The sequence below is a fragment of the Tetrao urogallus genome (genome assembly GCF_951394365.1).
Source record: "Tetrao urogallus genome assembly, chromosome: 1".
Classification (NCBI taxonomy): domain Eukaryota; kingdom Metazoa; phylum Chordata; class Aves; order Galliformes; family Phasianidae; genus Tetrao; species Tetrao urogallus.
The window spans coordinates 3133281-3275173 of NC_136813.1; the positions used below are offsets into that span (position 1 = coordinate 3133281).

Genomic DNA, 141893 nt, shown 5'->3' on the forward strand with positions numbered 1-141893 from the left:
AAAATGCCAGGCTTCGTACTCAGTAAGAAGCTCTGGGGATGTTTCACAGCACAACTTAAAGCAGGAAAGAGAAAAGACATCAGCCCTGATTTGGGCAGGGAGTCATCAGGTCAGAGTTAAGCTTCTAGATACAACCTCAGCTCTGAGTTTCCTGGTCTTCAACCATTTCTCTCTGCTGACTTCCCCATTTTCCATATTTACAAGCTCCAGTTTGTGCATTCAAATACAAATTTCAACATCTAAAGGGGGACTGTAAGAAAGAAGGGGACAGAATCTTCAGCAGGGTCTATTGGGCTAGGACAAAGGGAAATGGTTTTAAACTCATTAGATTGGTTATAAGGAAGAAGTTTTTTTTATGATCAATGTGGTGAGGCACTGCCACAGGTTGCCCAGAGAGGTGGTGGATGTTCCAAGGCACCCAAGGTCAAGCTGGATGGGGCTCTAAGTATCTGATGAAGCTGTGGGTGTCCCTGTTTCACTGCAGGAGAGTTGGATTAGATGGCCTTTAAAGCTCCCTTCTAACTCAAACAAATCTGTGGTACAACAATTCTATGATTCCATCAGCATCCCAGGGGACCTGGGTGAGGTCCCCTGGTTTTGCACATCCATGTGCCCCCAGCATGGTATTGAGAGGTGTTCCCAGTCATCCCTTTGCCCTAGAAACCATCAGGACTCTGAAAAACGAGGACTTTGCTATTGCAGAGCTCGTAGCTCCGTGGGTTCCACCATTCTGGGCAGACCCGAGGGTACAGGAGGTGACCTATGGGGCCACGGGGATGCACGGGAGCGCATTGGTCGCCGTGTCCCCGGGTTGGAGGTGTCTTGTACACGTACAGACACACACACCCACGTACACACACACCAGGGGCTGGCTGTAACCCGGCTCCTCCCCCGCTAAGAGGCTCAGCAGCGGGCAGGGCAGCCGCTGCCCTCTCTCCGTACAGGAGGCAGCGCGGATCCGCTCTGGGCACAGAACCCCTTCCCCGGCCCCAACCCTACACCCGACCCCGGCCATGCCCCGTTAAGGTAAGGAGAAATGGAGCGACAGGTTTGCAGTCGGGAAAAAGCCGGCTGGAGGCTGGAGATGCTCGGGGCGGGGGGGGAGGAGGGGGGAGGTTGCAGTGGGGTGGGGATGTTGAGGGGTCTTCTTCCAGCGACCCCGCCGCAAAGCCCGGATCGAACCTGGAAAAGGGGTGAGGGAGGTGGGTGTGGGGTTTCCCCACCTGCCAGGAATGGCCGGCAGCTCGGCTCCTGCAGCACGGATTAGTGCCTCGCTCATTGCTTGGCGCTGATTAATTTAGCTCGGGTCACCCAGAGCTGAGCTGGGTGAGGTGGGGGCTGTTCCCCTCCTGTGGTGGGGTCTGGAGGATCCCCTCTTTCCTTCCATGTCCCCTTCATATTCTGGGATACGTTTGGGTGTGCTTAGAGATGGGGAGGGGCCGTTGGGGGTGTGGTGCTGCTGTACTGTCAGTGGCACAATGATCTCAGGTGTCCCCCAGCCCCACCGGTCCTGGGGACACCTCAACTTCTCTTTGTTCTGCTCCAGCCCCAAAGCTTTGTATTTCACTGCCCAGTTTGGGAATGGGATGTCACACGCAGGGGCTGTGCTGCACCAGATGGGTTTGGTAACGAAGTAAGATCCCTAAGCTTTCCTTGATGCAGCCACAGTATCCTAAAAAGGTGCAGCCAGCATCTCTTGGCATCTCAAGGAAAATTGGTGTGTAAGGTGGATGCATCCTGCAGGCAATATGGTGAGAGAGTTTAAGAGGCAACAGAGCTGTGGATCTAAGATTTCTTGGTTCTCCATAGCTCATGTATGGCTGCATAGGGCCCGGTGGTGGTCTCACAGCCCCAGGTCATTGCATTACTGGAGTGTGCTTCTCTCCATAGTCTCTCCATAGTTGATCCAAAGACCAACTCCATGGGGTTAATCTGTGCTTTGCCTTGAGATATTGAGGATGTAGCTCTCCCCTCCTTCTCCACTGTGGGATGCTTCAGCTCTTATCTCTGTCCCCAAGAATGAGGGAATCCCAGTGTACCAGCTGTGGTGATGTGAATATATGGGAAGAAGCTTTTGCTAAAGCTTCAGCCAAAATCTGCTTTTGTGTGAAACCTTGTGCAAGATCCCCACTGTCCTGCATCTCCAGAGGACAGCAGAACAGGGACAAACAGACTCAAAACAGTACAGCTCTTCCCTTCCATAGATTGATGCTCAAGTTGTTGTCACCTGTTGCACTGCAACCCTTGAGCTTGCAGATTTCCAAACACAGCTGCCTAAATAATGCTCAACATCGAAGCTGTGATCGTACTGAGCTGTGTTCTTTCCTTCCTACTCGACTTTTTTGCTGAAAGCTTCTGTAAAGCCAACATGTAGAGCCAGAGTCTGTTCTTGAGCTTTTGGGGGCACAACCAGCATAATTTCACGGAGTTCCATCATCCCCCCACTGACCCAACATTAACGAGACCCGAATCAGGCCAAGGGATGAGCCCCTCTCTATGGCAACGTCATTTCTAGCTCATTTTCCCCCTTCCAAGCAGCCGATCTGTCTTGCCCTCTATTAAGTTTCCACGGACCAGGGGCTGATGTACAGTGTTTCCCTCTTACGCTTGCTAACTTGTGACTTCGCAATCCTTTGGGTTACCATGGAAAGGATTATGCTGTAATTAATGAAGGTATTGTCAGTTCATAGGGTTTCTTTTTTTTTCTTTTTTTTTTTTTTTTCAAAGCCTTTCCTGGAACAGCAGAACAGCAGAAAGGGGCAGAGGGGACAAGTGGCTGCAGGCGCTGTCAGTCCCAGGCAGGATTTTGTATTTTTTCCACCAAAATCTTGCTGTCAGGTAGCAGCTGCTGCTTCTGCTCCTTGCCAGGTCTCCTCTGTAGGTTCCTTTTGAGGGTAAAAGGAGAAATGTTGACTTTCATAGTTTGCCAGGAGCAGAGCCAGATGTTTCTTGCTCCGGAAGAGGAATGGGATGAGTGTCACTGTACCAAGGGGCTGGCAGGACGTGCAGCTTTCTGCTGGCAACATGTGGGGAGAATCTGGTGTGGGATGAGCTGTGCTTTGGTGCTGTTGGGTCCCCAAGGCAAAAAGCTTCTCCTGCCCAGCAGTGCCTGTGCTTGGTGTACCAACCATCCCCAGTGAGCACTCCAAAACCTTACTGCACCAAATGTGAGCCTCTGCTCTGCAAAGTGCTGAGATGCCAGGACAGAACAGAGTGCAGTTGTTCCTCTTTTGCAGAGCGGCAATGAACAATGTGCAGAAATCCAATGAAAAACAGGCATTTCAATAGACAGAGTGACAAATATATAGGCAAAAATCACAATCCAAAAGTCTCTGGGGACACCACCACTTCTCAGCACTGCTGACTGAATTGTGTCCATCCTAAAGAGATTAGCTTGGGCTGGAGGGGACCTTAAAGCCCATTCAGTTCCAACCCCTGCCATGGGCTGGTTGCCCTCCACCAGCTCAGGGCCCCATCCAGCCTGGCCTTTGGCACCTCCAGGGATGGCACAGCCACAGCTCTCTGGGCAGCAGTGCCAGGGCTTTTCTACCCTCTGAATAAAGAATTTCTTCCTAACATCTAACCTAATTTTCCCTTCTTTTAGTTTAAACCATTCCCGCTTGTCCTATCACTATCAGACCTTGTAAAAAGTTGGTCCCCTCCTATTTATTAGCTCCCTTCAAGTACTGGCAGACCACAGTGAGATTTCCCTGGAGGTTTCTCTTCTCCGGGCTGAAACAAGCCCAGATACTTGAAGGGAGTTGAAACTTATGGTTTAGGTTGAATATAGACTTTATGGCAAGATAGAGCAGGAATTCTTACAGTACTGGAGAGAGGATGGGCACAAGATGAAGATTGGCAGAGCGTAATTATCAGAAAGAGAATGTATCTGTAGTGCCTGGATGAAGGGAGCTGTCGATAACATGCTGTAAAAGACTTTTAGAAATATTATGGTTTAATTTCATGGGGTTTGCAGGTTACAGCTATGAAACAAGTTTCATTTCAGAAGGAATTGCAAATGCTGAAGTACAGGGACAATGTTGGAAATTAGGAAAAATTGCTTCTCAGAAAGAGTGGTCAAACATTGGCACAGGCTGCCCAGGGAGGTGGTGGAGTCACCATACTTGGGGGTGTTCAACAGCTGTGGAGATGTGGCACCGAAGGACATGGTCAGTGGGCGTGGTGGGATGGGTTGGGCTTGGACTTGGTGATCTTAGAGGTCTTTTCCAACCTTAATGATTCTTTGAAAGCTGCTCTTAGCAGCCCTCAGGCTGGGCTAGACTTGGGAGCAAAACCTACTTTTTGGGATCAGGCTATTATATGTTGCCCAGTGTAGCAGTCATTGTCCCCTCCCCCTCTCTCCCCTCCATTCCCCCCCCTTCCTTTGCAGCTCCCTACACTCCCATTCCCTTCATAGAATTAAGGAGTGGGTTGGATTGGAAGAATCCCCAAAAAGGGCCACTAATGAGACCACTTCATACATTAGGACAGAGGGATACAGAATGTGCATCCTGTAGTTGGTTGGGCTGCAAACCCGTATATAGTGCTTCAAACCTCTGCCTTCTCATCTGTATCTTAGGGTGTTTTCCAGCATCAGTGGTGCCTGCCCTTTTGTGCTGTCCCTACTATTTCTGTTCTGCTTCCTCTTATCCCTCAGCTTGGTTGGATCAGTGCCATCAAGGCCAGCAGATTTACCCTTTGTTAAAGCGAACTCCAGAACATTGAGTTTGCATTGAGTTGCATTGAGTTTCTCTCTCCTACGGCCTTCAGAAGGTTTCAATCTAGAGAAATAAATGGGGTTATTTTACCTATAATCCCCATCCAAGAGCCTTTCTCAAGCCCACTGAGAAGCTGCACTTCTTAATCACTGCACAGTGATTAAGACCCTTCCCCATTTGGTCTTGGCTGCAATTCATCACAGAGGAATAACAGAGCCAGGACAACCCAGACTTTTGTGGTCTGCCTCTGTGCTGCAGCTTGGGAAATAGAGCATAGGAAAAGAGACAAAACTGTATTTATGTTATTTTGTTGGTGGTTTGTTGCTGTTTTTTGTTTTTGTTTTTGTATGCAAACTTCATATTGCCAGAATTACTGGGCTGGTAATGCTACCGCATCCTTAAGTTGGAAAAGGATGGACAAAATTCCTGTGGTTTCTGCAGGTTTTCAGAGCTGCTGATCATCCCTGAGCACTTGGGGTGCCTTGGCACAGCCTGCCCAGGGGTCAGGATCCATGGCAGGAGCTATTAGACCTTTTATGTAATTCGGTAAAGCAGCACACGGCAGTCTATAAACAATTAATGAGCAGATCAGCCCAATCTGCTGTGTACTCTGGTATACGCTGAGAACACTGCTCTTCCCATAGAAGGAATTACTCCTCAGCAGCACAACAAGGTGCAGAGGGAAGCTCTGTCTCTGATACTACAGTGCTTGTGGATGCTAGAGCAGGTCCTTGTCCCAAAGGGAGGAGAGTTTCTAAGGGTGTTTCTTCAGGAAGGCACTGAGATGCTGCTGTCGTCACTGCTAAGTGTCTCATCTGTACCCAAATAAGAGATAAGCAAGCACCCCGTGATCTTGGCCAAGTCTATGTGAGAGCCACATGAGCTTGGGATGCCCCAACGGGGCTTATCATGACTGCTCTTCATTCAGGTTTGTTGTTCTGGTACAGAGTGGGGTGGTGGGAGAGAAAAAGCTGGTTGAGCAACCTTATTGTTTTCGGAAGTAACCCTCTGGATCTCCTTCAGTGCCTTTTTTGGGGATTGGAACTAGATGATCTTCAAGGAATCTTCCAATCCAACCCATTCCTTAATTCTATGATCTTTAAGCCAAGCCATTCTATGATTCTACAGCTGTTTTGTAGCAGACCACTCTTTGGAATTGCAAACCAGACCCTGTCTTCCCACCATACAGCTCAGCAGTTGGGGAGGATATTAAGAAAAACGTTGGACTAAGACCAGGAAAATGCTTTGGCTTGTCTCCAGCAACACCCATTTCTTACATGAAGATGGGAGCAAATCACAAATAGTAACAGCTATCATTTTTCTTGATGGGATTTCTCAAAGTGCTGCAAACAAGGGTGTGAGTGGAGCAGCTTGTTAAAACTGGAATAAATTAAGTCCCTGATTAGAGCTGACTGGTTCATCTAGTCTAATTTCCATAGGAAGCAAGGCTTGTATGGCCACACTGCCTGTCTCTTCAGATGTGTCACGTAATCATGGTAGAATTTGTTGGCCAACTTCAGTCCAAATTTGACAGAGCAGTTGCAAAGAGATTGAGTTCCTAGGCGCTTCATGACAATCTGCATGCAGGCGTGGGTGAAAACTTGTGCCCTGCAGTGTGGTGTCAGCTCTCATCGGACACCAGAGAGACCAGATGGGGAGAAAGTTGCTCAGTTGCTCTGAGTATCTCATCTGCAGGAAAGGCTGCCTGAGGGGACTGTGTCCTGTTGGCCATCAAGATATCATACGGATTGGAGTTTGTTGGATGCAAATGAGGCTTTGGTAGCTGTGCTGCCGATGGAAGGAATTCTAGTGTTATTTCTGACTCTGTTCTTCACCAGGTGGGTCTTTGAATAGAACAAAGTCAGTTGACCTCTTGGAGCCTCCAGTTCTGTAGCTCAACCAGGCTGCTTGGGCATGTACTGCCTTTCTGTTTTCAGCCTTTTGCAACACCTAGCACTTCTGCCCTTTAATCTAACCTGTGCTTTGACAAAGACCTCCAAGCACAGCTTCACCTCATATAGGTGATGCCCTGGAGAGCATAGAGCATCCCACGTGCCAAAGCACACCCAGCAATGTCACGTCCCACCAAAACATGAAGAGCAGAAGACAGAGCAATGAACAGCCCCTTTGACTCAAGTTCCCCAGCTGCAAAATTAACACAGCATTTTGCATCTGCAACCAATGAGTCAGGGAGCGTCTGTCCCCTTTCAGCAGAGCTATTACAGGGCTGATGTCTCCAGCTTTGCCTCAAGGTGCCCTGAGGGATGCAGAGGCAATTGCTGTTAGTAAAATGGCTTGCATCAAGGGCACCCGGAAAAAGCAGAGCAGAGTTTCTACTTGGTTTGTATCAAGTTTCTTTTCGAGCAAAACTTGATAGGTCAGACTTGGTGACCTTAAAGGTCTTTTCCAACCCAGATGGTTCTACTATTCTGTGAAAATGTCCTTTGAAGTCATCAGGTGTCTCAGCAGCGTAATGCAGGGCTGGTACCTTCTCATTTGAACTCACTTAATCCTGCTGATACCAGCTGCACCTGGAGAGTGACCCCAGCCTCTCCAAAAGGATCACTCTGAGTTTCTCCAGCCCCACAAGAGACAAGAGAGTGGTGCTAGGGAGGGCAGAGGGAGAATATTTCTGAAAAGCCCAATAAGGGGCTCCTGCTGAAAGAAAACTGTGAAGGACTGTAAGATCTCGCTCCAGCCTGCACTAATTGAACAGGAGTGAGGGAGGTCACGCAGTCGAGGACAGACCATTAGGGAGCAGCAAGAACAGAGGCTGCTTATTAGGACAATTGAAGGACAGAGAAAAGAAGGGAAGCTGCCTTTATTAAAGATGTTTTGATCTGGAGTCAGGCACAGACTTGGTGTCTGCAAGAAGTATAGCCCTGGTTCTGCCCATGGCCTCCTGCATGACCCTGGGGACAGTCACATCCTCCTTTTGTGCCTCAGTTTCCCTCTGTGTGATATGAGGACAGCATCATCCCCCTTCTCTGTAAATTGTCAGAGATTCATGAGTGAATAACATAGCTCACCAAGAGTGATTACTGTACTAGTGGATGCGGTGAGGGCTCTCTTTAATGAACTTTTCTACAGCAAGAAAATAAATAGCAGAGGGTCAGTAATGAAGGTATTGAACTGCAATTAGTCTGACAAACTCCTAATTCTGCTGCACAGAAACAGGCAGCCCAGGTGGATGTCACCATCCCTGGAGGTGTTCAAGAAAAGGGTTGATGTGGCACTGAGGGGCAGCTTTGGGCATGTTGGGGATGGGTTAATGGTTTGACTAGACAGTCTTACAGTCTTTTTCAACCTTAATGATTCTATGGTTCTATCTATATACAGCCTGGTCTAAAAGGGAGTACTTCATTGGTCTTAGAAGGACTCCAAGTGCCTAAATCCACCTGAAACCACCTCAGGAACAAATTCCTACAGGACAAGTCACTTAACACCCCCTTTTTATTCTGGGGTCCTGGTTCCAGCCTGCTATGGATGCACTGCCCTTTATGCTGCCATGTGACTTGGACATAGTTGATTCTTGAGATAGAAAGCTGGTGGGGAAAGGACGTCACTGACATCACCTAGAACGACCTCCTTCATAATGACATGACCCAGCTAGAGTGAATAATAGAAGGCTGGGATATGTGTATAATTTTTTCAGGTGTATATATAAAGGGTGTATCATTCTATATGGGGGATATATATAATAGAATCACAGAATCATTAAGTTTGGAAAAGACCACTAAGATCATGTCCAACCCCATCCCATCCCCACCATGCTCACCAATCACATCCCTCAGTGTCACACCTACATGATTCTTGAACACCTCCAGGGACAGTGACTCCACCACCTCCCTGGGCAGCCTGTGCTAATGCTTTACCACTATTTCAGAGTACAAATTTTTCCTAATATCCAACCTGAACCTCCCATGGCACAGCTTAAGGCCATTACCTCTCATTCTAAACATTTCTTTGACTGACCTGGCTTTGTTCTCACATTATAGACACAAAATTTATAACTGCTTAACCAATATAACCAAGAGATCAAACTCTCCTATGAGCTAATTGCTAATGGCTGTGGTTCAGCTGCAAAGCTGGCAGAGCCCAGATGGATCAGAATGCTGCTGCCTCCTGAATGTGGTGCAAACAGTGACATGCCACACATGAGTCTCCTCTCAAATCCATGTGTTCATTGTAAAACATATCTGTCTGAGGTTAACCACTGCCATGTCTGCATGTAGACCCTGCTCTGTTAGTGGTATGGGCTGAGCAGTCCTTGAAGGAGCAGATCTGTGGAGACCCCAGTAAAACTCAGGACCAGAAAGGGGACATCCAGTACAGTCCAGCACCATGCAGGAAAGCCCTGTTCCAAGGAGGAGAACCTTGAGAGCATATCAGTGTCCTGAATTACCCTCAGGGTCAAATACAGGCTTCATTTTTCATATGTTCTTGTTCTGTGACAGCTCCCCTGTGTAGACCCTAGCAGAACTGGAAATGCATCTACAGAGTACATAAAGAGATAAAAACAAATTGCAAACATCCTTAGGACAATCTGCTAGTGCAGCGTTGTGCTGGGACTGACTCATTCTGCTAGGTCTGGATTATGCTGAAATTACACCTTGCCACAGGATACTTTATTTGATTAATTATTGTGGCTGTTGAAAAATACTCCGTGGCTGGTAGAGGCTAGTGCACAAAAGAAAATTGCCCTCCTCAGGAGGCTGTGCAGAGCATTCTGCAGCAAGCTGGGATCGGATGCCTCAGTGATGCTTTGTTCTGCTCTGGCTTCTTGAAAGCATCGAGAGGGAGAAAAGGTCAGGTCTTTTGTTCCACTCCTCTACCTGCTGGGCTTTTCGGAGGGATTGAATGCAGGGTAAATCTATTGAGCTTCCTGTTGGAGGCTTAAAAATTTGATGCCTGTTTCCTGATTACTCTCAGAAGTACAGGGGCTAAATATTGATTTTCTGACTTTTCAGAGTAGGGAGTTTTCTGTGGTTTCTTGCTCTAATGCACCTTTGTAGCTCAGGTTGGAAAAAATTATTTTCCAAACGAGTAGTAAAGCATTGGCACAGGCTGCCCAGGGAAGTGGTGGTGTCACAGACACCAGAGGTGTTCACAAACCATGGAGACGTGGCACTGAGGTACGTGGTTTAGTGGGCATGGTGGAGACGGGTTGATACTTGGACTGTGATGATCTTAGAGGTCTTTTCCAACCTTAATGATCCTATGATGCTCTGATTTTTTGGCTGGGACTCACTCAGACGCGATGTCTCTGTGGAGTCACCAACCCTGGAGGTGTTCAAGGAACGTTTGGATGTTGTGTTGAGGGACATGGTTTAGTGAGTACTATTGGTGATAGGTGGGTGGTTGGACTGGGTGATCTTGGAGGTCTTTTCCAACCTTGGTGACCCGATGACTCTTTAATACTGTCCTATGCAGATGTTATGTTAACACAGTGTTGCACTCTTGCCCCCTCACTCAGTACAGCTGAACATACATTTTAGAATAAAACTTTCAGGGGAATGGTTTTTCTTGTCCTAATCTGAAATGCAAAAGTGTTTGGGTAACTCCCTTAGGAGATCAGTACTGGATTGCAGAGCCTCTAAGGAGGCTTTAAGATCCTGCAGCTGGATTTGGATACCTATGGCTGTTTTGCTCACAGGCGAACAGCATGGCACAGCCTGGAGCTGTCATCACAGGCTGTGATTAATGCCTGCAGCTTCTGGTGGAGGAAGGCACAGAGGATCACATTCCTTCCCCTTGCTGCCTGTTATATCACTTCACACTCAGAGATCACCACTTTGGCATCTCACGGTGCCCTGATTCTCAGCTCCTGGAAATAACACACTTGCAGTGAAGTCAGTTGTGTATCAAGCAGCTCACACTTCTGGGCTCTGGTCAGTGAATTTTTTCAGATGGGTCAGGAGGAACAACCTTATCTGCATCTATAGCTGGGCCATTACCATCCTGACCAGTTTTATCCTTTGGGCAACCTGATGTAGTAAGGGAAAGATGTCCCTGTCATGGCAGTGGGGTTGCATCAAAAGATCTTTAGAGGTCCCTTCCAACCCAAAACACTCTATCGTTCTATAACCAGTGAGAAGAGCTCATGAGATGAATCACAGGATCACGGAATTGTGATCACAGTCAAAGGGGTTGGGAGGCACTGGTGAAGATCCCCCAGTCCAACTCCCTGCTAAAGCAGGTTCTCAGATGTGACCTCACAGGGCAGAGCAGAGCAGAGCAGGAGGATCACCTCCCTCAGCCTGCTGGCCACACTTTTTTAAATGCACACTAATATACCATTGGCCTTCTTGGCCACAAGGGCACACTGCTGCCTCACAGCAGCAATTGTCCACCAGGACCCCCAGATCCTTCTCTGCAGAGGTCATTTCAAGTCAGCCCCTGACCTGTACTGATGATTATTCCTCCCCAGGTGTAGGACTCAGCACTTTCTCTCTTTGAACCTCATCAGGTTCCTCTCCATCCAACTTTCCAGCCTGTCCAGGTTTTGTTGGTCTAACAGCTCATCTATTCTGAGCACAGCCATATATTCAGAAGCTTTCAGTTCTGCCCAAGGACTGAAAATCCAGTCCTGGTTTGGGGTGCTAAAGTCTTGGGCTGGAAACTCTACCTACTGCCCAGCCACTGACACCTTTCTGTCTTTCACATTGAGTAGATCACCCTCTATTTACTGGTGGTTTCACTTACCAGAGCCATTTCCCTGGGTTTCAGTTGCACTCACAAAATGACAGACTGCAGCATGCATAAGCTTTGCCCTTTCTTCCTTGAGCTACTTGCAGAAATATAAAAAAGAGTGCTGAAAACCAAATCAACCGTGCATCTAATGCATTATTCTACACCCACCCCAGGCTACTTCACTGAAATAGTCTGCCTTGGTGTCTGCAGTCCTTTCTCCCTTTAGTTATTTGTCTAACTGATTAGCAATCTGTTCTGTGTAGAGAGGATATTTATACTTTGAATAGCTGGCAATTCCTGAGATTGGAGATCCCAGATCAGACCTCTGTGGGATGATGTTTTTTGTAAAAAAAAAAGACCAGCAAGGTCTTCCCTAGGAACATCATCCACTCACCAGACAGACAAGCTCAATGGGAGCACCCCCAGATCTACTTAGCATCTAATCCTGTGGCTCTCACCACTGTAAGGCTGAACGCTGTAGGTGCAGATAGAGAAAATTCTGTATGCCCCTGAAACAGCTCTTGCAGGCTGTTCTTTAGTCTCATCATGTTACACTGATGACTAGAGAGGCAACAAAGCCTTTCCAAGGACCCAGGGCTTCATGAGGTGTCTTAACCCTTCACAAATCTTGTAGCTCTACCTGAACCTCTCTGTTTTTCCCCATTTTCCACGCAGAGCTGAAAGAGAGGTGAAAGTGAGGTAATTCTTTCCAACAAAACAAGTCTGAATATAGCTATTTCTTTGCCTCCCAATATCAGCTTTACTATGTTCACTAAAACCTTGTAGTCACTCAAGTCTGTTCTTTCTAGCTGTAGATGTCCCTGTTCATTGTGGGATACTTGGACTAGAAGAGCTTTAAGGGTCCTTTTCAACCGAAATTATTTTATGATTCTATGAAGAGTGTGGGAAAGGTGTCTGGATTTGATCTGGTTTTTTTATGGCCTTTCAGTGAACTTGGATCAAGATTTTTCCAGTAGAACACGCACTGTGCTGATTAATTCCCGGTCTGTGTTGTGGATGCACTGCCCACGTGAGAAGGGTGTTGGCATCTGCACCTTATTGGTGCTATGACCTCCCTTCCTGAGGTGACAGTTTCCTGGCATTCCTCATGTCACCTGCCAACACGACCTCAGGTGATCCATTCATGCGGAGGCGGCAATTAAGATGTAAACAAGGGAACTTTCTCAGCATGTGGCAGGTGGTTTGCTGGCCAGGGAGTGATCACTGTGTCCTACAGCCCCATCATGAGAGAGGTTTTACCTCCTTCTGTTTGCTCATCCAGGGAGCGCCTGTGAGTCTCTCTGAGCATGACGTTATTTGTGCCATGGAAGAGGAAGTTGTAACTGGATGGTCATTACCATGAACACATCAATCCATAGTCCAGACAGAGGAGATTCTCATATTTAAGCATCATCCCAGTTACTAAAGTAGGCATCTGACAAGACTCAATGTTTTGGACCTTCTTAACTGAGGTGGGGGTTGAACTTATTTTGCCACTTCTCAGTGGGTCCTGGACAGATTACCTTCATGATTTTGGGGGCACATCCATGCACACTGGAGGACTGACCCTTTGTGCAGAAAAGAAAGCAAGATTGGAGGTGAAAGCCCAGAGAGACAAGGGTGTCTCAGGCAGCACTGGATGGCCGGAGATCAGCAGTATCTAAGATTTCCCCAAATTACCTCAGAAACCATGGCAGGCAGTCTGGGCTTCCTATTATAAGAGGCTAAGTGTTCAGTTCACTGTGAGTGCCTTCACAACAAGCAGAGACCACATGCTGAATCTCTTACACATCAACAGACACCAGTCATACAATGGAGAGGGCATGGCATGGCATCAAAGCAAGGATGTGTACTTCTTGGGAAAAGCTTCCCAGGCACGGATGAAGAGAAGATATTTTATTTTAAACAGTAAGGATCTTCAGGGGTAATTACCTCGAGAAGTGGTGGATTGTCTTTGTTGAGGTGTTTAGATCAAGATAGCATAGAAGAAACTTGTTAGCCAAGAAGAAGGTGGGTGGCTGCTACATTCAGTTTCATGATCTGCAGTCTTCTGACCTCAAAGCCTTAAGAAGAGTGCATAACACAAATTGTCATAGCCTCTCAAGCATCCAAATTTCAGTAGGACAAGGAGCAGGAGTGGCATATAGTGGCATTACCTTCTTCCTCTTTGCTCAGTGTCATACAATGCTTAGAGTTCCCAACAACTGATGTCTTTGCTACTTTAATTTCTTTCAAGAGCCATTGATTCTCTTGACAATCAGAATCCTGATTTTCATGAGGACTAAGGCACTTGTCACCGAGGGCATAAGTCTAACCTTTTTATTCACTGTTTCTCAAATGAAGAGTAGAATAGATTGCAAAATCTTTAATTGTTCTCAGATCCCCTGCTGGAGGACAGGAGGTGAAAGAAGCGGTGTGCAGATAGCATTGGTGTATTAAATCTCTATGCTCTGTTAGGGTGATACAACACGTGAGTCAAATGGAGTAGAAGTAAGGCAATGAATCAAGAGCCACTTCTTTTGGCTTTCCACACTGTGAAGTGCCTGGGATATTCCCCATAATTAGACTTTACTCCGAGCCAACTATTCATTTTCTTCACTGCATCTGCAAATGGGAAATTATATGGGATGTGGGACTTCAGAAGAAAGGTACAGAATTTGCACTTTTAGAATGATACATCGGAATATCTCTTAACCAACGTCTAACAAGCATATACTCTGCAGGATTAATGCCATGGAGTGATCCCCAAAGCAGCGTGGCCAGTCATGAGGTTGGATTATGGTCTTGAGCAATCAACAACGAGAGAAGAAATACCAACCAGATGATAAAAGCAATCCTCTTGGCAACTGTAACAGAATAGCTCTGCCCAGGCTCCTCCTGAGTTAAGCTCTGTTGGGTTTCCCTTGCTCTTGCATTTGAGATCTCCTCATAACTAGCAAGAAAGTCATAGAGGAGGTCATTGTGGTGGAGACCTCGCATGGAAGAGACATACATGGCTCCATGTCACACATCTTGATGCATACAGAACTAGTTTAAAGAGTCTTTTAATCTCACTTCATTGCCTGCCCTGGAGGATCCCTTCAGATGATGTTCAACTAGCCCAGAAAGCTGCAAAATGAACCATTTGGATAAAAAATAGACTTTCCAAAGAGGTGTCTTCATTCCTTTGTTTTATGTGCAGTTGATGTGGTAGAGATGGTGGGTGCGTTTTGTTTAACCTAGATTATTTCCTACGCCAAAAGTAGCTGTAAAGCTTCATATAGAAGCCAGGCATGGGAATGATGTTCTAGCCAGAGCTGCAAGGTCCAGATGGCCACTTCATTCCATCGGGGCTCCTGTGAATTAGCAGACAGCTGATCTCCCCTGTGCTCAGACAAGCCCAATCCTTCTTACCGATCCCTGTGGGAAGAACAAGGAGGGCAGCCTGCTTCATGCTCTACCTTTCCCTTTTGGGGTTTTCCCTACTGGGAAAAGCTGGATGCCTTTTGTATTCAACCTCCCGTGCAACAGTATCGTGAGTGAGCTTAGGGAGCTCTGAACAGGAACAAACTTGATGGATTGATATGAAGGTTATACCTTCAGAAAAGAAAAAGAAAAATCAACAGGTTCTGAATACTGAAGACCTGTTGGGTACATAAGCACTCTTTCAAACCTAGCACATCTGTTCTGCGGGATTCCCAGTGCAGCTTTAATGCCAGGGGAGCCATGGCACACTGCTTTGCTTCAGCAGCAGCAGCAGGTTCAATGACTGAAGGAGCAGTTCTGAGACTTGATCCTGTAGTTTTACCCCCGTCTGTGTAAGAGATTCCCTCATTCATTGTTTTTGCAACACAGAAATTCAAAGGGGGATGATGATTGAGGCCTTTTGCTGACTAACATCCCCATGTTGCTGACTAACATGCAAATAATTAATAATATTTATTAATATTATTTATGAGCTCCTCTCCATTAGGTGAGACCTCTCTTTTTGAACTCTGATGAACAGTGATGCCTGGGCTGTTCTTCCACCCTCCCCCTCTTCTTCCTCTTCTTCCTTCCAATTGAGGGAACTGGGCTTGTTTAGCTTGGAGAAGAGAAGGCTCCGGGGAGATCTCACTGCAGCCTTCCAGTACTTGAAGGGAGCTTATAAACAGGAGGGGCACTGGCTGTTTACAAGGGTGGATAGTGATAGGACAAGGGGGAATGGTTTTAAAATGAGACAAGGGAGATTTAGGTTAGATATTAGGAGGAAGTTTTTCACTCAGAGAGTGGTGAAGCACTGGAAAAAAAGTTGCCCTAGGAGGCTGTGAATGCCCCATCCCTGGAGGCATTCAAGGCCAGGCTGGATGTTGCTCTGGGCAGCCTGGTCTGCTGGTTGGCAACCTTGCAGATAGCAGGGGGTTGGAAATGGATGAGCATTGTGGTCCTTTTCAACCCAGGCTGTTCTATGAATGAATTCCTTCTCTAGGGAAAGGAGACAGGCAGAGCAAAGGGATCATGTAGTTGGTTTCAGCAACTGGATCTTTTCACTAACATGTTGAGGGTACTTAGATGGCAAACTCCTGCTTTTTCCAGTGGGATAGGTATATGCCTTCAAACATCTACACTGTAAAAATGGAGAGGTGGTGCAAGCAGCGTAGTAAAGAAAAGGAGAATGATAAGACTGCAGTTTAGTCTGCAGTCCCTGAAGAAGTTATTCTATGCCATTCCACCTCACTAGCTTGAATGGGAATATTTATGTCCCACTGCTGGTGGGAAGCCACAGAAAATCCACTTTGCATGGTCTCTGAATGGGATGAGTGCAACTGCTGTTGGTAGAGAAAGGGCTTTTCTTACAATGAGAAATGTGTACTGGTAGGTTCACACAGGAGGTGAACACTGTCCCATATGGTGTCTCATTCCAAAGTCTCACCTGGAGATTGTAGAATCACCAAGGTTGGAAAAGGCCTGCATGATCATCTAGTCACACCATCCACTTACCACCAGTATTTCCCCACTAAACTGTGTTCCTAAGTACAACACCTAATTGAGGAGAGGCAGAAAGATATTGCTTTTCTCTCCAATCCCCCCCAAGAAATGCTATCCTTACAGTGGGAATGCATAAAAATAAAAATTATGGTTGAACCTTAATATTCAGTTTTGTGTGACCGGTTTGGACCATTCTGTCACCATAAGACAAATGTCTTTTGTCCTTCAAGACTGTCAGGTGGAGTCAGGGGGTATGTCAGGGGGAGCTGTAGCCTCTCAGAAAGCGTGACTTTTTGCCTACTTGCTAAGGAATGAGAGTTTTTACTATAGTGGAAAATGTTCCACATCATAAATTTAACAATGACTGATTGTCATATGAGAAGGATGGCTTAAAATTTAAAAGCTGCAGAAATTTAATTATTTGTAGGCAATTTTTGCTCGCAGAGGCCAAACAGTTCCATGCTGCAAGCAACACAAGGTGACATCACACCCCAGGTTTTTTCTTTCCCATCCTGAATAATGTTTTGCTGAAAGTTGTTCAGCCTACACAGCCTTGTGATCAGTAGGCATAGGGCTGTCCTTCTTCACTTGCATTAACTTGTTCCATGGGATTTGGTGATATACGTAATAAGTCAGCTTTAGTCTGTTTGCTAGTTAATCTTTGGACAACTTTCTAGGACTCAGTTTACAAAATACTGCTTGCATAAGCAACCTCTATCCCTGTCTCATTCACCACCATGCAGGCATTAATCTGAATGTATTAGAGGATTGTCTCACACTGTCTGGAATTAATATTATGAAAGCACTGGCAGTTTAAGTGCTTCTAGCCCTCTTCCATATATAGGGGCCGGGTCAGACCCACCAGTGCTGAGACAGTCCTTGAGTTGGGGTCTATGAATTGGGGTGTCAGTCCATTAACCACAAATTTCTTTTTCTTTAGGTCCATTCCTGGTGATTGCTGATGTGTTTATTCAGGAACCATGGTCATCCTACGGCAGGTGAGTGGAGCATTCCCCTCTTCAGCATTTCTAAATTTACCCCATCACCCCAAGGACTAAGAAGACTTCTCTGGGGGGAAGGGTCGAATCAGGCTATTTTTATCCTATTCTATTTCTTTAAAAGGACTGTTACAAGATGCAGGGATACTCATTAGCCTTAATCCTTGATTGGCTTAGAGGAAATCATTGCTCTCTGTGTGTAGTCCAGATTAACCTCATGGAGTGTTCTGCTTCTATTTTCTCATCTGGGATGGCCCAGGAGCTGCACGTGAGTCCTGGATATGCAGAAGAGTAAACCAACTTTTTGCCAGCCATGAAGAATGTTTACTGCATGAACTGATTTCTGATTTCAAGTAGCAGTGCTGCTTTGGCTGTGCAAGAAAAGGAGGGGTTATCATATTTAAAAAGAATTGATGCATTAAGCTGTCTATTCAGAAATCATTTAGGGCTTCAAACTAGTTTTCCCTGTATCTGGGCATAGTTTGAATCATGGAATCATAGAATCTTTAAGGTTGGAAGGGCTACTAAGAACAAGTCCAACCATCAACCAATCCCCACCACGCCCACTAAACCATGTCCCCCAGTGCCACATCTCCATGGTTCTTGAACACCTCCAGGGATGGTGACTCCACCATCTCCCTGTTCATCTTCCTATAAGCTTTTTTAGACCAGATACTTATTTTCTGCTCAGACTTCTCAGTTCATCTGCACAGGATTTTGAGAGTATATAAGGAATCCACAAGTGAACTCCTAAAAGTTGTCAATGCTACTTGATACAGTTTTCTGAGATTAAAACAGTATTTTGAGATTTAATTACAAGACAAGAAAAACACTAAACCTCCAAACATCCTGAGATTTTCAAAAAGCTCTTCCATTTACAGAAGGAAGTAGTGGAGTCACTGTTCCTGGAGGTGTTGCAGAACCACAGAGATGTTGGGGGATATGGTTTAGTGAACATGGTGAGGATGGGTTGGGTTTGGACTTGATGATCAAAGTGGTCTTTTCCACTCTTAATGATTCTGTGATTCTATAATTCTATTCTCAATATTTTGGTGCTGCCAGCTTTTTGCTGACAAATATCAGTTTACATAGAACATTTCTTGCAAATCTCTCTGTAGCATGTTGGGGTGATCAAGGACCTTCATACTGAAATGCAGGACGGTTGCCCAATTGATTTGAAGTAACTTTACATGGCTTACCCCATCTTAAGGTTCACTCTGAGTCAAAGATTTAAGTTATATATCTGTGCTCTTCCTATTCCTGATTTTATGACTTCTCAGATAACTTTCCCTCTGGGTCTGTCTGCTCTAACCATGTCCCAGCAGAGACACTCAGAGCAGGGTACCCAGCACTGCGTCCAGGGGCTTCTGGAGATCTTCAAGGTTGGCTCTGTGCAGCTGAGCATGGAGGGCAGTGAACAGCATTGAGCAAGGAGAAGGCAACACTTAGGGCTCCTACACTGTTTTCTGTGCTTTCCATTCAGTAATTCAGAAGAAAAGACAATATTGTTCCCCAGCAGGGGCCCACAGGGAGCCAAACTTATCAGCTTTAGTCACTAGCAAATTACTGATGACAACTTCATTTCCATGCACAAAATAAGGGAAGGAATAAAAGGAGAGCTTCCCAAATTCCTGCCTTGGCAGCCAGTCAAATTCATTTGCCTTGGCAGCACAGCAGTAGTTTGTTTCTCCATGTTCTGCCTTTTATTTAAAGCAGTGGTGTTTTGACAGTTGGATCTGAGACCAGGAGAGCACGGTGGAGAGTGCCTGGAGAGTGGCGCATTCCCACTTCGCGATGAGTGGAGTTGGCCAAGCTCATCACTGTTCTGATGGCAAAGAGAAAAGATCTGTTGCTTGAAACATGGCCATTTGTGCCAACTCCCTCTTCTTGCTTGTGTGGACAACAGTAACATAACATGTTTTTATAGCTATGGTGTCTCAGTGCTCTAGGCTTCCTGCAGACCAATAGAAACGGCCTTAAGTTGCATCAGAGGAGGTTCAGGATGGATATTCTTCTCCAAAAGAGTGGTAATGCAGTGGCACAGGTTGCCCAGGGAGGTGGTGGAGTCACTGTTCTTGGAAGTGTTCAAGAACCATGGAGACGTGGCACTGAGGGATGTGGTCAGTGGGGATGGGTGGGGATGGATAAGGGTTGAGCTTGGGGATCTTAGAGGTCTTTTCTGACTTAAATGATTCTTCGATTCTATGACAAATCAAAAGCATTTATCTGCTGTGGATTAAAGCGTGAAAGTATTTCCTGTAGGACCAAATTCAGTGTTCTGTGAACTAGACTTGACGTGAGATCATACTGGATCACTCTGGTCTCCTGACCACATCCAGTGCATGCAAGAAGAATGGCTGTTCTTATGAGTTTCTCCCAATGTTAACAACCTGCCAACCAACTCTTGAGTATATAGACATAAGTTAACCATGTAAATATAAAGTAAGCTTACCCAGAAGTGAAGGCCCTGAGGGATCAAGCTCTGCCGAAGTGCCTCCTGCTATAAAGGTCTTGTTTAGTTTAACATGGAGGTGAAATGCATGCAGATGAAGGTGTCTCCAACTAATCTCGAGCCCTGGAGGAGCAAAAGCTTGGTTGGAAAACCTCAACTCTGCTTGTTTGGCTCAGCAGTGCTCCTTGTAGGTTGTTTCTGGGGGGCAATGCCAAAACCTCCCTCTTTCTCTGCAGCATTTCACCCTGCAAAGTCTGTACCATCTCTGGCATTCTTACAGCACACAATACACAAGACTGAGTATTAAACATGCAGAACAGAAATGTCAACACCACAAAAGCCTCTGCGAGGATCCCTTTGCATTAATATTTAAGTGCTTGAATATGTTCAGCTTGGAGTCACCATGTGATTGTGGAATTAGTTTGTGGTAATGATTTAGATAGCATTGAAAATCAGCTTGAAAGAAACTGAGCAAAATGACAGATGCTTTCTTTGTATCCTGGTTCTTGAACCTTTCCTATTTCCAATCTGGTGAATGTGAGGAGGGCAGCGAATGTTCCTTTGATGATTTCTAACAGTGTATGTGCAAGTCCCTGCAGAGAAGACAAGGACCTTGCTAGGCTCAAGAAGATAGAACTGGAGATCCCTTTCTAGGACTGGAGTGTGATGCAGTGAATCTAGAGCAGCTTGGGGCATGAGGTGACAGCAATGGGAGAGTGACAGCCCAGGAAGCATCCCTGATTGCAGGGAAGCTGGACTAGATGAGCCTTAATGGTCCCTTCCAACTCAAATGATTTTGTGCTTCTATGATTCTACAAGTTTGCAATCCAAACCTTGCACCCACACCCAACATCATTTCAGCTTTAAACCTCCCAGAATAAGTCCAACATGAACAACGCTGTCCTCGACACGTTCATATTTGTGTTTTCTGAAGGTATTTGTGGCTCCTGACAGTCACCTTTTCCTAGGTCAGCCTAGGCTTTTGGCTAAAATTTCTCTTTCTCCTCTTTGCCATTTCTACAATGTTTATATATCAAGCAGTCACTTTCCCTCCCAGCCTTGATATTGACTGAAATCCTCTAAAACCTTTATTTTAAACTCATAAAACAAACTCCCCTTCCTCTTATGATAATAGCAGCCCTTTCTGCACCTGCCCCAGTTTAATTTCTTTCTTCTAGCACCAGAATTGCACACAGTGCTGCACATGAAAGAGATTTGTGCAGTTCATTAACGAGCAAGAATAGATTTTGTAATCGACAGCATCCACAGCGACGCTCCAGGAGATGTTTTCCCTTCCTGGGAGTAAGAATAGAAGAGAGGAGAGTTTGAAATCTCTCAGTCCATTCAGAAACATCTCCCAGCTGGGCTCTGTGAGCACTGTTTTCACCTGGAGCTGACACACATTGTTCTGGCCCAGGCTGATATCAGATAATAAACATTCAGCTTTGCATCTCCAAGTGATTCATTATGCTATATGTTTTGATAGCAAGAAGGGGCAGGGGAGAAAACAAGCCTTATTGTAGGTTTTCTCAGGGCTGATCTGTAATCATGTTATTATAAAAAGCAAAACGTAAGCCCACTGTTTGGATTCTCTTTCTCATAAACACTGAATAATTTAAGTCTTCTCCCATTTATGCCTTGTATCTGTCTGATCTATGAGTATGAGGCTTCCCTAGGTAGCTGTAATTCAGCAATGAGAAGTCCAGCACAAGCCAACCAAAGGGCACATTTGCATATAGATTGGAACACGAATCTTTGGGAGCCATTCATTAGTTGCAGTGCTCAAGACATTTGGCATTTTAACAGCTCTCTGCATCAAATCCTTTCCATCAGATTTATGGGACAATTAAAGTGCTGGGGTAGCTGTGGGCAGAAAATGAAGCTGCAGGCTGGGGAGATGTTCTTGTAGTGCTATGGCTGTGGAATATAAATTGCACGATGTCAAAGAAAGGTACTGTGAGCAATCTCAGTCCTGGTATGGAGATATCCTGCCTCTGAGAGAGTCTGTCTGAAACAGTTGTTCCTGCTGGTTGATATGTTAGACAAGTTCCCAGAATCCATCTTTCCCAAAGTTTGATCACTGGAAACCTTATTCTATTTGATCTCAACAGAAGGAAAATGTGGAGTGACAGCTGTTACATCTGGGGTGAGTTTTCTTTTGATTTTGCAAGAGGCAATAGCAAAACACCCAACCCAATGGGATCTGAAGGTACAGGATATCATGAAGCACCCAATAATAAAATTTATCCTGAATTAATCTTGGGATGTTGGGTCTCTCAAGGGAGGGCCTACATTGCTGGGTACAACTCTTAGAAGATAGTTTGTCTTGCTGGATGGTAATTTCTGTCTGTCAGAGCTCTTTAAGATGTCACTTAACTTGCTGAGACATGAGGTCTGGAGCAAGGAGAGAGAAATCCAGCCCCTTCAAGTCACATTTTTCTTTTAAGCCTTTCAACAGCCTGACTCTGGAGGATTCGTGCTGTTTGTATAAGCTTTCTGTAAAGAAAATCATAAAGCCCTAGAATGATTTGAATTGGAAGGGACCGTTAAAAGTCATCTAGTCCAACTCCCTTGCAAAGAAGGAGGACAGCTAGAGCTTGATCAAGTTCATCGTGTGGTACAGAGATGTTGGAAGTCCTTTGTTTCCCCATTCTGCACCAGAGGTAGAAGTCAGTGTGAGGGTTGATTTCCTCTAGTCCTCAATCCTACTATCAAGGATCTGTTTCCTGTTCACAATGAGAACTAACTGCATCCCAGCAGTGTGGACAGAGCAAAGGGGACCTGTCCTCTTCCCATCCCCAACCCTGCATGCCCACTTTCCTTCACATCAGCTGTGTGTTACAGCTGCTGCTGTTTATTATTTCACTATAATCATTTGTCTTAAAAATTTTTAATGTAATTTATTAATTTTTACTTTTTTCTATTATTTATAACTAAGGTCAGTTCTCAGATGGGATATAGGAACTGGAAAACAGGGATCTGGGGAAAGGGCAGAAATTTAAGGCAATAAGGCTGCCATAGAAAATATTTGTGATATGACAGCCCTGATGGGATCCTGCCTTTCACATGCTCCATCTCCAAATGACTGTGCAGCCATGGGTGACTATTCCTTCTCAACCTCCCTCTTCATCAAATTCCCCTTGCACTTGAAAGCGTACAGCAACAAGGCACTGAGAAACAAACTATCAGTGTTTCATGGGTTTGTGGTCAGAAACACATCCTTGGAATGATGCTGATGTAAGCTCGTGAAAGATTTGTCCTTTCCAGTGTAAAATTCATTCCTTTTCTTCCATTAGCTGCAGCAGCATTTGTTCACACACACTGTAGATTTCTTCATTAGAAAAGCATTCTTTATTAGAAAAGACAATATCTTAAGCCTGGTTTTCGTGCAGTTAGGTTCAAGAAGCTGTGCATGGCTCTCAGGGTCCAGGGAAAGGAAAGCAATAAGAGACCTTTCAATGGCACCAGCTGTGAAGTTGAATTTCTATCTCAGAAGTCGATCTGGAAATAGAGAGAATGTCTGTTGAAGTGTCATTGTACAGACAATAAAATAATTTTATTGAGTTTAAAAGTTAACTCGGAAGACAGAATTTCGGTGAGAGCATAAAAATGATGCTTTCCACGTCAGTGCAATATACTCATGAAAAGCTTTGCTGATACAAGTTTCTCAAGGCATATTAGGTTTTGCTAAACTGTGTTCACTAAAAAAAAGATTTTTCAGTAAGAATTTTGGGGAAGTAAATATACTTTTAGTTGTTTTAACCCAAAAGAGGAAGGATCTTGATGTTTACTAGAATATGCATCAAATACCTCTACTGAGGCTTTCAGCACTGGCAAAATGAGATGATTACATGTCTATCAGGACCTGGAAATTTACAAGCTTACACTTCCACATTACTTTTTTTGCAACTCCTGGTATTTACAGATACTGCTCAGCAGTACTGACTGGCTGCTGACATCCCCAGGCACAGCCAGAGAAAGGGAGTTGTGCATTGACTGGTGTAATTGCCTTTTCCCTATTGACCACACTTATGTGTATCTGAATTTTGTAGACATGAGAAGGCCATATCATGAATCAGCCTTCCTCTGCTTTCTTTCCCAAATCACCCTTGCTGATATCTGCACAAGGGAAGTGGTGTTAGCAGAGGAGTGCTGCTGCTTGCTTGCACTGGGGAAAAGTCAATTTTCAAAGCTTACCAGGATTTCATCCTCCACTGGCAATTTCATGAAAAGAGAAAACTTTACAAGCTACAGATTCTAAGAACTTCTGTTTTTGAACAGAAATTTCCTGAGTTACAGTGTGCTAGAGTTGAGAACATACATAAAATGGCCATACTTTACAGACTAGGTCTGTCATACGGAGTAGTCTGTCTCCAAAACCAACTGCTGGCAAACATGAAGGGACAAGTAAGCATATGGTGTAATTTCCTCCTAGTATTTTCCTGTCCTTCACCTAATTTCCTAGCCTTCACTCATGAAATATCATCTCAGAGATTTCCCAAGCCTGATATGAGTTATTTGCTTAGTAGTCAGTCCCCAGTGCCTCTCCTTTCCAACTGTTCAGCTTCCCCTCAACCCTATAAAAACTCATTACTTCTACAGTTGCCCTATTTACCTCTATAGCTTTGTGCTGCACTCAGTTCCTTATGTCTTCATTTGGTATTCCCTTACTCTTTTGTAGGAAGAATATTTTAAAGAAGTATCTCTACAGGCTTTCCCACAACTTATATTCTACCGTAAGAATCCACACAGGCCACTGGTGAAGTTAGGGTGCTATCCTAGCTGGATGTTGGGTGTACCTCTGCCTCACACATCCATTCACATCACAGAATCACAGAATCACAGAATTGTAGGGGTTGGAAGGGACCTCCAGAGATCATCGAGTCCAACCCCCCTGCCAAAGCAGGTTCCCTACATGTCCTACCTGAACCAATTAATTTACATCCTGAAAGCATCACTCCCTCCACGCTGTTTAAACTTTTCCTAAAATCACTTTAGTAGAACCCAGGAGAAAAAGGTGTTGGCTCATTTCGTCTGCTGGAGAAGAAAGAGCCAAATGCTGCTTGTCTTTAAGACTGCGAAAAGTGCCTATTTGGGATAGAACCTTGCCAGTCATTTCCACATCACGTCTCCAAAACCATTTGTACAGCCAACATGAATGCAATGTGAGCAATTTAAATGCATCTCCTACCCCCAGACAGCCCTTTTATTGCCGGCAACATTGCTGGCCAGTGACTCTTAAGGTCACACACTGTATTTTCATGATCTGCAAATCACTTTGTAAAGGGATTTTATTGCCCCTTAACCCCATAAAATTGCTACATTCAGTGCGAGGCAGACAGACAGCCCTTTCCCATCAAGTAGATGCCTGAACTTAAACAGACTTTCATCCAGCAAAATGCAATGGAGGCAGTAACCATATTTCCATGACAATTCTCTGTCTGTCTGTCTGTTCCTTATGGAAACGTAGGCATAATGACTATCTCTGTGCAATAATACTTTGGCAGTCTCAAAATTAAGGCTGTATGGCAACTCCAGAGTATCTCAAAACAACTATAAAATCGATGAACATTTTTCACACAAATTAATTTAAGTTTGTATGATGTAGGGTTTTACATGAGCACCAATCAGCTGCTTGTTGCTGGTCCAGGACTCTAGGAAACAAGCAAACCAACAATAAAACAGGGATTTTGGTTCCAGCAGTAACATTTAACACAATTCTTCTGCAATAAAATGTTTCCATCCTAAACTGGATAAAATGTGAGACAACATTCCTTTGAAGGACACATAAACCTGTGCAGACTGTGCAGATAGAATTCTCCTTGTAATAAGATTCCCAGGGGGAAAATAGGCAGTCTCTACAATATAAAAATTAGTTGCTGTTCCAAAACCATGCAAAGCTCATTTCTTTTAAGTTTCTTCCTCAGTGATCTTACCAACAGCCATGCCTGCAGTGTCCGTCCCATCTAGTGGACGAGGGAAAGGCTGTTGTAGTCTACCTAGAATTTAGTACAGTCTTTTACACTGTCTCCAACAGTATTCTCCTGGAGAATCTGGCAGCCTGTGGCCAGGACAGCTATGCTCTTTGTTGGGTACAAAAAAGTCTGGATGGCCCGGTGCAGAGATGGTGGTGAATGGAGTTAAATCCAGTAGGCAACCCATCACGAGTGGTGTTCCGCAGGGGTCGGTATTTGGGTTAGTCCTGTTTAATATTTTTATTGATGATCTGGATAAGAGGATTGAGTGAACCCTCAGTAAGTCTGCAGATGATACCAAGTTGGGAGGAAGTGTTCATCTGCCTGAGGGTAGGAAGGCCCTACAGAGGGATCTGGACAGGCTGAATCAATGGGTGGAGGCCAACTTCAACAAGAGCAAGTTTTGTGATCAGAACAACTCCATGCAATCCTACAGGATTAGGGCAGAGTGGATAGAAAGATGTGCATGGGGAAAGAATTTAGGGTTAATTGTTAACAGCAGGCTGAACATGAGCCACCAGTGAGCCCAGGTGGTCAAGAATGCCAATGGCATCCTGGCTTATATCAGAAATAGCTGGTAGGACTAGGGTGATTGGCCCTGTGTGTTTGGCACTGGTGAGGCTGCACTTCAAGGGCTGTGTTACACCAAGTCCCTGCAGCACGTCCAGAGAAGGGCAAAGAGGCTGTGAAGGGTCTGGAGCATAAGTCTTACAGGGAGCAGTTGAGGTAACTGGGACTGGAGAAGAGAAGGCTCATGAGAGACCTTACCAATCATTACAGCTCCCTGAAAGGAGGGTGTGGCAAGATGGGGGTTGCCTTCTTATGGATAGCAGTGATAGAACGAGAGGAAACGACGTTAAGTTGTGCCAGAGGAGGTTCAGGTTGGATATTAGGAAAATTTTCTTGTCAGAAAGATGGTAATGCATTGGCACAGGCTGCCCAGGGAGGTGGTGGAGTCACCATTCCTGGAGGCGTTCAAGAACCATGGAGATGTGGCACTGATGGACTGGTGGGCATGGTGGGGATGGTTTGATGGTTGGACTAGATGGTCTTAGACATTTTTTTCAGCCTTAATGATCCTGTGAGTCTATGATTCTATTATTGATAATTACATGTAGGAACAAATCTAACTTGTTTTGTTGTGCTTTGTTTTAAGGCAGTGGCAATTAGTCAGCTTTTAATGTCTGGCAATTATTTGATGAAATTTGAGTTTTGAAGCTGGCTTCTGGGTTTGTGTGTGCAAAAAGGACTGATGTTCAGAGTGGCTTTTAATCACTCTCTGAAATACAAATCTCTTAGAAATGTACTCAGCAAGCTATAAACCATCAGCTGCAATCACATCCCAAGCTCTCAGGTTGAAGGCATCCACAGTGCACAACTGTACATGTTCTGGTCCAACAAAGCAAGCATTTTGGTTGATTCTGACAACTGCAGCTGAAACAGTGAAAAATGGTAATCATCCCCATCTCTATTATCTTGTGCCAGGTTGGAAACCACTTTTTCTCTGTTTGCAGACTGTGTTAGAGTTTGCCTAGCTGAACTTCCTGACTGTTTTCTTTATATATCAATTCCTTCCTACCTTGATGAACCTGGCTATGCTCTAGGTTTTCTACCTTTGGCCAGAATCTTTTTACACCTCTGCGATGATGTGAAATTTGGGCACCATCTGCCGTACCTCATTCTGATTCACTTAGGCTATTATTTGCACAAAAGTTGAATTAAAACTCATGGAGAAATCATCAGAAACCAAATTCTCGATGCATTTGGCAGTTCCAGATAGTTACAGCAGATGGGGCTGGTATTTTGTTGCTGGCAGCCCATGGAGCATACGTATGGTTGGTCCACCTCAGCTCTCAGAGGGATTCACCATTAGCAATTGTGAAACTCTCCAGGCATGATGGGCAGAGGGGCCTGAAGAATCCGCACATTTGCTCTGCTTTTCCATTTCAAGAGGGATCTGGAGAGTTGTTCTGCATCCATGGCACACAGTCAACTCTGGAGTCCCCAAACCCATGAGGGCCACAGAGTATAGATGTTTGTGTGGGGTTTTGATGAAGACTTGACGAGTTCATTCTGTTATCATTTTTCTGGTGACAAAAATGTCTAGATTCTTCATAATTTCAAGATATTCTTGAAGTAACATTTTGGAAAGGAGATTGCCATCATTGAGGCTGGTACCAAAGGGACGAAAACCAGTATAAAGATGGTTTCCATCACAAGCATTGCTAACATGATTTTTATTTTGCCACAATGCTTCATCAGGATGCTGTTGACTAAGCTGAAAACTAACCTTCCTCCAAACCTCACAGCTTCCTCAGTAACCAAGACAACCCTCAGTGAAAAAGCAGTGCAAGTGTGTAAAAGGGGCAGTGCTGCTCAGAGCCAATATGGCATTGATAGAAAGGCAACACTGCTCCTTTTTCATTCAGTATTTCCAAAGATGAGACATGCTATTTTAAATGCTAGAGCTTGTCTAGACATATCAATACCACTTTGGCTAATATAGGCCCTTAGAAGAGACAGGTTTCTTCTAGAAAATCTTGTGTTTACACAAGCATAGATTATTCCAAATGGGAGAAATATATTTTAAGGATTTCTTTACTGTATATCCATATTTTTGTTCATGTGGCAATAGATGTACAGATTAGAAAAGTCCAAGTCTATTAAGTACACAAGGACTAATTGCAGACTCAATGAGGTTGTGAAAAGGCAAGGAGGAGGAAAGAGAGAGCTTGAAGTAAAGAAACGAAAGAGGAAGAATCTTCCTAAAGCATGAAAGATAATCAGCTGCCTCCACCTGCTGAATACTCTGAAAGAGAATTTGACAGCTTGTGTATGAAAAATAAAAGAGATTTTAATCATAGATGGTGGAAAAATCCTGCTTTGTTTCCCCATAAATAGAATCAGGTAAAACTGAATGCGTGTCATTGTTTCTGGCTTCTTTGAACAGCCTTTGTGGGCCAGGATGATTAACACTGCTTCAAATTTAGATTTCTATGCCCAATCTTTGGTTGTTTTCTCCCCACCACCAGTGCTTTCTATTCTTTCCTTGCTCCTTCACTGGGGCTTACTGCCCAGTGAGCCATTCAGAGGCTAGCCCAGAAATATGCTTTGCAAAAAACCTGTGAAAAATGATGCTGCTGGGATAATTCCCTGAGCCAGCACACTTGGGATCAAACCAAAACCAAAGAAAGGGACAGGACCAGGCAGCCTGGCTGTATTTTCCTGCCATGGGGACTTTCCAGAATAATTGTGCTTAGTCCCACCTTTCTAAAGCTTGCCACAGAGAATGACATGATATAGGAGGGACGTAAAGCTATTAGAGAGCATCCAGAGGAGGGCTACAGGGACGGGGGAGGGCCTGGAGGGGAAGAAGTGGCAGGAACAGCTGAGCACCCTTGGTTTGTTCAGTCCAAAGCAGAGGAGGCTGAGGGGAGGCCTCATGGAGGCTCACAGCTCCTCAAGGCGGCTGCTGTTCCTCACAGAGGGGCAGCGCTGATCTCTGCTCTCTGGTGACAGACCAGACATGGAGCTTTGTCAGGGGAGGGTCAGGGTGTGAGGAAAAGGCTGTGCCCCAGTGGGCCCTGAGCTGATGGAGCACTGGGACAGCGCTCTCAGACATGGGGTTTGGGTTTGGGAGGTGCTGTGTGGGGCCAGGGGTTGGACTTGGTGATCCTTGTGGGTCCCTTCCAATTCAGGATATTCTGCATTCTTAGATTCCATGCTTCTATTCCTCCTGTTTTGATTTCCCTCCTTCCTGGCTTGCTAGATTTGTATTCCTACGATTGCTCTGCTGTCTTGCTTTGAATGCCTTCTATTTACATTTAGGACATTGCCCAGCTTTGAGGCTCAAAAGCTCAGTCGTCATTTCCTGTTCCACTTCTGCATCTTATCAGATTTTGCAGCCCCATCCCAGGGCCGTGGCCATCAGCTTTTTGTGCGAGACCTCACCAGCTCTGCATTGGCACAGCCTAATCTTCTTGCAACGTCAACGGATTGAGGATGGATTCTCCATGCCTTCCACGTCAATAATGCTGCTCCCCATCAAATAGGAGTCACGGATTAAATTCTCTATCTCTGTGTTTGTCTGCCTGCTTAAAACCCACTCCTGAGCCAAGAAGTCCCAAACAGTCAACAACAAGCTTCTTGCCAAAACCTAGGAATGAGGGCAGGAACCTCGCACCTCCAGTCAAATGCATTATTTTTGCCCCTTTGAACCAAATAGGTGAATGCTGGGACTGATGCCATGTTTTGCAGGTTGTTTTTTTCCCTGCTATCAGTATTGAAATTACAGGCTGAGTGAGCAGTGCATTGATTATTGAATTATTTAACGATCCTTCCTGTGTCTCTGCCTGTGTTTCAGAGAGCCTGTGGATGCAGTGTGTTACCTTGGCTGACAGCTGGTGCCAGATGCACTATGAGAAAATGGGAAGAAAATATTACTTATTTATGAAAGAGCAGCAGCAAAATTATTGGGGTGGCTGATTATCAGTGTGTGTGTCTCTTGCACCATGGTTTTTTGTTAAGTAGAGATTCAAGATTTTTTTCTCCCCTTCCCAGAGATGCTGATGGCAGTTTTGCAGATAAAGATGAGTGCAAAGAATAGAGATGAGCACTCCCAGTTCTCCCTGTAGATCCAGGAGTAGACCCATTAAAGTGAGCAGCATATGGCCGAGTAATCAAGAGCTGAATTGAATCGGACAGGTGATATCTGGAGGTGATGACAGGTGTTTTTAGCAGAGTGCAGACTTTGTGCTGCTCAAAGAATTCGGGTAATTGTTGGAAGTCCATATTATCATAATGTCCTATGATGCATCAACACATTTGGACATCAGTCTGCTTTCCACATGACACTGAAATTGGGAATGCAATATATTTGCATCTGCGTGCACTAAGGAATTTCTTCCTGACAAGCAGTAAGGAAATAAAATGCTCAGCTTGGACCCAGTTCTCCAAACACCTGGGTACATGACTGTGCCCATTTCCTCCCCCAAAAAAAGAAAAGGGATTGTTTTCCATCAAGTCTCAGAGGCACCACTCACAGACCACATTTGGCACACACTGTGTATTGACAGCCATTCTACAGTGTATCATCTTTGTTATATTAGAAAAAGTACGTTTTCTCGAAGAGATGCAGAGAGGACGGTTGACCTGAGTGCAGGCAGCTTCAGCCAACCCGTGATTTTCCATGCCTGTTATGAGTTTAAGCAAAGAGCAGCCCTTGGGACCTTTCACTGTCTGTGTCAAGGATAGGAGCCACCACAGCTAACTTTGGACAGGCTTCTGCCTCCAAACTTCACCCACTCCAGTGTCAGCTGACCTAGTTTAAATATCTATTCCATGTAGAAGTAACTTTAGAAATGCTTCTTTCTCTTCCTTGATTATAGCAGAGATCTAGGTATCTTGAGCATATAGGTTAGTGGAGTCCCACCCAATGTCTTTCACTGCATAACTCAGCTTTTCAGTGACAGTTTCAAATAACCAGCTAAAGGACACTTCCTCAGCCCTAACAGCATCTGATATGTTTTCTTTGGACCTCAAAACCACTTTGGTGCAAATCAAACCCAAGCTATTATGAAATCCACCTGTTGTGAGGGCAGCTCTGGCAGGTGGAATTTTCCTTTTTGTCTCCAGCAGTGAAGCTCACACCATCACCGCAGCAAGGCTTAGTGAGAGCTCAGGTCTCAGTAGCAACAAGAAGCTATTCCCTGTGTTACACTGATTCCTTAGGATAAGAGTTTTTCCCTCGCTGTGTGCGTGCTCTCAGCTGGGCCTGCTGCTGCACAGACGTAGCACATCATCAGATCAGGGTCCAGCATGGCTCTTTGGGCTCATGCTTCTGTTTCTGCAGTGAGGAGCTAATGTTACCCTGGGGAGCTGTAATCTAAACCGGATGGCATTGCTGACAAGCTGCCAGCCAGCTCAAGGTTTGTTTTCCTCCCCTGCGTCCCTCCCCTTCTCATCCTAAGCATGTTTGTTTGTTTCCCATGCAAGGTGTAGCACGTTCTCTTAGATAAAGATGCCGATAGGAGGATTTTGCTATTGCTCTGCCCCTGGGTTCACGCAGCAGGGAGGCTGATTTCCAAGCTGGGCCATCCCTTCTGTGGAATGGGATTTCCCGTTTCCAGGAGGCAGCATGCTTGGACTATTCAGGCTATGTTGTGCTAACAACAGATGCCTCTGACTGAGATACGTGGCTCTAACAAGTCCCTGGAAACCTCCTGCTAGCAGGGGAATTATGTGAAAAATATACAGTAGAAATGTGTGGAATTTCAAATCTTCAGCAGCCCGAGGGAAAAGCTGAGCACACTCATTTCATGGCACTGCAGAGACTGGTCCCAGCCCTCTGGGCTCCCTTCTCTGCTTTGTTCCAAGGATAACCTCAGGCAAATCCCTTAGTTTAGTCCTTGGCATCACATGCTGATAAGCAGCCTCGGAAATGTGGTACAGGGCACAGCTGATCAGTGGTCACAGTGCCTGAGTTAATACTGAGTGAGATAAACTTGTAGGGTGTTTTTTCTTAGTTTTGCAGTTCATACACTGCTCCTCTCACAGCAGCATAGTAGTGAGGAAAGATAAGCTAACGAGTAAGGAATATTTGTAGGACACAGCTCAACTCCAAAGAGCTCATCCTATGGTTCCTTTATACATATTTATTCAATCTTTCCTTTCATATGGACCTTACCATTGATTATTGGTTTTGACTGAGCATCTGTCTTGTACTTTCTGGGTAAGTATAAATGAGCACTGTGTGTTCAGGTCATGATGGAGGTGCATATCTCCCATGAGGATGTCATATTTGACCTGTCTTCTCCCTACATTACTATTCCATCTCATGTAAAATTTTGTTGGCTCTTTTGGCAGACTGTAGACATCCTCAATCTCTAAACTGGCTTTGTATCTTTGAAACTCAACCTATTCATTATATTTACATAGCTACTAGACTTAAACACTTTATAGAATTGTTTGAGTTGGAAGGGACCTATAAGGGACATCTAGTCCAACTCCCCAGCAACAAACAGGGACATCTCCATCAGGTGCTTATAGTCCAGTCCAGCCTGACTTTGAATTTCTTATCTTCCAGGACTTAAACCTATGAAGTTGTTTATTCATCATCTGCTTAGGCTTGGACTGCTTCACTGATGTCACTGCTGCTCTCAGATGAGCAGAATTAGCATGGTAGAAGTTTGGTATATTCATCATCTACAGATGTTCATGGTGACTGTGTCCTATCAGAAGATTTATAAAGCCTTCTTTCCCTCCTCTAGAGAGGGAAAAAAATGTATAAAAATATATATTTTGTGTCATGGGCAAGTGGCTCCAAAACCCTGTGGAATCAAGGCTCCACTAGAAATTTGTATTAAAATGTTAATAAATGAGAATGGCATAGAAACTTTAGCAGCTTCCTGTCCAGCCATGTATTGTTCTGATCTGTGCAAATCATGCTGACTTAGGCTCTAAATTTCTGTAGAAGTTACTGTGCCCCATATGGAGAACAGTTTTTACACAGAAAGAGGGATTCAAGAAAAGGGTCTGTAGAGAGAGCTGTAGAGTAGGTGCAACATTCTTATCTCCATGGTCCCCATGTTTAGCACATTTTTGTTCACAGCCCAGGTGTTTCTCTCAGAGGTTGTGCTGCTCCAAACACCATCCACTCAATTATTTAAAATTCAGTTGCTATGGATCTACTCAAGGTGATCAGTTTAAAGAAAATGCAGATGGCCTCTGGTTTTGAGTTCCCGTTGCGCTTTGGTTAATTTGGTATGTAAAGGTATTAGGTTAATTAAATGCCATGTGTTGCATGGAGACTGACTGCATTTGTGGATTAATCAGCACCCAAGTGTGTTCTGCGCTGGATATCCTCAAACTGGCAGCATTTTTTTTTTCAATACGAAAGTAAAGAACCGAAGAGAAGTCAAGGGGAAATGAAGAATTTTTCTGTTAATCTTGCAGTCGTTTCTTTGGGACTGGTGTTTGCAGTGTCCTTCAGGTCTCTGACTAAGCTTCACTCCTTACTGGAGAGACTGGAAGAATTTAAGTGAAGAGTAGCAATGTTTTTCACTTTGCTTTGAGGATCCCACAACATCGAGTTGTACATGGAGAGTATGACTGGCGGGTGGAAGTTTTTATACTAGAAGATCTTTACCAAAAGCCAGATTGTGAATGAGGTCAGTGGGTGCCTTACATGCAGCAGGCATGACCATGCCAAAGGTCTGAAGCAAACCGGCCACGTCTCTCTGGCATTCATGGTGGAAAAAGTATAGAAGGCAGAGGGTGGCAAACACAACTGCAAGATTTTGGAAATGCTGAAGAGAAAGAAAGTCGTCTTCATGCAGCCATGTGCTGAGGTGGTGGAAGATCAGGACAGAGACCAGGGCAAATGGACACTGCTCCGCAACGTCAATCAGGCCCTGAAGCCTGCAACTATTCTAGCGGTAAGATAGGGGGTCCCAGGCTACTAGCATGGCTGGGAGCTTTTAAGCTACTTAATAGAACAATAGATCTCTCTGTCTGATTACATCCTTCAGCTTCTCTCACCTGAGTCTTTCCTCCTGAGTCTTTAAGGCCCCCCATCCCAGGTGCTGTTGCTCCCATGGTGCAGCCCTGTTGTCCTTGCACTTGGAAGCCCCTCCTAAACATCCTCTTTGTTAATTGAGCTGATCTCTGCATGTGCCCATCACGGTGCTCCCTCCTCTTGCCCCACTCTTTGACTGTTATTGCCCTTAGGTTGTGAGGTCCCAAGGGCAGAGTCCACCACAGAGCCTTTGGAAAGGCTCTAGCACCTCCTTCATGGGGAGGAACAGTTGGAACATGGAACATGGTTTAGTGGGCAATATTGGTGATACATGGATGCTTGGATGAGATAATCTTTGAGGTCTTTTCCAATCTTAATGGCTCTATGATTCTAAGACTCTATGTCAACACTGTAAAGTGCTCGGTGGCATTCTCACTCTTCTGTTGCTTGTTTTGGAAAATGAACAACATTACTCCAGGCATGAGGGAGGTTATGCAACTTACAGGCCAATCCACTGGAGCTGATAAATGCATAAATCACCCCGATACGCCCTGAAATCCCCAATATATTTGCTGTTATTTGGGCTGCTCCAAAAGTGATTGCATTAGTGGAAGAAATGTCAACTGATTTATGGGTTTTACATAAAATTCATTAAAGTGGAGGAAGGAAATAGGTCGGCAGTCTTAAAAGTGATGTTATTTTTTAACCCAGTCGGACCTTCCTGATCTTACTAGCTTAGCCCATCCCATGAGACTTGTGTGTTTTTTTTTTCCATCAGTATTAAGAATGGCATTAAAACGTGTTTAGAAATAGTATTTTGGGGGGACAAGCAGCCTGTGCATTAGGTAGTCAAAGCACGGGAGTTGTTCTAGTGGTAGTACAGGATCAATTTACCTTGGGGATAGCAGACTGCCTTTTTATCTCAGTTGTGTAACAGAATATATGAAGCAGGCTGCCTTTACAGCTATTTATTTATATATACGTATATATTTTTTTTTAAGGGAAAAAAAGGAATGTTACAATTTTTTGTTTTCTCGAGCTATAGCAATTTTTACTCAGCTGATGAGGTGTCAGAAGGGCTTTCTGCTGAGCAGGGTCTGAACTCCCCAGCTCTGCTCTTGCTGACACTTTGATCAAGTTACCTACCTTGTGCATGAATTTGCCCAGCTCTGCAGGTGAGATAATACTGCTGAGCACTCTGAAACACTCTCAGAGTCTTGGATCAAAGGAGCTAAGAAATAAATATTAATATAAGCTGATTTATAATGTATGTGTGCACAACACTGCTTTCATATGTGTGGGTTCTTTTCCCTTTTAACCAAGTTATGGGATGTGAGATAAGGCAGTTAATGAGAAAAAGATCAGATTATATTTGTTACAAGTTGCGTGAAAATATTTATTGAAATGCTGTAGCAGGACTGAGGAAAAGGAAACATAAAGGGCCAGATCCTCACTGCATGTAAGCAGTGTGACTGTTCACATCCAGGTGAAGCCTAGCAATCAGCTTCCGAGTGTGGGAACCACCTCAGAATGTCTGTGAATCATTGTGTATATAATTTCTCTAGGTGTTGATCCCTGGTGTAGCCTGCCATCACTGTGACAGGTGTGTAGTCTGGGTAGTGGCACGCAGTCCTATCTGCAGCAGTGGTATGGAACTAGATGATTGTTGAGGTCTCTTCCAACCCAAGACAATCTATGATTCTAAGATTTAGGAGGAAGTTTTTCCCACAGAGGGTGGTGACACACTGGAACAGATTGCCTAAGGAGGTTGTGGATGCCCCATCCCTGGAGGCATTCAAGGCCAGGCTGGATGTGGCTCTGGGCAGCCTGGTCTGCTGGTTGGCGACCCTGAACATAGCAGGGGGTTGAAACTAGATGATCATTGTGGTCCTTTTCAACCCAGGCCATTCTACGATGAAGTCCCTCTGAGCAAGTATATGTTGGAACATGTTTCATGTTGCTGCATGTCTCCAATTCCCACTGCCTGAAGCGGAGTTGAAGAAGGTTGCTCATCAATCCATGGGGTCAAACAAAATCTATAAGCACTCCGTCCACAGAAATGGTCAATAGTGGCTGTTGAGCAAAGAGGTCATAACAGTGCACATTCAAAGCAATCCTTTCTGTTGTTTGCACTCCTCTCTCTCAGCGATTTTTCAGGACTTCAGAAAATAGGTACTGTATTTCCACCATGCTTCATAGGTAGCGATGGAGCTGGCCTGAAGGAATGTGGCATTATAGACGGGCATCTTGACCTTACAAATTCACAATGTCAAACCCAGTTGCATGAAAAAGTACATTTTCTTGGTTGCTGCAAAGATGTCAGTTGAGGAATAGGCTGCCTCAACTGGATGTGGTGGAGTTGCTGTCCCTGGAGGTGTTCACGAACTGTGGGGATGTGGCACTAAAAGGACATGGTCGGTGGGCATGGTGGCGATGGGTTGGGGATGGGCTTAGGCTTGGGAAGCTTAGAGGTCTTTTCCAAGCTTTATGATTCTATGATAATTTAACTAAGTAGCTCCCAAATGTAGCACCTCATTCCATTGACGTTAGGGATGGAAAATAATTTTGCCTTGTTTCAAAGAGTCCTGCTTGGGATTTTAGTTTTGGATTATTTTTGGTTTTGCTTTTTGCATTGGGGGAAAAAAAAAAAAGATGGAAAACTTTTTTTGCATTCATTTAATACCCACAAAGCCAATCAGCAGATAGTCCCTGCCCAGCAGAACTGACAGAGGTTTGTAGGATGACCAATGACACTATGGGTGGGTAGGAATGGATAGAGGTTAACTTTCTACTCTGTCTTCCAAAACAAAAACAGGTTCTCAAACGAAGCAAGACATTTCTGAAACACACAAAAGGACACAGATTGTCATGCTATCTGTCACTAAACATTTCCTTTGAGATTATGGTTGCCAACGTTTTTGCACAGCTTCAGGAAGCAGCCAGACACACAGTAGACAAAAATACTGATAAGTATTAATGCAAAGAGCCCACCTACAAATTTCTGTAGCTGGAAAACCTCCTGGGGAAGTGTCCCTGCCTGCAACCCTACTCCCAGAACCCATCTGTGAAAAACGGATGATACACGGTTTGCAAAGAAAGCCATTTGACTTGTACCAATGTCTTGGGTAGAAAACTTCAGGATCTTTTCTCCCAAGAGATTCTGAGCCTTCTGCAGCACTAGGTGTAACGGTCTTCTCTTTGTTTGCAGGGGGATTATGTGTGGATGGACCTCAAAACCGGCCGGGAATTCGATGTCCCCATTGGAGCGGTGGTTAAACTGTGCGACTCTGGACAGATCCAAGTCGTGGATGATGAAGGCAACGTAAGTATAAAGGGTTGTGGTTGCTCTTCAGCTCTGTAACTGTTGTGGGCACAGGACCCAGGTAGGATTAAATGCATGAATTTAGGTTGTATTTGAAAGCCAAACTTGACTTGAATCTGATGAAAAGTGATGGGATTCTTTCCATTAATATCAGTAGATATTAGAACTGGGCCGTGGCTTCAGAAGCAGTCCCACCTCTGAACCAAACTCCAGCGGAATAGAGACAGCACAACACTCCAATTCAAACATAGTTAATAGATCTAATTTTGTTCATTCCCAGTGTTTCCAGAAATTTGAGGAAAAGGGCTTATAACAGGAGATTCCTGATGACTTTATCACAGGCTTCTTATGTGTCCTTGGAAATAAGTGTAAAAGAAGGATAATATTGTGTCTCTACCTTTGTGGCTGTACTAGGAGTGAAACAGTGAGAAGCTTCTTGAGTACAATGATGACTCAGTCTGTTTTAAGGGAACATCCATATTACAAGCAGAGAGTGACCTGAGGATGTTTCTTGTCCTTTATCTCTTTTGATAAGCTTTGGTTCAGTTGGATCCTTGTGTCTGGTTTGTAGTGACTTTCGAAGTCCTTTAGAATTGATCAGCCTAAATAAAATTACATCAATAAATGTGTAATTTACCACCTTGTGCATCTCTCTCTGCTTTTTTAAATCATCTTTTGTATTCTTAACAATGTTTTGCATCAAAGGGCCAACCAGTGATGTGGAAACGTAGTTCTTTGAAAGGAAGAACAAATTGTTATTTGTTAAAAACACCTTTGACCTGCTGGATGTCCATGCAGCCCCAGATTATGCTCCTGCCAAGATGGCTAATGTCTCATGTCTCCTGCCACTCTAGTAAACCAGAAGATGTTTTCCTTCTTCTGCTATGAATCTCTCAAATGACTCTCTGACATGTCTCAGTGATAGAAGTGGTCTGTGTGCTATTGCTCTCCCATGCATGCTCTTCTACTTGGTCCTTCTGCCTAGGTTGGACTGTTTATGCCCCTTGCCCCAGCGGTTTTCCATTTGACTTATCTTTCCCCGCCCTCATTCTCTTCCCAGGAGCACTGGATTTCCCCACAGAATGCCAGCCACATCAAACCCATGCACCCCACCTCCATCCACGGAGTGGAGGACATGATCCGGCTGGGGGACCTGAATGAGGCAGGAATCCTTAGGAACCTGCTGATCCGCTACCGGGAGCATCTCATCTACGTGAGTATCTACCCCACCTCCATCTACTCTTTGCACTGTATTTCCAGCTCTCCTCAGCTCTTTGAAACCCACATGAGTTTTTCCCTGATTTCCGGATTTCTAGGACCCAAATAGTTGAGTGTATCTGCACTGGTATGTTGTTCTTCTGTGGAAAAATCATTGCAAAGTTTACAATTGCTCCAGGGGAAGCTGGAGATCCTATTACATGTGATGAGCAAAGTCCTGGTCACCTCTCCACGCAGTCCCTGTTGAAGTTTTCAGAACACATGTCAAGTTTATGCACATAGAGTAATTAGTTTAACCCAGGCCACATGCAGGGTGTAGTAACCATAAAGAAAAAAGACTTGGGTAACTATTAGCTGGATGTGGCCTTTCTGCATTCTCTCACTGAACTGTTAAGTCATCCAGCCCAAGTGGGTGAAAAGAGCTATGGCTGGAGGTTCAAGGGCTGGAGAAAGGATGAGAAGATGCACATAGGAATAACCATGTACTATGAAGTGAGCATCTCAGAGAAGAGCTCCAAAGTACCTACCCCATCTGTGTTTATAACCTCTGAGATCCTGACAGCTGAACTTTTAGGATAGTAGTACCTCTCCTTAGGTTAGCTTGGTCGTGTAACAACTTGTGGGCCCACTGCAGCTTTTCCAACCCCAACAGGCATCCAGAAATCAAGGGTTTTACAGGGAGCCAGCAGGAACTGAGCCACTCTCCTGTGACAGCACCTCAAAAACCAAATATGACAAGAGTCAGCATTCTAGTCTCTGAGTTGTTTTTTTTCAGTATGCTATATACTGGATAGTCTGGTGCACATTCTGGTGATGGAAGAGAGGAAAGTGTATGCTTGCTACTAGTAAATGAACTAAAACAACCTATGTAATATGATATTATTGCTGGGTATTTGTCCCATGCTACAGCTTTCTGCCACTCAGGTGAGTACCGGCTGTGCCTCTGAAGGCCTTTTCAAGGCAACCTGGAGATCTACTTTTTAAAAGGCTCTAGAGATTACTAGCTTTTGAGGCCAGAGGGAATTGCAATGAATTCTGATCTGCCACACAGCATGAACTAACAGACCATATCCTTGATTTTCTGTATCAGGTCTGCTTGTTCTGCTTGTTGTCCAGTGCCTTTTGAAAGGATGGTTTAGGATTAGAGCTGGGCAGTGATGGAGAACACATCACCCAGTGATGGAGAACACATCACCCTGTTACAAAGGCTGTTGAAATGGTTGACCACCTATTCTCTCATCCCAACTCTACAAAATAAATTCCTTCTTTCATAGGTGAATTTCGGTTCTAGAGGAAGAGGACGAAACTACTAAAAAGACACTCCTACATTCCCAATACATTCCCAAGCACCTTTCTCACTAAAGCACCTTGTTTGGAGCCTTACGTTGTCAGTTTAGAGAAAAAGGCACAATGAGAAAATAATTCAGATGTTAGATGAGCTGAGTTACTCACTGGAGCTCTTATTAGGGGAGCTCAGCCATTTATAATGATCAAATAGCAAAAGTTAACGGGGCCAAATTTGTAGCTGAAGTGTTATCTCTGAGCACTGAGCACCCATGATAGTCACCAAAGGTATTATTGCAGCCAACAGATCCAAGATTGCCTTTTGTCTGTCTAGACATAGGTATCTGGTGGATGAGGTGAATTGCCTTAGAGCTGGCTGGGGCTCAGATATCCTTGAAAACATTATGTTGGAAGGAAAGTTAGGGTTGGACATCTACAGTCCAAATTCCAGCTAAGCACCTGTCCCGTTTCTAAGTTTGATGTCATACTCACGTGAATAAGTGAATTCAGGCAACCTGGATGCCACCCAAGATGGACAGCTGGCTAATAGTTGGAGGTGACTGGCTCATTCAGAGAACAGGCTTTTCATATCTGTTCAGCATTACCCCTTTTCTTCTGTTTGTGGACACTCCATAATGGTACCAAGGGAAATCCCATGTGTCTCTGTGAGAAATTTGGGATCATGCTGGATATTTTTTCAGTGATGTCTGTGTATCTCTCCTGGGGGTCCCTAAGCCATCAGGCAAATGTCTGTTGCCTTGCTAATTGAAGTCCTTGGATAAGATTTCACATGTGCAATACCAGACTGTCCACAGATAAAAGCTTCTCCTTCACAAAAGCTCTGCCTCTGAGCTCCCTCACTAAGCCATTCACAGACATCCAGGGAGATTATGAACATGAATGAATGATGTTTGGCAGAGTCATGCTAACAAGTGCTAATGCAAAGGGCAGCTGCTAACCCAGAGGTGAGAGATTGGGCAGTGATTTGGGTTGAGTAATCCATGAACATTATGGTTTGTCCATGAGTTCTTTGAGTCTGATGGTCTCAGAGCTAGGTGTACTGCAGGGCTGCTGCTGCGTAAGGGGTGGCCATTTGCCCTGATTTAATTGTAACTGATCACTCCACCTGCCTTCACAGCACCAGGCAAACACTGCCTGGAGCATGTTCATCTGATTTTAGGCTGTATCCAGAGCTTGAGTTTCACAGCTCTTTGGTTTTCTGAGACTAAGGTACATTTGGTTGTTATTTTTGCAGTATGTCACATGGGTACATCCTTGGAGAATAGCAGCTTAAAGGAGCTCATTTTCTCACCAAATAATTTTAGCAGGTGGTTCTTTACTAGGTTCCTTTATTACAACCTACTCATAGAATAATAGAATGATCTTCATAGAATCACAAAATGATTGTATGATAAAATGGATATGTTGTATTCATAGAATATAATGGAATCTGTATAGAACAATAGAACCCACTCCTTGGGCTAGTCCTGCTCCATGCAGTAAACCACTTGCATTTATCAGAGAGGTCCCAAGTTACTGTGCTTTGATTACTCCACATCACTAATGGCTTTGAAGTGGCAGCATGTGATCCTGGACACCACACCACAGAGCAGCTAGAGTAATATCAGCATCAGAATGACACTGAGAATCATAGAATCATTTGAATTGGAAGAGTCCCTTGAAAGTCATCTACTCCAACTCCCCTGCAATGAACAGGGAATGACATAGAGCATGTAGCTTGACAGAGATATATGCAAACCAACCCTGTCTCTGTGAGTGTTATTACAGGGTCAGGAATTCAACTTCAGATCTTCATCTTTTAAGAATGGAGACACTAGCAGGAGTACATTTGTAATGAGCACGGTAAATGTTGATGGCAGTTTTGCAAAGCCAAGAAGTGTAGGCATACCCAGTTCTATGAAGTGTTGGGGTTTTTTGGTGGTGCTTTGGTTGGTTGTTTGGTCGTTGGTTTGTATTTCTGAGGTATAATATGTATAGTCTCAAAGTTTGGTGACTTTGCCTTCACTATTTGAAAGAATTTCTGAGCCCCCTGAGTGAAAGCTAACTTTCCAATAGGTCTTCAGTCCTCTTGTTTCATCTCCATAGCTTTGTGTAAGGTATAATTCTGCTCTAATAAAATATAATTTTCCTTTTTCTCCTCCCTCACATTTATAAGACAAACTGCGGCGGGAGGGTAAGTAATGACTCTTGGAGATGTCATTTGTAATCATTCTTATGCCCATCCGCTGGATCACTTGTTTCTGTTCTGTTGTGTTTTCATTTCATTTGCACACTACCATTGCTGCTGCCTCACAAATGCATTGAGAGCATCATCCCATTTGCTGCAGAGCTTGGCCCTCGTGGTGAAGTTGTGACCTTCCCAGAGCTGGAAAGTCCCCAGTCTGTCAATGCAGTATTGCATGATTAAAGCTTTAAGTGCTTCTCAGTAATTATCTCAGCTTGCAGGGAAAAAAAAAAAAACAACAAAACTTCTGCAACCAAATGAAAAAAACTTCTACAAGGGTGTTTTTGCCTGAGGTTTGGTTTGTACACAGTGGGGGAAACCATGCTGAATAGCAAGGTTATTTGGTGGGGAGTTTGGACTTTGAGTAAGGTTAAATCTCTTTATCTAGAGATGAAAGCCATGTCTGCTGTTGCTTTCTTGTTGCCAAAATGCAGAAAAGTTTGGTAGAGCTTTAACCACATAAAAATCCAGATGAAGTCAGCCACAGTGCTCTGAGCAGTGAGGGAAGCAGGCTCAGAAAGGATTTTGTTTGGGGCTATTTAAGATGTAGGTCATGCAGGCAGTAATGAATTTCAGTTGCGGTTTCTGATGTTAGTGGTCTGCTACAGCAGAGCCTCTTCCTATCAGCAACACTTGGTTTTCCTGATACAGAATGGCTTTGCTCTCACCCAGCAATAGAAACCGAAGAGATAATACTTCCTTGGAGGTGCCCTTTGGCCTGTCATCAGCAAAGCAGACAAAGTTTTTCATGGGAAGTGGGCAAACTGTGAACATTCATCAACTAGGAATGACCTAGGAAAGCAAGCAATAGTACAGGGGTTTGTGCTGACAAAGTCTTTTGTAAATCACAAGGGAAGGGTCAACAAGAGCATCCAGGAAGTGCATTCCTGCAACTAATGGTTAACTCCTTTCATAAGCTTGCTGGCTGTGTTTGGGTAGGTCAGACCAATGTGGCTGAAACACAGAGATTTCAGAAATCTCTGCAAAGTGTCAATCTTTTTGAGAAGATGCTCAAGGAAGACTAGAAATACTCCTCAAATTAACCTGGTAATGAATTATGAAGAGGAAAATGGTGTTGCAAGTCTCTCACCCAGTGCTGGAAGGAAACTCAAGGGTCAGTGGCAACCTTGGTGTCATAAGGCCACCCAGAAATTGAGCTCAGTCCTTCTCTGAACGCTAAATTTACCTTCTCTGTCACTGTAGAAGGCTGCTCAGGGACTTTGGTGCTTCCTTACTTCAGTAGCTTCTTCTAACACCCAGTCTAAGTTATTTCGCAGCCAATTTCCACCCTTTGTATTTGTGACAGTTTTGTCCTTGGGCTTCGGGAGCTTTTCTCCTTTCCTGACATTTACTCTACTATTACAGAGAAGACCACAACTTTCTCTATTAGTTGCTTCTATAAATTCAAACCTCACCTGGGCTGAGCAGAAATCTGTTCTCTGGTGTTGCCCACGGGGCCCGCAATGTGCCAGCCCCTAAGGGCTTCCAGCATCCCTAATGCAGAACACAACTGCCACCTACCGGCTGCCTTTCAAGAAGCTGGAGCAGGCGGGAAGCGGGTAGTTAATAAAGAAATTATCACCTATCTATCTCCACTGAAGCCCATTCCTTCATGATTCAGAGGTAACAAGTTTTGATGTTTTGATGAAGTTAACTCATCCTGGGGCTGTGTTATCTACAGGCTATATAAGCATCCTTACATGAGACACTTTGGGTCCTTGTTCCAAAGGCTTTTTTTTGTTTGTTTTAGGTCATGCAGCTGAAAGGATATATTTTTATATTGAAATGATGAGGGTTTTTGTTGTTTTTGTTGTTGCTTTTTCCTGGAAAAATATTTGCAGCAGTGGGGACACTTTTGTAACTGATCTCCTGAGAAATGAAAGGGGAGATTCAGCTTTCATAACATTAGTTGTCAAAAGTTAGCCTAGAGAAGGCAAATGAATTCATTTTTCATAGAATCATAGATTCATTTGAGTTGGAAAGAACTTTTAAAGATCATAGAATCGTAGAATCACAGAATGGACTGGGTGAAAAGGACCACAATGATCATCTGTTTCCAACCCCCTGCTACGTGCAGGGTCACCAACCAGCAGACCAGGCTGCCCAGAGCCACATCCAGCCTGGCCTTGAATGCCTCCGGGTTTGGGGCATCCACAACCTCCTTAGGCAGTGTGTCACCACCCTCTGAGTGAAGAACAGCTGGTGCAACTTCCCTGCAATGAACAAGGACATCTACAGCTCAGTCGTACTGCTCAGAGCCTGGTAGTTATTACTGTAGTCATTAAGAGAGATGAACCTGTTGGTTATCCTAAGATGGATCTCTGTTGACTTGCATGCTCTAGACAGTAATTTTTAGACAATTGAAATTGGGGGACGGCATCTTTACTCTCAGACTTGAGCTGGGATATGTCCAAACCTCCTAACCTCAGAACTGATCTGAGTGAGAAGGCTAAGGCCTTGAGTCCTTTGTTGAGAAGCTCAAGAAAAATAACTCCTGGAAAGGCAGAAATGAAAGCATGTGACATCACAAAGAGTTTTGATGCCAAAGGCCCAGGACAACTTCGCTTATCTGTGTGCAACAGAGAGCATGGGATGCACAAGAGGCATTTTCAGAATGACTAGGATGTGGCTTAGAGGAAGTATGTCTGGACTTCATGAACCGTTTCTTTGTGTACAGACAAGGTTTAAACTGCAGCATGGAGAAATTTGGTTAGACAAAGATGTAGTGAGGAACAGACTGCAGAGGAAGGTGCTAGCAGCTCTGCTGTGGATTTTTAAAAAGCAGTTAAGTAGGTATCTGTCAGGAACAGTGTGGATCCAGCAGGCCTTGGTTTGAGGCAATGATCTCCAGGTCCTTCACATCTTTAGTTTCTCAGAACTTGTGCAGAGCACTAAATGTATATGGACGCATACTGGCTCAGGGGGTGTTTTTGCAAATATGAGCTTGACTTGGAACTCTAAATCTTAACTGAGGGGCATCGGAAATATGATTTAAAGCTTGAATCCATCTAGTGCATGAGCAAGGCTGTTTCTGAACTAAATTGTATAGTATGGGACTTTTGTTCCAGCTTTGCTCCAGGCTCCACTCTTCAAGCATCTTTGGCTTGTACATCACCTTCCATCCAGCTTTTGAAAAACATGATTTTTCTGACCTCCACACTCCATCCAAACTGCCAAAGCCTCTCGGCTGGGTCTCACTGTCCCATAAAACTTCATGTGCTTCTCCTCCAGACATACACTGGTTCAATACTGGTGGCAGTAAACCCCTACCAGCTTCTACCCATCTATTCACCGGAGCAGATACGGCTGTACACCAACAAAAAAATTGGGGAAATGCCACCACACATCTTTGCGATCGCTGACAACTGCTACTTCAACATGCAGCGCAACAACAAAGATCAGTGTTGTATCATAAGGTGAGTTGGTAAATTTCCAAATGGAACAGACACTGGAAAAGGCAGCTGGTTGATGAGGAACAGATAATCAAGCGTAATCGGGAGTTAGAAAGAGCCATTAGATACTCTATCCACATAATGTTAGTGTAGAGCTGGTTTCCGTTGTGCGTTTCTAAAGTCAAAAATGCCATCTTGCAAGTAGCATCCTGCTTCTTGCTTTGGTTACCTTCTCCTCTTCCCTCAGTGAGACACTGAGGGAAAGACATATTTCCTAATATCCAAGAGGTTGGATATTAGGAAAAACTTATTCTCTGAAAGAGTGGTTGGGCACTGGGACAGGCTGCCCAGGGGAGCAGTGGACTCATCGTCCCTGGGGGTTTCCAAGAAAGATGTAGATGTGGTACTCAGCTACATGGTTTAGTGGGCAATGCTGTTGGTAGGCAGATGGCTGGGTTGGGTGAGCTTTAGAGATTTTTTTTCAACATTAATGATTCTATGATTCTGTGTCTATGGGACCTGTGGCTGTCACCAAATGGCAGTATTTCAGATTCTGCTTTCTAGTGCATTTGTGCACTTCAAGATTTGTTATAAATCTGCCCCTGTGGCACTGGCTCAAGGTATGATGATCCTATTTGGAAAAGCATTGTCTGAAAGTGCTTTCTGTTGTTCTTGGTTACAACTGTACAATATTTTCTGGAGAAACCCACACCTAAAAGCAAAATTTTGGCCACATGAATTGGAATGTAAATCTGTATGCTGGCTGGAAGCTGTCCCATATTGTGTCCTAACATTTGGATATAACCAGTCTTTGGGGTGTTGGAAACTCATCCTTAGTGGACTCATCCTACTTGTACTACCAGAACAGGACTAGAGACATCAGTCCCTCTGGAGATAGAGAGAAGAAAGTTAGCAGAATGCAGAAGGACTTTCACTGATCTCATATTCTGTTGTCATTGCAGCGGTGAATCTGGGGCAGGGAAAACAGAAAGCACAAAACTGATTCTTCAGTTCCTGGCAGCAATCAGTGGTCAGCACTCTTGGATTGAGCAGCAGGTCCTGGAGGCAAATCCTATCTTGGAAGGTGAGGTCTCAAATGGTAGAGGTATTTTTCTGATGGCTAAAAAAATCAGACTTGAGAAATAGAAAATGTGGTCAAATGTAATCATTGGTTGAATTAAAAAGTGTTTTTGAAGTGAGAATAAATTTGAAAGAAAAAACAAAAACTCGGAAGCAGCAATATAAGTGTTTGTTGAACTGTACATTCAGATCCTTTCTGTCTGAATTTATTTTTCTCAACAAAATTACCCTCTACCCGATTATCTGTGTAGTCTGGGATTTCAAAAACTGATGAATAAAACTGACGATGCCAGAAAATCTGTGGTAGCTTCATCCCTGGCAGTGCTCAAGACCAGGTTGGATGGTCCTGGCCAGCCTGAGCTGGGGGTGGCAACTCCCAGTCTTTGGCAGGAAGGTGGGATCTTGATGGTCTTTAAGGTCCCTTCCAACTCAAACCATTCTATGATTCTATGTAGTATATAAAATTCTTTAGAAAATGTGCACCACCTCTTCCAATGTTACAGTTATAACTGCGTGCAGAGCTTTGGTACAACAAAAAGGTGCCATTCCGTTGATTTTTTTATTTGCCTTATTAAAATATAATTGCCAAAATCTCATTCTTATTGTTTGCTGGTTCAGCAGAACGGGAGGTTATATTGCTCAGGGCATCACAGACTACAAGCATGGGCTGGCAGGACTCAATGGTCCTGCTGGAACAGGCTGCCTAGACAGGCTGCGGATTCCCCATCCCTGGAGGTGTTCAAGACCAGGTTGGATGGAGCCCTGGGCAACCTGGTCTGAAACCTGGTCTGTTGTGTTGAGGGACATGGTTTAGTGGGAGCTATTGGGAATAGGTGAATGGTTGGACTGGATGATCTTTTAGGTCTTTTCCAACCTTGGTGATTCTATGATTCTATAACCAGACTTGGAGGTTGGTGGCCTTGCCTGTGGCAGGGGGATTGGAACTCGATGATCCTTAGGGTCCCTTCCAACCCAAGCCATTCTATGATTCCATTACTCTATGATTCTATAAATAGCAAAGCCCTCCATTTTCTTCCAGTGTCAGAGAATGGAGGCAGAAGACAGAAAAAGAAATGAAGAATGAGATAATAATAATCAACTTGTTGGCTATCTGAGATGCATAAGCAAGCATCTGTTAGGGTGAAAAACATCCACACAGTTTTAACTGGATGTCTGAACATTAAATAGTTGATCTGAACCTCCAGGCATAGTGCTACATGGAACTTTTCAGCACAAAGAGAAGTATTTTCTTCCTCTCCTCATTAAAGAATAATGAGATTTTAATCTACCTGCTAGTCCCAGTGAGCAGTGTTTGCTTGGTAGGTAGCCCCATAGGAATCAATGGAAATGTGAATATCCTGACAGCTTTCCATGAATAATGCGAGCAGTGCAAAAAGCAAGTCACCGGCTGAGCTTTCCTTCTCTGCTCTTCTCTGGAGAATCCTTCAATCTAGTATGAGGATGCAACAAGATTGCTGAGAGATGCATGCCATGCACATGTGGGATTTGAACATACATTTCACCAGGAAAACAGACGTTTTGTATTTCAAATGCATCTCCAGCACCTGGCAGCAATTCCAGAGCAAACAAACACCAGGGCACACTTCCTATGCCCGCACAAAGGATAGAACTGTACTTTGTCATACCCGGACCTTTCCCTGCATGTGGTCTGCATGTGGTTTCCCTGTCTGCTTTCAGGGCAGAGTCTCCCTCTGGAGGTTGGCTTGGTTCCTCTGTATTTCCTGAAAGGATGGTCTCTTTCCATCTATTAACAAATCAATCACCATCATCCCTGTCATTTCCCACACTATCACCTTGCATACTGTGGTATCCTCCTGTGTGCCTTGCTCTACCCTCCTGTATTTTAGCAGCTGCTGACCAGACCCTGTTGTTGTCTCCCATTTTCCTGCATAGGTCACTCTGTTTCCATTCCTCCTTCTTGACCATAGAATCATAGAATCATAAAATGGGCTGGGTTGAAAAGGATCACAATGGTCATCGAGTTTCAACCCCCCTTCTATGTGTAGGGTCACCAACCATTAGATCAGACTGCCCAGAGACATTGATATTCCTCTCCTTTTTCTGAATAGCTATGTGTGGAATATCCTGTCCCCCCGCACTGAAACTGAACCAGGCAAACTTCAAGAAAAAACTTTGGGCTGCTTTCTAGCCCCTTTTGTTTGTTTTTCTTAGACAGGCTAAGCAGTGGGCTCTGGAGAATCTCATGAGGTTCAACAAAACCAAATGCAAGCTCAGTTACTGGGTCATGGCAACCCTCACTGAGGGCTGAGGGACAAAAGCGTGGAGCACACAGCCCTGCCGAGAAGGACTTGGGAGTACTGGTGGATGGCAGATGGACACTACCCAGAAATGTGCCGGGGAGGTTTAGGTTGGATATAAGGAAAAAGTTTATTACAGTAAGGGTGGTGAGGCACTGAAATATGTTGCCCCAAGGTGTGGTGGATGTTCTGTCCCTGGAGACACCCAAGGTCAGGCTGGATGGGGCTCTGAGCAGTTGGTGGAGCTGTAGGTGTCTCTGTACACTGCAGGAGAGTCAGACTAAATGACCTCTAAGGTTTCCTTCCAATTAAAACAGTTCTATGATTCTATAACTCTGATGCCAGTTTCACAATCCTTCCCATGTCAGGTCCTCTCTGACCCATTGCAATTCTTCCCTGCAGCTTTTGGGAATGCAAAGACGATCCGTAATGACAACTCCAGCCGATTTGGGAAGTACATTGACATCCACTTCAACAAAAGGGGAGCCATCGAGGGGGCCAAGATTGAGCAGTACCTGCTGGAGAAGTCCCGGGTCTGCAGACAGGTGAGGTGACATATCTGCAAAGCACGAGAGTGGGTTTTTTTTTTTTGATATTTGCAGTGACATTATCAGGAGAGCTGATGGCTGCTCTTCTTCTGCAGGCCCAGGATGAGAGGAATTACCACGTGTTCTACTGCATGCTGAGAGGAATGACAATGGAGCAGAAGAAGAAGCTGGGTCTTGGGAAAGCCACGGACTACAACTATCTTGCAATGGTGAGGGTGCAGAGAAGTGAAGGTTTGGAGGGATGAAATGGTGTGAACTTCTTAGCAAGGGAGAGAGAAGTGGAAGCTCTTCCTTCAGGAGGTTGTTTTGCTGGTTATAACCTTCTTGAGTCTTAGTCACCAAATAATGAGAATTATTTGTCCCAACACTTCAATCTTAGGACGAACCCTTAACCTGTTTGTATTAGGCAGGTTACATCCATTATTTCTTTTGAATGATTGGGGTGTTTTTTCTCCAGGCCACTTGTTTAGACACAGCTAGGGTGCTAGATACAAACCAGTGCTCTTGGAGATATGATGGAAGGGGATGAATGTGTGTCTGGCAGCCACCGCACACACAAACAGCAATTTATTCTCACCTCAAGGAGCTTTTTCTCTGATTGATTCTCTTTAGTGCTTAAAGGGAGCCTACAAGAAAGCTGGAGAGAGACTTTATCAGAGATTGTAGTGATAGGACAAGGTGTAATGAGCATGAATTAAGAGTGCAGACATACATTAGATATAAGGAGGAAATTTATCATTCATAGGGTAGTGAGGCACAGGCTGCCTGGAGGAACTGTGGGTACCCTATCCATGGCAGTACTCAAGGTTGGCTGGGGCTTTTGTCACGTATGGTCTATGGAAGGTGATCCTGCCCATGGAAGGGGTTGGGACTGGATGGGTTTTGAGGTTGCTTCCAACTCAAACCATTCAATGATTCTATGACACAGGGTGGCTAGGGACAGTAGGGTAGTGCATTTCACAGGGCTGAGAACCAAATCATAGCATACACCAAAGGCCAGAAGCAGACCAACAGGTTCATCTCACTTATTTATTCCTTAGGCAAAACATCTGCCTTACTAGAGCTTATGGTTTGTTGGTTTTTTTTGCTTTTTCAGCAAAGCCCTGTTAGCTTAAAGTTGCACCAACCTGTGCCAAATTCACTCATCTTTCCCCCATGAAACATCCTTGCCTCCCCAGGGTAACTGCACAACCTGTGATGGCAGAGATGACAGCAAGGAGTACGCCAACATCCGCTCTGCCATGAAGGTCCTTATGTTCACCGACACAGAAAACTGGGAGATCTCCAAGCTGCTGGCTGCCATCCTGCACATGGGGAACCTGAAGTACGAAGGTAAGAGGACAAAATGCAAGGGCATGTTCCAGTATGCTTTTCCTCCTTATTCTGCACAGTGAAATGGAGCCAAGGTAACGGACCATATCTAGACCACCTGCCATGATGCTGTTTTAAGGACTCAGCTGTTTGTTGTGATTTGTAAGGATACTTGATATTATTGTGGTGTGTAAGGACAAGAAAGGAGGAATAAATCCACCTGCCCACTCTGCAGGGCTGCCAGACTTTGGTGCACACAGTGGAGACAGGCAGTCCTGTTCAGCCATCTGCGATAGGACCCCAGTACATATAATCTCCACCTTGATGTGTCTGTTCCAGCAGCATGGGGCTGGCAGCCCTTTATTTGAGGCTGTGACATTCATCTCTTCTGAATTAGAGTATTTGGATATGGCCATAGATCATTCAGCAAATCCAGGTTTGGCAAGGGGAGACCACTGGTGTGGTCAAGAAGTGCCTAGGTGGTTTGATATGCCTTTGTAAAAGTACCAAGCTGCCCTGATGTCAGAAATGACATGTTAATATGGAAAACAGAAGCCACACTTACATCCTAGAAATTCTGTCATCCCATAAGCCACTGAATACAAGTCCTTTGCTACCAGCAGCAGGACTCCAGCGGCTGCCTTAACTTTTCTCTCCCAACTAATGGTTAGATTTTACCTGGCCACCAAATTGAGGCATTGAGGAGAGACCCTTTCCCTCTCCCATTATCTTCTGCAGAGCTGCATCCCTTGCTGACTTTCCCTGTGCCTCTCTTCCCCCAGCTCGGACCTATGACAACCTGGATGCTTGTGAGGTTGTGCAGTCGGCGTCACTGATCACTGCAGCATCATTGCTGGAGGTCAGTGTCTCTGTAGTGGTGAGTGGTATTGTCCTTTTTTGGTTTGTTCCTGCATTCCCAGTGTTGTGGGAAGACTTGGAAGGCTTCATCTGAGCTAGGATGTCCTTGCCCCTCCAGCTCTGGGAGGCTGTGTAAGCCATGCTTTGCACTGGCAGTACAGAGGATGTCTCCATCTGAGCTCCCCTTCACATGAGTGGAGAGGAACAGACATTTTAGTGGCACATAGTCCTAAGAAAGACACCCCAGACAGTCCCTGAAATAGTCTGTTTCTCTTATTGATGAAAGACCATCATGGGCAGTCAAGAAAGATACACATACCTGTCTGTGTGTGTCTGGTGAGGTGAGGTAATCCTCACCCAACCACCCACAGAGGGAATGGAGTGCTCCTCTGTGTTTCCCCAGCACAAATCAAGGCTCCCTCCCAGAGACACCATTCATCACTATGGCCCCAGAGTGTTACCCACAGCCATCTTCAGGCAGTTTTCATGGACTTTATGAACTGGATGTTTCTCTTGCATGATCTCAAGACTACAAAAAGCTGACAACAAGATGCAAAGCTACATTGATGCTGGCAGGCTTTGCAGGCTTTCCTTTTTCATCTCCATTCCCCACACCTTGTTAGCATCTCTCACTATGTCACAAAGAACACTTTCCATAGTAAAACATTATATTAATTAGTCTTTCTGAAAGTGCCTGTGACATCATTTGAGATCTGTGAAATGATGCTTACCTCCAGTTATGAGGATCTGCACAGTTCTTTTCCAGCCATTTATACTCAAGCTATGGTAAGGAACCCTTAAGCTATGAAGTCAGCAGCTGTGTTTGGTGGTACCTTTGCCAGGTTGAGCCTCAGGATGTGATGAACTGCCTCACCAGCCGAACTATAATCACCAGAGGTGAGACTGTCTCAACTCCTCTCAGCATGGAACAAGCGCTGGATGTGAGGGATGCTTTTGTAAAGGTAAATCTTGGGGTTACTCCTTCCTGTTCCTGATGACACGATGAAGCAATCTGTCAGTTTTGAGACCAGAGCATCCACTGCATGGGAACAGTGAGCTTCAGGAATAGATCCTCAGCTACTCAGAGCAACATTTGCAACACCTGCAGCACCCACACCTGAATGCCAGGATTTTGGCATGTTTTGATCAGTGAAGCTGTGCTAGCAAATAAAACGTGTTGACAGGGACAGAGCTATTCAGCTGTCACAAAAGCATCAGAGAGCATCACCCGAGGCTCTTAGGTGATGGAGGTTAATAGGTTGTGTATGCATCACTGTTTGCAGCCCCATTTAATGTTACAAAACATGCATAAATAGCTCACTACAAATTGTGCTCTGATCTTTGTTGGCCTCATTAGGCATGATGTCCTAGGCTTGCCTAATAATGTAGTGTGGCTCTGCTGACCCACAGAAAAGGAAACCAGGGGAAGCATGAACTGGGTTTAAAGTAAGCACATAAGAAAGCATCAAAATTTGAGATTTTGCTTTAGATTTTCTTTGGTCTAGGCTTTCAAGTCCAATGTCCTTGATCTACACAGTGGCTCTTGCAGCTTTAAAACATGTCAAGAATCAAGCATAGTCTTCCTTGGGAGCGGTCCAGTTGCTGGTTGTGCTGCAGGGATGTCTGTGCCATCAAGGGAGGAGTGATGCCACAGACTATCAGAGTGAACTTCTAACTTGCCTCTGTAAGCTCTACATTTGGGATATTGCAGGGAATTTATGGGCGGCTCTTTGTGTGGATCGTGGAGAAGATCAACGCTGCCATTTACAGACCTCCTTCGCAGGAACTCAAAAGTGTTAGAAGATCCATCGGCCTCCTTGACATCTTTGGCTTTGAAAACTTCACTGTGAACAGGTATGGAGTCTGCAGTTGGAGATCCAGGTCTTAACCCTCATTCACCAACCCAAACTTAATGTCTTGCAGTTCTTTCATCTCCCCCAGGATGAACAAGACTTTGTTGGTCCAGGCCAATTTCTGCATGAGAGATTATCAGAATTAATCATTTTTTATGTTGCAGAAGACAAGATACTTCCATTATTTGTTTAATTATTGTCCAAAATGTATCCACGGGAGATGACCTCCAACTCATTTGTTTAGGCTACATACATACAACAGTGGTGACACTGCTTTGGGGGAGAAAAACTGTTTAACTGGACCAATGTGGTAATTTTTAGCCAACAGCAACCTTAGTAAGTGATTGACAAGACCTGAAGGTATTGCTTCAAGCATAGGAGAGTGACGGAGAAATAAAGACCATGGTGGATCTAAACTGACCTTTCCTTCAATTTCTGTCCACAGTTTTGAGCAGCTGTGCATCAACTTTGCAAATGAGAACTTGCAGCAGTTCTTTGTGCGACACGTTTTCAAACTGGAGCAGGAGGAGTACAACCTGGAGAACATCAACTGGCAGCACATCGAGTTCACCGATAACCAGGATGCCTTGGACATGATTGCCATCAAACCCATGAACATCATCTCTCTCATTGATGAGGAGAGCAAGTTCCCCAAGGTGTGTTTTGGGCTCAGCCTTCCTTCCAGTGACTCTACTGGTTTCACCTCTTTATATTTTCACAACAGCACCCCATGAGAGGTCTAATCAGCCCTAAATCACACACCAGGGAAAGTATAACATGCATTTACTACTCAGTTATATACTCATAGCTTTTATTATTCCATGAGTATCGCAACCATGCCTAAGACAAATTAACATTTCTGGATGGAATAATACACCTGTAAAGGCTCTAGGACAGCTTTTGACTGAAAGTTTAAGAAAAAAAATATTGTTAAATATACTCACTCCTGACTAGCTTGAATACAGCACAGAACACCATATTTTTGTTGTTGTTTTCTGCATTTGAGATACCCCTTCCAATCCATCTCTTGTCAAAACAAATGCACATTGTCCCCTGAGGAAAAAAAAAAAAAAAGCATTATTGATTGGAAAATTACTGTCATGGGACAAACCTTGGTTAAATGGATGACCTTTTCCTATGTGCGCAGGGTACAGATGCCACGATGTTACACAAGCTGAACTCCCAGCACAAGCTGAATACCAACTACATTCCTCCAAAGAATAACTATGAAACCCAGTTTGGCATTAATCATTTTGCTGGAATAGTTTACTACGAAACAAAAGGTATGGGATGGCCCTTGGCACACTGCTGGTGTTAGGGAATGCTCAGGGGAAGGTGAGATGTTGGTGCAATGAAGCAGAGTTGGATGGCAGTCAGTACTAGTGTCAGTGTTCTCCTTTTCTGGTGGCCATGGTCTTTCAGTAGTGCCTGTAATCTGCAGAGCTTTGAACTCTATGTCCCTAGGAGAAAACTGCAGTGCTTTTCATCACTACTGTTCTCGATCTGGTCTCAAGATGTGTCTCTGTCTTCCTCCTCTCTACCTGCTCCACTGTTTTTGCTTAGTCTTTCCTAATGAAATCCACTCAGGTCCATCCCAAGCCATGGCTCTGTCAGGATATTTAGTTGTCCTGGGCTCTGGGATAATACTGTGTACCTGCATTGAATTTTTCACACACGAGCTCTGCAAACTCTCTGTCATTGCACAGCACAGCGTGTCCTTAACCCTTAAGCAATTCCATACAAATGAAGGGCGCATTTTCATTACAGTTTCTTGCTTTTGTGCACCTCTCATTACCTCCAAAGAGAAGCCACTATCCCAGCAACCCAGAGACTGTATACAGGCCACCTATTGGAGGCCACCTATTGGCCATGTCACCCTATGTCGTTGACCTATGTGTTGTCCCATTATCCTCTAGGCTTCTTGGAAAAAAACAGGGACACGCTGCATGGAGACATCATTCAGCTGGTGCATTCATCAAAAAACAAATTCATCAAACAGATTTTCCAAGCAGATGTGGCGATGGTAAGGCATGCAGCAGGTGGGAGGAGATCTTTATTTACAGGGAGAGTTTTCTTTGAAAGGGTGGAGGAATTGCAAAGGGACTAACTGCTTGGGTGCTCCTTGGGGTGTTTCAAACCTCTTAGTAAGAGCCAAAAACCACAATGTATGAATGTGGTACAACCACATTCACACTCCCAGATCACACAGTTCAGTTCTTAAAAGACTGTTTCATGCTGCGATTGCTCTTCTATTAATTGTATAGGGATGAGAACAATGAGGTTTTTGATTGTAGAAATGTGAGAAAGAGCCAGCCCTTACTGTTGAATAGTCCAAATCTTCATATAATAGAGTGACAGATGGAAACTAAATAACTGCTCTGAATGAGTTGAATATCAAGGATGCTGGGTGAAGACTTTCCAAAGTAACCACATTTTTCAGGTGTTGATGTCCTATTTCCAAACATCAGTCAATGCCACTGATGGTACAGGGGACTTAGGGACCTTCAGGAGTGCCAAACAGATTTAAGTGCTGAATATGATGGGCTCCGAAGGAAAATTAATGTTTAGATTCCAAATAAATTTCTTAAATTAGGCTACAGGTTCTTTTGCAAGGCTTATTCAAAACACAGCTACTCAGCTTTGCTCCTTCTGCAGTGAATAATTGATATCACTTTGACTTTATTAGGAATGAGATAAGGTTTATCAGCCCCACTCAGGCTACCAATTGGTGTGACACTGCCCCCAGAAGTGGATGCTCCTGCTGAAGTAGATGCTAACTCCCTTAGCATCAGTGATGCTACCCTCTTTGCTTTTTATTGCTTATTCCTCAATGCTTTTTGTTTTCAGCGCAAGATATGCAGCTCACCTTGAAAATGATTTCTTGCTTGTTTGGGCAGAACAGAATGACGTTTGCTGTGGGGAATTGATAAGAGGGAGTTCTCAGGTTTATGCAATTGTGCAGACTTAGTCATGGGGACACCGACCGAGCTTGCTGTATGGCAAGCCAAACTGAGATGCCTGCTAGGGTATTGTCTAAGATTTGAGAACTGAGACATTTTAAACCATCAGAGCACGTTGTCTTTAAACACTATGAGAATCTGTCCTGAATGGTGATCCCTCTGCCATGATGTTTAATTACCTCTGCTTTTCTTCTCTGAATGAGGGATTTGTAGTCTGATATGGAATTGGGAAGGGAGTAAAAGTTCTGTCATAGATTGTCTAGTCATGCACCATATTAGCATGAACTGAGAGAGTATGAATCCCCTAAACACCATGCAAACAAAATCTGCAAAGAAAAGAAGGATGATGGAAGAAGGAGATGAGATGACTTTGTCATTGTCTCTCACAAAAATTCAACCATCTTTGCAGCCCCTTTCTTCAAAAACATCTCCTAAAAGAAGGCGTAAGTAGGTAAGCACAGGTTGTAGGAGTGCATGCAGCAATGAGTTGGGAGAAGACTCTGCTTGGAGGTCTGCAATTGTTTCTTGAGCATCAGGAGGACTTTCTTCTTGAGGAAGTCTGGCCAGGTCAATCAAATCTAAGAATATTTCCACCAAAGAAAAGACCAGTGGCCACTCTGGTGAGAGCTAAATTAGGCTTTTGTCCTCAAGAACTTCTCAGTGAGCTCATAGGACTTGGTGAAAAGCAAATCCGTATCTAGTTTGTGGCATTCCAGCCTTCAAATGTGTTCCTTATGTGCCAGAATATTGAAGGAGGTCAAGAGTTTCGAAACCAAACTAAAGCATATGTTTGAATTTGTAGTAACTGATCCCTAAGCGACCTAATCTTTGTGCACACCAAATCCTGTGTGGGGGAAACCAGTTATTGCTGATGACACAGGGCTGAGCTTTGTTTGTGGGTGACCATTGTGGAGGAGGTCTGTCTGCTTGCATTGACTGAATTGAAACACTGCTTTGAGCACTGTCAAGTGAAATGACAGATTCAGTGGGAATTACACATGGTTCCTCTGAGGAATCGACATGGCCCATAGCCACCACGGTCTGACGGTTTTGCATGCTCCACTTGCAGATAGAGCAAGAAAGGTGGAAATCAAAGATGGAATATTGATGAAAGGAAAAAGAAAGAGCAGATCTGGGTGCTTTTCCTTCAGTGAAAAGTTCATTTCTGTAGAATCAGGGGAAGAAGAGAGCAGTATCTTTAGGATTCTTGTGAATTATTTTTTTTATTTTTGATGGCATCTTGCAACTGGTCAGAGGGGAGCAGGGATTTCCAAGGCAGAGGACTGGGGAAGGCTGAATCTGAATGGTAACAAGTGAGTTATTTCTAAGAGGCAAGAGCTGGACAGCAGTGGTTCCCTCAGGTTCAAGGATGTGAACATTAAGAGAAAAGGGGAAAGCCAGGATCTACAAGAATCTAAGAATTAGCCCAGTTTGCTGATGGGATGTTTCAACGCCTCCAAGACTAACAATGTCGGGCTCCCAGTTTGGTTATTCCTTCTTTTCACTGTTTGCTCTTCTCTGTCTCTGTTCTTTTTGTTGTTTGTTTGTTTGTTTGTTTGTTTTACCTGTGCTTCATGTAGTTTCTCTGTGGCTATGCATCCAGCACTTTTGGCCAGTCGCCCACACCCACGCCAAAGGTAAACTGAATACATGAGTTTCTCTGCTGTATGTTCACCTCTCCTTGGCAAAGATTGTGCTTCTCTCTTGTTGGTCTGTTGCTCTCCCTGTGTTCTCTATAGAGGATCCATTTCAAGTGTTGATGTGACAAAGAGCTTTTTTAGGGCTTGCTGACTATTTACAGAAGTATGAATCGTTTATTTGTAAAATTTAACTCAGAAGAGATTTATCACAATGGGAGTTTGGTTTGGATAAAATCAGAACCAGCCTGAGACAAAGTTTTGGATTCGGATTTTTGTTTGTTTGTTTGTTTGTTTGTTGCTGGTTTTTTTTCCTTTTTTTTTTCCTTTTTTTTTTTCCCCTGATATTTGAATCATTTTATATAACTTCAGATTGACCACCTGTGGGATTTGGTTATCATGTTGCCAACATTGGCATCAGTGGTTCATTACACCTCAGTGCAACAGCAAATCTGGCTCTGTTTTGCACACGGGGGGGGGGCAAGAGGCTGATGGTTCATGCACAAACAGAGACTCTTGGATTTCATTATGGGATTGCTTGGAATTGCTGTCATTTTTAGGATCATTTCATGCCTTGTGAGAGTTCAAATTCAGCTCTTCAAAGGTGCAGTTAATATTGAACTTATCCATGCTCATCCAAACAGGCTCTTGGCACCTGTTTTAGGTCTTTCCTGTTGTACCTCACCTCCTGACTGGTTCTGATGGCTTCCCAAACCTTTTGTGCTAGATGTTTGACCATAGAGTATTGTGTGCTAATGGTTTTGTGACATCAGCTCTGTGACTCTGCCTACATTTCTTTGACAGCCCCCTAATAGCCAAGGGATTATGTTAGAGATGGACCTGGCTTTCAAAATTCAGATCCTTGCATGGGCTGAATTTCAACCCTTCTTACCTCCACGTTGTTTCAGAATGTTTGTATTTGGAATTCCAATGAGGATGACCTAACCCAAAATGAACCAAAGCCATTAATTCCAAAGCTGAACTCCTTCCCCTCCATATCATGATTGAAAAGTGTTTGGGTAGCAGCATCTTGTTGAGCCCTATTCTAAGACGGTAGCAGTGCCACACACCAAAAGAAAAAAATTATTCCTGAATTAAGATATGGTGAAGTAAAGCACAGGAGAGAATTGTGCAAAACCCATCAGAAATGCCCATGTCAGTCTTCTTCTCTGAAGACAACAAGAGATACAGGGAAATGAGAGAAATAACACTGATGATTTCTGAGAGTCTTGTTGTCATTACAGTTCTTGTAACGTAGCCTAGTGTTTTGTAAATTTTCTAATAAAGAATTGATCATGTTTGGTAGGCACTGAGGCAAGGGAAGAACAACAGTTACAACAGTAACTTGTAGGAAATGGAGCCTTAGTTCAAAAGAATAATGCTCAGCACTGTTATTTATCCCATGTCAGCTCTGCATCTCAAGGCACTTTCCAGATTGCACGCCCTTTAGGACACACACTGTCTCTTCACTATATGCTACCTCAAAACCTGCTATGAGGTAGCCCCAATTTTCAGTGGTCACCTAGAGGTGACCCCAATGACATTTGCTACAGCAAACAGTGAGCATCAATGTCCTCAGACTTGACAAAAATAAAAGGCTAAAGCACATGCCATTTTGGCATGGCTCAGGGCTGCAACCATAGTATCATTAAGGTTGGAAAAGACCTCTGAGATGACTGAATTCAATTCCAGCTCATCCCCACCATGCCCATTTACCATGTTTCTCAGTGCCACATCTCCACAGTTCTTTAATACCTGTAGGGATGGTGACTCCACCACCTCCCTGAGCAGCCTGTTCCAAGGCCTCGCCACTCTTTCTTTATGAGAAGAATTTCTTCCTAATATCCAGCACCTGTGAATGTTGCTTATCCTTCCACATTATACAAATCTCAACCTCCTTGAGCTAGGCTATCTATGGACACTGATCAAGAAACAGCATCTGTCCCAAAGACTCTACTATAGGAGTTTAAAAGCTAGGACCTGTCTTGCCAGGAGAAAAGTAGAATGTATTCAGCCCTTTATCCTTCAGTTTTTTGGGACTGTGTCTATTTTGAGCTAAAAAAGTTCTTCCTCCACAACACAGTTTACATTTTCAGTGCCTCACATTGTTGGCAGGCTGCTCCACTTACTTTTTTGGCCATTTTGTTGAAATGACAAAGGAGATGTGATTGTCCCCACACTGGTGTTTAATTGAGGCAGGAGGAACAATGACTTCAGCATTGTCATCCTGTCCATACAGGAAGACGTTAATGAAAAACTCTTGCCTGAGGTTTCATTGTGTAGCTGAGAGCTCAGTAAGCTCCTATTGGAGCTGGTGCCCACCATGGAAGGGTCAGTGTGAAATGTCAAGGATGCAGGGGACATCCATCCATTCACATCCAATGCCCACTTGAATGGATGATGTCTTCTTGACAGGAAGAGCCTGGAGCTCTCTAATGATTTTAATAAGAATTCAAATTCTGGCCAAATTTTGTCCAGGTTCTGGCCAATGTTCCTTCTCTCCTGCCATTCCCATCAAAATGGATGCAAATAACACCACTGCCTTACACCAGAGCTGGATGCATGCAAGGAAGAACTGCAAGGCACCAGCAAGGCAGAATCTGCTGTCTGCAAGCAAACTGCTCTTTCATTTCATATATAGGGGACCCTTGTATGAAGTCTTGCACCCTTCCTACCACCACAGCTGACAAATGACCTCTCCCAGCTAAACCCAAATCAGCAAACCTGACAAATGGGCAGCTGCTCCCAACTCCCAGCTGCGCTCCTGCATCTGTTGCTGCTTCTTGTGACTGTCATTTCATATTGCATGAAGGTGACCCCTTACACAGAATTAGCAAAGTGCTAAGAAAGCAGCCACCAAAATTATCCAAACTAGGATTCTTGCTAGAACAGCCTATTCCTCATCAAATCTGTGATGGAATGTGAGCATCAAACTCTATGCTGCTCTGCAGGTAGCAGCTGCATCCATTAATTACCTTAGGTTTGTTAATGGCTTGTCCTTCAGTGGAGAATTTTGCTGGGAGAGGTCACTGGTGGCCCCTCAAGCTCTCTTGGCCAAGACAAGCAGGTTTTTCTGGTGTGTGCATGAGCTGGGTTTTCTCTGCTCATGTTGTCTTGTTGGAATTCCATGATGACTTTGTGTTTGTGCTGATTGGGTTTGTCCTATTACTGTGTCCAACCTGAGCTCTGGGGGTCATTTTTGGGGGTTGGGGATGTTGTCTGCTGTAAGATGAAGCACACATAAGGATTTTAGCAAAAGAAGTCAAAATAAAACTCACCACCTTGCAGAACAGAGGGGCAAGATGGAGATGGAGACTTTGTAGCTCCACACCATGGCTTGGCCACCTGCAAAGAAGAGGATGTTTGGAGGAAAAGTGCATGAAAATCCTGCTCGAATCCTCTCTTTGGGAATTCCCTGGCCATCAGGTCATATCACAGGCCATGTCACAGTGTGTCCTATTTTGGAGATGTAATGTGGGGCCTGCCTCTTCCTCCTCCAAACCATCAGCAGCACCTGCTGCCCTACAAATGCTCCACGGACACCAGACCACTGTGTCTGATGCTTAACATGGTATGGTAGTAGCAAAAAGAAAGCCAGTGGCTTCATTTAGTTTGGAGAAATGTTCTCCCACAACAAAGGAAGAGCTATTTAGAGGAAACTTTCCATTCTTCTTTACAAATACTTGCCCAAAGCTCTAGGTGAGATTATTAATTTCACCAATGGAGCTAAAACTAGCAAAATACTCAAAATCATCCTAGAAGAACAGTGATAGCAAGGTTGGCATGACTTACTGTACCCATCCTCGAAGGCGTTCAAGGCCAGGTTGGATGGGGTGCTGGGCAGGCTGACCTGGTGGTTGGCAACCAGCCCATGGCAGAGAGTTGGAAATGGATGATCTTCAAGGTCCCTTCCAATCTAAGCCATTCCGTGATGTACGGGATGGGGAAAGCCAAGCATCTCCTGGGTAATGCATTGCCCCAGGTTGCAATAGAGAAATTGTTGAAGACCGAATAGGGGCTGTTTGCTCTCACAAGCCAATCTTCTTTATAGCTTTGCATTAGATGCTTGGGAATGTGAGTCAGACAGGGAGGCTTAAGCAGGACAAATTGCATTCCAGCACTATTCCACCTTTGGATGAGGCACACAGGGCAAATTGCAGGTTGTCTATCCAATACAAAAGAGAAAAACTCAGGTGCCCCAAGTCCAAGCCCTCTCCCCCACATCTTCCACCCTCCATCTCAGCCCTGAAGCCTCCACTCCCACCTCCAGCTGCAGCAGGAGTCTCGTGGGACCGTGGCTGGAGGGGAAGGGCACTGTTATCCTTTCATTTCCTGAGCCTGCTCTGCTGTGGTTTTGCAGGGAGCGGAGACGAGGAAGCGCTCGCCGACTCTCAGCAGCCAGTTCAAGCGGTCCCTGGAGCTGTTGATGAGGACTCTCAGTGTCTGCCAGCCCTTTTTTGTCCGCTGCATCAAGCCCAATGAGTACAAGAAGCCCATGGTAAGTTCTGCTTTTCTCTCTTGCTTGTTTTTTTTATTTTATGGGATTATCCACTGGAGCTAGCGGCTAACACAGCCCTTTCTGCAAGCAGACAAGTCCACAGAATTTGTTAAGGCAAATTTGGGCACTGTACCTTCAATGCAGCAGCACCCCAAACTTTCTGTGAAGGGGAGATGTTTCCCCCACCTTCATTCCCAAGGATGACCTCGAGGAATTCACCCTGTAGCCCTTTATCCTATAGGAAATGCCTTTTATTTCCATAGTGGGTCAGAGCCTCTGTTCTAGCCATAGTGCCCTGCATCGTGTCCTCTTGCTGGGTCTGATGTTTCCTACAAGTGATCCCCTTTCTGTGCATGTTTTCTACAAAATTTTTGAGGGATCTTACTTTTTTCACCCCACTAGATTCTTTCCAACTGTTACCTCTTTTTCTGTTGTTTTTTGTTTTTGGGTTTTTTTTGTTTGCTTGTTTGTTTGCAGCAGTATCAGATGTACAATTAAAAATCACAGAGGGAAGAAAATGGTAAATAGCGCAAAGGAAAAATCAAAGTTTTGTTTTTATTCCTGTGTGGTCCTGTGTGGAGCCAGGATTTGGACTTGATGATCCTTATGGGTCCCTTCCAACATGGAATATTCTGTAATTCTGTGATTCAACAGTAGAATCATAGAATCATAGAATCCTTAGAGTTGGAAGGGACCTCCGAGGGTCAATTATATAGCTGTGATTCCCAGGGCTGGTGGTGATAGACTGTGACAGAGAGAATTATTAGAACATTAGGTATTTTATCCATATGAACAACCAATAGGCAATCCTCCCATCTCTCAGAGCGCTCTTAAACCAAACAGCACAAAGGCTTAAGACAAAAAAAAAGGTTAAAAATTACTCAGAGCCTTAAAAACAGTTGGCAGCCCATTGAAACTGCCACTTTTATTGTATCCATTTCCAAAGCAGTAAACGCTCTGGGATAAACTTCAATGAATAAATGAGTGTGTGGCTGTAGATTCCCCAGTGGTGTTGAATGGCCTCAGGTTCAGCACCCTGATGAACTGAGTCCTGGATCTATCCAGTCACCACTCTTAATAGTGATTCTTCTTGGGGTTAAAGAGCTTTATCTAATAGTAATTTCAGCTTTTTTTCTTTCAGTGGCTTATCTAGAGAGAAGTTATCTACATCAAGGTGGAGTTTTATCTAAAGTTAGTTAGAAAACTCAAATGAGTACCAAAAAAAAAAAAGTACAGAACGTCAAATTTTGGACATCCAAGCAGTGTTTGCTTGTAACTTATAGTTCAGTGAGCATAGCACAGCATGGGGCAAAGAGTTTGGTGGCTCTCTGAGTGGTTTATTGTTCTTTGGGTGAACATTAAAAGGCAGTTAATGGCATATTAAAGGAGTATTTTGGGTTAATATGTAACAGTGTGTCTAAACTGAGATCACTGAGCTGAGGCCAAAGCAAAACCTTGCTTCAGAACATGGGTGGTGCTGAGAAATTGCTGCACATTCTGAACTGATGTTAACAAATTATTCGTGGTGCCCCAACTCTGAGCTGCTTTTTTGCATTTGGGTATCTGGGATTCAGTCAGGCATTCTGCATCCTTTTTAGCAAATTGTATTTGACCAGCTGTGATAAGAGCTAGCTAGAATATTGCGTTCAGCACATTAACTACAAGACTTTTGGTGGGACATAAAAAAAATATAAAAGCATGGAAGAATAGAATCTCACTGTTAAAGTCATGAGTGGATGAGTTAACCCTGCATGAAGGACTGCAGTGATGTGAGAAGTGTGTTTTTGTTCTATTTATTTTTGGCATGGTTTAGTAATCCAAAGGAAAAATATCCCAGATAATGGAGCACAGAGCTGTGCAGGGTCACTGCAGAAGAGAGCATTTTCTGGGAGTTCATTTTCTGTCCCAGCCAATGAAGGAAAGTGTGTTGATAGTGATAGGAAACAGCATGCCGGGAAGTGAAAGGTCATTGGAAAGACCTGGCTGTTTGTTACTTTCTGTTATTTTAAAGCTTTTGTTTCCTTTCTAAAATGTACTTTTGAAAAAAAAAAAAAAAAAAATGAAAAGAAGAAAAAAAAAGAAAACCTTTCTTTTTTTTTTTTTTACAAGCCCTCAACTGCTTCATGGAGCAGGGAGAGAGGAGGAGAGGAGAACACAACAGGGCTTACTGCCCTAACTGTCTATGCTGTTCCAGCACCACACTATGTCTGCCTTTATTTGACATTTAATGACCACAAGTGTTCATTACAAGGTGTTGTTCACTGCTACGTTGTGTTCTCAGATCTTCTCTCCATCCTCTTCATAGAATGTAGGGCATGTGCTGCTTTGCATAGAGGAGTTGAAGAAAGGTCCATGATAGCCAACTCCTATAGCCTCGGGTCCACCACATGGAGGGTTTGAGTGGGTGCCTGCCCTCATTGCCTTACACAGCTTCCATCTTATGGCCACGCCAATGTGTGCAATCATAAAATTATTTAGATTGGAAAAGACCTCTAGTCCAAACCCAACCTATTAGCACCATGCCCACTGGCTGACCATGTCCCTCAGTGCCACGTTTCCATGGTTCTTGAACACCTCCAAGGACAGTGACTCCACCACCCCCATGGGCAGCCTGTGCCAATGCATTGCCGTTCTTTCTAAGAATAATTTCTTCCTAATATCCAGTCAAACCACCATGTCCTGTAACCTTCCCAGCTGTTTGACCGGGAGCTGTGCGTCCGTCAGCTGAGGTACTCAGGGATGATGGAGACCATTCGGATCCGCCGTGCTGGCTACCCCATCCGCTATACATTTGTGGAGTTTGTGGACCGATACCGGGTGCTTATGCCTGGGGTGAAGCCAGCATACAAGCAGGTGAGTGTCTTCTTCCATTGCCAATAATTGTTCTTTATTGGTCTCTCTGGAGGTGTTCATAGGAGGTGCATCCTCTCCGAAAGCAATTGTGAAGCATTTGATCCCCAGATGTGGCAGCAGTTCTCTTTTCAAGTGAAAGAAGAGTGGTTGTGGGACTGGTAGGGACAGAGAGCTGAGCACCAAGGGGCCTTATTCAGCCATTCCCACTCCTTCCCCTTAAATGTGGTGAGAAGTAAATTAGCAGAAAACTACTGGAATTTAGACCAGAAAGGATCAGCACTGATCAGGAAAGGTGAAGCTGGTCCTGATAAACAACATTTCTATTCCCACTAGGGGGACCTGCGTGGGACATGCCAGCGCATTGCTGAAGCGGTGCTTGGAAAGGATGATGACTGGCAGATTGGCAAGACAAAGATATTCCTGAAGGTACTGGGCTCCCTGCATCAATCTGCTATCCAGGATCCTTGTTGATGAAGGGGCCTCCTACCAACCCTTTCCATCACAAGACATGACCCTGACATCCGGTCTCTGGGCTGGCACAGCAATAAGCAGAAACTGAGCCAAGGCAGGATATCTGGAGCTGGTTTAGGAAGTGTCAGGCAGGAGGAAGTCCTGACACGCTGCCAGCCCTGATGCATGCACATACTCGTACAGACGCGGAAATAGTCACATTAAACACAGCCTTTTCCCTCCTGGGAAAAGAGAAGTGTGCATGCAAAGCCCTGCAGAAAGAGGGATTGAGAGTAGAATCACAGGATCACAGAATCACAGAATCACAAGGTTGGAAATGACCTGCAAGATCATCTAGTCCAACCACCCTCCCGTTCCTATTAGTACCACAAGCTCAGTTTGGTTTTGGCATGTCCTTGCACAACACAAGGCTGAGCTGACCAGGAACACAAGGCTGAGCTGACCAGGAAGCAGAATGGAAGCAAAGCCTTCTCTTGTGCAGAAATCTCATAACTAGATTCTGCTGGCTTATATTTAAATAACACCCACACCTCATCTCCATCCTTTCCCTAGAATCTGTTTCTACTAGTCACTCTTTCCAGAGCCTGTTATCAAGATCGCACAGCTGTTAGGGCAGGAAACGGAGAAATCAGGAGGCCCTGAGGGGTAGTGTGAGGTCAAGCAGGAAGCATGTGGACTTGCCTGCACTGCACCCAATGTGGCAGGGTTCAGCATGCCACAACTGGGACAGAAAGTGAAGCTCATTGTGGGAGGAATGAAAAGAAGGCTTAGATTAGTGCATCTGAATGCTTCAGGGCAAGGAAATTCCACATAATGAAGCTGTTTTGTCCTTAGGGTATGGAAGAACTGTAGCTTTAGCTGGAGGGAGTGATGTGACCCAGGCAGTCTGAGGTTTGCTCCCAAACCTGTCCAGTGCTTCTGGGACTTGTCCCCATGGCTAATGGCACTGGCAGGAAGCTCAGCATGGAAGGACAATACAATGTGTGTGCTTTCAGACACACAAAGTTCAGCATATTCAGACTGTTACTGCTCTGGTTCAATTGGGAATTAAGGCAGTGAATCACTAAGATTTATGTTAGAATTTCTCCAGGAGAAGGTAAGGAATGCTCGGGAATTAAAATGTCCAAAGAGTTTGTTTTGGTCTTGTTCCCTTGTGAAGGGCCTTGCATCATCTTTGCTGCCGTATTTCAAGTGATTGTAGGTCTTCAGAAATGAGTACTGTGTTGTTTCCCCCCTCAGGATCACCACGACATGCTGCTGGAGATTGAGAGGGACAAGGCCATCACAGACAAAGTCATCCTCATCCAGAAGGTTGTGCGTGGGTTCAAGGACAGGTAAGTGTGAGCCTTTCTGTTGTCTGGGATGTGGGCTAACAAGCAGCTCCAGAGGGATGCATTGCTCCCTCTTCACCCATCTTACCTGAGCGGCCTGTAGCTGGGAAGAGGGAACTTGTCACGCAGGTGCAACAAATACTGGGGGAAAACAGTAGAAGAAATAGAAGTAAAATTTTTCCTTGCCTCAAATATGGACTGAATAGAACCTTCTGTTCCTGCTTGGTGGTGTCTTCAAGGGAACAAATATTTGTTAAGTGAGACTCTGCTGAAGGCAACACTAAGCCCCCAGTCTGCAGCAGATCCCCACAAGACTGCAGCGGGGTTATTGAAACCTCCATTACAGCTAATGTTCCCATCTTAGAATCACAGAATCACAGACTGGTTTGGGTTGATCAGCTTTTTGATGGATCAGTTTGCCCAAAGCCCTGTCCAACCTGACCCTGAACACTTTCAAGGATGATTCACTGCATCTTTTCTAAGCAGACTTTACCAGGGTCTCACCATCTTCAGAGTGGAGAATATCTCCCTAATATCTAAACTAAATCTATCTTCTTTTAATCTGAAAGCATTACACTTTGTCCTATTGCTACACTCCTTGATAGTGGCTGTCTTCCAAGCTTTAAGCCCTCTTTAAGCCCTCTGGAAAGGGGCTTTCTACAGCAATCCTGTAGAGATCTCTGAGTTCTTGTGATGCTGCTGTCCCCAGGGTGTCTATGCACATGTTCAGACCAGACTCAGGAGCATGTAGTGAGCAGATGAGGGTAGTGGGGTGGTATTGCTGAAGTCTGAATCAGATTGAATCAATTTGCAGGTGCCTGTTATTGAAGCAGGGAGAGCAGTCAGTGAGATTTCAGAGGAGAATGCAAAGGGGGGAAGGCAGGGACCATTCAATATCTGCTCTGCCCAATCCCATGGATCAGCATATGGAGACCCATCAGAGAGAGACCATACAGACCTTCTTGTAAAGGCAAAGAAAGCTGGGGAAGGGGAAATTTTCAAGCAAAAAATGCAGAATTTGTTCCACCCAGATACTCAATTTCAAGTCTCTAAAGAATGAGGCCCAGGAGATAATAAATCATGGCCAAACTGCAGACACACATGTCTGAAATGCCTTTACAGGTCCAATTTCCTGAAAGTGAGAAATTCAGTCCTGATGATTCAGAGATACTGGCGTGGACATAACTGCAGGAAGAACTACGGTGCTGTAAGTAAATGGGTGCTTCCTCACACTTCTGCCTTCCTACGTGTTTTAGCTGGGACCTAAATTAGAGTTTTCTGGATCAGTTTGCCCCACTAGGTTTGGGTTGGTGTGATGAGAAAGGAACTGTGTCCTTGCTGTTTTGCCTTCTCATTAAAGACAGCTCCTTATCACCTCCATGCTGTCCCTTTTGCTCACAGATTAGATTTCCATTGTATCAAATAGTCACTTGGACTTTTAAAAGCCTTGCCCTACTGTCCAAGTGATTGAAAACTCTGAAAAACAGACTCCATCCCCATATGTGATCACATCTGCAAACAGGGCTTTCTCCTGGGCTCTCCTCAGCCTAATCCATGGCCTTCATCTCTCCTTGTCCTAGCTAGTTCTGATCCCTAAGTGGGTCATTTCAGAAGTGTGCTGTGGTCTAAAGGGTTCAGTATCATCGTGTGAGGCTGCAATAGGATAGAAATTGCCATTTCCAGACTGATCAAGGTGCTGCCTGCTTCCACAAAGCCAATTCATGGAAAGAGATCTGGAGGAGCAGCGATTCGCAGGGAAGTTATAGAATCACAGAATAGCTTGTTTTGGAACAGACCTCAAAGATCATCTAGCTCCAACCCCCCTGCCTTGAGCAAAATTGCCAACTGCTAGATGAAGTGCTTAAGTCCATGAGAGATGTTGGAACTCCATGGGAGCAGGCTCGAGGTTGATATCAGGAGCCAGACCTTTTGAAACCTCTCAAAGACAGAAACCACAGGTCTCAGTGGGCAAGAAACTCCCTTCATCCTCCTTGGGCTTTAATTAACGCAGCAGCCAGAGGGCTTCATTTCTCCACCCTCTTGGAGAACCTCCCTCCCAGAGGGTTTGTCTTGGCGAGATCTGATTTCAGTCACTCTTATTTAAGAAGGAGATTAGCAAAGCAAATCTGCTTAGGGTGAGCTGCGGTGGATGGGTTTCATGGTTCTCTCTTTTGCAGATGCGTATTGGCTTCCTGAGACTGCAAGCCCTCTACCGGTCCCGCAAACTCCACAAGCAGTACCACATGGCCCGCCGGCGCATCATCGAGTTTCAGGCCCGCTGCAGGGGCTACCTGGTCCGTAGGGCTTTCCGTCACCGCCTCTGGGCTGTCCTCACTGTGCAGGCCTATGCGCGGGGCATGATAGCACGGAGGCTGTACAAGCGCCTCCGAGGAGAGGTACGTATTGTGGAGAGGATGGTAGTGGGAAATAGAAGTGGGGAGAGGGAGGACAAATAGGTTAAAGGGCGCCAAAGAATCCTAAGAAGTAGGAAACGTCTCTTGAGAAGGGCTCCTGTGTTTATTCCTCAGTATCATCGGCGCCTGGAAGCAGAGAAACTTCGGCTGGCAGAAGAGGAACGGCTCCGAAAGGAGATGAGTGCCAAGAAAGCCAAAGAGGAAGCAGAAAAGAAACATCAAGTATGCCAGGATTGCTCTTTCCAGGGCTCTCTCACTATTTTCAAGGGCCTGCTTCTGCTCCGTTGAGGGGGAATGCCAAAAATATCTGAGGGATTTCTGCCCTGCTTGAGTTATTTGTGTTTAATTCACTAAAGCCTTCTGTGCTCTATCTGGACTTAGGCTGCTCCAGAATTTCTGATCTGCTGCAAAGGAATGTCAGAGATTACGGTTGTTATTCGCTTCCTTTTGGTGTTGTATGAAGGCTGAAGGTGGAATTGTGTAGATAATGTGTATATATGCAAGTGTGCACATATGGAAGAGAATATATTATTGCTTTGTCCTTCTACAGTAAGGGAGCTGAGATTCTATATAAACATGCTACTGTTTAGCTCCAACTCACATGACTGGGATAGTGTCCTGAGCACTGAGAACCCCACATTTCTAAAGCTGGTCTCCATGGAATTCAGTGCCACCTCTCTGGAGTCAGCAGTTCAGTCACTGTACATTTTCTCTTCCAGGTACGCCTTGCCCAGCTGGCCCGCGAAGATGCAGAGAGAGAAGTAAAGGAAAAGGAGGAAGCACGTCGGAAGAAAGAGCTTTTGGAAAAAATGGAGAGAGCACGCAACGAGCCAGTGAATGACTCAGAAATGGTGGACAAAATGTTTGGATTCCTAGGGACGACCTCCTCCCTGCCTGGCCAGGAGGGACAGGCACCCAATGGCTTCGAGGTACTAAGATGCACGCAGGTTGACTGTGATATAAAAGGCTTTAGCAACACATGAATTCATTAGGGTAGGATGGGGCAATACTAAAGGGGGTCTTCCTTCCAGAGTTCCTTCCTTCTGCACAGCCCCACAGATTTGCTATGCTGTGTCTGGGACAGACATGCTGTTGCAGGTTTTCTGTGGGGCTGCTACATGGAAGGAAGCAGTATTGCTGTAAGATCAGTGAGGACCTGTGGCTTTTGTGATTTTTTTCATCACTGCTCAAGTCATTTGGCACTTGGACAGCCACTGCCACACTTAATGCTTCTCCAAGTGCTCTGGGGACTTTACTGAGCAAAGGCATGTCCTTCTGGACTCAAGATTTGCTTGGGCTCAGGAGTTACATTTCATGGTTTTCCCTCCAGTTGGCTTTTCTTGATGAAAATCAGATAGTCAGTGAAGTCAGGCCCAAGGGGGAAGTGCAGTTCAGCATCCAAAAACGTGCTGACCACCTGACAACCACTTCCCCACCAGGATCTTGAGCGAGCCCAGAAGGAGCTGGAGGAAGAGGACCTTGATGCTGCATTGCCTCTCCCTGAGGAAGAGGAGGAAGATCTCTCAGAGTACAAATTTGCCAAGTTTGCCGCCACGTATTTCCAGGGCACGACAACACACACCTACATTCGTCGACCTCTCAAGCAGCCTCTCTTGTACCACGAAGATGAAGGAGACCAGTTGGTGAGGCAGGGGAGGAAAACCCTTGAGCAGGGTGGGTTGGAGCAAGCCTGGGGAGCCTTTCACCTGAAGGGCACCAGTTTGCCTTTGGTATACACTGGTGTGTGTTCATGGTTCAGGGGAGAGCACAACCCTTATCCACTGGGGATGCTCTGAGAGTAAGACAACAAGCATTAGAGGGACACAGTGGTGAGTTTATCTCTATACCTTGATATTTAAGACAGTTAATGAAGTCTTCTGGGCTTAGGTCATGGAAGATGCAAATTGTTGTGCTGGTACCATTTGCAAAGCTGATATTTGGCAGATGCAAATGTTGTTTCTTACCTCGACATGTGCACCAGTGCAGAGCTAGCAGAGGAGAAAGGCTTGCCATATAAACAACAGTACAAGGGCAGAATTGTAATGAACATTACAAAGGCCATGAATTTTGCCTTCTCTATGATTCTCCTTCTCCTCTACAGAGGGTTAGAAGTTCTCAGTCACTGTTTATGTCTTTAGGACAAGAGGTAATTGTTGTAAGTTGCTCCAAAGGGAAGGTTGGATATTAGGAAAAATTTCTTCTCAGAAAGAATGGTCAAGCATTGGAACAGACCACCAACAGAGAGGTGGTGGAGTCATTGTCCCTGGAGCTGCTCAAGGAAAGGGTAGATGTTGCACTGATGGACATGTTTAGTGGGCATGGTGGGGATGGGTTGACAGTTGGACTAGATGATCTTAGAAGTCTTTTCCAGCATTAATGATTCTGTGATTCCATCTGAATGTGACATCTCCTAGCCAAGACGCAAATCCCTTGTAGGATATGCAAACATATTCATGATGGCAAGAAAACAGTTCCTGAATTTGTGGTCCTGGCCACCAGCATACCCAACTTTTCTCATTCAGATGAGATTCATGCTGTAAGCAAATTAGTTGTGTGTCACAGGTAGGCAAGGGACCCACAAGGATTATCCAGTCCAATGTCTGGCTCCACTAAGGATGTGGTTTGACTACCATCTCTGTTGCCCTACTGCAATCTGATGGAATTAAACTTTATTTCAACAGGCAGCACTTGCTGTGTGGATCACTATCCTCCGTTTCATGGGAGACCTCCCTGAGCCAAAATATCATACGGCCATGAGTGATGGTGGTGAGAAGATACCAGTGATGACGAAAATCTATGAAACTCTTGGGAAGAAGACTTATAAGAAAGAACTGCAGGCTCTGCAGGGAGAAGGAGAGGTAATTGCTTTCTAATTGAGGTAACTGTCTGTCGCAGAGATGGTATTTTCGTATCAAAATATGTTGGGAAGAAATTAATTTGTCAATTTTATCTGCAGATGTGCTACAAAGGGAGAACTGTCTGTGTGTCAGGTGTTGTTTCTGTCACTTCTTTACAAAGATAACCGAATGCCTCCAGCAGTACTGTCAGGGAAGCACCCTGATATTTCTCATGGGGCTTTTATCTCTCTCTTCTTCCCCACATGGCAGTGTCCTGAGTCACTGGTCTCTCTTTTGGGGGATTTTGTGTTGATTTGCACTGGGTCAGCAGAGAAAAATTTAAAAATATGCCCTTAATCTTGGAGCAGGAAGTGAAGAATTAACAGCAGATTAGGCTGCAGAAATCCCTATTGCGTCTTCAGAACATTCTGGGAAGTATTTGGAGGACTTTGTCAAAGGACCCCTCCCAAATAAGACATTGCTTTGGATAAATCACTGTCCATAGCACTGATACACTCTCATTTTGTCAGTTGTTTTGTACAGTATGGTAAGATGTTACCTGGTATTAGGATTTTCTGTTTTTATAGATGGTGATTTCATTCAGCACTTTCACTCCAGCACCTGAGAAGGAGAGCAATCTGATTTGCATTTGTATTTTGTAAAAATATGCACTAAGAATTACCTTCCATTCCTTCTAGCTGTCATTTTTTTGCTTGTTTATTTACAAAAAGGCATACTGTATCCAACCGAGTTGTTAAGTAGTAGAGAAGATAAAGAAATCATATTGTTTGCTTGATGATATGTAATCAGTGCCACATGACATTTTATTTTTCTGGGAAATTTGATAGACACAGAGCTAGGTAACGATGATGAAACCATAACAGGTAACAGTAGCTGCCCCCGAATCTCTGACAAGGTGACTTCCAGCTCACAAGTGTGCTATGCAAATCACACATCTCCGAGGGTGATTTTGCTCACCTCATTTGTGAAGTAGGAACAAGCCTGAACAGGATACAGTACAAGCGATGGGGCATAGCTGGACTAGGAGTCAGCCACTTTTTCAGCATGGCTTGGTCTTTTTGCAGCCATCTCCAGTTTGTAATTTTAATTTGGCTTAGGTTCATTGATTAAATTAGACAGTGGTCATCTGCAAAATTCAGAGCCCAACCTGGTTTATCATGGGGCAAAAGGAACATGGATCCAGAATTCTAGTTCCTGCCTTATTCTGAAATGTCTCAGTCTCTGCCCTTTGCAGAAGTCTTGGAGAAGCAGAGGTTGCATTTGGCAGGGCTCTCCCTCACCACGCTGCACTGCGTGTTTCTTGCTTTGCAGAGTACTCACATTGACGGGCACAAGAAGAACAGTGTGCGGCACAAACTGGTCTCCTTAACACTCAAGAAGAAATCCAAACTGACGGAGGAGGTGAGAGGAGATGCTTGGCCGCCTGGCAGCACAAGTGCCGTTGGATTGTCTGCAGCCCTCTCTGACTCTCTTCTGCTTTTCCCTAGACAACATAGAACCAGCCCTCCTCTGGGTTTGGCGCTACCTGTCTCTCTGCCTGAAAGATTTAAGGAGTGTTTAAGGGGAAAGGTTGGCTTCCCGTGTCTCCTTGAGTCATTCTGCACCTCGCGCCGGCCTCCCCTCGGCTCCCGTTCTCCATCCATTCAGCATCTTCCCTCCCCTCTTTCACAGCCCTCCGTCCAGCTGCTGATACCTCTCACCACTTCTGATGGTCTGAATGTTACCCCTGCTTTTAGCTTCCTGCCCTCCTCTGTGTACTAGGTAGCAGGGGAAGGCCATCCAAAAGTGCTCGCCCATCCTCTGACTCTCTCTTCTCTAATTCTCCTATGCATAGCTATCCAAAGCTGAGAGCTTTTGGAAATACCATCCCGAAAGAGTGAGGAGTAATAAGGCTTTTGGGTAGGGGGATGAGAGCAAGGCAAACGCATGGATTCAGTCTTTTTCATAGTCTTGCCCACTTCCAGAGCAGGCACCAACTCAGCTGCTTGAGAGCATGAAAATCTCTCTCTGATATAGTCACCCTCCTTCCCTTTAGTGTCAGAGGAAAGAAGTAGGAAGCAGTTCAGCTTCAGTGTCCTAATGTGACTCTGAACACATTCTCTCTCTAGTGGCTCTAAAAAGAGAATGAGTTGACCAGCTGAGGTAGAGAACTGTGGGCAGAGAGGTGGATGATTGCCAACCCAAAAAGCACCATGCTGTGTGCTTTCATCTGCATTGTTAGCATGGAGAGAGGGTCCGTTTGTTAGTATTTTAACAGGTTTTTTTTTTTAATATGACTAAATTGAAAGGACCAGCCTTCCATGGCAATAAGTTGGATTATCCCAAGCATCATTGGTGACTGTTTTTCAGCTGTGGGTCCAGCCTAGTGTTGGGATGCAAGGGTGCCATTGTAGAAAACAAAACAAAAAACTAAGCAAGTGGAAGTGTGACCAGGCAGAGCCATTTTCATCTTCATCCATACGCAATTAAAGCCAACCAATTCACAACCTCCCATCACTGACAATGCATAGACTGAAAAACTTCTGAGCCCCTTCCTGGCTGGTGGAGGAGTCCTCCTTGGGGGGCACACCACATGTGGGTTGGGGGTGGGGGGCCACAGTAAATGGCTGTACTGAAAGAGAGCAATGTGTCTGGTTGGCAGGTGACAAAAAGACTTCATGACGGGGAGTCAACACTCCAAGGTAATAGCATGCTTGAAGACCGGCCCACCTCCAACCTGGAGAAGCTCCATTTCATTATTGGTAATGGCATCCTCAGGCCAGCATTAAGGTTAGAAATCAGGACAAAGGCATAAATATGCCATTCTTTTAATTCCTTCTGAAGCTATTCTTCTGAGCTATTCTTGTCCAAATGATTTTGCCAGTATGTGCAGCTTTATCATGCCCTCATCCTTCCGGTGTGTTGCACAATTTGGCTGGGTTGGGTCATGTTCCTTAGTGTTCATTTCAGGCCTGATCACAAGACCATGCAGAGGGATTCAAAGGCTTCTGAAAGAGCTGGTGGGTGCTGGATTGCTTCATTAGCACTCACACTTGCTGTTCACTAGCCTTTGCTTTCCATTTGACCATTTACACCTCTTTCATTTGTGTGAATATTTTTGATGGCAAAAAAGTTAAAAACTCAAACTCATTTCTGTTACTAAGTAAAGCATTCAAAAAACAGAAACAATCAAATTAAAGATGACTATGTATCTGTGTTTTAGCCCATTTATATGTGTGTGTGATGTAATGCAATCAGTTTCATTTTATCCTCCCACTTCACCGGGAAACCCTTAGCCTTATGTTTCTGTACATCTACTCGATCTAATAGCATATTCATGAGCTTCTCCATGGGGTTTTTTGGTGTGACAGGTTGGTTAACTAGTTTTTGCTGCTTTGCATGTAGATAAGGAAATACCAGTATCCCTCATTTTGCATGTGGAGAATTAAAGTCAAAGGCAAAATTGGACATTAATTCCCCAGATGAGATATCCATCCATGCATCAGAGTATGGGTCTACTTACACATGAGATGACAAACCTAGATCTCTGCTGGAGCAGATAGTTCCCAACATTTCTATAGTTCATGTTTAGGTGCCCCAAAAATAACAGTCAGCAAACAAGGACCCACAGTAGGTGGCCCAGTTAGTATAGGAGGCTTACTTGGTATCAGGAGGAAACCTTTATAAGACTCCATCTGTCTAAGACTCCATTTTCCAGAAGAAGCATTCAGAGACCTGAGCCTTGAGACTCCCTTTTGTTTCTCTTTTCTGTAAACATCAGTCAGCAATGCAAAATTTCTGCCGAAGCACAGGGAAAACCCAGTTGAGAACTGGAGAAGGAAAGTATTTGATAGACCATGAAGCAACCAGAGTGACCATCATTAGGACTGTTACATGACTGTCCTTGCAATTCCAAAATGAACCTGCAGACAGGGTTTGGCTCTTTCTCTGTTAAGACTGAAAAGCGCCACCTTGTTAATTCTAATTTTTATTTTCACTTCTATTGCAGGGATGAAATTTATTGTCAAATCTGCAAGCAGCTGACTCAGAACCCATCCAAAAGCAGCCATGCCAGGGGCTGGATCCTGATGTCCCTCTGTGTGGGGTGTTTTGCTCCTTCTGAGAAGTTTGTAAAGGTAAATTGCAGATGAAATTTATGTCATATACCATCTGCTGACACATTTTCTTCCCCATCTATGGGACCAGCTTTTCTCTTGAGTTTGATAGTGGAAGGAATCCTGGTCTTCATCCCTATCAGAAATGACAATGGCAAAAGTTCCTAATGAGAAAGAAAAATGTGCAAGATCCTGAGCTCAGTGTCTAACAAGGATCAGAGAAATTACTCCTGAGAAATTGGCTCTCTCTTTCCACTGACTCTAAAGAGAGAGAGTAGATCACAAATTCAGATGGTACCTCCTACACTCCAGATGAAGATGTGATTAGGTAACCTCTGCCCAGAAACTGTATTGTCAGAGGTCACGTGTGAAATTTGCACACCCAGAAAGGCCCACGTATCTCCCATTTCTCACGTCCAAAGATCTATGCATTTAGTCAAGCATCTGGTGTCTTTGACAGTTACTTAAGGCATGTCCTCTAGTTTGATAAGGAACAGTATTACACAGCAAATTATAAATCTGATCTATTCATGGAAAGGATGATCCATCACTGAAACAGACAGCACAGAGAAGTGGTTGAGTACCAATCCCTGGAGGTATTGAACAGATGTGTGGATGTTGCACCAAGAGACATGGATAAGTGGTGGACTTGGAAGTGTTAGGTGATGATTGAACTTGATGATCTAGTGGGTCTTTTCTAATCTAGGTGATTCTATGATTCTATATAACGTATCTTCAGGAGCATACTCCATGTTTTGTTCCTAGATTTGAGCAGCCTTCCTTCCAAATGACTTATACACCTCAAGTCTGACCAGCATCCTCTGGGCTGCTGAAGTTAATCCCATGATTTAGAGTTTGACTGGCTCAGGGCAAAGGGCTCAGTACTTTGTCTTTGCTTTGACACAACATGACAAGGCTTCCTTTGACCCTCCCAGATTTTTTAATGTTAGAACCTAGAACTGCTCCCAGACCCGTGGAAATAAAGGTGTTACATTAATATCCATAGATATCAGATCAGGTTCTGTCAGAACTGAAGCCAAGAATAGAAGACCCTTTTTCATCTCCAGACACTGTCAGGAAGAAATATAATAATGCAGATAAATCACTGGCAAAGTGGCAGAAAATTAAATTATACCTGGTAATGTGATCTGAAAAAGTATATAACAGGGGACTGTGTGAATTTAAATTTTTAATAATGAAAGATTATTTTAGGTGAGTGAAGCACTTCACAGAAATAATTAATGAATAACTCTGAAGTCTTGGAACAGACTGCCCAGGGAGCTGGTGGAGATACTGTCCCTGGAGGTGTCCAAGAAGCATGGAGATGTGACACTTGGAGACATGCTTCAAGATATGGTTTAGTAGGTTAGTGGGTAGATAGAGGACGATTGGACTAGATCTTGTAGGTCCTTTCCAACTTTGTGATTCTATGACTCTTCTATGACTGTGTGGTTTAGCGTGCCTGGTGGTTAATGGTTGGACTAGATGATCGTAGAGATCTCTTTCAACTGTATTGACTCTGTGATTCTACCTCTGCCCAAAGTCCTGGTATGTGCTGCAGTGTGTGTCAGTATCCCCAAAAACATTCTGCATTTGTTCATCTTGGGCAGCCCTTTTGCTCCTTGGACTGCTGGAGACAAAAGAGAGTGTTAATACCAACTTATTTCAGATACTTGTCTCCTCTTAATAGTACGTGGAAAGAGAGAGACTCCTTTAGAGGATGATTCTGAGACCGTGAATGAGAATCCTGCTCTGAATCTTTCCCCAAACATTTTCTGTCCCCATGGGCAGCTCTGGTGACTGTGGCTCCTTGGATGTGAATGTGGACACCTCTTGCAGCTGCACACACTCTGGTTATATTTCTAAGCTCCAGTCTTGCAGTAACTTGGCCCATGTCCTGGAGCTCCTCTGAAGCGTCTGTAGTAATTCATAGGGACGTAGGAGACATCAGTTTAAAACATTGTGTTTGAAGATAATACATTCTCCCATTTGAATGTTAGTTCTGCCCCCCGCAGCATCCTTTCCCATGCAGACTCATTTTTTTTTTTTTGTGAAAAACAGAGGGATAGTCAAAGTTTGATGGAATTCAGTGAATTCATTGTGAAGCTGCACTAACCCAGACCACTTAGTCCAGCCTGTTCTGGACTGGGAAATCAATGCCATGTCAACACCAGACGTTACTATCATACTCATAACCTCATAACTCATTTGGCAGTAATTATTCACCATTTAAACAGAAGAAGAAGCAAATAAGGGTAAATATCTCTTAGTGCTTCTTCTCTATACTCTGTTGTGCAATGCACAGTGAATGTGATATCAAATTCCTGGTTAATTTTTTCCTGAAACCTTCATTTGGGTTCTAACTTTAATAACAGCAACATTATGGGAAAAAGAAGATGCAGGATTTCAAGAAAGGATTATGCCTGGAGGCTCTTCCAGGACCCTGGAATATGTCAGTAAGGACTGAACACTTTGAGATGGATTTAGGTGATAATGAGGCAATCTTAAATATGTTTTCTGTTCCCAAATATGAAGGTCAGGCTTTCGATCCTATTATAACCTTCATCACCTCTTATTCTAAGCATGGTTCAAGACACAGCACCCCAGTCCTTTGCACTTCTCTTTGATTTACAGAACTCTTAGTCTTAGCTACAAGTTTAGCCAAGGCATTTATGTAATGCTTTTAGGTGTATCTCTCAAACTGCAGAAGTCATTGGATTTCATTTTCTAAGCAAAGTATTTTTAACATATGGTGAAGTACTTCAAATTTTGGCTTAGGGTCCAATAAAATACAGTTTAAAATCCAACTAAGGAAACACCTGTTTAATGTAATTGTGAAATATGTTTTCTATTATCAGCTAAATGTTCTGAGTCTTGCTTGCTTACAGTTTCCCATGATCATTATTTATAGGTCTTTTTCATTCACTCCCATCACTTTGTCCTATATTCAATAGTGTAATGGTCTAACCAATGTGTTCCCTGCTGCAAACAGTACTTAAGGAACTTTATCAATGGAGGCCCTCCCGGTTATGCTCCCTACTGTGAAGAGAGGCTGCGGCGGACGTTTGCCAATGGGACAAGGACACAGCCACCAAGCTGGCTGGAACTGCAGGTATGAGCCCCTCCATACCCTCCCAAGTCTGCTGGGGCTCAGGGTTGGATCTTTTCACTGTCATGGGAACCACAACTCTGGCAGAGCAGAAAAACATCATGACAAAATGCCTATTTCTCTCAAGAATTTTCAGGTTTTTAGAATATATTACATTCCTCTTGCATCCTGGCCTTGCTCAAAGGCATACTGAAGATCATACCCTTTGCCGACATCAGTACTTTTAAATTAAATGCATTTGAGAATGCTCTTAGATATCGACGCCAGCTGCCACGAAGCAAACCCCCATGCATGCTAGGAATTCTTCCAGCTGAAAATGGCTGCAGGCAAACTGCCTACTGAGAATGTCCTTGGAACATCACAGCTGCCCAAGCTTCTTCAGGAGCAGCTGTAGTTGGAATAAGCCCACTTAATGCAATATTTGCTCTTTTTCTGTGCTGATTTACTAGCACAGATGATTGTTTTAGTGCCCAGGAGCATTCCTGAGCCTGGTTGGATTTACTAGATTAAACACTTCAATGATTGGATGTATTATATACAAGAAACAGTTTTTTCAGTGTTTCCAGTGACTGACCATACATTATCCAGTTGAGAATGCTATGGTAGCATTGAAATATAGCCAATTAGTGGAATTAGGGATTAAAAAAAAATAGCTACCATTGCTGGGGGGAAGAATACATAGGTAAATAACCTAGAATGTTGAATGCCATCATAAAGTCTGACTTTAATCTATTAGGCAACCAAGTCCAAGAAACCAATCATGCTGCCTGTCACATTTATGGATGGGACAACAAAAACACTGCTGACAGATTCTGCAACTACTGCTAAAGAGCTCTGTAATTCATTGGCTGACAAAATCAGCCTGAAGGACCGATTTGGCTTTTCACTTTACATCGCACTTTTTGACAAGGTAGGTTATGATTAATGCTTCTGACTAACCCTATAAAAGAAAAGGGAGATTCTCCTTGCTGTTGCATCTTCCAGGGGGAAAGAAGGACGTTGTACTCTAAGCAAATGCCCAGTCAGAAGATCAGAAAGAAAAATACATATACGTATGTATGATTTTTACAGAATGAGAAGGCATACACTGGAGTAGTTTTTGCAGAGACTATGAAATCTCCCTTCTTGAACATATTCAAAACAGAGGGCATGGAGCAACCTGATCCAAGATGGACCTGCTCCAAGCAGGAGATTGGACCAGAAACCTGCAAAATCCCTCCAGAAACCCTCCAGAGGTTCCTCACACATAGACATCTCCACCTAGAGATATCAGATGAATTTCACCTTTTCCCTCCACGTTGCTTAGGTTTCTTCACTGGGGAGTGGCAATGACCACGTGATGGACGCTGTGTCCCAGTGTGAGCAGTATGCCAAGGAGCAAGGAGCACAGGAGCGCAACGCACCGTGGCGGCTCTTCTTCAGGAAGGAGATCTTCACTCCTTGGCACAACCCAAGTGAGGACAACGTGGCCACCAATCTCATTTACCAACAGATTGTCCGAGGGGTGAAGTTTGGGGAGTACCGGTGTGACAAGGCAAGTGCCCTCAACAGCTACTGGTCTGATCAACATGCATCCTTATTATGGTGAGATGCGCTTCACAAAATGGAGTAAGAAATCTTCCTCCCTGGGTACCTGCTAGGTTATTAGGGTATGCACTTAGGAAACAGAAGCTACAGAAATCAGATCCTTTTGGTTGGAGAAGGATCAGATTCTCCTATGGGCTGTGAGCACCATTCCCTATGGACTTTTGGATCAGAGAGTGAATGTCCCCTCGTCCATCACCCCCAGTTTGAAGGGCTACAGGAGTGCTGTAACCAATCCACCAGGTCAGAATCTTGTTTGGTGAATCCTGCTAAGCTTTCGGTACGAGACAGACAATTCAGATTACATACAGCTGTGCTATGCAGTACAAACCCAGTGCTGAAGGGATGTTGGAAGCAGAAACCCATGTCTCTAGAGTCTGTGTGAGCTTACAGAATTTATAAAATTGCTCAGGTTGGAAAAGACCTTAAAGATCAACAAGTCCAACCGCAACGTAGCCATTCTACCCTAACTCTAACAACCCTCTGCTAAATCATGTCCCTGAGCAGTTATTATTCCAGTGTCACTGAAGTGAGCTTCTCAAAAGACATTAAAATCTCTGAAAACGCCCAGTGCATTTTGTCTTGCTTCTGTTTAAAATTATCCAGGCATCAAACTGAAGATATTCTTCTTTCCTAGCACCTAAGTCCTCTCCTTTGAACTAGTAAAGACCAGGCACTATAGGAACTAAAGCATCTCTTCCCATCTTTATTACATTAACATCAGCTCTTTTATCATGTGTGGATCTCACAGGAAGAAGACCTGGCAGAACTGGCTTCCCAGCAGTATTATGTGGACTATGGGTCAGAAATGGTACTGGAAAGGCTGCTAAATCTAATTCCATCCTACATCCCAGACAGAGAGATCACTGCATCGAAAACAGTGGAGAAATGGGCTCAGCTCATTATAGCTGCACATAAAAAGGTAAGATGATAGATCATCTGGTAATGGCCAAGATATGTTTCAGTAGCTTCGTGTGCCTTCTAAATATGTCAGACACTACAGCTCAAATCTTGGCTGCACGTGAAATTAAAACAAAGGCAAAGGACATGCTTTGCACTAGTCATGTCCAACAAATCTACGACTGCTTTTGATGCAAGAAGACAACTTGCAGAGATGCACTCTGCCTTTTCTGGTGTTTCATTCCTGACACACGAGATTGTGGCATTATTGATTCTATTACAGTGGCAGTTTGTGACCCCAGTCAATATCAGATTATTGTACCAGATGCTGTGTAACCTCCCTGACTTGTTGAGTCATCCAGGCACAAGGACTGGCATTTGTTTAAAGACAGGATTCCACCTCAGATTAAGATATCTAAATGCAAGCATCTCCATCTGTGTTATGTCTCACTTCCCATCACTCTCAGTGAAAACCCAGGGGCTCAGTTCTGTTGCCTAAACAGAGATGCTTGGGGAATTCCTGCTCCAAGAATCTTAGGCCCTCCATCAGCCTCTCAGCTACATACAAAAATCTCAGGTTTTGAAAGATATCCTAAATGAAGCTAGATGCCTGTGCTTAAGGGCTATCAAATATCTACTTCCAGCTAAAGGACTGTCAAGCTAAAAGGCAGACATCTATGTGAAGGAAACCCAAAGCCAGTTGAGATGATCACACCCAGGTTTGTCACTCTAGATGCTTGCCCAGACTTCTCAGAGTCTAATTATTTCTGAAGGGGGAACTAGAATTTTGCTAGGAATTTCTCCAGCTACTCAGTTGTTCCTGTAGGACTTTGGGCCTTAGCATCGTCAAGATCTAAATATTGGTTCCAAGATCTTCAGATGTCATGGACTGAATGAGCTTCAAGGAGTTGTATTATTTGCTCTCTTTCTGAGATATAACTTGGTTTGTGCTTCATGTTGCTTATGGTTTGCTTTGTCGGTAGGGAATTTATACTCAGAAGAGAACAGACCCCAAAAAAGTCAAGGAAGAGGTGGTGGATTTTGCACGTTTCAAGTGGCCTTTGCTGTTTTCTCGTTTTTATGAAGCCTTCAAATTCTCAGGTGAGTCAATAGAACACACACTGGGATGGGTGGGATGGTCAAAAGCAAAAGGTAGAAGAATTAGTGACTCCACAGACAAGACCTAATGGGCCATCAGGTGATCTGTTTTGAATACGTTGCTTTTTGGTGCATCCTCATTAGCAATGGCTCAAGCCATGAGTCTGCCATTATTTCTATTATTAAAAATAGCTGATTTTTGTTATTGCATCCTTCTTTGAAACACAGGCTTCCTATGTCATACCCTTAATGAACTGATTGTATGTCTTGCCTTCAACCTAGGGCCAAGCCTACCTAAAAATGATGTGATTGTGGCTGTCAATTGGACAGGAGTGTACTTCGTGGATGAACAGGAGCAGGTTCTCTTGGAGCTTTCTTTTCCAGAGATCACAGCTGTGTCAAGCAGCAGGTAGACTTAGCTAATGTTTTCTGCCCCTAAAACAGTCTTTTTCTTGACTTTGACTTTTGATACCGTTATATTTCCTGTTTATATCTCCTATAAAAACATATCCCAGAGGGGGAAAGCTGCAAGGACAGAGTTTCACCTTGGCCACCATTAAAGCAGATGAATACACTTTCACCTCCAACAATGCAGAGGATATCCGGGACCTGGTAGTGACATTCCTTGAGGGACTAAGAAAAAGATCCAAGTATGTGGTCACTCTCCAAGACAACCCAAACCCTGGTAAGTAAAAGTAAAGAAGGTAAGCAAATGCATAGGCATATTAATTACTCCAAAAAGACTTGCAAAAAAAAAAAAATCATACTAACTAATGGTTATTTTTCTTGCAGTGGGAGAAGAATCTGGGTTCCTCAGCTTCCTCAAAGGAGATCTCATAGTTCTTGATCAAGACACAGGAGAACATGTGATGAATTCAGGGTGGGCAAACGGATTCAATGAACGAACCAAGCAGAAAGGGGATTTCCCAACAGACTCTGTCTATGTCTTGCCTACTGTCACTATGCCTCCCCTGGAGATTGTGGTAAGCTGTCTTACAGAACAGCAATACTTGATGCAAAGCCTGAGGAGGTCAAAGTCTTTCTGAGCAGTTTGGTTTTCAGAGAGTCTTTCTGACAATAATGTGGACCGGTGTGGCTGAGAGAGGTGACATGTTTTCTAAGGTACAAGTGATTTGCTGTAATAGTATCTTAGCTTTCTTCTAGTCTCATCACTTTGAAAACCATGAGATTGGGACTTGGCATATCCATTAATCCTTTCACATCTTTCCAGCTGGCACAATTCTTGCACAATTCTTTTTCATTTAGGGTTAGAAGAAACCACTACATGCATTCATAGAGCAGTAAGTTCCAAAGCACATTCTCTTCATTAGAAAACAATCCCCGCTATGGAAACATTTGTTATTCTTTGTATTAGTGACAAAGAATGGCACAGAGAAATGGCACTTTTACAGTTCTTATGTCTATTGACTGAAATTAGTGGGTTATTTTTACTCACTCATTGCCAGTCTCTTCATTTTGTATCTGCTTCCTATATATTGCATCAAACATATGAGTTAACAGACAACTTTTCATCCCACAGGCTCTGGTCACAATGACCCCTGATCAACGACAAGATGTTATCAGAACCTCCCAGATGGCAATTTCAGACAGCGAAGAGAGAGTGAAGCCATACACCTTGGAGGAATTTTCCTATGATTATTTTAGGTGATTTTTTTCGACCGTCTTCAAAAAATACAGGAGTAGAAATCCGTCTCCACATAGCTTGGGAATCAGTAATTTTTTGGCCACTGGAAAAGGCTGTAACTATCTTATCCTCCTATGTGACTGTACAACAACAGCTTCCAGTTTAGGCCATGGCATGAGTTACAAGTGTTCCACAGACAGGGTTTTATGAATTAGGTGGGAACATTTTCATCTCAGCTCCAAAGCATACTCCACGGCTGCCTATCAGACTGACCCCAAAACTGCCCTTTCTGCTCGGAGGGGCTGACAGTCCAAAGAGGCAGACCAAGTCCTCTAGGATATTGTCATCCTGGTGGGCTTGTTCTACTGGGCAATATTTTTTCATCATTGCTGCCCATCTCGCCACTGTCATCATCTTTCCTCTCGAGATTAGAAGGGTTTGGTTTTTTTTGTTAGAAAAGTGTGTTTAGGTATCAGTGCTTAAGTAGGGTCCAAAACAGACTTTTCTGAGCCCCAGAAAAGTCAAAATGGCTATGGTTTAGGTAGAACTGGAGCTTTATACTTGCTAAAATGTAAATTCCCATTTGGTTTAAGAGTTGATTAGTGAGGTGTTGTGAATAACCTTCCAGGTGAAACTCAGGCCACAGACTGTCCCTTTCATCTGTGTAATCTCTCTACTATTACTTTGCTTTGCCTTTGCCACCAGGCCTCCACCTAAGCACACCCTGAGCAGAGTTATGATCACCAAGAGCCGTGGGAAGGACAAGCTGTGGTGTTACACCCGGGAGCCCATCAAGCAGCCCTTGTTGAAGAAGATCCTGGGTAGTGAGGAGTTGTCTCAAGAAGCTTGCATGGCCTTCATTGATATCCTTTTACTGCCTGGTGCAGCCCTTGGACAAGAGGACAACAAGTCTGACAGATAAAGGGATGATCAGTCTCTTCAGGGACACAAGTGAAACCCATAAAAAGCCTTCTGTCCCCTCTTAAGGGGGCTGTGTCATAGACTTGGAGGCGAATCTGATTCTGGCATCTGTATTCAAGCATCCTTGAGATCTGAGGTACAGGGAGAAAGAATTATTGAATTGATTATAGAATCATAGAATCATTGAAGTTGGAAAAGACCACTGAGATCATCTAGTCCAATCATCAGCCCATCCTCACCATGCCCACTAAACCATTAAGCTATTGAGTCTTTCTGGTATACACACTGCTTAGTGGTTAACAGTTCTGTTTTGGCTTATTTCAACTTTCCAAGATGCATCTTCTGTAAAGGGAGTAGACATAAGCAGTGTGGATGCAAACCAGTCCTCATGACCTCAGGAGCAGGGTTTGATACCTGAATATCTCTACTTGGCAGAATAAAGACAGCATGGAGAGTAAGGAGAGTATGGAGAGTAAGGCAGAGTGCAAACATAGATCCAAAGTGTGGAAATTGCCTCTGTATTTTGGTGGGCTTTTCTCTAGGATCCAGACTTTATAATTTGAACAGTTCTATTGGTATAAGCCTGGTATTAATGCTGCTACAATTACTGCTACTGTCACAGCCACTTCTGTAGTCAAGTGTAGGTTGTCTTTTACCATATCGTCCACAGAAGGGGTTGTCCAAACCTCCCGGTTAGCTAATCCTTAACTCCTGCCTCTCACCAGTGCTAAAGTATATGGGTGACTACCCATCCAAAAGGACCCGCTCAGTCAATGAGCTGACAGACCAAATATTTGAAGGTGCCTTGAAAGCCGAGCCTCTGAAGGATGAAATCTACTGCCAGACCCTGAAACAGCTCACTGACAACCACATCAAGTAAGAGCTGTCTGTTTCGCTTGTCCCAGAGACACTAGCCTGTGTTGGGCATAGCAGATCTGGAGCATTTTTCCTCCCTTCTTGTGCGTTCATGCCATGAGTTACTTTTTCTGTTCTGTATCTCTCCTATTTTAGGTACAGTGAGGAGAAAGGCTGGGAGCTGTTGTGGTTGTGCACAGGCCTTTTCCCTCCAAGTAACATCCTCCTGCCCCATGTCCAGAGGTTTCTTCAGTCCCGGAAACATCACCCATTGGCAGCAGACTGCATCCAGAGACTCCAGAAAGCCCTAAGGTACAACACCAAAATCCTGACCATGTCACAACATCCAAATATGCATGAGGAACAATAAGTAGGAGATATTCTGGTGATTGGAGGGACAGTGAAATCTCACAGCCTCTCTCTTCATTCAACCAAGACTAATACAGAGTATGTCTGGTGGACGATGATGCTTATTCTGTGGCATCTGCCTTCTGTTTTGCAGGAATGGGTCCAGAAAGTACCCTCCCCATCTTGTAGAAGTGGAAGCCATTCAACACAAGACCACCCAAATTTTCCACAAGGTTTACTTTCCTGATGATACTGATGAGGTAAGTGGGATGGAAAGAAATTCTTAATTTTTATCAGGATGGCTGTCCAAATTCTTACTAAAATCTCATAAGAGATTCATTCTAATGCAGAAAAATTCAGCCTTCCCACAAGTATCTGAACAGTGCAGTGTCAGGAAAACCCATTCTTACCAGGATAGAAGACTGGAGCTTAGGGGTCTGATTTCCTACAATTTACCTTTTCAAGACATGGGTGCAGAGTTGGCTCTCAGTGAGTCTTGTCAAGAGGGAACACGATGTGTTCATCTTCATCCTCTTTCTCAGTGATTCACAAACTTTTTTCAGTTGTTTAGAGCCTAGACTAGAATATACAGTCCACCAAGCTATGCCTAGCCAGGCACTCTGCTGGGGCTCCCAGTGACAGAGCAGGGAGCTGGCAGGCAAGAAAATGCAATTATTCCTCTTTCTGAACTGAGGTGACACAGAAATCATGATACCTGCACTCAGAAACCTCTCATTAAGCATCTTATACACAAATAAGACAGGTAGTGATATTGTTGCTGGAAGCAGATAGGCATCCTCTTGCAGATACTGCTGTCTCATGTTACTGACTGGTATTGCAGTGAGGCTTGCTCTCTTCCATCATGCCCTTAGGTACACCTAAATCCTTGCATTTTCAAAGGAGTTCATGTGAAAAACAGTTCATGTCCATGGGAGGATGTGAACAGTAGCTATGTCTGCCCATGTTTGTCTGTTACAGGTGTTTTAAGAGATCTACTGGGACTTCCCATCACTCTGAGTTTTGGGTTTTTTTGTATATGACCAGTAAGAAGCATGACACTGCTTTATGCACATAGATCTGTGTGAGAGCCAGGAGAAGGAGGCAGAGAGAACTTCTGCACTTGGATATAGTCCCTTTGACAATGGAAGTCATCCAAGTGGGCTAACAAAGCCTTGTCACTATGGTACAACATGCATCTTTCTCAGTCTCATGAGATGTAGAACATGGGTCCTGGTGGTTCAGGCTAACAGGGTCATACACGCGGTGGGTAGAGGTCTTAATTCTTTGAACTGCTGTGAAATGAATCACCTTAAGTAGCCAGAAAAGACAAAGTCACTGAGAGTTCTAAGAGTAGCTCATAAAGTGGAAAATGGAGAGATATCATCAGTGAGGAAACAACTGAAGATCAGCCTGGAGGTCTCTCCTGTAGACAAATAGGTCTGAGATGTTACAAATGGATCAGAAAAAATCTCTTTACCTTGGAATCTCTACAGAAGTCAACACAGAGTGTAGACGTAGTATCCTGAATCACAACATTTCACCAATAGTATGGCTGAACTTCTATAAATGTGCCTTCCCATGTGCAGAGCCACAGTCCACCAAATCTCTGTTTTCATTGGTGGTGTGCATCTAAATCTCTTCATACATCTGAACTGCACAAAACAGAAATTAATCTTGAGTAGCAATGATAATGTTCTTCCTTTCTTTGTAGGCATTTGAGGTGGAGTCCAGCACAAAAGCAAAGGATTTCTGCCAGAACATCTCCAACAGACTGCTCCTTAAGTCCTCTGAAGGCTTCAGCCTCTTTGTCAAGATCTCTGACAAGGTGAGCGACCCACACTCACGTTGTGGTAGTGCCAAAGCACTCAGTGCTTCATTTCCAGAGACTCAGTAGGTGCACATAGCTGGAGTTATGAAACAGGTTGCCCAGAGATGTGGTGTTGGAAGTCTTGGATACATTCAAAGTCAGACTGGACCAGGCTCTGAACAACCTGATCTAGCTTGTGCATGTCTCTGTTCATTGCAGAAGGATTGATCTAGATGACCTTTAATGGTCCCTTCCAACTCTGTAGCCCCACGAATAAGATTAATTCCTCTGCAAGTAGTGCAGCATTTCTAAATCAGATCTAACCTGCCACAGGTGAGATTTGGAGTATTATAGCCATGGTTACAACTATCATCCTAAAAGGAAAAGGTCTCCTGTGTTGAGAACAGATGGCCTTAATACCTGATGATAACACTACAGTGTCCTTGCTGATTTAGGGGCCCAACCAGTACCATTCTATGTGCAGGATCTCACAGAGGAAAGAGGTAGAAAACCCAAGCCTATTGTTAAGATGAGTTCATAATAGATTAAATTAGGTGTTAGGAGGAAATTTTTCACATAGAGGGAAATGAAGGCACTGGCACAGGCTGCTCAGGTTGCTGTGGTGCCCCATCTCTTAAGGTGCTCAAGGTCAGGTTGGATGGGGCCTTAGGCAGCCTGAACTGGTGGGGGGCAACCAGCCCACAGCAGAAGGTTCAAACTAGCTGAACTTTAAAGTCCTTCCCAACTCAACTCTGATTCTGTGATAAAGAACTAAGAAAAATGTGCAGGCGTAGAGATGCCTTGGGCAACTGGAATAAATCTGTAGATAGTCATCATGAAGGGAAATTAATTGCTCCAGGGAAACAGGAAGCCACAATAAGGAGTAATGGCGGAAATTAGAGTGGTGTCTTTCTGACATCAACAGTCTGTAGTCCAGAAGTCTGAGACAAAGCGGTGAGCAACAACCACAGGAGGTAGGGCAGTGTGCAGCCAGTGGCCTCTTGCTGCTTACTTGTTCTTCATAACTGTGTACTGTGCCCACAGGTCATAAGTGTGCCCGAGGGAGATTTCTTCTTTGACTTTGTGAGACACCTGACGGACTGGATAAAGAAAGCAAGACCAGCAAAAGATGGTAACAGTGCCTTTTCTCCATTGTGGGTCACACACAGTCCTACTTGAGCCCTCTAGTCCTTTCAAAGGAGGCTGACTGCCATTCGTCACATCCGTTGGGCCATTGCTGCGGCTGTGCTGACATCACCTGGGAGATGAGGAGATGATCTGTCTGGTGCTCACAGCATTGTTCTGATATCTGCTCCCTGCTTCCTTTGTGCAGGTATAGTGCCTTCCCTCACCTACCAAGTGTTCTTCATGAAAAAGCTGTGGACCAACACAACGCCTGGAAAGGATTCAATGGCAGATTCAATCTTCCATTATTATCAGGTACTCTAGGAATCTGAAATAGCAGTGCAGACTCTGGGAGGTTTTAAGATGGATTTGAAAGACTGACTATGTGAGGATGAAGACTTGCATTAAACAGAACAAAATTCCGCCTTAAACAGAGAGAGCAGTTGGGTTGCATGGTAAGGAGTGGCCTTCATTCATTTTAGGTAGCCTCTTCAGCTGGGAAATGTGCCAGATATTCTCCAGCAAGTAGCAAGAAGTGAGAGAGTATGTCTTGCTAGCAGCCTCAGCAGGAAGGCCAAATTCAGAAGCATTCTGAAGATTGTCTGCTCTTCCATTCTTGGAGATGAGAAATGATGGCCCCAAAAGCCATGATTTTTTGTGATTCGCTTGCATGCCACAAAGCTCTCTTGTAAACAAATGCAAACACACATATGTTCCTTGTGTTCCTGCCTTGATGAAGCAATTTTCCCAATATGTCCATATCCCCTAATGCTTTAATAGTTTCTTATTGTATAACAATTTTTCAAACATCTTCTGGTAATGGTGGATTTCCAGTGACATGGAGGGTGAACAAGACTATAGATACGCACATAAGTTATCTAGTAAAAGGACCACCCTGTGCTGTATTACAGGAGGCTTTTTTAGATCAGAGGTCTTTAGACAACCTTCATTTACCAGCAGAGAATGAAGGTCTGGGGTCACATCCCTGAATTGCTGTGTCCCCTATACAGGAGTTACCAAAGTATCTACGTGGTTACCACAAGTGTACACGGGAAGAGGTCCTGCAGCTGGCAGCTCTCATCTATCGAGTAAAATTTGAGGATGACAAGTCCTATTTCCCCAGCATCCCTAAGCTCCTGAAGGAGCTGGTGCCTCAGGACCTCGTTCGGCAGCTCTCTCCAGATGACTGGAAACGGGTAAAACAGCAACTTTATTCATATGTCAGTCTAGGCTTGGGGAAGCCCACCATCTTGTGTCACTTGTCTGATGTTCAGCATTGAAGTGGTGTTGCCAGAATGAGTGACCTGTGGTCCTTCTTGGGCCTTAGCAGAGCACAGCTCCCCATCAGCACCAAGAGGAGGAATTGTACATGTGTGTTTGAATGGGCAAGTCTAGAACATAGAAAAGTATAAATGTCTCTCTGCCAAGAAACAGTCTTATAAGTATTTTCTCTTTCCTAGGATTTGAACTCAACCATGTACCCAAACAACAATTTGTTGGTTTCTTCAGTAGAAAGTCCCTCTGTCCCCTCTGCTTCATAAATTGGAGATCAAAACTTACAGTCCTTACAGTAGAGTTACCAGAATGGCTCATCAAAGAAAGGAGGAGCAATTTTGGTTCCAGGTTTTGTTCCAGTGACCATCCAGTGAAGCATTCATTGGTGCAGAGACTGGAATCAACACTTCTCTAGCTATCTTCTTGGTGGCTATCCCAAAACTCGCCAAAAAACACTCTGTAGGTTAGAATTTAGTGCAGAGAGAACTATTTGTAGGTTTATCATACACTGTGGTTTGTTAATGGATCTCAGTGAAAGCCAAATTACTATGTGAAGCAGTTGTGATTTCTGGTAGGATAGTCCATGTTCGTGGCACGATGCTCCTTCCCTGGAGAATTTCATGGTAATAGACAGTGCAGATTCTCCAGTTCTACTGTCTTCTCTGTTGCAGTCCATTGTGGCATACTACAACAAGCATGCAGGCAAAACAAGAGAAGAAGCCAAGCTTGCCTTCCTAAAGATTATCTTCAAGTGGCCTACATTTGGATCAGCATTTTTTGAAGTGAAGGTACTTGTCCTTCTTGGAGTTTCCCTGACAGCTTTGGGCCAAGTTCAGAGGTTCCCTATCATGGGGAGGTTCCAGGCATGCAGGGTTGTCCCAGTATCTGGGCTGAACTGGACTGGGACTACTCCGATGAGACAGGGAAAGAACGTGAGATTCTCCATCAGTAAAGGGTTGATACAGTAATTTGTGGCTGCCCTATCTGTTTGCAGTACTGAGACACTGTAGAGCACCACTGTATCTCAGTCATCTTTGGGTCTGTCCTCACAGCTCTACAGCTGAAGAGGCAAGAGCCGTTCTGTTTTGTGAGGGGAAAGGGGAGCATGCAGTTTTCCACATGATGTGTCTGCAAACAGCATGGACCAAATCCAGGAGTACATCCCATGCTGGCACAGGGCTGGAAGAAGTGTTTACCAGCACTAATTAAACTGAAAGTAAAGATCAGAAAAGGACAGAACAGCTTAGTATTGGTCAAAGGGTCCACAGCAGCAGTCAAGAGCAGGAGCAGAGTCCCAGACAAAGGGACTGCATAGAAGATAGTAAGTCTGGGGCTTTGCCATCCTGCCCCAGCTCTTCCTTTCTAATGGTGGGATAGCTTGACTTTTGGAGATGTTGAAGAGGAATAAGGAGCTTCATACTCTCTGTAGCTCACACAATTATCAGGTACATAGGAGATCTGTAATTATGACAGCCCTTGGTAATTACGACTAATACCCTAAAGGTTTCTATGTTTATCTTTAAATCATTAACTGGATAGCAGTTAATGAGCCAGCAGATGCTGGCAGGAGAAGATAGACAGTGAGGAAAAAAGAAATGATTTTGCTTGACACTTCCTTTGATCAGCTCATCTCATTTCCAACAGCAAACTACAGAGCCAAATTATCCAGAAATCCTTCTAATTGCCATCAATAAACATGGAGTCAGCCTCATCGATCCCAAAACCAAGGTAAGACTGAGGTCTTCACCAAATGCCCTTGAGCCAACAGCCCAAAAGCTGTGTTATTTAGAGATACAGGAGATTTCATTGGCCTAGTTTGAGCAGCTGAATAGCCAGAAAAGATCCCAGAGAAGAAGAACAGTGAGCAGCAACTCTTTGAGCCCTGTAAATGGAGAATATACATCCTCCTTCATTAATCTTTTCACAGACATTAGGACTGGAGCTGAAGTACATGAGGTCCTACTAGGTACTTCCACCAGCCATGTGGCTTTTCCATAACAGCCATCCTCCACAAGCACTGGAGGTTCCACAGTTTTGCACCTCACTGCTGTTCCTATGAGGCCGTGGTACAGCCATATTTCAACAGACATCCTTAGTGTGCTTTGAAGGAAAGAGAACAGGGACATGGAAGGTCCCCATGAACTTCATAAAAGTTGAGGCTCTTGTGTGTTAACTGTCAACCTTGTGTTCCCACCAGGATATTCTCATCACTCACCCCTTCACCAAGATCTCCAACTGGAGCAGTGGCAACACGTACTTCCATATAACGATCGGCAACCTGGTGAGGGGAAGCAAGCTGCTCTGCGAGACATCCCTGGTAAGGAGGATTGAAGATTATGGCACAGACTTAGAGCAAATTACAACATTGGCAGGCCAAAATTAAATGCTTGCAGTAAGCTGTGTCTCAGAGATTTTCTGAGTTGCAGGTGGTCTCGTAAATGAGCCCCCACAGTTGTTTGTTTCTTCTGGATTTCAACACCGTAAGGTTACTATCTCCATAACACCTTTTTTTAAATATGGGTTAGACATCAAGTGTTGGGATGTGTCAGGTATGTAAGGTCTCACCTCTGCCTGTACATCCATGCAAGGTTTTACCAGGGCTTTCTTTGGGTCCAAGCTACAGGCAAGCCTCAGTTGCTCGGGCATTACCATTGCATGAGCATGGGATTCTTCTCCATGCCATTAGAGTGAAAAGTGTAACATCTTACAGTAGGAGGCTGCCCAGGGAGGTGGTGGAGTCACCATCCCTGGAGGTGTTCAAGAACCATGAAGATGTGGCACTGAGGGACATGGTTAGTAATCATGGTGGGGATGGGTTGGGGTTGGACAAGATGATCTTAGTGGTCTTTTCCAACTTTTATGATTCTGTGAAAGCAGATGTGGGTTCAAGGGGTGTATTTTCACAAAGGTCTCTTGTCAATCTTGTCCCTACTAACAGTCACAACAACAACAACAAAAAAACAACTGCCTAGCAAATCTTAAACCCAAAGAATGCAGGATAAAAATTTCTGCCAGGTTTATTGTTATTAATTTTGGACATCCTGTTTATCACTGCCCATTTGAAAATCTACTCCTTTTCCAAAGCTCTGAACATCAGTAGCATCCTGAGAGAGTTTAACACTGCAAATAGTTTGGCCTTTTATCCTTGTGTCAGAAAATGGTGGAAAAGATGGGAAAAAAGAGGGGAAAGTACACCCGGACTCATGTAAATCTAGAACATATAGCAAGTGTGTTGATGAGGAATAAGCCAGAAATTAAGTTTTGCTACAAGGACATGTAAGAACTTCTCTCTCTTCACCAGGGCTACAAGATGGATGATCTTCTGACCTCATACATCAGCCAGATGCTAACAGCCATGAGCAAACAGAGGAGTGCAAAGGGTAGCAAGTGAACTGCAAGAAGCCACTGGCATGTGGCCATGGGGCTAATTCAGCAGCTGAGGGCTGTGGGATACCCATGCAGCTGGGGGAGAACCTTTGCCTCCCAGATGTGGAAGATGAGCCGAACACCATCAGGGAGCTCACTGGACTCTGACCTTGAGGGCTCCAATCCCACCACCCCTTCCAGCGAAGATGACTATCTCTGACCTCCCATCCTTCCTCTCCACCCCAACTACACCTGGACCTCAAAGAATTCCAGAGGACAACGCTGCTCTCAAACAATGACTTGAGCAAAAAGACTCTGGCAGGAGGTTTGCCTGAACCCAATGGCTGGCATCACAAAGGCTCTGGGAAGAGGATTTGTGTGTGTGTGTGTGTGTGTGTGGCTTGGTTTGGTTTGGTTTGTGTTGTGTTTTTTTTTTTTTAAGTGACGAGACAACAGTTGGGATTCTAATGCCTTTTGGTGAGCTTATGGACACTTAAGGTTTGAAGACAAGTAGCAAAGACCCAATCCATCCTGGAGAAGTGTCCAATGAACACAGCAGGGCTTGTTTTTTGATGTTAAAAAAGTATACACTGTGTTCTCAAGGACAGAAAGAGAAAGCAGGCTGGGAGGGGCACATTTTAACTAGGAACCAGAATAAACAAACCACTGATTGAACATGTTAGAACATTAAAGTGCTGTCTGTGCAATGCTGGAAATATTTAACAAACAAATTTTAAAGTTTTGTTTCTTCTTCTATTTATTTTTTAAAATATTAAAAAGAAAGAAATCTTGCATTTTGTGCCGATATGTGGACAATGCCTTGGGGCTGAGGGCGACCTGAAGGACAATCCCTCACCAAGGATTCCCCTGGAAACATGACTGCCAGCATCTAAGGCACATCTGTCCCAATTAAGAGCCTAGCTGGAAGTGAAGCGTGGAAGATGAGTTACCTCCTTTTGCCTCATGTTCAGACAAATTAACCCTGTGAGGATCTTTTCCACAAGCTTCAATATGGACATGGGGGTTTTAGAGTTCCCACTCTTGGAAGACTATGGCCAAGCCCATGTGCAGAAAGGATTCTGACCTTAACAGGGACTTGGACATCAACATTGGAAACAGCTAATGATTAGCTAATTATTTTGTTGTGCTTTTGTGTGTGTCACTGTATAAAATGGTTCTCTACCAACCCCAGCTGGAGCCTGAACCACTCAGAGGCAGGGCAGGCCCTTGGTCTCAGTGGGCTTTTCTCTGTCTTTGGTTGACCATACTCATCTGCTGGGTGCTTGTCTCATCTTCCACCCAGCAGCATGCAGTGTGGAGCAGCTGGACCAGAGATGGGACCTGCCAGCAGAAAGGAGGCTAACCCACACTGTGTGTGTGAGAACAGAGGGGAAGGAGCATGGAGTGCCTTTCCAAAGTCCAGGCTTCAAAGGATCAGGTGCCTGGGCACATGGTATTGGGAGATAGGAGAAGTGTCCACCAAGATCTGATGCTGTTGTCACTAATGCTGAGTGGCTACCAGTAAATGTGGGAGAACTCTCTTGGTCCTGTGCATTGGGCTGAGCTCAGCTGCACGCATAGGAGTCAATACTGTATGGTACCCTGTGTTGTTGGAGCTCAGCTGGGCTCGGTTCCTCAACACCATGGCACTGATTGTTAAAACACAAGGACAAAAGCATGTGGCTGGGATACAGCAGCGTGAGCAAACGCAGTGCTGCATAGAGACATTCACCACTGGACAGAGCTGCCATGAGATCCCCTTCCTTCACCCTCTCCTTGCCTGTGGCACTTTGTTGATGGGATCATGGTAACACCAGCTAAGGCTGCACTGGGAGCCCTGTCTCCCCAACAACCATCTCCAATGCTCCTCCTCCCTCCCTAGCTGCCATGATTTGTCTGGCCCTGGGATCCCACTCACTCCTAGACAAGCTTTCATCATCCTTACCACCACTACCACAACTTTCTTGAGTTTCCTGCCATCTTTGCCTCTCCCCACAAGCTCAGTACAAATCGTAGAAATGTTTTTCAGAGCTGTCCTGGGGAGCTCTCCCCCTCAGAACTTGTCCCCTCATTCACAGCTCTGTTGGCCTCCCATACATCCTACCATTTTGGGGGTGCTGGGACTCTGTGTGTGTTTGTGCCTGTGTGTCATATGTATTAGCATCTGCTGGCCTCTTTGTATTTACATCGAACAATGTAACATGCAAAAACATATGTCCAAGTGAAATACTCTAATTAAAAGGCATAAAGTGGCTTGTGGGAGGCTGTTCTGCACTGTGTGGTTGTGGTACCTCCAGGGGTGGAAGAGTGGGATCAGAGCTCTCCTTCATTAGGGAAAGGACTTCTCTTTGTGTAGTGGGACTCCTGGTGAGAGTATCCAGTGATGGGGAGCATGTCGTCAGTGTGTCTTGGCATTTAAGGACATCACTTAATGGTAGTGATGGGCTGACGATTGGACATGATCATCTTGAAGGTCTTTTCCAACCTTTCTGATTGTATGATTCTATGATAAGTGAAATCTCTTTGGGCAAAACCCCCTGGAGCCTTGGGATTTTCCACTGTTCATCCTCTAAGACGAGGCCTGGATCCTCCACAAAAGCAACTTTTGAGCTGAATCTCTGGATATAGGAAGTGCTGGGTCAAGAGAACAAGAGGTAATGACCTTAAGTTGCACCAGGAGAACTTCAAGTTGGTATTAGGAAAAATATCAGAGCAGTAATGCACTGGCACAGGCTGCCCAGAGTGGTGGTAGAGTCACCATCCTTGGAGATGTTAAAAACTACGGAGATGTGAAACTGAGGGACATGGATAGTGGGCATGGTGGGCGTGGGTTGGGGTTGGACTTGGTGATCTTAGAGATCTTTTCCAACCATAATGATTCTATGATTGTATGAAAAGTTTCTGTGCAGAATTCAGACCACCAGCCACATGCTTAATGGCGTTACCAGGACGTGCTAGCTGGGAAACAACAAAAATAGCTGTGTAGCTGAGACACAACACAGCTCAGGATGACTGTTATGCGTCAGCCTGGGACACACTGAGGAGACGACAACAGTCGAGGGACCACAGCTTGTCCCAACCACATCCTTCACCTGGAGCACCCCGTGGAGCACACCACCACCCAGTCCAAACACTTTCAGCTCTCATTTTTCTGCTCGTGCATCTGCACCTGGGTGGTACCTACAAAAGCTGTGAACCAGTACGGGTGCAGAGTACGAGGAGGGGATTTAACGCCATCATTAGCATCCTCTCCATGCTCTATAGATCTGGAGCTGTTCTATAGCAATCCTTCAGCTCTCTTCAGAGGAAGCTAGTGTCTTTTTGCATTTCTAGCCTCCAAAATACTCGAGAATTTCAAACTTGGAAAGGTTCAGCACTTCTCAGCAGTATTAAGTTTGAAACCTCGCACTTCCCTTTCACATTCCACTTGTGATATAGGTTTATTCAGCAAAAACATTCTGCTGAATAAGGAGGCTTATATATGAAAAGATGCCTGTGGTCTGATTCTGGTGAAGATTACTATGTTCTTCCCCTTTCCTTGACTGCTGGAATAAGAACAAAAGAGGTTAGGAGAGCCAAAATTTATTTAAAGCTGCACTTGCAATTTACAAAATAATAATAATTGTTAAAAAGTGTTCTTATTAACTGTTCAAGTACAAATTTATGGCTTAAACTTGGGAGATGCTCAGCTCTCCTTTGCAGAGCACAGTACAGTTTTCCTTCCCCATGCACCAGAAGCCACCGGGAGAAATGAAAACTGAAATAAATCCCAGGATACAGAACAGGTATAAAGATCTTCCACAGGGGAAAAGAAGACAGGACATTTGGTGGAACCAGTTCACATGCAACAAATGAAGAAAAGTGTTGTGATCTTGGTCGTAGTCCTGGTAATTACTTGGCCAAGGCACCAAAACTGCTTTTGCATTCTTGGGGAGTACTCCCTCAATGAAAGTCAGGGTGAGGAGGCTGTCCCATTTGGACTAATGGAAGGATTAGAGGAAGGAAAAGAAAAACCTGCCTGCCTGTATTAAGGAATGTTACAGACCCTGCTGAACCATCCACCAGCACTTGACCATCATGGTGGGGCTGGTGTGATCTTGGGCTGGAGAAGACTCATGAGGAGAAAGGGGCTATGGGGACTGGGGAAACATGGACAGCCAAAGATAAGGAGGACCAGAGGGTGCTCAGATTGATTACCCTCTGACATGCCAAAGGTCTCAATGGGAAATGGTGGCTACTACACGGGTACTGCTAGAGAGGTTTAACCACTGTGGCGCACAGCTCACAGCTGCAACCCCATGTGTGCTCCCCTTCATCCTTGGGATCCCTGCCAGGCATGAAATGAAGAGGAAAGCAGGGAGAGAACTCAGTGCTCATCTCTATCAGGACCGTGATGACAAATGGCTCCTTCTTCATAGAAGCTCATTGGCCCCTCTTGGCAGGCTGGATTTGCACTGCAGGAAGAGTCAGCAAGTGATGCTCCGATCTCTGGATCTCAGCGAGATGGCAGCTCTGCATCCTCCCTGCCCACATCAGGCTATGACGGTTGGCATGTTGCTAAGCTCTGGAAAAGAGGACACACAATAAGCTACCGAAATACTGAAATACTGACAGCTTGGTCCTAAATGCTTGGGTCGTTTTTCTAGGGCTTGGAGATTCATGATGCTTCAGGTCCCCTCCAACCCTGGCCATTCTGTGATTCTGTGATTCTGTCTGCTTCTTTGGTTCAGAAACCTGGAGCATGGAAGCATCTCAGAGTGCTCAGGGATGTGGTGGATGCCCTGCCCCTGGAGGCTTTCAAGGTGAGGCTGGATCGGGCTCTGGGCAAACTGATCTAGCTGTGCATGTCCCTGTTCATTGCAGGGAAGTTGGAGTAAATGACCTTTAAAGGTCCCTTCCAACTCTGAGGATTCCATGATCTCCAAAACATATTATTAATGCATATTATAGAATATAGCATCTAATGTATATTAGGTGTTTGCAGACAGTGATAAGATGCATCTTGAACTCCTTTCTCGTTGTATAAATCCATCTCTTAAATACCTCAAGCTCCGTCCCTGACTAGGTTGGTGGCCCCACTGGGCTCAGTCCTGTCCGAGCACCATCACCAACCCATTGGTTACGCTCCACCTCCCCAAGCAGAATCCAACTCTCGCCCCTCCTCACCCACTCACCTGTCCTGAATTTGTTGTAGGTGCCACTCTCCAGCATCGGGTCACCTTCATGGGCACAGCAGGAGAAGCTCCGCTCTCGCCACCTGCAAGGGACAAAGTGCCTGGGTCAGCTCCCTGTAGCCCTGGTCACCTTATTCTCTTTTGTTAGGGCTGGAATTGCCCAGTTATTTGGGGATTTGCTCAGGCCTTTAGTGAGAAGGGAACCTTGTGATGCTTAAGTATCCACACTTCACGAGCAATAGCATTTTGAGGTCAACTTTGTGACTAAGTCCTGTTTCCTAGGAAAGATTTAAGGGATTACAGTCCTTATTTTGCAGCCACTGGTTCCTAAGCAGACAAAGACATTTAAAATTTGTGAGTTCAGTGGACTCATGAACCTGATAAACTGGATCACACAGGTCCCCCAGGCACAGCTGATGGCCCCGTGCTCCCAGAAGCACTGGGAAAACCCTTGTTGCAATGGCAGCCCAGCAGGGCCTTCTTGGATGGATCAGAACCATCTGCAAAGTCCTGGGAAATACAAAGACAACATGGAGAAGCACATGGAAGGGAGCCTGGAGGAGATGGGGATGGGAAGATCTAGAGATGGCAATAATGTATTGCATGGGTGTGGTCATTTCAAGCCATCTGCTGCAACCTGCAGCCTTGGAAGCAAAGTGAAAGATGCTACAGCAAGACTTGGGTCAGGACTGCAGAAAGCAGAGCAGGGTGAGTGGTTTCTGATCCAACCATGATGCATCCAGCACCCTGATCCAAGTTTCCCCAATAACGATAGATAATGTCATGGGCAGCACAAAAGCAAAGAAAACACAGTGCTGGGCACACTCAGGTGTTCTCAGCTGGGAGGATGGATTTCCTCATTGACTTTGACACATGTAGACAGAGAACTACTACTATGGGGGGCACAAATATTAACACTGAGAGCTTTCCACCTCATGTCTGAAGTCATAATATCTAAAATCCTAATCTAAACAGTAAGAATAGAAGAATCAATTCCTTTTCCAGTCCATCAGCTTTGATAACTTATTTCTGTTTCTACTCTAAGCCCACCACGTCTATATTGAATCCTTCAGGAAGATGAAGCTTGGGTTGCCAAAAGGAAAGAAAAACAGGAAAGCAAGCAGGAGAGGTTTTTGGAGATTTTCAGGGCACTTTTTTGCTTGTTTGTTTTTTAATAATTCTTGACGAAGAGCAGTTTTAACCCTTCAGGACACCATAAGCATCCCTCCATTCCTCTGCCAAAGGTAACAAATCAGGTTAGAAGGCGGTGGAACCAGGAGTTGGACACAGTGATCCTCATGGGTCCCTTCCAACTCGGGATATTCTGTGATTCTGTGAACTCAGTAGTTACCAGTGCAGAGCAAAGATGAGTGAGATGAGAAGCACTGAGATCAGGTCTGTCAGGATCCACATGATGTTGTACTGCCGTGGTGTCTGGAAGAGAATGACAGAGGATATGTTGAACACCACGGATACTGAAGCATGCAAAAAAGCTACTCAAGCTCCTTATTAGTGCTTGGCCTTGTCAATCCCTGGTGTGCATGTGAAGTGATATCCTTCAGGTGTTTAAAGCATTCGGAAGCATTTGGAAGTGGTCACCTGCCATTGGGTGCAAATGCCAAGCCATCATCCTTTGTAAAAATTGATCCACTGGGTGTCCAAGGAGACTGGATTGCATTGCAGTGAATAGAGCAGGGATTCCTTGTTTGTCCCTACAACATTAATATCAATTGATGGCATCTGTTCCTCCCCCACAAAACTGTCCTTGAGTGAATACCACCGAGGGGCTGGGGGTGGCTCCTTCTTTAAGCCTAGGATTTGCCCTCATGAGGACAGACTGAACCTCACCCACCTTCAGAAGGGGTGAAAATGATTTAGTTTTCTGGATGAGAGATGGTAGTGTTTTAAAACCCACTTCAAGAGTGTGAAACTAGTTATTCCAAGTGGTATGATGCAGGGACTCTGTGGTGAGAACATGGCACTCCTCAGCCCTACAGATCGTCAGAGGCAGAGTAGAGGATGGAAAAGCAACATGAAAAGCTCATCCCAGCAAGGAGGGGTGGCCTCTATGCTTTTTTCCCTTTGGCTTGTGACATCTGACCAAGTTTGAAAAGGAATGCAGGAGTTCCTGGTCATTAGGAACTCCTGAGTGCAGTAAGATTCCTTAGAATCTCAGAAATTGAAATTGTCACACAATAACCACATGTGCCCTCAAAGCCCCCTTCCTTTGTCTTTACATAAGTCTCACTAGGACTTTCTTTCCTTCACAGACACTAAGTCCTACCAACCAGAGTGCTTTTCTAAGGGCCATGGAAAAACAGGAGTTGAGAATGATGGTAGCTGCAGTGGCTCAAAGGAACCGGACTTATGTCCATGAATGAATTGGCCCTTGATCTCTAAAGGTAATCATTAGCATCCTACCCCCATTTTGTACCTCAGGAACAAGGGAGGACTACTGCTTACCATGAGGAAGAGTGGCTGGCTGAGGTTCTTCAGCATGTGGACAGCATTCGTGGTCACAGAATGTGCCCCGGAGCACCAGGCCAGGGAGAAGAGCCAGGGCTCATTGATCACATAGAAATTGGTGGTGATGTTTGCCTCAGCGTATTTCCTTTAAAAGACCAAGAGGCAATTGCCTTCATTAAGAAAAGCAAGGAGGTTAGTACTTCCTTTGGGCTGAATCAAGGAGAAATGGCAAATCTGTATAGGAAATATTTGCTTTAGGACCTAAATAAGGAATAAACAGGAAGCCCAACCAGCCAATTTGAAAACAATTAACTAATACAGAGTATCTGGTCTGCTGCAGGCAAATGTAACTCATGTCTGAAAGAGTAAAAATTTATTTATCCCTCTGGCATATGAATCAGTCATAACTGATATAGAATGACTTGGGTTGGGAGGGACCTTAAAGCCCATTCAGTTCCAACCCCCTGCCATGGACAGGGACACATCCCACAGACTGGGTTGACCAAAGCCCCATCCAACCTGGTCTTGAACACTTCCAGGGATGGGGATTTTAAATTCTGCTGTTTCCTAGGTTTTTAAATTCTGTGAAAAGAAAACATGAATATTATTAATATCGAAAGGGTTCAATTTTTTCTTTCAATTACTTTTAATTAGATGTCAGTATTTTCATAAGTAGGACAAAAAGTCCTATTTACAAAAGGAGAGTTGGACAAGTCAGATATTTAGTGTGGGCTTTTAAGGCTTGGTTTTAATGGAATAGAAGAGAATGGAGACTTCTGCAATAAATATGCAGCCTTCCTTTGCACAAATTACACTCCTAGTGTATCACAAGCAGCAGAGCACTGTAGCTATGGTGACAAGAAATTAAGGCTCCAAAACACCATCTGTGAAAGGGTGATGGTTTCTGACCACAGCATCATGCCTTGAAGGTCTTTACCAACCTTGGTGATTCTGTGATTCACTCAGGTGTTTGTGGAGGCCATATGAGGTTTAATAGTTGTTTGTTCTTCATGGTTCAGTGTTAGAGATGCTGGGGATGGCATGTGTAAAAGGACAGCAAATCAGAAGATACTTTGTTCTACCCAGAAGATTCCCCAGATCCTTGGAGGTGTTCAAGAAACATGTAGATGAGTATTTAGGGACATGCTTCAGTGGGCAATATTGGTGATGGGGTACAGCTGGACTAGATAATCTTAGAGGTCTTTTCCAATCTTAATGATCCTATGATTTTATGACTTTGATTGATTAAATACGGACTTGGACTTAGGTAGGGAGGGGTCTGGGGTTCAGTTATGCCACCTCTTGGCCACAGTCAGGGTCGGCAGTGGCAGTGAATTAAAGCCCTTAACTTCCAAAATGCAATAGGGATGGCTGCTTACTCCCAAGGAGTACTTTCTAAAATGCTATCGATCCCAGAGTTGGTCACTGGAGGGAGACATTGCGATACACACGAAGCAAACGTTCTCTAGTCAGCACGCAGACTGCTCTTGGAGCTGAAACTTCAACTTACCGAATATCTTCACTGGACATTTCGGTGTAGGCCAGGTTGAGTTTGACAATATTGTCCATCAACAGGTCTTCAACCGGGGCCTTATTGCCCATGGTCTGCTGGAAGCCAGGAGCAACAGACTGAACAAAGGACCTCATGTCATTCTCCAGCCACAGGACCTGCAAACAAGAAGAGGACCTTGTGAATTCACAGTGAACTAACTAGTAATTGCCATGCTCTTCGCTCAAATCTGGTAAAGATAAGGGCTTGAGGGGCTTAACCCAGCCTGTCAAATTACATATTTCTTGCAATGATCAAAGAACATTCATTTGCAGGGTTTAAACTTGCTTCTTGACAAAAGTCATTTTCATCAAGAAATCGGTCTTCAGTGTTCCTTCTTATCAACTGGAAATCACTGAACGTTTCCCATTGCCCTAACAAAAGTTGCAGTGTTTGAAATGAATGAAAAAGCAGCTTTGTTAAATGGGAAAGGCAACAGAATGTATTCTCTTATCTCTTTTTTCCAGCAGGGGAGCAGACACGGATCAGCTTAACTCTCTGGAAATAAGTGGATACATAACCTGGTCCACATGGATTTGGCATGTATCCTAAGCAAAGTGTTGCCTGGGGAAGGAGGAAGGCAATGAATGCTTCCAGCTGCTTTAACTTAAACCAGGAGCTTCTATGCAATATATAATATAAGTATGGGTGGCAGAGAGTCGACTGTCAATTATCACAATGATGAAAGAGCTCAGTGTTGACCCCAATGTCCCAATTCAGTGAGCAATAGAATGGGATATGAAGATTGGCCACCCTACCAGGTGGGGTCTGATCCCCGACTCGTTGAGGATGACTTCCAGGGTTCTGTTGATCCATGAATTCCTGTAAGGATGTTTCTCTGGAGGACGGTAGAGATCAAATATCACAAGTTTATTCTGACTGTCTGCGAGGCGTAAGAAATTACTTAGCTTGTAAATTGACTGATTCATTGCCTGGTTTTGATCTGCCCTTGACAGGGAGCCCATGCATGAAAAAGGTTTGTCCTAGAAACAAGCAGATAGAAAAAGGAAATCAATCAGTCCATTGCATGTGGGAGTCTGCTGCATGCAAACAGGTCATAGCTCTGTGGAGGAAAAAGTTTGTCATCAGTCCTCAACAGAGCAGGATATTCGATTTTATTTAGCCCTTCTACCTGGGAAACAAGGAAAACTAATCTAGGCTGTAATGGCACTGCTCCTGGGACCTGAACTGTCTAGTTCTCATGTAGCCCTACTGTGCTTCTCTGCCCCACCACGTTAGCTGCATCACACACAACACCTTGCACAACTGTGTTAGGTCAATGGTTAGACTCGATGACCTGATGTTCTTCTCCAACCTAAATTGTCTATGATTCTATGATTCTAAGTAGCTGATATCTTCTTTCTCCAGCATGTCAGTTCTGCTGCTGCCATGATAAAAAGCCACAAAAAAAAAAACAAAAAAAAACCCACGCCAAATATAACAAGTCTCCAAAGCCTAAAAGCCAACTGTACAAAACAAGAAGACCCTATAGCTTAAGGATCTCTACTGACTCTGTTCTGGCTCAACCAGAAATTTCCCTCCTAATATTCATCCTAATAAGTAGTAGCCAGCTGGTTTATCTTCTACAACAAATTGATGATTGTCCTTTACAGTGCTTACCTTTAGGAACCATGTTCCAGCATTCAACTCCTTCAGTGCATCCCAGGAGAACAAGGCTGCATTTTGAGCAGTGGCATTGGGATAGACCTCTTTGATGTTGGTTGTCCTACTCAAGGTGCTGTCATGCATGAGAAAAGGAACACCATCGTAGCTGTTGGAGAGCAAGAATTCAGGTCACTTGAGTGCAGTTCACTTAGGGCACAAGCAGTGTCATGCTAGGTGAGAAGAAGTACGTGGGCCACCACAAACATAGCTGTGTGACCTCCCTCAGTACAGAGAGTAAGATAGAAAAGAAGTATGACACTCAAAACACCAACCAATATTGCTGGCTGACCCTGGGGACTTGGTTTCATCAGGGACAGAGCAGAGATGGTGTATTTATGCCTGCCAGCCCCTAAAAAGGTGGACACAATATGAGGTGAAAGGCACATTTTGCAGATGCCAGAGTGTTCTGGTATTTTCTAGGACAGATAAAACCCTCACAGAAGTCTGTAAGCCAGACTAGGGTAAAAACTGCCTTTATATGCTGCAAAATGTTTAGAGTATGGAGATGATCATAGAATCACAGAATCATGGAATCATAGAATGACTTGGGTAGGAAGGGACCTCAAGGATCACGAATCTCCAACCCCCCAGCTGCAGGCAGGGCCAGCAGCATCCACATTTAATACTAGGCCAGGCTGCCCAGGGCCCTATTCAACCTGGCATTGAGCAGCTACAGGGATGCACGGGACATCCACAGCCTCTCTGGGCAGCCTGTAATAGTGATGAGGTAATATGTTGACCACGGCCATGATGGCAATGTGTTGAGTTTTGGTCTAGATGATCTTAGTGGTCTTTTCCAACCTTAATAATTCTATAATTCTATTTTTTAATCAGTAGCTACAACTTACTGACTTGCCCAAGAGTAACCATGCCCCACAGTTTTTGTCACCATATGTCAGCTGAGGGACCCTACCAGTAAAACCACGTTGCCTGGAACTACACAGCTCTAAATGCTCTTAGAAGAAGCATGAGCTTTGTGGGCTGTAATGTTGTCCGCTTACCTAATGGTGACATCTGTTTCAAGACCATCTGCACCATGTTCAATTGTCTTCTGAAATGACATCTCAGTGTTTTCTGGGGCCAGCTGAGGAAAGAAATGACCCATAAGCAAAATGGTTTTAGATACACTCTGGAGAACTCTTCAAATACATTCTGTCTCCTTGTCACTCTTCTGTTTTCTACTAAGGGATCACCATTTTCTTGATAAAGTCTCCTGTTTCCTTGGCTCTCAAACTTTGTCCCTCAAGAGCAGTGCTGTTAGCAGAACTACAGAGTGATCCCTGTGGCATGCAATTCCAAACTGAAATACCTCCCCTCCCATCCTCCACTGATTTCTCCAGGGGAAAAAAAAAAAAAAAAAAAAAAAAAAAAAGAGAGAAAAAAAAAGAAAAAAAAAGAGGAAGAAGAAAATGATGACAAAGGTAGCAATACAGAAGATGAAGAGATGTATAACTACTCCTCCACACCTACCATTGGTGCTCCGCGGTGTCCGATGAGGGCTGGCTTTGGTCCAAGTGTCCCCACCTCTCTGATGCAAGGAGAGTACATCCCCAGAGGTATCAAGAAAAGAAAGAGAAGGATAGCCAGGTATGGACCAACAATTATCACCTGAACAACTGAAAGAATTCGAAGGAGGAAGGCTAGAGTTAATCCATTTGGTAACATATGGGTTCACTTTGCAGCTTGATTTCATACAGCCCTCCAGCTAAGTAAAATTGTTGGGCTTTATCTCAACACTTTTTAATATCTCGTCTTTCCCCACATTTTCACCGCCTCTCCAAACAGTAAAATCCAGGAGAACAAACTGGTCAAAGAAGGTTTGGGGCTGTTTAGATTAGGACTGAGGTTTTGTGCTGCAATTACATCACACTATGCCTTCAGGCAAGAAACAGCCTTAAACTCTTTTTCTTTAGATGTGGTGCAATGCTGCTACCCCCAGCTATAAAGAAATGGTCCTCAACAGAAGGATGCTATTTTTTTCTTACTCAGATAAGAACAAGTAACATTTTAAAGTTTAATTGCCAGTGAAAAAAATGAGGAGGAACCTTTCTCCATTCCCTTAAGTTGAATGCATTCAGAGTTCATTCACCTTGTTGTCAGTGGCTTCTTCCGTGTGACACAGACTCCTGCAGACCCTGGTTGCATGGGCATTGGTTCTCAGAAACCTGTTAACTCATCACCTACAGTCTTCCCTGGTGTCTGTTGACATGTGACTTAAGAGTGACCCTTCTCTCAAAGATAGAAACTGTTCCTCTGGGAAGTGAACACCTATGATCATTATTTATCTGGTTGGGTACCACCATCTCTCTGCACACTCCAGTGGCTGTTCCCACCAGCACATTTTGTCTGAGGTCAGTGGGTTTTGTTACAAATTAGATATATGAAGAAACAGGGTCAGATAAGAGTGCCCAGTGCCAGAGCCAGGCTCTTCTGCAGTTGTTCCTGTCTCCTGGCCCTGCCCTTAATCACACTTCTCTGGAGCTCTCTTTTGAATAACATCAGGTAAGGAAAACAAATTTCCTTACCAATCAATCAGGAAGTTCTTTCCCCTATTTCACTGGCTTCTCCTAAGATTCTCTAGTCTGGATCAACTTTCTGAGACATGAAGCTGAGCACAGCAAGCAAAGGTCAGGCATTGCTTGCTTTCTCCTGCAGGTGATTGACCAAATTTCCATGCATGCCTCAGAACAAGGGGATTTCTGCTTAGCTCTTTATCCTCAAGACTGGCAGCTTCCTAGATAGAGACCAAAACTCTGCAAGTCAGTATGTAAATCATGGAATCATAGAATCATGAAGGTTGGAAGAGACCACTAAGATCACCAATTCCAATTGTCAGCCCATCACCACCATGACCACTAAACCGTGTCCCTAAGTGTCACATCTACCCTTTTCTCAGTAATGTATCTGGACAGACAGACAGGACAGTGCATTACCCAAGTTCAAGCCCTACAAATTTCCCCGAAATACTCAAAAACTAAAAGTCAACTCCAACTGGAGTGTGGATATGGGAGTAAAGGCTCCTTCACATTTGTTTTCCCTCACTGACGTGCATCTTCTGTCATACAGGGAGCAGGAAGCAGAGTTACTATACCTTTCTTATCTGCTCTGATGGCGTGCAGAGCCATGGGCCAGGAGAGGAGGACCATGATGGTTATTGCTCCTATGTGGAGATAGGGGGCTGTGATCTGGCAAGGAGAGAAAAGGATTTTATATAAAGGGTCAAGCAGAAATATAGGTGGAAAAAAGCCCCAGCATGACTGTACCTTCCCACGTGATTCCTCTCCTCTACTACACCTGGGTTGAATCCACAAATCACCCCAAAATTCAGGGAAGAAAGGTATGCCCCCATCCAGGCTGGTGCCCAGAGTGCTCCTCACTTTACTGTGCAGCTCTTTTCTATTCAGCTGAAAGGTACAGGGCTGTCCTCGCCCATGAGGCTTGGCAGGCAGTCACCTTCACCATCATGCCATAATTCATTAACATCTTCCAGAGTGCAGCCATTTTAATCCAGTCTAATTCAACCCAACCCTACTCAGGTAACAGCCATCTCCAATGCAACTAAGTCTTTGAAATAATGGCAACAACTCTGAATTTCCTAAGCCTTTCCTATTGCTCTGCCTATGCCTGATTCTCTAAGAATGAAAGGCTGAAGGAAGTAGAAGTCATTGAGAGATTTTCTGTGTGTGATGCTGTCTGCTTTGGACACTTGATACTTCCTTCAATGAGAAGCAGGATTCAGTTGTGTAAACAAAGGCGTCATCTGAGACTTCCAGGATATCTGAGATAGTAACACAGGGCTAAAGGACATGACATAGGATCTAGAAGAGATGCATGTCCCTTGGGAACAGCAGCAGGAGGCCAAATGAAGCATCTCAAAGGGTCTGAGCACCTAAAATAAACAACACCTGTGGGGAACCCCATGGCTCTCCTGTCCCCTTCTCCTCCTCCCCTGGAGTCTGTGCACAGGAGAAGCTAACATTTTCTAATCACCTTTGCTACTACCTTAGCCTAGGCTTACCAAATTGTAGAGTTCCACAAGGACTATGAGAAACTGAAATAAATGTGGGGCTACCAGCTGTTTCCTCTTGCAGTCCCTTTGCATTGCTGTCCTAATGTTCACAGACAATAAGTAAAGTGGGAGAGAGGTGATACATCCGAGTAACATCTTCAAGGCAGCTCTGTAGTCAAATGCTATAACATCCTCCCTCCTGGGACATGGGGGGACCCAGATGCTACAACACTAAGCAGCAGTGGAGCAGATCTTGCCTCCACCTTCAGATCTGCTGAGAGTTGTGACCATGCACTCTGACCTCCTGCATCCCACAGGTTGTCCCACCTTGCACAAGCATTCCCCACCTACTCCCTAAGAACCTCAGTGCTTTGTCCTCAGCAGATGAAGCTCTTCTGATTCACTATGACTTCCCAAAACATGTTATATAAAACAGATAGCTCAAAACCAAACTTCAGGTCTTAGCTTCCTTTCTTCCAGTAGGAAATAACAACTTATTAAGTCATAATAAAGGTTTGTGCAAACCTGAATAGGCTGCCAGGAAAACCCCCATGAAAAACATTCACTATATGGAATTTTCTATGGATTACCAAAAAATACTTACTGAAATTAGTTGTTTTGTTTTGTTTTGTTTTGTCTTAAACAGTCTCCAAGTCCCTCTTACCTGGAATGACAGGCGGACTGTTTTCCACTGATCTCCCCAGAGTACAGACAATATGAAGATGGCTGTGATAGAGAAACCCAGGACAAGAAAAGTCCCAATCTAGGGAGACAAAGAGAACATGAAGACGCTTGAGTATTTCAGCATAGGACATACAATTAATTTCCCTGTCAGACCTATTTAAGCAGTTCAGACTCAGTAATTTTGGGATGTATGAGTTTGAGTACATCAGTTAGGAAATATCTGGTGGGACTAAAACCAAACTGATTGTGCTATAAATTGGATTTTCTCTATGACAAGATTGATTTTAAGAGTTTGGTACCCAACCTGAGTCAGCCCTCAAGATTCCCTCTAAAATGAATAGAGAAAGAGGGGAATTTCCAGAGGTGGTCTCTTTCCACTAGCTTTATAATGACAGACATCTCTTTGTGAGCTGGCGTATATAGGTGCTATATGATCCAACATTAAATCCTTTACCTGTAGCTGGCTGAACTCACAAGTGATGAATTGACACACTGTCACATTTTTTTTTATGCTGAGTTGCTTTGCAATGGGCTTCTGCAACTGCAAACGCTTCAGAGATGAGTATTCATTTCTTAACTGAAAGGAGTTCAGTTAAGAATTCTGTTCTTTGACTACTTGCCCAGTTTGGTACCAAAGCAGTTACGATTGTTTGCTCTTCTTGGCACATCATCTATCTGCTGGGCTCTACATAATAGTTGGACCAAGACCCAAACCACACTTCAGGAAGATCCTACACGTCAACATCTTAACGATCCGTCCCCAGTCTCTTCCACTCAAGGATACCATCCCAATGTTTTCCACAGATTGCTCTCTCTAGTTCTTCAGAAAGCCCATTTTCAACAGCTTATTTCCATTACTAAAACGAAGAAGCAGGATCAAGTATCTTCCCATTCAAATATTTATTTCCACTGCATAATTTGTCATCATGTAACATTCTTCCCTAAACTGCATGGCTAGGGGCTCCTTTTTGAAATGTCTCGCTTAACTTTCAAGAATTTCTTAAGAAAGGTGACTTTTATCCCTGATTAGGGAGGTGGTGGAGTAACCATCCCTGGAGGTTTTAAAAAAAAAGGCAGATGTCACATTGAATGACATTGTGGGCATGGTGGTGATGGGTTGATGGTTGGACTAGATTATCTTAATGGTCTTTCCAACCTTAACAATTCTGTGATTCTGTGGTTATGTACAATTTTGTAGCAACAGATTCCTGAGGGTTTACTTCTGTACCTTCAGAACTCCAGGTGACGTTTCCAGAACTTCTCAAAGACAAAAAGGATGCCTGGGAAAAGACACATTTCTGCTCTACAGAGAAAGCAGCTACTGCCTGCAGAGGCTTATACCGTGATCCTCAGCAAACTCCTTCTTTGTCTTTATGCTACCACATGTGAGCACGTCAAATATAGACATCCTCACCTGAATGAGTCACTGCAGGCTCCTTTTATAGTCAGCAAGGAAAAAAAGGTGGTTTAGGTGTGATTCATCTCATCTTAATTTAGATACCTGTGACCAGCTGGATGATTTGCGTCTTCAGACAGTTCGTTTCCCTCATCCAAAGGGAACCTGGGGTGATCAGCTCAGGTGGAAACATCATTCTCATGGATATCTAAAGCCTCTTGAAATTAACCTCTTCCCTCCCTTCCGTCTCTCCCATAATCTAAGTAGTTTTGCACGAAGAGTACACCACAGGTTTGATGTTTAAAACACGGATAAGGGTTACCAGAAAGCCCTGACTTTACTCACCTTGTGACTCCAGTGCAAGTATAGCTGCTGCCCTTCTGCAAGCAAACACATTGCTAGGACCTGGAAAATCAAGAAGGTATAGTTGGCATCCTGGCATAGGATGATAAAGTGTGTTTAGTGAGGCAGTCCTGGAATGATTTTTGCTTTACAAAGTCATTTTATGCCTTGCTGCACAACGGTGAGGATGTTAGCAGGACAGCTGTGTGCTGAGAAATGTTTATTGCCATAGTAAATATGCTCCTGAAATGACCAAGCACACGACAAAGCTGCCCTGTAGGATCAACATCTTCACTGAGCTCTTTGGTGCACACGCTTTGTGAATATAAACTCTGCCAGAGAGGATATAGCCAGAGCCAGCATCCATGACATGAACCTTGCCTGCTTTTTATGTATCTGTTGTCATTTAGGGACACATCACCCATGGGGGATACAGCTCAAGGAATAATTAATGTATCAAAATAAATAAACAAATGAATTAAAATACAGAGCAGAGTGCAAAGTAGAATACATATTGATAGCAATTACAAGAAATGCAAACAGGCACATCTCACAACATGGACATCTACCACTGGAGATTCAAAACCTCTACTTCGTATTGGGTTAATTTCTAATCATCAGCTGCAGCCCTATGGCTGGCATGTTCCTTTTCCTGGTGGAAAGGTTCACTTGTGGCACAGTGCAAACCCCAGTCAGGACAGGGGACAACACACAAGGCCTGGAACACTGAGTAAAGGGTGAGAAAAACCAGCAAATGGCTTTGCTGGAAACTTTCTTCTGTGCTCAGATAGCTGAGTGGCTGTAGCACTCTCCCCAGCAACTGTAAGGGACAGTTTGGGGAGCAGCATCACCAGATGTTGATGTCAGTGATGGAGATGTTGAAAAGCACCATTCCCAGTACCATCCCTGCATCACTGACCTTACTAAATCCAAAGAGATGACATCAGTGGTTCTTCCCTTGTCCACTGAAGCAGTTATGCCAACATAAAAAGAAGAAAGGTTGGCCAGGCAGGACCTGCCCTTCTTGAAGCCATGTTGGTTATCCCATATCACCTCCTTCTCTTCCACGTGCCTTAGCACAGCTTCCAGGAAGATCTGCTCTATGATCTTCCCCAGCACTTAGGCAAGGCTGAAAGGTTGGTAGTTCCCTAGGTCTGTTCTGAAACCCAACTACAAAAGAATGTAATCTCTTCCTGACCCACCTACAAATACACTCTTTTTCCAGGATGATGCTGATCTGAAGTGAGATAAGCACAGCAGAGAATACAGATCAGCTTTTAAGTACTTCTTGACATGTTAGACTCCTTTAATTTAATCCTACACCCAGTACATGATGGGTAACCGTGGGAACAGTTTGGAGGGAATTGAATTACTGTTGAAGATCTTAAGCCAGCCCCATTTAAATAATCCACTTCAGAAAAATGAAGAAAAAAGACACTTTTAAAATCTTGTCTTTTCTGCAAGCAGTGTTGTAAAGACTTGATCCAAGGCAAATGTGCATCCACTTATTTCACAGGGTGTGCTCAACCAGACTCTCCCCTGCTGTTGCAGTATAACCTTCCTACTAATGATGCAGCACATCCAGGGATGCCATTGGAGGAAGAGCTCATTTTTATGAATGGAATCAATAGTTCGTTATCAATTTTCAAGAAGAATAATTACCAATCAGAGGGTGAAGAAGGAACTCCTGTAGTTGCACCACTGGGTACTGTAGGAGAACACATCTTAATTGGTTGGTGAGCAGATGTGATGTGGACAAGATCCATCTTCTGTGTGTGCTGGCACAGTCAGCTTGAGCTTTCTTTGCTCTCCATGCACCCCTGAAGCTTAACATCCCAAGCTTCATCCCCAAAAGCTATCTCAGGACCCATCCTATGTGTTGTTCCAAAGGGACCAGCTGCCTCTAACAATGTTTCACGCCTTTGCTGCAGAAGTGGAACTTCCTTGGGCAAAAGGACAACCAACACAAGCAGGTATCCCACCTTCAAACTGTTTCCATGCATATCCTGGGATTGTCTAATGTAAGTTCATGGACATGCTAGTGTTGGTGACTGATATATGTCTGATTATTACTATGAAGGTTAAAGCCCAGGTTCCTCTTGCCAGCCCTGTCAGCTCTCTCAGTCTTACATCCAATACTTCCAATCTTCCTATCTTCAGTAAGAAGTGTGGAAATGTCTCCTTCCACTAAGGTCAGCATCCCTGCCCATGGCAGGAGGGTTACAGCTACATCCCTTCTAACTCAAGCCATTTTGTGATTCTATGATCTACCAGCCAACTGGTAACTTGGGCATGCTTCCCTAATGCAAGAGAGTTGGATTCACTGTAATGGGGCTCACATCTCTGTCTTCCTTTTTTCTGACTGGAGAGCTGCCCACAAAGTTATGATGAAAAATGATGGACAGTAGTCTCCTCATCCCACCTCTCTGAACTTCAGTGCCATGGACAGTTTTGAGTCTTCTTTTTTAGCCTACAAATGCAGAGGCTACAGCATTTCTGAAGCACTTTACTTAATACAGTCACAAATGACTTTCCCAAACCCTTGGAATGAACACGGTTGAACTACAGAAAGGAAAATATTATCTGTTGGTGTTCAAAAGATTGAACAACAAAAGATTTTTCCTCTCCACTGAACCTGGATTGTCCTGCAGCTAGACCCCTCAGCTTAACATTTTAGCTTTAATAGGAATGAGAAAATTGTCTGGGGGAGCAGTAACAATTACATTAATTGAAACTGATCGTCTGAAGAAAATTACACTGATGTATGCAGGCAGAAAGTGTTTTTGCAGTCACTGCTTTATTGTGCAGTGCTTTGTTCAGCAGCTGGTGGGCTGAAGAATGTTTGCTTCGGTGGTTCCCAATGAGGACATGGAAGCAGGCCTGCAGGTTCTGGTTGGATGCCATTGTTAAGGAAAAGGATACAGTGCCCACAGGTTAAAAAAAAAACAAGCCATTACTGGTTGCTGGAAATTCTCTCAACTCCAACAATGCCAGCAGTGTGCTCAGTTTTTTGATCTGATGTGAAGCATCAGTATAAGGAATGTAAGGATATAAGGAAAAAAGTTATGTACAGTTAGGGTAATGAAGAATTGGCACAGGCTGCCCAGAGAGGCAGTGGATGCCCCATGTAGGTCAGGCTGGATGGGGCTCTGAGCACCTGATGGAGCTGTGTACTTGTGCCTTGCAGAGGAGTTGGACTAGATTGTTATAAAGATCCCTTCCAAAACAAAAGATGAATCTATGATTACAAGGAAACATTGTTTGGGTGAAGACTTCAAGTCCAACAGGTATGGAGATGGTCTCTATCCAGAACTGCACAGCCAGAACATGAGAGCAGCACCCACAACAGTAATAGTATTTAGGTGTAGAAGGGCTTCATGGTATTTATGAGTTTTTGGGGCTGGAGGGTTCATCACAGGCTACACTGGAAGGCTAAATGCTGTGACAGGGAGGATCATATGGTGATGAAGGTGTGTTTCCAGGCTGAGGCATTCTCTGAAATAAGTCCCATTAGAATAAGCATTGGTGAGTCAGACTGTTGCCATTCTCCTCCACATCCCTATCCCTTGTCATAGAATCACAGTATGACAGAACAGTTTGGATTGGAAGCAATCCTAAAGCCCACTCAGTTCCAACCACTGATATTTGCAAATACATCCCATATGTCAGGCTGCCCAGGGCTCCATCTAACCTGGCCTTGAGCCTTACCAGGTCTGTGCCTCACCACCCTGTGAATGAAGAATTTCTTCCTCATATCTAAGCTAAAATTTTGCACATTTTGAGATCGCAGCAACATGGATGGCAGTGTTGAGCACTATTTGTGCTCCTCTTTTTTCAGGATCTAGTCCAATTTAGATCACAGCCCTGATGGCACGGGACCTTGTGTCTCCCAACACCCACTGCTCATCATAGTTGAGTGCTGCATGTCAAATTACATGATTGACATAATGATACAAGCAAGCAGGGCAAGTGCCTTTAGAAATACCTAGTGCTTTTGGGTGAGTGACTTCATGGTGAGGAAGAGGGAATGGAATCTGACTGCAGGGGCTGTCTCAAGAGCAGAGGCACCTCTGAAATGTTTCTCTTGTAGAACTTGTTTGGTGATAGCCCCCAAACTCCAAGCTTCACCCTCTCTAGGAAGGCAGACCCTGTTAGTCTCATCAGACAGAACCAAGATTCTGGGAGGATCTATTTACACAGTGGGACCAAGACAGAATCAAACCCCATAGGACACCAATTTCTCTCATGTTTACAACTACATTTCTGGCTTTACTTCATCCACTGCCTTCCCTGATAGCTTGCAGTCATCACCTCCATGCTGCCAAGGACAAGAAACTCCTCTAAAACAGTCTGGGCACTTGCTGGTGTTTGGATGCTGACAAAGTACAAATACGAGTTTGGAGCTGATCCAGCCAGATCCACTGGAAATGGTGATAAAAGTCAGTGGTTTTGGTCACAGCAGTGAGTCAAAGCCATCAACCCAGCCTGGATTCATGACATCCCAAAATGGAAGCAAATGTGAGATTGAGCATGGACTCCAGTTCTTGGAATTGAAGTGATTTCTTTGCCTGGAGCTCTGCATACAGAAGATTGGAACACAGAGGTCGATCTATGCTTATTTTGGGTTCTCTTTGAGGAAAACAACAGGGAAAAAGTTTGAGCAGGTAGCACTGTTGGGAAATGCTTGCCCTTGTTAAGAAACCAAAGGAAGCAGCAGATCAGAAGTCCAGAAAAAATCTAATGAGATTTGGAAAAATGAAGGACTCAGGGACATTACCTCTCTTGGCACACAGTTCAGGAGTGCTTTCTCACCATGTCTGTAGTCTCTGCCTGGAGACAAACTCTCCAGCAAAGCAGAGGGAATCATAGCAACTCCAGTGATGATATTTCTCTTCTACTAATGAGAGCTTCTGTTCAGGGTTAGAGGAATAACCCTGTTCTTACATTACCATCACAGTGTAACTCGGATCTCAATACTTCCCTGCTGTCAAAGCAACAAACTTCAGCTCCCGCTAAGGAGAGATGAAACGCATTCACCAAAGGGGAGTCATTGAAAGAATGCATCAAACCTACAACTATCTCAGAGACCTCTTCACTGAAAATGCTTTTCCATGGTTGGAAATGAGGAGAAAGTACCAGAAATGCTCTCTGTGTTCCCAGTCCTCCCCATGTATCCAATCCCAGTGATGGGTGAACTTTGGTCTGACGCATCAAAGCCAACCTTATATTTACTTTGTAGGCCCGTAATTCACTCTTGCAAGGAGCTTTACTCACCAAAAGCAGCGTGATGTACATGAACAGGATTGCAGCCACTATCAGGAGAACCAGAGACCAGAGGAACCAGAAGCCTAGGTTCCCATAGTTATACCTAAAAAGGAATAAAATCTCATAACAGCATTTGTGTTACATTAGCACAGGGGCTGCAGGGAAACAATAGTTGGAGGAGAAGGTGTCAGAACACTGGAGGAGCTGCAGAGGCGTTTCCCAAGAAGAGACAGGGAAGCTTTACTTCCTACCCAAAGGCTCAATAAGAGTCAATGACATAATTACACCTTTCCTCCCTCTGATATTAGAGCTATCTGGATGGCATCTAATTTTAGGTGTTTATGTAACTGTTGCCTACACGGTTCAGAAGGAAAGGATTTGCATAAGGACTCGCTGACTATTCCTCTGTTTCAAGATGGGGGGCATGCAATTCTGTTTGCTCTGAGATAGCTGGTACAATGCTTCTGCTGCTAGCCACTACATCTCTTTACTCCTGGCAGTACTGTTCAATTTCACATAATCACAGGATCATTTGAGTTGGAAGGGACCTCTAAAGGCCATCTGGTCAACTTCCCTGCAGTGAGCAGGGACACCCACAGCCCCATCAGTGCTCAGAACCCACCCAGCCTGACCTTGGGTGCCTCTAGGGATGAAGCATCACCACATTCTCTGTGCCAGTGACTCATTACCATTGTCATAAATTTTTTTTCCCTCATACTCAATCTAAATCTCCTCACTTTTATTTTGAAACCATTTCCCCTATCAATTTGAATGCTGAACTTCAAGGAGTCTTCAAGGGGACTTCAAGGAGTCAAATGTTTGGCTCGTGACTGAAGTGGAAAAGAAGGAAAATACAGTACTTACCAGTCAAAGTTATTGTAGTCATTTTTTGCTTCACCCCACATGTACAGGAAGACCAGAGAAAAGCAGAAAGCTCCAACAAGCAATGGGAAAAACACACATTCCCGCTAGAAAGGCAAAAGAAGGACATTTAGTCAGAGCCTTGTTTACTCCAAAACAATCAGAGAAAACAGCAGTTACTTTTAGGCTGTCCTTAAACATGTGGCTTAATGCTGAACCTCCCTCACATATAAATTCCCTTTAAGTACTGGAAGGCCACAAGGAGATCACTCCAGACAGAGCATTCTTTTTTCCAGGCTAAACAAGCCCAGCTCCCTCAGCCTTTCTTCATAGGAGAGATGCTCCAGCCATCTGAGCATATCCAAGGCCTCCTCTGGACCCTCTCCAAGAGAGCTGAGGCTGCTCAGCCTGTGAAGAGACAAGGCTCAGAGGGATCTGGTCAATCTGTGTAAGCACCTGAACGGAGGGTCTCCAAAGGCATGATGTGGGAGCGCTGTCACTGCAGCCAGCCCTACCCCAAATAGACCCAGAGGTGACTTCAACCTCAGCCATTCCATGATTCTGTAATATTGACGTGGAGGGGATTTCTTATCTTGCTCCCTGGGAGCAGAAGGATCTCCTCAAAGGAGAGGCAGTGGGCATAGCCCCGAGCTGCCAGAGCTCAGGGAATGTTGGAAGCAGCCACTCTCAGACACTGGGTTTAGATATTGGGTTAAGCCAACGTCTAAGTTGTAAAGATCATTAGGGCATGTCTGATTTGAAAGTCAAATGCTCTCCATGCTCAGAGGGCTCAGACCACCAAGGGGATGCTCAAGAAGCATCTGGACAAAATTCTCAGATGTATGGCCTGTTTTTCGGGTGATCCCATGTGCAGCCAGGATTTGGACTCAATTACCCTTATGGGTCCCTTCTAAATTGGCATTTTCTATGTTTCTATGATTTACAGCTCCATCAGGTGCTCAGAGCTCCAGACAGCCTGACCTTGAGTGTCCCCAGGGATAGGGCACCCACCACTTCTCTGGGCAACCTGTGCCAGTGCTTCACTACCCATAAAAACCATACCATAAAAACACTTTTTTCTTACATCCAATCTAAATCTCCTCTCTTTTAGTTTGAAATTATTTCCCCTTGTCTTTTCACAACAGACTCGGCTAAAGGGTCTGTCACTATCTTTCTTATGGCCCCCATTCATTGGCTCCTCATTTGGTGCCAGGCCATTCCCTGCTGCCATGTTTGCTCGCTGCACGGCGGCACAGACAAACTGAGCAACACATCAAGATCTCAAAGCCAAAATCCAGAGCACTGATAGACCTCATTTGGACTGGGCAACCTTTGACATGTGACATCAATCGCTTGTCAGCTTGGGCTGACCTGTTTCAGTATGGAAGTCAATGTCTGTGCTGATTTTGGGCAAATTTACCGTCTTGCAGCAGCATTTCCCAGGCTCGGTCCTTCTGCGCTGGTACCGCTTCCATCGGCAGCTGTAGAACCCGGCCAGGCAGGAGATAAAGGGCTGGTGCTCATATCTCTGCAGCAAGTGCCGACGCACCACCTTCAGCTTCCCAAATTTGATCTTCTTGAGGCTGGTGGAACTGGCCTCCATCTGAATAGCCTTATCTCATCTTCTTCCTGAAATGAGATCCCAAGACTTATGGCACGACTGTGGTTGTCCTCTCCTTTCCTTAAAGTTGTAGAATCATAGAATGGCTTGGATTGGAAGGGACCTTGAAGAACATCTAGTTCCAACCCCTGCTGCAGGCAGGGTTGCCAAGCACATCAGGCCCCAGATCAGGCTGCCCAAGGCCCCATCCAGCCTGGCTTTCTTATGGGGTGAGCTTTCCATATCAGAATTTTTCCCAAGAGGATGCCAAGACTGCCATGAAAGTATGCTATGGACATCCCACCTAATGTTATATCCTTAATAGAGATGCTTAAAATTAAAGCATGGTTGTTGCAAGCCCCCCCAGCAGTCAGTGGCAAGCAGTGGATGCTACTGGTTATAACTCCAGCACTCTGCATCACCTCTAAGGGAACCTCTGCCTCCTTTAGACTACGCAGGGTGCTCTGGGAAAGGAAATTGTTAACTTAAGCTCTCCATGCAGCTTCCCAAATCATGTCAGATGAACCTGAGCCTCAACTTAGCCATGGGAACCAGCTCAGAAGCACCATGACCTGTCTGCAACCCCCTACCAGTTTAACTAGCTCAAGCAGGAAAGGGACTAAAGCCCTCCCAGTTCACAGCTCTGTTATCCTGGAAAAACTGCAGCTCTGTACAGACTGATCCCTTATGGAAAAATTATTTCCTGGCTGAAATAGCTTTCCTGGCAGAGTGTTTCATGGCTAGGAAGAATAGCTGTAAATTTGCACACCTGAGAGATCTGTTCAGTGTCAGGATTTTAAACAAAGATTTTGGTGGTAAACTGTGAGTGATGTAGTCACCAGGAGAGCAAATAACAAAGGGGTTTGTGCCAGAAAAGAGCAATTTGACCAGCAGGACACTATCAGGAACATGAAGAAAGATTTAGAAAAATATACTTGTGTGCTGTCTTACAAACAAGCACCATCATCCATCACATCTTTGGAGTATGAAAATGCCCTGAGGTGCTCTTCTGCTACACTAAAGAGTGTTTTGTTGCCCCCAGAAAACCTATAATCAGTTTGCAGAAGCCATAAATAATACGGAAAGACAAGATGCAACTTAACATTGATCTATCTAATTGATCTTAACATTATCTACTCGGCTCTTGTGAGGCCCCATCTGGAGTACTGTGTCCAGGTGTGGAGCCCTCAGTACAAGAAAGACATAGAGATTTTGGAAAGGGTCCAGAGGAGGGCGACTAAGATGATCAGGGGGCTGGAGCACCTCCCCTATGAGGACAGGCTGAGGGAGTTGGGCTTGTTCAGCCTGGAGAAGAGAAGGCTGCGGGGTGACCTCATTGCAGCCTATCAGTACCTGAAGGGAACCTACACCCAGGAGGGGAGTCAACTCTTCAAAAGGGCTGACAATAGCAGGACTAGGGGAAATGGATCCAAGTTGAAGGAGGGAAGATTTAGGTTGGATGTTAGGGGGAAGTTCTTTACAAGGAGAGTGGTTAGGCCCTGGAACGGGCTGCCCAGGGAGGTTGTGGATGCCCCGTCCTTGGACGTGTTCAAGGCCAGGTTGGATGGGGTCCTGGGCAACCTGATCTAAATGTGGATGTTTGGTGGCCCTGCTAGGCAGGGGGGTTGGAACTACATGATCCTTGAGGTCCCTTCCAACCCGGGTGATTCTGTGATTCTGTGATTCTGTGATTGAAATGTTGCATCCCTGTTGGATTTTCCAAACATCTATCATCAGCTTGGGCGCAAATGAGAAGGAATAGATACTGGATATTTGGAAAAGTTGCTCCTCCAAAAGAGCAGGGTGCCCTGGGAGGTGTCCCTGGAGGTGTTCAGCAACCCTTGGAGATGTGGCACGTAGGGACATGGTCAGTGGGAATGGTGGGATGGATTGGGCTTGGTGATCTTAGAAGTCTTTTCCAATCTTAATGACCCTGTGATTAAATGAGACACAAGAGTTGACAGTTTGGGCCACTGCTAACTGAAGTGTGCCCAGGTGTGTCATGCTCTGAATGTCTTCCTGAGGCAGAGGCCATTCAGGACAGTCAGGGAGAACCCCATACTGTTGGATATGATGGGGTCAAGCCACTCCTAAAAGTTCACTAGCACCTTTCTTTGAGGATCCTTAGACCACAGTTTTCCCCATCCACAGGACCTGTTCTTTCCCAGCCCTTGATTCAAGCCTTCATCCTTCTTCAGCAACAGGGATGAAGATACTCAATCAAAATCATCTGTTGTTCTGTCAGAAGACCTTGAGATTTGCTATTGCATTCCTGATGCATGCATGAGGTTCACACATCAATATTTGCCTATGAGTGCATAGGATTTGACAGGAAAACAAATTGCAGGGACCTTGACACACTGTTCTCTCCATTCGGTTGGCTGGATGTTAAATTTTCATGGTAGTCCATCTTTCTCATAAAAGTTGCCATGGGATGGAGGTACCATTAGCTCCCTAGACATGCTAATCCCAGCTGAAACAGTTTTACATTTCAAAGGTTTTTTCAATGTCTAGCCTCCTGTCTTACAGCTTAATCCTACTAACTCATGACCTATTCATGCGAGATACAGAGAGCAGTTTAAATTTTTCCTCTGTTATGTATTTCACAACTGTCTGGATGACTGCTGTCTCTATGGAGTTCTTGGAAAGAGTGAGCACAAAATCCCATGTAATGGGAAACATTCAGCAAGGAGCCTTTCACAGAGCTCCAGTCTTTACCACAAACAAACCAACCAAGCTGTCATCTTTGTATCATCTCTAGAAATTGGACTCAGTCATCCTTATGGGTCCCTTCCAACTTGGGATATTCTGTGATTCTGTGATCTTGACCAGACACCTCCTTTTAGCATGAGATGATGTGAGGATGCCAGCTTGGGGATTCCACATTCAGACCTCAGAGCCCTCAGTGTTCAAAGGGTTCATCTTGTCACAGGGCTGCGTCCCCAAATAATGTCCTGGTGGCACCCATCTCTTGCCAGCCTTCAGGGAACAACACTTAGGAAGCTTAACCTTATGAATCTACACCATGGAATATGAACCTTTGGAGCTGTTTGTAAGGAGCATTCTTTCCCTCCAACAAGGACCATCTAGGAGATACGGTTGACATCCTCCCATGACCCTCCATCCTTGCCCACAGTCTTCCAGTTGTAGTATGGCATTCAGAAGCCATGGGAACATCTCTTTGAAGGTTGTCTGAATCTGCAGTGGCTCAGATCACTTCAAACACAAAATGCACAAGCCTCTGATCCTAATAAAGATAATATCCCTTCTTCTGGATCGAGCAACCAGCTAAAGAGCAAACAACATTGCAACATATGGCAGAGTCCAGAAGTCCTCGATAGAAACTGGAGCAGCTCAGTCATTACTAGCACATAACAAGAGGCTTCACAGCACTTGCATCGAGATTTGAAGCTGTGCTCCTAAAACTCAGAGGCTGTCTGCAACTGTGCTCATCCCCACCAGGCAAAGGTACATGACTGGAAAGGGGTGACTGCAAACCCTAAACCCATTCACTGGGAAAGACAAAGGAGTAAAGAGCAAGCAGGAAAACATACATCAGTAGGAGAGCAAAGTTTAGGGCTTAGTAAGTGAGCTGTGAAAGCTGTAACACATGTTTTACAGCTCTACACGCCCAGGAGACCTCAGGTCTTTCTCTAGCAAACAGACATTGCTTGCTCACTGATAAGGGTCCCCACAACTGCAGGCAGTGGATCAGGGCTGCCCCGTTCCCACTGCTTGACAGAGGGTGAGGAAAAGTATGAGAAATCATCCAGGAGTGGTGGAGGGAGGAGATGGAGGAAAAAAATGGGAAACATTCTGCGTGACCCGAATGCAAAGGCACTGCAAGAAGAGTTGCTTGGGAGTCAAGAGTACGAGCAAGGAGAGGGTCTTTGTCTTTATTTCATATATATCTTTTCCCCTCCTCCCCTCTCATTTCTCTCCTCTCATTTCTCTCCTCTCATTTCTCTCCTCTCCTCTCCTCTCCTCTCCTCTCCTCTCCTCTCCTCTCCTCTCCTCTCCTCTCCTCTCCTCTCCTCTCCTCTCCTCTCCTCTCCTCTCCTCTCCTCTCCTCTCCTCTCCTCTCCTCTCCTCTCCTCTCCTCTCCTCTCCTCTCCTCCCCTTTCCTCCCCTCTCCTCCCCTCTCCTCCCCTCTCTTTCCCTTTTTCCTTTCTGTTCCTTTCCTTCCCCATCTTTCTTTGTCTTTCCTCGTCTTTTCTTGATCTTACTGCCATCTGTAAGTGATTTGGAGAGAAAATGAACCTCATGCCAAGGCAGGGATGTGCCCCAAGCCTGAGCTGAGCCTTCCCAACACCCACAGTCCTTTGCATGAAGGTGCAGATGACAGCAAAGACCCCCCAGCGCCACCCCACCACTCTCCAGGGGCATCACATCCTGCCCTTCCACCTGGGAGTCTCTAAATGCATCACACCAACAGACTGGAAGGAGAAAAAACAGCCTGCAGGATGCTGCTGGCTGGTCACCATCACCACAAGCTGCACACATCAGCCAGAAGATCTCAGCAAAGAGCATAACTGAATCGCCATTTCCACCCTAAGGATCTGGATCACAGCCCTAGATCACCTCTTCTTTTACTGCCATCTTCTTCCAGTTTCTGTTCAGATAATTTAGGAGGTTTTACATAGGAAAAGAAGAAATTTTGTATAAAACATGACTAGTCATAATCTCCCTGTGATATGGGATATACTCTCTATCCTTTCCTTTCTCTGGCAGGTAATAATTATAATTTATCACTAAGACTTTCAACAGTTTCTACATAAGCCCTAATTATACCTTCCTTCTGTGTGGGATCCCAGTATGTGCAGCTCAAAATGAATTTCTCATGGGTTGAATAGCAGCTGTATCAAAGCAGAATATCACAGTCCTTAGTGCAAAGAAAACATAGAATCATAGAATCATTAAGGTTGGAAAGATCACTAAGATCACCTAATCCAACCTTCAACCCATCAGTACAATACCTCTAATCCATGTCACTCAATATGACATCCACTCTTCTTGAGCACCTCCAGGGACAGTGACTTCACCACCTCTTTGTGCAACCCGTTCAGTGCCTCGCCGCTCTTTCTGAGAAGAAATGTCCCCTAATATCCAACCTGAGTTTCCCCTGGTGCTATTTAAATGCCATTACCTCTCATCTTTTTGAAACGATTGGGCTTACCAGGGGAAGTAACATGTGAATCAGAAGTAGTAGGGGCTAATGAGGAATAATTGTTCCTCTGGCCTCCAGAACAATACCTTTTTCATTTTTTCATTCATTTAATGTGTTGTTGTACACTTCCACTGTGGTTTTCAAAGCTATGTGAAGGTTTCCACCTAGGTAAATGCCCTGCAATTCGTAATATGTCACCGCAAATTAAATAGACACAAAAAACCAAGCCTGCTTCAAACAAATTAACCTGCAAATACAGATGAACCTTTGCATCTCTTGGGGTTGCAGAGGATTTTTTGGACTCTATTCTGGAGGGACCATCACAGGAAATAACAGTCCGAAGCTGAATCACGTTTTTGCACAAAGCACTTTTTCCAAAGTTGTTTAGTCTCCGTATTCCTGCAGGGAACCTCTCTCAACATGTTCTTGTGTTTGGAGCACGTGTGCCCCCAGTATTCACTCCCTGGAGATGACTCATTGTTCACAATCAGTTGCAGAAACCTCATTTAATCATAATCACCACCATTAGAAATTACAGCTGTTTTGCTTCATCTTCGAAGCACTTTACAGGCTGTGTTAACAAATGCATGCCCAGGAAATTATTGGCCAAACCTCAGAGCGTTTGCAATGGATTTTGTACAAATGCTTTCAGTTTTGTGTGGAAACAAGCAAGGGGAAATCATCATGTCTGCAAAAGGGTCACATGGTGTTACAGTAGATTTTCCCTTGCCTGCTAGGAGCAAAATGAGGATAAAGCCAGGGAATAGTAGCTTAAAAAAATTGAAGAGGAAGAAGAAAGAGGAATAATGTTGAATAAAGAAGAAAGTAATGGATGGAAAGGGAAAGAAAGGGAAAGAAAGGGAAAGAAAAAGGGAAAGAAAAAGGGAAGGAAAAAGGGAAAGAAAAAGGGAAAGAAAAAGGGAAAGAAAAAGGGAAAGAAAAAGGGAAAGAAAAAGAGAAAGAAAGAGAAAGAAAGAGAAAGAAAGAGAAAGAAAGAGAAAGAAAGAGAAAGAAAGAGAAAGAAAGAGAAAGAAAGAAGGGTTGAAGAAAGACTTTTCACAAATGCCATGTCTTTGGCTGGACCCATGCGTATTCCTGACCCCTATTAGACGGGTTCTAATTCCTGACCCTTAATTAGATGGGTTACCAAAAGTGTAACTTTGGTTCAGCAAAGGTTGACACACCGCCTGATTCTCTTCTTTTGCAAGGAATGAAGACACGAGACTGGCACATACAGGGATGGTTTCAGCTTGGGGAAGTTTCTTTTGAGGAAGAATAGGAAGTAATTCACACCCCAGGGCCTGGTTTTAATTATTTTTGACTGATAGCTTCCTTATAAAGAGGTCCACCCAGATCACTGCTGTTCATCTGGAAACGGGCTTTCCAGGCCTGCCTACCAAACCTCCTTCTAGAAGATTCCACCTCCCCATCTGCCCTCCAGGGAGTCCCAACTGTCCTTCCAGAAACTTCCATGGCACCTCTCAAGTGAAGGTAGCCACCAAGAGCCATCAGTCCATCTTGGTGGCCTCCAGCCCACACCAGCCTCAGTCCCCACAGCCTGCAGGACAAAGGCACAACCTCTCCATCACCGTGGGTTCAGGTAGGGATGAGCAGGAAGGGCACCAGCCCCTGCCATGGGACTCACTGCCCCAAGGAAGGGATGCTCCAGCACCAAGAGGACAAAACCTGTGTCCATCTCAAGGTATTCTCCAAGCCCAAAGCAATAGTAATTACTGTCAATTTTATTGATGATAACAGGAGAGGAAATTCTGGCTGAAGACAACAAAGAAGTCTTCAAATCTTACAACAAACACTGATCTGAGCACAGGAGATCTTTATACCTTAACTTTTTTTTTTTTTCTCCCCCATAGTTTCCCATGCACAAAAATGTGGATAGGACCCAGTTTAGACCATGGAAGGGCCTGAAAAGCTATCAGAGCTCTCAAAAACAACATCAACAACAAACTTTATATATATAAAACACTGATACTCCCCTGTATGAAATGGCTACATGAATAACGTGCTTTTCAGGACCTGCTTTCCCAGGGTGTTCACACAGCTCCCAGTACAGCAAAGCTCTGATCCAGAGGCAGGTCCCACTCATGTAACACATGCAGTACTACTGCAAAAAAGCCCAACATAAAAACACAACACAGGAAAAACGTGAAGCAACTGATTTTTTCCAAATGGAAAGAGTAATTACTGTAGTAGAAGCAGTAATTACTTTATTAATGTTTTCTTGCACCCAAGCAGATGTCATACTATTCAGATCCTAGAGAAGGGTAGATAAGTTATACTGTAGAGAGAGCAAAGTGGGTCTATGAAAGCGCAAGATTAGGTGTAGTACCACAGGGCAGATCCATTCTGTAAAGCAGGGCTGTGTGGTAAAGACTCCACTTGCAACAACCACTGAGATCATGTTCCCAAAAATTCCTTCCAGGCTTTCTGAATACACAGCCACAGAAAGAAGAAGGGTTGAGAATTTCCCATCCAAGCAGCTGAAGAGTCACATGCAATGCTGGAGTGCAAGTAGATGAGTAAGGACAGAAAGAATTTGATTGCTTCAAGTGAGGAAGGAAATGTGTGACGTTAAAGCTTCTATTAATGCTGATTCATTAATGGGATTATCCTGAAGTGCCCTATAAATGTGATAAACCATCAGATTTGGGATCAGGACCCTAAGGAGGTTGTTATCTGCTAGACCAGAGCTTGGGGTGAGAGTTGAACCTCCCTACATCCGAGTCAACCCCACTAGGTGCATAGAGCATTTATCACGTAAAGTAGTGAAGAGTATTCTGTAGCACATGCATTTCCTTGGTGTGGTGGGATACCATCACCACTTGGTCTTTCCTGTAAACCTCTTGGAAAATCTGGAGATGCTCAAAGTTACAGCTTTGCTTTATACATGGGGAATATGAGGCATGGAGAGATGGTCCAGATCAACAACCAGGCAAACAGCAATAGCACAGTATCGTTAAATTAGGCATAAAATGCATTACAGATCAGAAGCTGTTTAGACCGAGGGCTTACTAAGACCTGGCACAATTAACAGATTGGTGGCCAGCCCCAAAACATCCCAAAACAGCCAAAGCATGGATCCACTGCACAGAGATCAGTGGAACACAAGAGTTGCTTTGGCCCTGTTGGTGGGCCACCAGCAGTTCCTTTCCTCTGATTTTGACCCTGAGCTCCTTCATATAACTGATTTACAAGTTTGGCTTAACATAGAACAACAGAATGGTTTGAGTTAGAAGGGAACTCAAAGCCCACCCAGCCCCCAACCCCCCCATAGGCAGGGACACCTCCCTTCAGACCAGGTTGCCCAAAAACCCATCCAACCCATCCTTGAGCATCCTGCCAAAGATGGGGAATCCACAGTTTCTCATGGCTGTGTGTTGCTGGCAGTGGTGGCTTTGCTCCATGTCCTGCCCATGCAGGATTCAGCTCCGTCCCACGGAGCACACAGAGCTCAGCCCTGGGCTTTGCCCCAGGAGGCCTTCAGCTTTCTAAGAAGTCTCTCTCCCACCACTGAACAGCAACTGTGGGATGGCAAAAAAAAGTGCTCCCAATAGCTCAAACCGAGCCAAGTGCTTGGAGGAAGGAGGAGGAACGAATCACTTGGAGGAAAATTCTTTTTCAAAAAAGGAGCTCAGAAAGGAGGGAAACATTTCTTTGAAGATAAATCCCACTTTGTGCAGTTCAGCATGTCCTGGCTCAGCTCCCTCCCTGCCCCTGTGAATTCCTGAGCTGCTCTTTGTGCTGTGCTGCTGAGGGATGACGATAAGATTGGGACACAGCATGAGGGACCCTCTGCTTCCCCCCAGCTCCGGCCCCACTGAGGGCAGCACGTTGCCGCCAGCACCATCTCCAAGGGAAGACTTTGTCTGCCGGCCAAAAGGGAGGAAGAAAAGAGGTCTGCAGATCACATACCTCTGTCGGCAGCTCTGCAGAGTGCTATTCAGCCTGGACAAAGGATGGGGCCCCTGGACGGTCATTTTTCCAAAACCCCCAGTACCAGCTCTCCCCAGGCTGCTGGAGTTAATAGGCTTGGAGCAAAATGCCCCTGCAAGGAAGGGATGCTTTCCATGAGCTTTCTCTTTTACAGCATCTCTATGCATCAAGGCTGGCCCATTCTTACGCTGTTAAGATGCAGTTCTGCTGTTTCCAGAGCAAAACTCTTTCTATCTCATTAAACACTACTGCACCTTTGTATCTCAGTAAAGTTTTGAATGAACTTTGGAGTGAAAGGATTGTCTGACACTGAAGATCCACATTCTAGTTCCCCATTAGATTGCCCGGAGAGGTGATGGGTGCCCCATCCCCGCACTCAAGGTCAGGCTGGATGGGCTCTGAGCACCCAATGGAGCTGTGGGTGTCCCTGTTCATTGAGTGCTATAGCATGAATCCAGCCCAAGATGAAGGCGCTTTCATCACTCAAACTCAACAAGCCAATCCCAACACATCTTAAATAACATCTGCACCTTGGGCTTCATGAGTTGTCTTTATATAGCTATGGTACTCCATTACCAAAGGGCACTGCTACATAGAAGACCACCACATAGGAAAGCTCAGAGCAGGCAGTCAGGCATCAGCTGATGAGATAAGGAAACCCAGGATCTGGGAGAGCCAGGCACTACCAGGCACATGATGGACTTTGCCCTGTTGTAGTGCCTCGTATTCACAGAATGGCCAAAAAAATGTATCCCCCCAAACAACATTCGCAATAACCCAAGAGGAGGGTGGGATAGGTGCAGTCTGATAGCAGCAGAGGAAAGAAGTCACATGAGTGAAACACTGAAGTGGGGGTTGGATAATTTGGGGGAAGGAAAAGCAAACTGGTTTGGTGCCATTCACCAACATTACTTGCACAAACTGGGTTTCGCCCAACTAGAAAGTGTTAAAAACTTTTCAGGAGAGAGCCTGGTGACCCCACAGAACCTTTCTGACTGCCTTAAGGCATGAATCAATTAAAGCAATCATAGAGCAAAGGTTAATCAGTAGCAAGTACATCTTAAGAAATAGCCAGTCGTTTAAAAAGCAATTGCTCTTGCCAATTCTGCCAACTCCATCCCACTCCCCCCTCTCCTTTTCTAAAGTGCCTTTTATTTCTCAAACTCTGGAGGCTTTCCAAAACAAGTCCAGGATTAGGAGCAGGAAGGGACCAGCCAGAATCGTGCTCCAATCCTGACTCAAAACATTTCTACGCAAGCAATGAGACTCCACTGATGAGAAGCCGAAGGACAAGGCTCCTCATCTCTTTTCCTACAGCATCACATGTACTACCTAGACCACAACCACCCAAGCACCAGAGAGGATGTGAGCTGGGAGAATGAAAAATCCATCCAGACCCTTACAGCAGGTCCTCATCAAGCTTAGCACAGCACCTGTGGACATCACAAAGGCCTATAGGGCAATTAGGGGCAGGAGAGAAGGACTGGTATGAGGCCAGGATCTGGGTAGGATAAGGTCATAGAATCATAGAAACATGAAGGTTGGAATGACCAATAAGATCATCTAGTCCAATCATCAACTGCTGTCTGTGGCTACTATAGATCATGTCACTCAATGTGACATCCACGCTTGTTTTGAAAACCTCCAGGAATGATGACTGTTCAGACCTCTAAGGACTCTCCTTCCCTCTTTTTTCCTGGAGGGTACAAAGACAAGATGAAATGCCACAGAAATGCCACATGTGCCAGTGTTCTGCTGGTGAGGAGTTGCAGGGAACAAGGACCAAGACCACCCTCTCTACACAAGGGATGTTGCCAAACAACAAACCCTCAGCCACCAAAAAGCCAGCACATGAAGGATGAGGTGAGGATGAGATGCTGAAGGGATGAGCACCTGCAGGCAGCCTCCTCTGCTCCCTTGTGTGAGGTGTCCAAAGCTGGAACAGAGGCTGCAATGTGGAGCCAAGCCCAAGCTCAGGCTGGTGCAAAAGCATAGAATCACAGAACTATAGAATAGTTTGAGTTGGAAGGAACCTCAAAGATCATCTATTTCCAACACCCTGCCACGGACAGGATTGCCAAGTATTAAATCAGGCTGCCCAGGGCCCCATCCACCCTGGCCCTAAACACCTTCAAGGATGGGGCATCCCCAAAATGGTCCAGGGTACATCAAAAGTACCATCTCCACACTATTCTGTCCGTGTCACCTCCCTTTCCTTCTTCCTATTGAGAGCTGGAGCCCATAGGATCTTGCCAACTTCTTCTCCTATTTATAGATCAGTCCAAACCCCTCATGTTTCCCATGCAAAGCTGCCAAGTGGTCACTTGGCCATGGGGTGGGATTTGCTTCATCTCTCTGTTGATCGCTGCCTCCTGAACCCATTGCCAAACAACAAGTGTTAGCAAAACTTACTGCCCAAGGGCTACAGACTTAGAGAAACCATGTTTTCTGTTACAGTTCTGTTTGTATCACACTCAGCACCCACTTGCACACAGGTAGTCCTGCAACAAGCTGCCACTGAGTCTAAAGAGCTGCATTTTCATCACACCAATGGCACATAAAGCCCGCAAGACCCCATCCAGTCACTTCCCCAGTCTGATGCCATGCCATAACAGAGTCACAGGGCTGCTTGTGGAACCCAGCTTGTTGTTTCTCATCAAAGGTTTTCAAAGTTGCCTAGAAATCTCACGCATCTTTTAAACATTTAAATAGCAAAGTTGGAAAGGAAGAGGCTTTGTCTCCTTTTACATCCAGATGGGTTTTTTTAATTAAAATCCAGCTGGTCCCACAGCACTTTCTGCATTTTCTTTAGTGAAATGTAGCTAAGCACTTGGAGCAGCTGTAGGAAATTACCTCCAATCTCTCTTGCCCTTCCACCTGGAGTTTTGTGCCGGAGGATGAATGCAGAGAGACCCCATTGGGAGAGCAGGAATCACAAAGTAAGGAGAAGGAATCAAGAGATGTACACTATAGGCTGGACCTCCAGCCAACCAGAACCTGCATTATCCAATCCAAACCCATATTATCCAACTCAAACCCGCATTATCCAACCCAAACTTGGCTCAGTACTGGTCCCCAGGTTTACAACAGCTCACCAAATCCAGATGTACACCTGCACCCAACGTCAAGGCTCCCAGCCTGGGAGCAGGGGACATGAGGGATGCGTCAGACCCGAGTGTCACTGCCTGCTCTCAGCCTCCCTGAATGAGTCGTGATTATTTGCAGCTGTTCCCAGATGTTCCCCTTCCACGGGTTATTTGTTCCTGGGACGACCTCCCCGTTCACACGCCATGGGAAGAAAGAGAGAGGCTCCTTTCTCCCGATTCCTATGGAAACAGCCCTTTATCCGAGAGGCATTAGGAATGCTCGCCCGCCACTTCCCTCCCTCCAGCCCCACGGCCACCCACTGCTCATACCTCATCCCAGCTCCTTTCCTCCTCTCCACAGCTCACAGCAAACTCATCTGAGAGAGAAGCCGGGCTGCTTAATGCCTTTTCCTCCCCAGAAAGCCACCAGAAACCCCCCAAATCGCAATAATCCCCTTTGCTCCCCCTTTGTTATTGATTCTCTCCATTCTCCAGCTTTTCAGGCTTTGTTTTTTCTACCCATGCAGAAAACGGTTCGGTCGCATCACTGCTGGATGCCGAACAACGCTCCCAAAACTCTGAAGAATTAAAGAAAAGTCATCAAAATCCCCCTACTGCGGTGCTAACTTTCAGGCAGGCGGGAATGAGTTGGAGGGATGCATTTCACCAAAGATCATCATTAGAATGAGGATGCTGGAAGGAGCTCACCTCAGCAGGGTGCACGTGGAGGGGTATTCCTGCTCTCTGCCACACTTGGCTGACGGTGTCCTTTGCTTGTGACACTCCTGGTCCCGAATGGTGGCACGGCTCTGTGACACCCAGCGTTAGAGAGGCTGCAGAGCCGTCCCTCCCACGGTAGGAGGGGCCATGTGAGGCTTAATAAATTCAGTCCTGAAGGCTAGGAGAATTGAAATCCCATCACGGGACGCGGGCAGCCACTCACCACACAGCCCTGAGAGAAATTAGGTGAGTCCAGGTTAGGTTCACCCCACGCAGAATGTGAGAACCTGGTGCTAAAATGCTGTTCCAGCAGAACGGGGGTGTCTGCAGGATGGGGTTCTAGGAAATATCCCAAATATTTGGGCAAGATGCATCAGCGCTGATCCTCAGCATCCTCTGGGAGAGCATTTCCTGCATCTGTGAGCCTCAGGCAGAAATCTGCTGCACACCATTTCTGAACAGCTCCAGACACAAACCGTACTTTTAAAAATATTTATTTATTTATTTTCAGTGCTTTGGGGACTTTAATAACTTAATCCTATTAGAGACATAACTTCCTTCGGAGGGGGGTGAGGGGCAGATCAGCGTAACAAAAGCATTTTGTGCGGTTGAATTTTGTAACTTCCAACTCGCCGTCGCCGCAGGGGAGGCAGCTGTGAAGTTTCTCAGGCTGCACAGCTCACCTTACACAGCTCCTCCTTCTCCTGCAATGCTCCTTCATAGTATCGTAGAATCATTAAGGTTGGAAAAGACTGCTAAGATCAAGTCCAGCCCCAACCCATCACCACCATGCCCTCTGACCGTGTCCCTAAACCATGTGCCTCTTTGCTGCACAAGAGGCCAAAAAAATATCCCCCCAATCCCAAAAGAATGCCAGAAACACCGCCAATGTAGACCTGTCATCCATCATCTCTTACACTGGGGTTTTTCTTGTTGGATGAAGAGACGGATCCAAAGGTCCCTCAACAGCAGACTCAGCAAAGTACCTTAAAGAGTGGGGAAGGAGAGGGCAGAAATGACAATCCAGTGTTTTTTAGGCAGTCCATGTTGTTGCAGGGATTAACTCTCAATTAGAAGATGGGTCACGGAGATAAACAGCCTGATTCGCTCTGAAGCCTGATGACAGGATTCAGAGCAGGCAGAGGGCATTGAACTCTTCCACTGTAAAAGCAGTACTGATAATTCCTAGATAGCACTAGATCCCACAGTACCATCATTTTCCTTCGGAGTTAGAACATCAAAGGAGTGAAGGAACCACAAGCTATGCAGTGAATGCAGAAGCAGATGGTTTTAGTGCAGGCTGTCTTGGGGCTAAAACTCGGATGGAGTCGATCAAGGAATCATAGACTCATTAAGGCTGGAAAAGACCTCTAAGATCCCCAAGTCCAACCCCAACCCACCCCACCATGCCCACTAACCTCATCCCTCAGTGTCACATCCCTCATCCCTCAGTTCTTGAAAACCTTCAGGAACGGTGACTCCACCACTCCCTGTCTGTTCCAATCCATTCCCACACCTTCCAATTAAAAATTTGTTGTAATATCCGACCTGAACCTCCCCTACTGCAACTTGAGGCCATTCCCTCTCATCCTGTCAAATACTCCTGTTTCCTTCCCAAAAACAACAGCGTGGTTTTGCATCCTGCCCTTCCTTCTGGGGGCAGACTCAAAGCCCTCTGTGCTGCAGTTTGCTCGCTCTTTGGTATCTCCAGCTCAGAGTCCAGTGCCTTATCTCAACTAGAACACCCTTGCCCCACACTCCCACCTGTTCCAGCCCTGCCAGCAGCTGTCACTGAAGCACAGCTGGGTGATAACTGTGCTCCACGTGATGGACCTCATCCAAACCGGTACCAAAATGAGATCTGCCACCAGCAAGCCCAGCCCTGAGGTTTATGAGCCCATAAAGGCAGTATCTGCAGGGACCTGGTGTTGTAGAAACCCCACTCAGGGATATCAGCCTTGAACTCAGGTGAGTTGTGCATCTGAAGATAAAACCATGGAGAATGGCACAAACAGGGAGTGCCGGAGCAGGGATGTCTCCTCCCTCAGGTACCAGCCAGGACGAAGAGTCCATGGCTGCATTTGGGTGAAAAATATATAGATTCACATCCTGCCACCTCTGACTTTCAATGTGTGTCCTCTCTGCTGCTCTGTGCTCCGTAGCATTGCATACAGAGCAGCAGACCCATGCAGGGAGCAAGATCCCTGCAAGGTGAACCATAGAAACCGTGGCATTTATGGCACTGATGTTTATAGGAGCAGCACGGGAAGAGGGGACTTCAGCCCTTGCATCATGCAGCCCAGCACAATACCCAGACACAGGGAACACAGCTACAGACTGTGGTGTGGCCAGGGGAGATTTTACACTGTGCCCCAAAACATCCATCCCACTGCAGCAAACTCTGCCTCTTGCAGTTGCAGCAGCTCCATTTTCTATCCTCTTCCATTGGTGCTGTGTGCAGTGTGGACCAGTTTATGTGGCATGATATAAAGAGGGTGAGTGCCTGTCCTCTCATTTCTTCTTCCATATTTCATGGCTATCCTTTTTACTATGGGATCATGTTGCTCTTTCCCAGCAGAAATGAAGGTTGGTGATGAAAGACGTGCAAGCTGAGTTAACCCAAGGAGGGCACGGAGAAGCAGATGCAAGAAGCAGCGAGGAAAAGCTTGGGGAAATGCCAAATGTTTCTACACCTTAGCAAAGCAGTGTGGGAAACGGTGCAGGTACCTCTCTTCTGTGTCAGTCCAGCCCCCAGGAGCAGCTTTTGAGCATTTCAGCTCTGCACTGGAGAGAAATGGGTGGATTACCACCTGCCCAGTGCCCTTTATAGCATGATCCCAGTGCACTCAAGTCCTGGATGCTATTGCAGGACAATGGCTTTGATGGCAAGTAGGGTAAATAGCCCCAGAGTTGTGCAGGTCCAAACCAAAGGGTTTGGGACACAAGATGTGGGGTAAGAGATATTTCATGGTTGCTAGGAGAGAATGTTGAGCAGTGCCCCTGTATTGCAAAGGGACTCCCAGGGAACAAGCTCTGCTACAGACCTGTCATTTGGGTCCTGTCCAAGTCGTTTCCAGGTCCATTGGGAATCACAGAATCCTGTCCTCAATGGATCACAGGATGGTGTGGGGGAGAGAGGTTTCCCTGGCAGCAAAGCCCACCTCAGCAATAACCCAGTGTTCATGCGATGGTTCCTTCCTGGGCAGGTTTGCACTCCTCCAAACATGGGGACACCAAGGTTGGCATTATAGGATCATTAAGGTTGGAAATAATCTCTAAGATCACCAAATCCAACTCCAACTCATCCCACCATGCCCACATACCACGTCCCTCAGAGCCACATCTCCACAGTTCTTGAACACCTCCACGGATGGTGACTCCACCACCTCCCTGGGCAGCCTGTGCCACTGCATTGCCACTCTTTCTGAGAATAAACTTTTCCTCTTACCCAACCTGACCCATTCCTGGTGCAACGCAACGCCATCACCTGCCATCCTATCACTGTTACCTGGGAGTAGAGGCCGACCCCATCTCACCACAACCTCCTTTCAGGAGGTGGCCTTCAGCCTTCAGGTGATGAGTATGGTAGACAGTTCCATTGGAAGGGACCTTCAAAAATCACCACTTCAGAGCTAGCCAAAAGTCAGCAAGCTTTTGAGTTGCACTCACGCCTGGCATCCAGGTCACTGATAAAAATGTTGAAAAGTTGGGAACGGAGGACGCAGAGTGATGATGGGGGAACTCTGGGACAAGGGGAAATCGTTTCAAGGTAAAAGAGAGAGATTTGGATTGGATATAAGTAAGAAGTGTTTTACAGTAAGGATAGCGAGGCACTGGCACAGGCTGCCCAGAGAGGTGGTGGTTCCCCATCCCTGGGGATACTCAAGGTCAGGCTGGATGGGGCTCTGAGCACCTGATGGAGCTGTGGTTGTCCCTGTTCAGTGTAGAAGAACTGGACTACATGGCCTTAAATGTCTTTTCCAACTGAATCAATTCTGTGATTCTATGATTCTAGGACAGCCCTTTTACACCTGCTGCTATGCGCCAGCTGCCCTCAGCATGCAGCCCACAAACTTCGAGCTTTGCAGCAGAAATTGGGAAATGTAAAGAGAAATGCATCCCCAGTGCAGCTACCAGGAGAGGGCATTACAGCCGCAGGAATGGGAAAGGAGCAGCCTGAGCAGCCTCTAAATTCTCCCCAGACATGAGCCTGGCGACCAAAACCTGGAATTGCTCTCGGTGCTAAAAATCAGGGATGCAGAAAAAACATCGTCTGCATGGGGGGATAATGAACCCATTGTACCTACCGGCATCAATTCTCCTAGTATTCATTTCCCCCTTTTTTCTCCCATATAAACGAAGACCTGCAGAAAAACCCATAAAGATTTAGATGCCAGCTTGCTGTCTGGCTTAGAGCTAAAGTTGTGTGTTCCCCAGAGCTTCTCCTCTGGCTTCCACCCTTTCCCATTTCACACTAATCCTGCTCTAACACAAGGCATCGCCTCTCCTTAAACCTTAGCAATAGGTGGGGCTGCGCTGGAGCCACACAGGAACTAAAAGGCCAAAACACTGCATTTAGGTATGAAAAAGTCAAAGTTCAGAAGTTTGGAGTAGGTGCCACCTCCAAAGAAATGCACGTTGAGTTGCCATTGTGGAATATACATGATCCCCAATCTGGCAGCACAGCCATGCAGAGCCACCAAACACCAACCCAGTCACCTGTTTTATGTGCACATTTTGGGGGAGGACACATAGCAGGACCACCAGCCTGCCAGGTACCAAACCTTCTGTAGTTTTACAAGGGGAGGAAGAAGAGGAGGAGGGGGCTGCAGCACCAAGCTGCTCTGGCTCTAATGAGATGAGGACATCAACACGGGATGCTACCACATCTCAGCAGAGAATCCCAGCCACCTGGGCTGCTATCTTCCTACTCAAGAGACAGGAACCTTCATTTTTGTCCAAAGAGCTCTTGCAAAGCATCAGTTCTGGACACAGAGGAGGAATTTAAGAAGTAACCTGCAATTGCCTTATTCTAATTGGCTAGATGCCCATTCAAGGCATTCCCCTTCCTTCCAGCTTCCTCTCTAACACACCAGGCTCAGCACCCCGACTTGGAAGAGCACGGCAGATCTCCACTCCTGGCAACCCTCACATTCCCAGGAGAATGACTTCCCACCAGCTTTGGTTTGTTGGGCTCCTGACACCCAGATCTGCCCAACAGCCACAAGCAGACAGCCAATTTCAGAAGGGTTTTGGTGGTGGTGGACACATCCTGTCCAACCTGTGGTTGATCCAAGCTGCAATGAGGTACTTGTGCAAACCAACCTGTAAGTGAATTCTTTTCACCAGCCTCACCCTACTGATCCCACAAGAAAAAGCAGTGCTGGAGGAAGCAGTTTGTACGTATTCTCCTGAATCCTCCTGTTTCCTTCTCTGCATTAGGAGCCATGGACACCAAGTTATACCTGGGAAGAAAACAAGCAACTGGAAAGCCAACATCCTCCACTTCTTCTCCTCCTCAAGCTGTGATCTAGATCCTCTTCCAGATATTTCTCAGAGCATTAATTGCTTCCAAATGAATTTTGATAAAGCAGCAGAAATCACATTTACTTCAACAGTTTTCAGTGTAAAATCACTTTGCTCTATCAAGTAAGATCTAATTAAAATAGACCAGAGAAACACAGCTTCTCTTTCAAGCATCCCACTCATTTCTGCACACGTCGCTGAAACAAAGTGAAGTAGAAGCAGGTAATTCATTCGGGTTTTATTTAAGGTTTCAATTTTGTTTTCCAAACAGCTGAGCTGACCTTGCACTTCAAACAAATTGGGCACCATCGGAGAGCGATGCCACGACAGTACGAAGAAAGAGGAGCAAATTTCCTACCTGATTTTATGGCCACAGCCCTCGTTATTTCCCAGCAAACACACGGATGATCTGCCCACAGGTCAATGCTGCGGTGCAGCAACAAACATTCGCTGCAAACATGATCCCAAAGCACGGCAGCTGTCAACACGAACCCAAAGCAGTGCTGATGGTGCTGAATTGAAAGATGGGAATGAGCTTCTTGCCATACGCAGCAGCATGATTTACATTTGCTTCTGTGTTCTCATGTACCTGAAAAATCTGGCTTCTCTCCATTTCCTTGGCACAACAAGGCTACCTCTTCCATTCAAACATCCCCTTTTTCTTTCCAGCTGAAATTTGTTACTCTTGCCAACCTCCTGGATTGGCTCTAGTGGGATCCCCCCACTCCTTCCTGAATTTACCCAGGGATTGTGGAACTGAGCTTTTAACCTCTGCTTCTTCCTTGGACCAACACCACCTTCTGCTCCTCTTCCAGAGGCATCCATACTGTCTGCAAGTTTCCATCCAGCTCCCATACGTATTGCTGCTTTGTCCCCACTGGCACTTCATCTCCTCCTCGAGACCCCACATGTGATTCTGTGATCTGTCATTGGCTGCAAACAATGGGATCAGCCCTAGGACAGCAATGATCTTTGCACTTGATCCAGTGGGTTTACAGCACCAAAATACATCCACAGGTTCTCTACTACGATGACAATGAGAAGCCATTGAGAAGTGTTGGTATTTCGCGCTAGGAAGATGAGCAGAGAATCGGACTTCATCTTTAACAATTTTAATTTCTTAACAACTTTTTTACAACTTTACAATTTTATAATAACTTCTAGACTTTTCTTTATGGTAACAGTGCACAGGTTGCCCAAAGAGGTGGTGGAGTCTTCTTCTACGGAGATATTCAAGACCCAGCTGGATGCCTACCTGTGCCACCTATGTAGAGTACTTGCAAGGGGGTTTGGACTCCATCTTTTGAGGTCCCTTCCAGCCCCTGTGTTTCTGTAATATTTAAATTATTATTGAGTGTACAAATAGAATTGCCAGCTCTTAGCTAAGAAAGATGCTCAAATATCTTCCCCCTAGGTCTGTGGTGTGAACCTTTCATTGTCTGCAAAGACTGGCAAATTTAAAAGCAAGTACCAACCTACCACTGGCCATTTCAGACCATTCTTGTACTTTTCTGCAAATATCACCTATTGATACCAACCTGTGGTATTTGAAAGACAGATGCATTAGGACAGCAATGGAAATCCAAGCTCTGAAGTGACTTTACATGCTTCAGGGTTGGTGGGATGGTGGTGATGGGTCAGCAGTTGGATTAGATGATCTCAGTGGTCTTTTCCAACCGTAATGATTCAGTGGTTTGTAAGCTGTAGTGCATTATACAACTTCTGCACCTAACCTGACAGACTTGCCTAAGATCCCTTAAAAAGGAACCAGGTTTTCAGAATGGATAGTCAAACAACTTCATATCGCATGTTCTAATATAGAAGAGAATCTAGAATTAATAATCAAATAAATAATTGAGGGCTGTGACAACAAAGGGCTCAGACTCGGTAGAATCAGTTCACACAGGTTCAAACAAATGAAAAACCACCAGGAAAGCCACCAAAGCAGCTCTCTAGTGAAAAGCTGTTCTCAAATCACAGCAGTCAAGATGTCTGCAGAAAAAATAAGCCACAGAGGTGACTTTCCAAGTCACTCAAGAGCTATTTCAGGGCTCTCATTACGTGACAGGAATGTGCTACAAGAGCTGATACAGGTGCTGAAACCAGGTGATGGAATGGAGAAAAGGATGCATCTCAGAATGAAAAACATACCTAAATCCTCCTGAGCTTCAGGTAACTACAATTCTTATTTCTATTAATACGATATTTCTGTTAACTCAGAACTGGGGCCAGGCACATCACAGCAAGTTGACTTCTTTCTCATCACAGGTGGGTTAAAAAAAAAAAGCCTGGGACAGGCTGATGCATCACTGACACTTCCTTACATCTTCCTTCCTCTTGAGCAGCTGGTAGAAACCAGCGAGGACTAATCCAAAAAGCTGAAGTTGAGAGATGGAAGCAAACCATCAACGTAAGGAAAGGAATAAAGACGTTCACGTCCATTCTTTTCCAGTAGGCAACAAAGAATCCAAGAGAGGAGCTCATGGAAATAGAGATGGAGATGGAAATGGAAATAGTCCTTTTCATCTCCTTCGTGGAAATGTAGGAGTCCTCCTGCAGAAAAATAAGCTCCTGGATGTGCTGGCAGGTAGGACATATCTGTGGTATGATTTGCAGCTCCATGGCATACCAAAGGGGGAGTGGGAAAGGAAGGTGAAGGGAAGTCAGGGACAAGCAGTGCGTTCACTGGGGGCTGGAACTCAGATCTCTGAGGTGTCTTCCAACCTAAGCTATTCTATGACACATGGGTCATGTGCTATCGTAAGAAGCCAACTGCTCAGTCTGTAGGACCAGAGCCACATCAGGTTTTAGTTCAGTCAGATCTAGTCCATCGTACCCATCTCCCCACATATGCCATTCTGATACTTCACAGGTGATAAGAACAAACTCCTTATCAAAGACAACGATTCAGGAGTAGTGGCCTCCCCCTTCCCAGTCTCACCTAAGCCGCAAGCAGAGCAGATTCCCCCAGGGCTGCCAGCTTTGCCCAAGGAAATTCATCTTGTGAGGGGAAACCTCTCAATCTTACATGAAGATGAAAAATCTATACAAAGGGACACAGACAGCAGATTTGGCAATGGACTTCAGACATGGTAGCCTCAAATCAAAGAGTGACCACCCTGTGGCACAAAGGGTAGGAAGGCACTGATAAAGCAAGAGACTTTGCAAACTTTATCTGCAAAAGCAGCGTAAGGGCTGCCACATATTGTACAGTGAGTGGAGAAAAACATACATTCGGAGGACAGCCTGGGGCAGAAAGGAAAGGACTGGTTGAGCAGCAAGAAGCAGCAATGAGTTTTTTGTGCAACACAAGTGTTTAGGTGAGGGAGGGAAACTTACTCCAAAACTGACTTAAACTCATTCCTTAAATAACCAAAGCAATATGTACAGCAAGATCTTTTATCCTTTCCCTTGATGTGTAGTTACTCCCCTTCAGGACCACTTGTATGCCACAGGGCTACAGAAGCTTCCATCCTTGTACTTTCAAGCACCCAGTGACAATAACATGGAAAATAATCCCATCTGACAGAAGTGTTGGGTGACAGCGAATTCTCCAATCCTCCCTCAGCCCCAGGTTAAGAAATTCAACAGTCAT

The 141893-nt window shown here is 44.8% G+C and overlaps 2 protein-coding genes across 2 annotated transcripts; one reads left to right on the plus strand and one right to left on the minus strand.

Annotated features, from left to right (window-relative positions):
• Positions 1-34155: 34155 nt before the first annotated feature.
• On the plus strand, positions 34156-94862 carry MYO7A (myosin VIIA; the record flags this gene model as incomplete). The annotated part of the gene is made up of 48 exons (XM_079549432.1): positions 34156-34218; positions 37507-37620; positions 38681-38833; positions 45599-45783; positions 46722-46843; positions 49521-49663; positions 49762-49875; positions 50845-50998; positions 51760-51836; positions 52678-52797; positions 53547-53689; positions 54134-54344; positions 54836-54971; positions 55605-55711; positions 62646-62783; positions 65478-65636; positions 65970-66062; positions 67347-67441; positions 68561-68645; positions 69616-69834; positions 69967-70074; positions 70572-70781; positions 71292-71495; positions 72534-72710; positions 74022-74111; positions 75352-75479; positions 76699-76825; positions 79797-79916; positions 80650-80823; positions 81220-81447; positions 82249-82419; positions 83381-83498; positions 83778-83904; positions 84011-84180; positions 84288-84478; positions 85036-85160; positions 85846-86021; positions 86787-86937; positions 87073-87228; positions 87419-87524; positions 88976-89089; positions 90116-90203; positions 90405-90511; positions 91207-91392; positions 92143-92259; positions 93116-93199; positions 93669-93788; positions 94773-94862. The coding sequence occupies exons 2-48, from the start codon at positions 37522-37524 to the stop codon at positions 94860-94862; spliced, it is 6516 nt and encodes a 2171-aa protein (XP_079405558.1). The 5' UTR covers positions 34156-34218; positions 37507-37521.
• Positions 94863-99369: 4507 nt separating this feature from the next.
• Positions 99370-119851, minus strand: GDPD4 (glycerophosphodiester phosphodiesterase domain containing 4; the record flags this gene model as incomplete). Its single annotated transcript, XM_079544788.1, has 15 exons — positions 99370-99401; positions 100012-100094; positions 101363-101445; positions 102475-102622; positions 103988-104145; positions 104785-105009; positions 105647-105797; positions 106693-106775; positions 107162-107307; positions 108783-108876; positions 110365-110463; positions 112126-112185; positions 117397-117490; positions 118252-118355; positions 119669-119851. 15 exons carry the CDS (start codon positions 119849-119851, stop codon positions 99370-99372), a joined length of 1743 nt encoding a protein of 580 aa, XP_079400914.1.
• Between the last annotated feature and the right edge of the window lie 22042 nt (positions 119852-141893).